Source organism: Phocoena phocoena, chromosome 7 (genome assembly GCF_963924675.1).
Source record: "Phocoena phocoena chromosome 7, mPhoPho1.1, whole genome shotgun sequence".
Classification (NCBI taxonomy): domain Eukaryota; kingdom Metazoa; phylum Chordata; class Mammalia; order Artiodactyla; family Phocoenidae; genus Phocoena; species Phocoena phocoena.
In genome coordinates this window covers 100803379-100925969 of record NC_089225.1, presented here as the reverse complement: position 1 = coordinate 100925969, position 122591 = coordinate 100803379, and the positions used below count along the sequence as shown (strand labels likewise).

The 122591-nt window shown below is 40.1% G+C and overlaps 1 protein-coding gene and 1 pseudogene across 1 annotated transcript; both read left to right on the top strand.

Moving 5' to 3' along the window:
• Positions 1–1208: 1208 nt before the first annotated feature.
• AP1S3 (adaptor related protein complex 1 subunit sigma 3) lies at positions 1209–53874 on the top strand. Its single transcript, XM_065880182.1, has 5 exons — positions 1209–1421; positions 38303–38481; positions 40336–40444; positions 49111–49248; positions 53839–53874. Exons 1-5 carry the CDS (start codon positions 1209–1211, stop codon positions 53872–53874), a joined length of 675 nt encoding a protein of 224 aa, XP_065736254.1.
• Positions 53875–93576: 39702 nt separating this feature from the next.
• LOC136126000 (proteasome subunit alpha type-2 pseudogene) lies at positions 93577–94286 on the top strand (annotated as a pseudogene).
• The last annotated feature ends 28305 nt before the right edge of the window (positions 94287–122591 follow it).

Genomic DNA, 122591 nt, shown 5'->3' with positions numbered 1-122591 from the left:
GAAAAACCAAGGGGAGAAGGAGAGAGATAAGAGGCTCCACGCCAGTCTTAGGAGAGACGTCTTAAAACCGGGCCAGTTTAAAATGACCTATGCCCTTGGATTGCAGACATATATATATATATATATATAAAATGCATGAATATGTGTGTATATGTATATATATATGAAAAGAAAGAAATCCGAGGCAAGAAATCGCTTCTTGCCAGCAGAGTTCCAGATCTGCCAAACGCTCCCCGCCTTACACGGTTTAGGACAAGACAACCAGTGACACTTCCCGCAAGTGTCTCGGGAGATCTCTTAGCCAGGTCTGATCAACGTTTGTGGGATGAATGAATGACACACACGCTCGCAGAGTCAGGAAAGCAGCCCCCTCGGCGCTCACCGCGTGGGGCTGCTCAGTGCGGATCCCGCGGGCTCTGGTTCCCGGCGCCTGGGCCTAAGAGGCTGGAGGCGGAGGCGCGCGCCCAGGTGTATTCGCACCTAGGGCAGCCCACGCGGCGCGGGGCGGGGCCAGCTGCGGCGGGGCGGGGTGGGGCGGGGCGGGAGGAGGAGGGAGGAGGGGGGAGCGGGAGGAGGGGGCAGGGAGGGAGCTGGTAGGAGCCGGAGGGGAGGGAGGGCAGAGGCGCGGGGAGGAGTCTGCAAACTTTCGCTTCGAGGGCATTGTGGGAAGCAGCCATGGTCTGAGGCGGGCACCTCACCTGTCAGCCGCACCGGCTCCTTCGCTCGCCTCTCGCCCTCGAGTCCACCGCGCTCGTCTCTCGCCCGCGGGGACGGCGGCGGCGGCCCGGCCACCATGGTTAGTGCTGGAGAGCGGGGCGGCGGCGCGGACCAGGGCGGACGTGTGTGAGCGCGCTCCCGGGAGGCACCTGCTGCGCCGAGCCGGGCGCGCGGCCGGGTGGGCGAGCAGCCCCGTCCCGCCCCGCCGGTCCCCCAGCCCCCCGGCCCGCCCGCGCCTGTAGTCCCGGCGCCCGGACGGTGCGGATGCGCCCGGACGGTGCGGATGCGCCCGGGGCGCTAGGGACGCCAGCTTGGGACTCTCGGGCACTGCCGCTTCATTCATTACACCGTTTGCTGAGCGCTTAGTCTGTGCCAGGCGCGGTGCCAGGCGGTTGGAGATGTCGCGGGGACCAGGTGGAGTCCTTGCTATTGGCGGCTTACCTTCTAGGAGGACGATGTGGAAGGAGGGAGATGAGTAATATACCAGTAAAATGAAGATAACTTCCGAGAGTAAGTGCTCTAAAGTCTCAAGTACAACCGGATGGAGGGATGGAGAGGCGGCAGCTGCAGAGCGGGCAGGCAATGAAGGCCTCCTTGAGGAGGTGACCTCTGCGCTGTTGGAAGTCCTTAGGGGAGCTCTGCAGGTAGTGGGAGCAGAGAGAGCAAAGGCCAGAGAGAAGGAACCCTTGCTTGTAGCGAGAAAGGTAGGCAGGGGCCAGACGAGGCAGGTCCTAATAAACCAAGTTAAGGAGTTTGGATTTTATTTCCACTGAGTGGGGGAGCCTTGGGAGCGGTTTAAGCGTGAGAACTGACTTTATCCCTTCGATACTTTTAAAAGATCGCTTTGGCTGTTGGTGGAGAGCAGCCTGGGGTACGTGTGTGAGGAGGTGTGGAAGTGGAGACAGGGAGACCAGTTTGCAGTGCTCCAGGTGAGAGATCCTGGTTGCCTGCACTTGGATGGAAGCAATAGCTTCAGGCACCTCTTGTTCTTGCCTTCTGTTTAGGGTAGTGTTTTGAGAGTGCGGTGGCCTGAACTGTATGAGTTCCACTTCCCCAGCTGAGCTCACTTCCCAATCGGAGGAGGAACAGAAGTGACCTGCACTCTGGGCTTGAGTACCCTCCACAGGCAGGAGGAGGAGGGCCATGTGGGTTACGAAAGTTGATGGACAAGGAGAGAAGTGGAGTGCCGAGCCCCTGGATGGGAAGACCACAGATGCTTTCCAAGGAGAGGTTTGGCGGCACGGACTGGAGGCGCCATTGTTGTTTGTTGAGGGTTCCTTGTAAATATAGCATGATGAAAAAAGGAGGCTGTAAATAATGGAGCAGCTCTCCTGGCTTGCTCAGGTTTCCCAAGGAAGAAGGTGACATGTGTGCAGCCGGCCACATTTTTTGCCTAATGGAGGGTGGAGTAAGGCCCTGGAGTTTCTGAGTAGCAAAAATCTTCCGTTCCGAGAGCTTGTGTAGGGTCCATGCTCTGGACAACGCCTGCAGTGGAATTTTATGTTTTCTTGCTGGTGTCAAATGATGAGTTGATCAGAAATGTGCAGTTTCCCTGGCTTTTCTACTAGATCTAGCCCAATGGGAAATATTGATGTTATTGAGTGCCTGTGATAGGAGGATGCTCAACGCTTTACCTTCTTGATCTCAGTCAGTTCTTGCAACAAACAACCTAATGAGGGTATCATGCTCTTTGTATTTTATCTGCTCTGACCTGTCCCAGCAATGTGTCCTTGGACCATGACTTGACCTCTCTATGCCAGTTTGCTCATTTGTAAAGTGGAGATAATAACTGTTCCCAACTCATAAGGCAGTGGTTCTCAAAGTGTGGGCTGGGTACACTTAGGAGTCCCCAAGCCTTTTTTTTTTTTTTTTTTGGTATGCGGGCCTCTCACTGCTGTGACCTCTCCTGTTGTGGAGCACAGACTCTGGACACGCAGGCTCAGCAGCCATGGCTCGCGGGCCCAGCCACTCCGCGGCATGTGGGATCCTCCCGGACTGGGGCACGAACCCGTGTCCCCTGCATCGGCAGGCAGACTCTCAACCACTGCGCCACCGGGGAAGCCCCCCAAGACTTTTTAGAGGTCCACAAGGCCAAAACGATTTTCATAATAGCATAGAGATATTATTTGCCCTTTACACGTTCATTCCTACATGACTGTACATGAAGTTTTCTCAAGGCTCACGTGACCTGCGAGAGTGTAGCAGAGTGAATGCAAAAGTGGTAGCAGAGTCCATGTCTTCTGTGGAGCCAGACATTAAGGAAATTTGCCAAAAAGTAGAACAGTGCCACTCTTCTCACTAATATATTTTTTTTTGCTTTGGAAACTATTGTTACCGTTCATCAAAGAGTTGTTTCTGATCATGTGTAATAGGTTGATTATAATTTTTAAGTGAATCAACAAGTATCTGAAATGTTTCTCTATTTAAATTTACAATACCATACAGTAAATTCACCTTCCCAAGCTGAACTGTGAAGTTATTTCTTTATCTGATTTTATGTTAGAAACAGCAGGAATGCTTCCTTTTCCTAAATAGGGTAATTCCAAGTTCCCCATGTTCATCATAATCTCACTGTATTACAGAGAAATAGGAACAGTGAGAAGCCGAGAGGGTGAGGGTGGAGATAGCTAACTCTGAACCTGGAGATCCTGCTGGGAACCCCTCTCCAGCACCCAGTATATCAGTTTTATTGTCTGACGCTTAAGTAAATTGTGATTAGTGTGTATTGTTATTTTGGGGGTTTAGATTCCAGCTTGAGTGAGGAAGCCTATTATGTCAGCAGTAGCGAGCGCCGTCCTCCACTGAGACGTGGTCTGGGCTGCTGGCCAGCACTTACTATGGGGTTGAGGGGTTGGGAAGAGACCCTGTGCGGTGTTCAGTTCTCCCAAGAGGGTTCACCCACAACAGACCCTTCCCCACAGGCCTCCCAACAGCACCAGTGAGACTTGTATTTACCCCTCCCCAGGGTTGTTACTTCTGAGTTCCCATTACTGGTTTCTGTGACAAATACTGTCAGCAGCTTACAATTTTTGTGTGGTATTTTATTGACAACAGCTGGCAGGAAATGGTCAGCAGATTGTGTATTTGCCCCACTGTTTCCAATGTCTGTCCTTTTGGGTCCCATGAATTATTTTATTACGGATGAAGACATAATGGATAAAGTCACCCCTTCCCCTAACACAAATAAAGAAAGTTCCTGTATGAGTCTCCAAAGATTAGCATTCCTTGACATCTCTATGAATCATTCTTTCAATTTTATTTTCTTGTTACTGTACAGAGATTCTCCGAGTGAGCTGAGATTTCACTGGTGTTCCTTCTTTCCTGGGGCCTGTCCTTGCCTCTCTCTCTCTCTCTTTTTTTAATGTTTTCCACAGCAGCTACACCATTTTATTTAAATTATTTATTTATTTAATATTTATTTATTTATTTGTTTGCACCGGGTCTTAGTTGCGGCACGTGGGCTCCTTAGTTGCAGCTCACGGGCTCCTTAGTTGCAGCACGTGGGTTCCTTGGTTGTGGTATGCGAACTCTTAGTTGTGGCATGCATGTGGGGTCTAGTTTCCTGGCCAGGGATTGAACCTGGGCCCTCTGCATCGGGAGCGTGGAGTCTTATCCACTGCGCCACCAGGGAAAGTCCCCTTGCCTCTCTTATAGCCTCCCTTTCTCACGTATCTTGTTTTTCTCTGCTGGAATTCATTGTTTTCTAGCTCTTTACCCAGGAGAAGCTCCCTTTCCAGATCCTGTGATGTAAAAGAATGCATGCAGAGATCAGAGGCAAACACCCCTGAAATCCTCTCAGGGGTGTACTAAACTGTCTCTCCAGCACTCTGACTAGCAAGAGAAAATGTACTTCTTGCATGGCTGCTAACGTGGAATAAATTAAGAATTTTTACAGTGGAAAGGGGGTACTGCACACTGTTTCATTTAGAAATGAAATGCCACTGACCATTATGAGGAAGCTGGCCTTCAAAAAATCTCCCACAAAGTCCCAAGTCTGAACACTTCCCAACAGGTAGAGCGGGGTTCTGAAATAGCTCTCTCTAAATAGTTTCTGAAAACTGCCTGGGGAAAAATAATATAACCACTTGTTAGTCCCTCAGTGCGATGGGGCGTAGACCTATATTACATTCAGTCAGGAACATAGGCATGCAGGATTCCAGTTTTAATGTCCTTGTTGGATCTTCTGTAGCAGGGCTTCTGGGCCGGTAAGAAACGACGGGTGTGTGGCAAGGTTCAGTGGCCACTTAAATGCTACAGGAGCCTTCCTTCTACACTGGGTCTATTAAGAGGAGGAACTAAGGCCACGGTACAAACTGTGGTGCTTCTGCCCTTTGTATACTCACCCTTGTTGAGGGGGGACCTTCAGGGGTAAAAACGACTCTTCCAGCTCATTATAGACTAAAAAAAAAAAATTTTTTTTTTTGCATTAAAACATCAATGTATTTGGGTCCAAGAGGCAAACCTCCCATAAACTTTAAAGATAAACACCTAAGATATAGTTCGTTTATGGCTAGTTGCTTAAGACTGACCCTCCAGATCTCACAAGTCTACCTGCCTTTTCTGCAGTTCTAATTACTTGGGAAGAGAAATTTGAGACAGTGTTCTAAGGCAGGTGTCCGAAACATTTTTCTGTAAAGGGCCGGACTGTAAATATTTTAGGCTTTCTGGGCCTTACAGTCTCTGTCACTATTACTCAACCCCTCTGCTGTAGAGTGAAAGCAGCCATGGACAAGATGCAAATGGCTGTGACTGTGTTTTAATAAAACTTTATTTACCAAAACAGGTGGAGGGCCAGAATTGGCCTGGAGGCTGAGTTTGTTCTGTAGACCCATGTTTTCAGGCAACTTCCATTAATTCACTCGTGTACATTTGACAAATAAATTGGACACCTGCCCTATGACAAGCAGTGTTCCAGGCAGGACTGGCTATATCATTTGTGGTGCCCAGTACAAAATGAAAATGTAGGATCCCTCGTTCAGAATTTATTGGGAATTTCAAGACAATGGCAGCAGGGCATTAAGTCAAGGGTGCTCCCTTTGTGAACCCAGGGCTCTGGTGTCCACAAAAGCCAGCCCTGGATCTAGGCCCCAGAGGTCATGCTGAAGAAGCCAGAAGCTCTCCTGCTCTCCTGGAGCCCACGTTCTTGGCGGGAAGTTCTCTAAACTTTCTTAATATGTATTTTGTATCAAGCGTACAGAAGAGGATTATACTATAAAGTAGGGGTTAGTCATCATCTCATTCTTACTTCATGGAAGTTGTAGATGATTCCCAGGCAGGTGGCATGGGGACCCAAGCAGTGCCGATCCTGGTGGCTACGTCAGGCCCTGCCACCCCTTCCCTTCTTGTCCTAAGGTCGTGGGCCGTTCGTCCGGCTGGCTTGGACTGTACTTGGTCATTTCCTGAATCAGTTCTGACTGGATGGGGAGTTCTCAGCCGTATCCGCTCCCCGCGTTTGCTGTAGGTTAGATCCTTAGGTCGGTGCTTCCGCTGCTCTCATTGCCTCTGTCCACGTCCCAATGGAGCCCTGGGCACGGGATGCCATGGCTTCCCCAGGTCTTCCTGGGTCTGCCCTGATTGTCAGGTGTGGTATAATTTGTCAGCTTAGACAAATTTGTCTAAAACGATGACACAGATAAACCTGCAAATAAACAGAAAACTTGTAGAAGGGTATGCTAGAGACAGTGATTGTTTCTGGGAAGGGCTCTAAGCATCTGGTGTTGTAAAAAGAGTCACTTTTTATTGTGTGTTCTATTAGACATATCAGGTTTTTTTTGTATTTGAACATAGCACCTTTTAAATTATATGAAAAATGACTTAAAAAATGTTCCCATTTGTATTACTTCTCCAGCAAAACTCTGCTTTGTTTTTCCCTATGTTTTGTAACTTCTTAAGCCTGGATGTGTCTGGAATTGGGATGGAAACAGAAGTTTCCTTACAATACGTCCACACACACAGACACACACACAGACACACACATGCATGTACGCACACAGACACTTTCTCTCTTCTATTTTCTTTAACTTGGGCTCTTGGTCAGGCTTCCAGGACTCCTGTTTGTACCTTGCTTTTTTAAAAAAATAAATTTATTTATTTTATTTATTTTTGGCTGCACTGGGTCTTCATTGCTGTGCACGGGCTTTCTCTAGTTGCGGTGAGTGGGGGCTACTCTTCGTTACCGTGCGCGGGCTTCTCATTGCGGTGGCTTCTCGTTGCGGAGCACGGGCTCTAGGCGTGCGGGCTTCAGTAGTTGTAGCACGTGGGCTCAGTAGTTGCGGCTTGCAGGCTCCAGAGCGCAGGCTCAGTAGTTGTGGCGCACGGGCCCAGCCGCTCCGCGGCATGTGGGATCTTCCCGGACCAGGGCTCGAACCCGTGTCCCCTGCATTGGCAGGTGGGCTCTCAACCACTGTGCCACCAGGAAAGCCCTGTACCTTGCTTTTGAATGAGAGTCGAGACTAGCTGAGGGGGAAAAAAATGTGATCCATCTTTCTAACTTCAGCGACTCTGAAAACTTTTGGTAAAAAGGTAAAATAATATTGCTAGTCATTTCACAGGACGGAACCATGAAAGCACAGAGGTGCTTGTCAGATGAACTAGGATTGGCCTCACTGTGTTCAGTAGACAGCAGAACATTCTAGCAAGATTGAGAAGTCCTGTCCCTGAAAGAGTCAGGGAGGACCAATCAAGCCCGGTACCAGATTCAGATTGACTGAATAGTTCAGCCCCCAGTTTCAGTGTCTTCTGCCCACCACCAGCTTCTCTTGGCTTCCCTGAAAAAAAAAATCAGGGCAGCAACTTTTCGTTATGCAGGTGAGGCTACAAGAGGCCTGAAAAAGATGACTGTTTCTTTTAAGTGTCAGAACTTCCTCGGGAGGCAGAAGTGCTGTTGGAGGAGACGTCTCTGTTGTGTAAATGTTGAGATACACGTTGCCTGTGGAGGTGACATGCCTACAGCGTTTCAGGAAGCCTGCCTGTGCTCATTTCTAAAGGCAGATGTGGGATACAGGTGTGACGTGGTGGTGAGGCAGAGGGCCCTGGGCTCCTGGGTGCAGGCTCTGTGATCTGGGAGGCTCTGCTCTTTGCTCTCGTAACGAGGCCCGCTTCCTAAATTTCCCTGAAGATTGAATGAGCCAATCCAGTTCAACCCTTAGCTCGGGGGCTGGCACCTGGCATACATTCCATAAATGTTAGCCAGGACATTTTTAAGGGAGATAGGAAAAAGCTAATGAAAAACTTAAAAATAGTTCTTAAGTGTTTTTCTTTTTTTAATGAGAAATTTATTTGAACGGATGAAGCAAAGAAACAAAATATCACAGACTGCAGATACTGGGGAGGTGGGAGAAGATAAGGGTTATTGTAATATCACATTTAAAAAAATGTGATTCTGAACTCAGAGTGTGTATAGAACGTTTTCCTTTTATTTCGGAAACAACTGCTTGCCTCCAGTTTCTTTGTGAGAAGTCAGGTTCTCAATTCAAAGTGTCCTGTGTGTGAGTCCTACCTTTCTAAGTCTGTTTGACCTCACAATTTGGATACTTTAAGAATTCAGAAAATCTAGTCTACGTTGACAATCTTTGTAAAAAAAATACGGGGAAAAGAGGAGGCTTGACTATATAACAAGGCAGGTCTGTCTGTCAGATTGAACCTGAATTTTCAAAGAGTGTGATGGATGGGCAATCTCCCACCTCTTAAACTTTGTGCACAACCATTGGCATGGTTGTCAAGGTATAAAGGCCCTAGGGACAGGTTTTTAATGAGTGTGGAGTATAGGCTGCCATAGGAAGAAAAAGGAAGGTTCTTAATAAACGTTTAAGTGATCATTACAATGCGGGCGCTGAGTTTAGCATAGTAATCAGAGCAAGTTGTTCCTGGCCACAAAAAAATTCGCATTGAGAAAGATCAAATAAGCATCACTATGAAATATGAATGGGGTCCCAAGTTATTAAGGTTTCATTCGACTTCAAAGGCGAATTGAAAATTGCTTGGAATTTCTGCTCCCTATTTCTAGGACCTTTTCCTCCTCGAATGATTTGAAACAGAACCAAAGGCCAGTCTGCCTCTCAAAAGACTCCAGGAGAAAACCTAATTAGGGACATATTGACTATAAGACAAAATTAAACCACCAACAGCTATTGTTGATATATCCTAAGTTGATTACCTTGTCCAGATGAAATGATAAATGGAGAAATAGTACATGAATCACTTTTCAGGGTTTTTTTTTTCTTCTTCATTTGTTAATCCTTGTGTTCTTAACCAAGGAGGTTATTAGAAAAGAAAACCCCACAAGTATGAGATCTGTTTCTTGATTACAAGAAACTTGTGTTGTTGGGAAGAAATTTCTCACATGCATAGCAAACCTAGATGAGTATGGGAGTAGATAATTAAGCTGTGAAGTATGTCGTTCAGATTACATAATTGCTGCAGGAATTCCATGCAGGAGGACATGGGAGGGGCTCATGGGAGAGACAGTCGTGGGGCTGAGCCCCAGAAGAGCAGGTGACCCTGCCTCCAGCTTTTCAGAAAAGGGTGTGTGTGTCTGGTATGTATGTGAGTGGGAAGGGGTTAATAAGTAGACAACACGGAAAGGTGGTATTAAGAAAATGTAAGTCCTGAAGGAGTGCCTGCTGAAGGTCTACCATGACAAACTGGTTTCTTTCTTTTTTTTTTTTAAAGATGTACCTTTTTTCTTAATTAGTTTTATTTCATTTATTTATTTATTTATATTTTTGGCTGTGTTGGGTCTTCACTGCTGCACACGGGCTTTCTCTTGTTGCGGCGAGCGGGTGGGGAGGCTACTCTTCATTGCGGTGCGCGGGCTTCTCATTGCGGTGGCTTCTCTTGTTGCAGAGCACGGGCTCTAGGCACACGGGCTTCAGTAGTTGTGGCATGTGGGCTCAGTAGTGTGGCGCACAGACGGGGAATCAAACCCGTGTCCCCTGTATTGGAAGGTAGATTCTTAAGCACTGCGCCATCAGGGAAGTCCAAACTGGTTTCTTATTGATTCCCCCATCTCTAACTCTGCCCTCCAGTCAACCCCACTAAGAAATTCTTTATCCAGTATTATCAGGAATGACATTTCTCACTGACTTTACAGATAACGAAAAAGGACAAACTTTTTATTTTAGAGTTAAAAAAAAATTAATATCTTACTTAAGCATTTGGGGAAATGGGTCAAAAGTAGCTTGAGGCTTGTCCAGAGTCCGGAGGAGCCTCACTTCACTCAGCTGCATAGGTTTGGAGATGGGTTGCCTTCTTAGCAGCCAAGAAACAATGTTACTGCAGTTGCAGGTGTGTTTAGGGATGTGTGCGTGTGTTCTGTCTCTGAGTGGGCTAGTTTCCTTGTGTATCTCTAAGAAACAATTGCTGTTACCTTCCTCCATCACTCTAATGAATGTTTTGAAAAGGAAAGCTTATTTTAATAGCAGCCGAAGACAGACATCACTGGAAAGAGGAGCATGATGCTTGGAAGGATTGCTAGACTGGAAGATAAGGGGATCTGGGTCCTGTACCCAGCTATGCCAGTAACCATGACCTTTATTTACCACGTTACCTAACTTCCCGGGGCCAGTCCTCAGCTGTCACTTGAGGCGAGAGAGAATCTTAAAAATCCTTTCTGGCTCTCACAGTTTGTAATCAGCTACAAGAAAGTCATATGCCTCTCCAAACCCAATGTACCTTATGTGTCAGATCCAGAAGTGGGGCAAGCCTGATGCTGAACTGTTGAGCCATATGTCCTTGTGTTGCTGTTGATCAGGAGCTGGGCTCCTCGGAAGTGCAGCTTGCAGGTGGGGTTGTCACGTACCAGGAAGGCCATACCAACAGAGCTCATGTAACTTTACATCGAATCATTGCATTGCTCACACATCTATTTGTGTGTGTGTTTAGGCACAGGTTTAAGTGCACTTTTGGCTTCAATCAAGTCAGGTGTGAAAGAAGCACAGCATTACTATTTTGCTGTAGGTACACATTTACTGAATACCCACTGTGTGGTCTGTACCCGGAATTGGAGATTATTAAGAGCTATAAAGGAGACAGAAATGAGTATGCTTCTTATCCCACAGGGAGGGAAAACATAAACAGTACAACTTGCACGTTTCTTTCAAGAATGTCGAAAATAGAGATGTAGCTGGGATGGGATAGGGTACATGGGGACGTGTAAATTTTATGAGAGATTCTGAAAGGATGTTATAGACTTGGTTGGGTGAGGAGTATATTTTGGGCATGGGAGAGGGATTAGGAATGGGGTGTGAGATGCGCTCTAACAAGGCGTTTCAGGGCCTGCAAGCAGATTGGCGTGGCTGCATCTGGGAATCAGTTTGGGAAACATACACACGCAGAAACCTAGTTCTCGAGAAAAAGTGGAGTCATTGGTGGAGGCTGTTGAATGACAGAGGAGATTTTCTCCCTGTCATTTGTTGGGAGGACAGTTCAGGAAGGTCTGGCTTTTTTGTTTTCTGTTCAGAAAGATTTTAAAGTGAACTTTAAAGTTTTATGTTCATTTTCTTTTATAGTAGGTAAGTTGGACAACCACACCCATATCTCAGAAAAACTTGAATCTTTCATAATTTTTTCTTTTTTATTTCCTCTTTATTGAGATGAACCTCCTGATCATGAGCTTGGGTGTTGGGGCAATGCCAAATTGCTATAAAAAAAAGGTTTTTTTGAGATATAACTGACATATAACATTATATTAGTTTCAGGTGTAACTAATATAATGATTCAGTATATGTATATATTGTGAAATGATCGCTGCAATAAGTCCAGTTAACACCCATAGTCATTTTTTTAAGGAAATTCAGGCCAAATATATGTATTTATTGAGCAGCTATATGTCATTGCTTGTTAAAATTCAAACCATTAAACTTATTGAAGAATAAAATATTTTAAAACATAATGGACCAATGTGAAAACTTCAACTCTTGCTCCTGTGTAAAGCATTTGGTAAAAGACTTATCCTGTGTCAACTGTAAGACAAATAACTTTTGGTCTGAGAAAAAACCTTTTTAAAGTGACTTGCTTTGTAATAATGGGCTTGTCTGATTCACTGATGTTGATCCATATTTATTAGTAAAATCAATATCAAAAATGCCTTTTAAATCATGAGAGAATGTAATTTTTGGAGCAACTGCCTAGCAAACGTTATGCCAACAAAATTTGCGTTAGCGCCATCTTGGCTGCACGTAAGTCAGTTTTGGGATCAAAACATTGATGTTGTAAAGACCCCACTAAATCTTTCTAAAAAGAATCATGTCAAGACTTTTAAACAAAGTCAGCTTTTAAATCTCATTTTTCTGAGCTGCTTTTTATAACCAGTGAGGACAATTGTGTTTTATCAGTAAGAGCTCAAGAACAGAATATTTAAGATAACTAATTGTAATAATCATTATGTTTTTAGCAAATATTTACAACATGAATGCTTCCATAATATACTTCCAATTTAGAATTATATTCTGTACTACGGTCTTAGACATGGAAGCTAAAAATTTTGGACCTTGAAAAAGTGACCCCCCCCCCCCAAAAAAAAGGGCACAAATCCTTTTTTAATTAACTGTGAAATAATCACAACCAGAATAGAACTTTTCTTTCCAAAGCTTCTTTTTTCTTCCCAGTTTTATTGAGATATAATAGACCAAAGCATCTTGGAGTGGTATTTTTTTGGTAACATCCTTGAAAGATTTATAATTAAACATCAGTTTTACTGCCAACTGCCATATTTATTTATGGGTGCTGATGACTTTACAGTTTATATTGTAGTTATACATTGCTAAAATTAGGTTAGATTTCTGAATTTTAAATAAGCATTTAAAATGTTAGGCAAGGGAAAGAATTGAGAAAAATAGAGTGTGCTTTTCTTTCATTGCCTGTTTTTTCTCTGCTGGATGACGTAAAGAATGATTATTTCCCACAAAAGTGACCCCAAAATATCTGTCACATCCTCCCCTTAAAAAAGTCATACTATTTGTCAGGTCTAATGAAAAAAGAAACAAGTTTTCAGACTTGAAGATGTCAACCATCTTCAGCCTGCACATGGCTGATTGCCATGAACCCAAGATGGGCCAGGCCAGTGCTGGGTGTTGTCTGGTGTTCCCTGAGCTGTGTAGGGAGCCGGAGACTGCCAGGTAGAGAATGGGTGCACTCTAGCCGGTGCGCGTTTATTTACTGCCCAGCCTTAGTCTCATCACGCTATAAGAATAGGGAGAGCCCAGAAAGGGGTTATATAATGAGATTTGAGCAGAAGGCCAGACTCACTATCATGTAACTGCCTTGAAATTACTTTGTTGGCAATTAAAATATATTTAAACTATTTCTCCATGACTGAAGCTTAAATCTGTGACTATTTTTTTTAATATCCTTTATCTTTTTTTTTTTTTTACATCTTTATTGGAGTATAATTGCTTTACAATGGTGTGTTAGTTTCTGCTTTATAACAAAGTGAATCAGTTATACATATACATATGTTCCCATATCTCTTAAATAACGTCCTCTTCAAAGCAGCTGGTGATTCTTAAAAGTTTTCTGGGATAAGAATCCTTTCGGAAATCTGCTAAAATTTCTGCACTTTGTCCTTAGAGCAATGCTTATAAATCCAAAATATACTTTTAGGAAGTCTACCAACAATTCTACCTTTCTCTTCCAGATTATCCTTAGACCTTGGACATTTCTTGTAAAACTATAGAATGCTACCTGAATTCAGTACTTAGCCCTGCCATCTATAGCTTGATGACTCCGGGAAAGTCTTTTAAGTGTCAGAAACTTAATTTATTATTATTGTCTTTAATGTTGGTACCTTGCCTCGTTACGTGGCTTAAACAATATAATGCATATAAACATACCCAACATTGTGCCTGCCATGCAGTGGGCCATTTCTACTGATGAATACAATTGTCGTGTGGAACACTGCGTTCATTTTAGTTGGTCAGCAGATTTGCATCTTCCTGGAGGAAAGGCCCCCTGAGCAGTTAGATGATGACCAGAAGATTTTTGGGGGGCTTAGGACCGGAGTAGTGAGAGTTGGTGGGCCGGTGACAATGTCTCTAGTGTCATATAACTCATAGCTGTTGCATCTGTCTCCACTTGAGGTAAAGAAGTCAACCGCAGATAATCACAGAGGCCAGATGGGGGCACCTTTGCCCCCTGGAGATGGGTTCACAAATTCTTCCAAACTGTCTTCTTTATCAAGGACTCTAAGCAGACCACTGCTGTTAACACAGCTTTCTTCAGACAGGCTCCTGTAGAGTAGATCCTGGAGCCACTTTCTGGTTGTCATTCCAGCCATGTCGTCCTCTGACCACACCATGGCTGTGTTGATTGGAACATGTCTTCTGCAGAGGGCTAATCACGCTGCCTGTGGACTCTTATTTTAATTGCCAAGTTATGGGGATTGCATGTAGTCATTTGTGAACAGTCTGCGGTATTGTTGAGCCTAGTGTTATGCAACACAGACTCAAAAGACTCACGTAGTGTAAAGCAGTCCCACCTACACTGTGCACCTATGAACAGTGTAGTTTTTTTTTTTTTTTTTTTTTTTTGCAGTACACGGGCCTCTCACTGCTGTGGCCTCTCCCGTTGCGGAGCACAGGCTCCGGACGCGCAGGCTCAGCGGCCATGGCTCACGGGCCCAGCCGCTCCGCGGCATGCAGGCTCCCGGACCGGGGCACGAACCTGTGTCCCCTGCATCGGCAGGCGGACTCTCAACCACTGCGCCACCAGGGAAGCCCTGAAGACTGCCTTTGATTGTGGGAAGGACTGATGTGTGGATAACGGGAAGACCTCAGGCTTTATAGTCAGATCTGTGTTGGAATCCCTCTCTGCCATTTACTAGCCTTACAGCTCAGTCATTAATGTAGGTATTATGGTGCATCTATCCATGCCCTCAAATGAACACTCACTGTCTGTTCCTTGCTGCTGGCTGTCTTGATGGTGATGGCTTGTGACTACTTACATTTCCTGCTTCTTTTAGCAATGCTGCGTGTTCATGCCTGGAACCCTGGCTTTGTGCAAAAAGGGCCATCTGATCTGTTGATCTGCTTTTGACAAGTGACCAGTTGAAGTAGTTTTTTCAAATGCATGAGGATGGAAAAAACAATCATCTACTATCTGTCATGGAGATTTATCATTGAATATATTACTTACATTCCTAATTTAACCAATTAACCTAGCTGATGACAAAGTTCATTCTAGTAGTATTGTGTTCTATGGAATGCAGAATAATGTATAAATAAGAATGGTTTATGCGCTTGGACTATTTGCTGTGGAATGTAAAAAATTTTAGATTTTAGTCAACTAGGACCCATTGCCTTAGTTTTTCTTACAAGGTTCACATGTTAGGTTGGTTTCACAAATCTATGCAATATTCATTTTAGGCTTGTTTCTACCACAATCCTTAGGAATTTGAAGTTAGTTCATAAACTTAGGAGGGAAAGTGATTGTTATCTGAGAGTTGAGTCAGACCCTGAAGAATCATTACTTGGGTCTGTCTAGAATTTAACCCAGTCTCTGCTTTCGTTGAATTACATCCAAAATCAACCCTGGATGATTTCTTCCAGAATGAGTTCCTTCAGACTCTTCCTCTCAAAGAAAATGTGTCCTACACTGGAGGCCACAACTGAAATTTACCAACCAAGGAGAACCAATGAATGTCCTAGTTTTATAGCAAAAGATTCTCAAAGGTTTTCCAATGTGGTTTATATAACGTTGATATTTACTTTCAGAATCAATGGTATTGTTTTCCTAACTTTATCTGTCCTATTGGTAGAATGACTTAAAAGTCCAAAAGTCCAAATCAAAAACGAAATCACATTCATTTAAAATAAAGATTGGGTCTTTGTTATTATTGTCAGCCTGAAATCTCCTATACAGTCTTAGTATTTTTTTGTTTAATGTCCAAGCCTCGTTTTGATTGAAGTACAACTATATTTGAAACATGAGACTACATATTCGCAAATGGTGGCTGTTTACATGATCAGTGAGAATTTTATTTGTGCTATTTGGTAGGGTCATTGGAAAACCTGTCTTGGCGACATGCCCCTGATTATCGTGGCCTAGAGGGCGGCCAGGGATGGTTTAAATGTTAGCTTCCAAGCGTATTCAGTTTCAGAATTAGGTGATGTCTGAGAAGCAGAAAGGCCAGCCCTTTGTCGTTTCTGCCTCTTTGTTAAGCTCAATACTGATGGGCATGGTCTCTGCTCCTAGGCTGTGAATTAAACAGAGCAGAACAGAAAATGAAAGGCAGAGAACAGCTGCTTACCATTGTTAATGGACGAAACAAAGAACAGAGGGTGGGATACTCAATAATGCCAGCTGTGTCCACCGCGGTCTCTTCCCTGTGATTTTTCTCTGACTTGGTCAGCGCAGTCTTCCTGGCAATGAGAGCCACAGGGGGTTAGAGGCTGGGAGGCAGAGAGGGCACAAAGCCCAGGCCACTTCCATAGTCTAAACATGTGACAAAACAAAGAAGTGGCCAAACAAGGCTATAAGTATTGTGGCAGCTTTTCAAACCTTATGCCTAACAAGATAATATATGCAGTGTTCATAAAATTCTGTGCACTTCCATTTTGCCTTTTGCAAAATATTTTAAGGATTTATAAGACTTTATTGATTCATTGTGTATGCCAGGATCTTGAACTGGTAATGGGATACAAACTTATAGCCACATAAAGAATGCCTCTTTCAGACCCATTGGGGTTCTTCTGTGACGGTCTGAGTAACGCATGATTCTAAATTTCATTCAGTGGGGTTACCTCCGATTCCGAGGCTGATTTGTCTGTCTTTGCTGTCCCACACATTAGCACTCATAGTGTCCATATTTTGGGAAATGGCTTACAAGAGGCATGCAGGGGCTGTGTCAGAGTGGGCTTAGCCAGGCTGTGTCCTCCAAACAGGGCTATAGTTGGTAAAAGTTATTCAGAGTTGGGGATCTGCTGCCAACCTTCCTGGCTTCCAAGCCCAATTCTATCAACTATAGCTGTGTGGCCTTGGACAAGTTACTTAACGTCTCTGTCCCTCAGTTGTCCCAACTTAAGAAATGGAAACTGACTGGTAGCATATGATATTCCAAATAATGTATAATGGTAATAAATTACTGTTATTTGTTGTACTATTTATTCTTCTCCCCAAGATTTTAATCTATTTGTTCTCTTGCTCTTGGGCTCAGGTAGGCGATGAAGGCCCATGAATGTACCGCATGGAGATGCTGTACTCCATCTCTAGGTATCAATTCTAAACGACAGGCTTTGAAAGTCATAGAAAAATCGCTCACACAGATTTTGCTCTCTGCTTTTTTTTTTTTTTTTTTTGCATTACGCAGGCCTCTCACTGTTGTGGCCTCTCCCGTTGCGGAGCACAGGCTCTGGACGCGCAGGCTCAGCGGCCATGGCTCACGGGCCCAGCCGCTCCGCGGCATGTGGGATCTTCCCAGACTGGGGCACGAACCTGTGTCCCCTGCATCGGCAGGTGGACTCTGAACCACTGCACCACCAGGGAAGCCCCTGCTCTCTGCTTTTGATCCATATAGCTCTTTTCTAATTTCTAAACCAAAAAAACTCCAAAACAACATTGATTTTTGAATGAACTATAAGAAGCCTAGTGGACTCAGTCAATAGCCCTGACTTGAGAAGGGCCATGGTCAAAGCTGTAAAGGCCTCTTGATTTTAGAAGGTGTTCTATTACATTGTTCTCAGTATTACTGATAGAAGCATTATTGGGAAAACTGTTATGAAGCCCTTGATGCTGATGGAATCAGTTATTCACTCATTCTAGCGTTCTGCAGCTGGTGGACATTGCTGCTGTTCTGTGACTTGAAGGACACCTAGAAAAATCATAAGGAGAAGAGAAGGGGATGGATGATGACAAAGGCTTGGATCCCCATTCTGAATTTGGTGGCTTGGAAATTAAAACTTAAGTTTTTCCAGAAAAACAAAAATAAAATGGCTACCTCTAATAACGTCTCTAAGAAAACTCTTAAATTTCAATTCATACTTACCTACAGTTTCAGGTGTCCTTAGTTAGAGGCTTGTTTTCTGCTTTTGTACAGTGGGACTTCTCATAATCTAGGTGCATCCCAGATGCACAGCCTAGTCTACTTTTGTGTTGTCAAGACTTTTCTTTTGGCCATTATTTGTTTTCTGATTGTTTATTGTCTCTGTCTCATTTTCCAGGAGGGGATAATGTTGAATGTGTTGGAAAAACAGATATTTGGTAGCCAGTTGGAAAAGTTAAATGCTCATTTCTTCGTTTTGAGTTCAAGTAAATGTTCAGTCCCCATGGTAGTTACTTTATGATTGTTAGTCTTACCAATGAAAGGGCTAAGGGAGACTTTTTTTTTGACTTTGCTATGATGGATCATTGCATCCTTTTTTTTACAATGACATTTACAGGAAGGAAAATTCATAGTGTTTTCATGTTGCTTTTAGTATGTTGTTCTAGAATTATCCATCAGAGATTGACACCAAATATACTTGCATGCTGATAGTATATCAACAATTTCCAGAAAAAATTAATTTATCTCCTCTCCCACAGGCAAAATCTGTCATTAAAATATGAGGCAGCAATGGATTTAGACATAATTCAAAACCCATCAATATTCTAAACATTAATCTTCTGAATTCTCACAGTTCTATTGTAAGTTAATTAAGTAATTACATTTTACACATTATATTTTCTTTTTTGTATTATGGAACTACTATTAAGTAAATTGTTGCTTTAGCATTTTCACACAAGAGTTGATCTGCCATAGAACTTCAGCCATTCATTCAGAAGGTATTTCTTGAGGACCTACTATGTGCTGGTCACTGTTCTGGAAGAGTGGGAAACAACAATGAACAAAAGGCAAAATCATTGGCTCTGGAACTTACATTGTAGGGTGTGGAGTAACAGCAACATAATAAGTAAAATAGTAGGTCAAAAATACTGTGGGGCTTCCCTGGTGGCGCAGTGGTTGGGAGTCCGCCTGCCGATGCAGGGGGCGCGTGTTCGTGCCCTGGGCTGGGAAGATCCCACATGCCGCGGAGCGGCTGGGCCCGTGAGCCATGGCCGCTGAGCCTGCGTGTCTGGAGCCTGTGCTCCGCAACGGGAGAGGCCACAACAGTGAGAGGCCCGCGTACCGCAAAAAAAAAAAAAAAAAAAAAAAAAAAAAATACTGTGAAAAGTAATGGAGCGGCGTTCAGTAGTAGGAGTGTTGAGGTAGCGTCGTGAGAGTGGCGCATTTTATACGGAGTGTTCAGGGTAGGCCTTACTGAGAAGCAGATTTTTTAATAGACTTAATGGAGGTGAGGGAGTGAGGCAAGCAGATATTTGGGGGAAGGGAGCATTGAGCAGAGGGCAGGAGTAGATGATGACCTCAGAGGTAGAGAGGGGCATGTGGAGTAAGGCCTCGTGTAGGTCATGGTAAGGACTTGGCGCTTGCTTGGAGAGAAGGGTTTGAGGAGGGGAATGACCTGCTCTGACCTACAGTCGATCTGGCTTGCGGAATTAAGAACAGATGGTAAGGGAGCAATGGTGGGAGTAATTGTTATGCTCTTCCTAATGAGCTCTCCTAAAACTTCACCAGCCTGTCAACATTTATTGAAAAGAAAATGTTGAATATTTCCAAGGAAATTTAGCTGCATTGTTTTCTAGTTCATGATTCTAGTGCATTCTAGTTGATTTGCCATCAAAGAATCAAAATGTAGGGGCCTATTTAGGTCTGCATAAATGAAAAGATGTCATTTAAAATGAGAACTTATACATCATACAACTTTCAAATGAAAAGTGATTGGAAAGAGTCCTTCCTTCTGTATTGCTTCCAGCGGCCTTTGGAATGACCAAAAAAAAAAAAAAAAAAATCCCCCTTCCATGTAGCATTAAATCCCCATTAATTAGCCTAGAATTTAAAACTCATCCAAAGGGATGGGGCTACACAGGGAGGAGAAGAAGCACTACTCCTCAGCCTGGCTTCCCAGGGCCCTCAGGGATGATGTTGGTTAGCAGCTGCTGGTGATGACAGGGTGACAAGATGGGCTTCTCCAAATCCTTGAAGCCCTTTCTACCTATGTCACCTTCTTGTGTTCTCAGGCCTTATCTTGCCATTGGGAAGAATTTATGTTACCGATTTTTTCATTTCTGATTAAGGAAATTCTTACAAGTATTAGTCTCTTTCTTGACGTAAGGCAAACATCAGCAAAGCCATATTTTCTTGGCTGGAGTGTATTGGGGCCTGGGCTGGGGTGTGTGGCAGAGTCCTTGCTCCGGTGTCCCTGAGTAATACCACTGCCTCAAGCTATCCAGCATTCCGGAAAGCCCAGTTCTTCCCTTCCTGTGTTGGATTAGCTACTATATTCTATATTTCCCTAGGAATTGTAACTTAAATTTTTTAAAAATTGTGACTAATACATAATTATTATAGAAAACTTGGAGAAAACACCAAAAACGTGAAGAAGAAAATAAAAACCACCTGAAATGATGCCTTGAGAGAACCACTGCAATGTTGTTTATACTATTACTTTTTTCTTCAAATACTATAAAAAGTAAACATGAACAATATCTCAGCATATATATATTATATATCTATATATAAGTATTTACATATATTCTGAATAGTGAAAGTATAAAGTTTACTTCCAAAAATAAGAAAAGAAAAAAGGGGAATCTAAAATGATATAAAATGATATGCAGCTAAAATGATATAAAATACAGCTAAAGGACATAAAATTATATAAAAACAATCAGCTAAATGATATGAAAATATATACAGCTAAAATGATATAAAAATAATTCTTCCCTTATATCAAAAACTGAAATATGACCATGAATTTCACAAGATGTGCATTTTGCATTTACTGGCATGATTACGAGGAGGGATTATTTGGGTTTGGCACTTTGAAAAGTGAAAGCATCCACTCAGTTGGAACCTGTCTGGTTTCTTTTTAACTTGGCAAGCATACCTGCTAGAGAGCTATGCAGTTTTTCTAGTGTCTGTACTCAAGTTTGTCTTTATTTTTGTTTTTCTAGAAGTTAAAAGTTTGACAGTCCTTCTCTGTCTCTCATTTGTTAAAACCTGTACTTAGTACCACCAACTCTCCTGTAACATTTGATTCTGTACTTGATCAGTGTTAGAAATGGAGGTTTCTGGTATACTCAAACTAGTGAAGGCACAGAAAGTATTCAAATTTAACCTCAGATTCACCATCATTTGCAAAAGTTCTGAAAAAGAAAGTAACTCAATTATGTATACTACTTGGGTGAAACAAGTAAAGCAAAAGGGGAAAAGAAAACCCTCTCTGAGACTTCAAAGCAAAATAGGTCGAGGAACAACCTGTGAGAAACCAAAATACTTTTTTTTAGAAGTATAAGAAGTTAGATGTGGCTCTGAATGACGAGGTATTAAGCATATATTTGTTAAAGTAATTTGGAATGGTATTAAATACACATCTGAAGTATCCGATGGATCACTTACCAAGCGGAATAAACTCTGAGACTAAATAATTTTGTCTTGACACCAGAAGTGTAGCACCATATATTGTAAATATAAAGGCACAGTCTTCAGAAGTATTTTGGAAAATTGTACATCAACATATGTTAAAGCTGTAGTGGTCACTATTTCCTACTTCCTACGCCCACTGACGGATTTAAAGGCTTCTGTTCAACGTTGGCTTTTTCTTTGCCGGCCATTCAGAGGCAGATTCTTCCTTCACTTGTTTCTCCAGGAATGTTTTCTCACAGGTTCGTTTTACTTGACTTGTACACATACGAGCTTAACGCCTGTATAATTTTAGCTGTTAGTTTAAGGTGGTTTTCAACTAACTAGGAACAAAGTGCCCATTCCCTACAACACTGCTGCAAAATTAAGACTTTACCTAAGATTCAGTGTTCAAGATGGACGTACGTACAAATGCAATTTGTAAATTTTACCATTAATATCCTTACTTTAGAAACTCCCCTTCCTTTCATTTGATCCAGAAGAGTCTTGTCTTTTCCAGCCTCCCCTAGTTTGGAATCAGGGACCTGGAAAACTGGAAGAAAGGTGATTATGGCATTGGCAAAGCACACATGCTCACTTGAAAGTGCATTGTGGAGATAATTCGTGGTTCCACCTCCGTGTTGGCAGTGTAGATTTGCAGCCACTAATTTGGGTTTGGGATGTGTGCTCAGCCGCTGGCTGCTGTGTCATGCTAGAGTCATGGGTGGGACCTAAATTTAGGGGCATGAACCTAGGCGTCAATTGGGAGGTTCTCCACGTCTAGCTTTAGCTGACTCTCATCACACATTGTTTTTTTGTTAAAGGGCCATTATTCAGCCTATGGAAAAGGGGAGACGCAGGGTAGGTTGGGTCAAAATCAACATTCTACTTAAGTTTGAATAGACATCCTTACACTCCACATTTGTGCTATCCATTCCACCTTTCAAAGGTCAGGAAAATTGTACTCATTATTAAGTATTTTTTGGATACCTAATTTTCAAACCAGATAATCAGTGACCTGCCATCCTGGGACTTCTTAAGAACAATTTTCTTTGAGTCTGACCTGTCACTTGTACCCTCATGCTAGGTGCCATGCTATTAGGGTAAAACCAATTAATTACTGCATGAAATGAAAGCACTTACGTATGGAATGCTGAGCAGTAACATTTAGTGACACTAAACTTGCACCATGAAATTGGGGCATTATAAACCTTATTAACAGTCTCTAATTTTTGCATGCCATTTTGGTGCCTCTTGATCACTTTGGATATAAATTTTAAAAATTAACTGGTTGCATTCAACTTTGAATAAAGCTTTAGCTTTCTAAAAGAGGAAGACTGATAAGTGAATTGTTTGAGGATAGATCTTGGAGTTGGGGTGGTTTGTCTTCAGTGAGTACCAATGATTTACACGAAGAAAAAACTTGACTGCTGATGTGTGTTTATTTGCATTTGATAACATCATTGCAGTTTAAAGTTACCCTAAACAGGGTTCAAGTAGTCATAGAAAAAGGTTGGTCTGAACTATCAACCAATACAGAAATTTTGATTGATGGAAATGTTCAGACTTTAACACAATTAAGTAGATTGCCATAACTGGAAAACCATCTTACTTTGGTTCTAGCATATACTGGTTTATATAGCCAAGGATGTAGATGCTTATTTATTGCAGTTTCATCTATAAAAAATGCTTAATTGTTCCAAAATATTTCTGGATTATCTATATTGCAGAAAGATATTTCTTTTGAGAACCGTGGATGGTGGAGAGGACTAAACACTTTTAAAAAATGCTCCTTTTTGAAACCATTGATGAAACTTTTAATTTACTTGACACTGAGGTTCAATAGAGGAAAACAGTTTGTCTTTGCTGCATTTGGGATTTGTGTGGTTTTTTGGTTAAAATTGTGTAAGAGCTACTATTCTTTAACATAGTTCACATTATTGCTTAAGAATGTAATTTATGATTTTGGAAATTATTTTTTAAAAATGAGATTCATGGGCTTCCCTGGTGGTGCAGTGGTTGAGAGTCCGCCTGCCGATGCAGGGGACACGGGTTCGTGCCCCGGTCCGGGAAGATCCCACATGCCGCGTGGAGAGGCTGGGCCCGTGAGCCATGGCCGCTGAGCCTGCGCGTCCGGAGCCTGTGCTCCGCAACGGGGAGAGGCCACAACAGTGAGAGGCCTGCGTATCGCGAAAAAAAAAAAAAAAAAAAAAGGGATTCATTACTGGGAATCAATCAAAAAGGCAAAAGACCGTTAGTAATTTTTACATTGTGTTTTATAAGAAAATACTTTTATTTGTCCTTATTTTGAAAACCTTTGAAATGGCTATAACAATCTAGCAAAAATCACTATGAATTTTTTTTACATGTTAAAATAACATTAATTGGGACCCTGCATAGAAGCATTGCTGATTACGTGGTTTATTATTGGAAAGTGGTTCATTATTGTGAAGCACTGAGACACTCCCAATCGACATAGTATTATTTCTTTTTTCCTCAGACATTTTGAAATGTTCTTCTTTAGTGAATCCAAAATTTAAAAAAACGCAACGCAGGATATAACTAATGCTGTCTTTCTCTCCAGGTTGTACAGATTGGCTCCAGGGAGGTGATGGGAAGGGGTAAAACGTTTGACTCTTACTGCACGAGAAGCACTGTAGGTGGTGGATGTGGGCTGGATACTACATCTGATTTTACTCACTTCCTTTGTGGTCTCGGGGAATCATTTCCCGTCTCTGTGCCTCAGTTTCTTTATTTAAAAGCATGGGATTAGAGCCAGTGATTTTAAAAGGTTCTTCTCACCTAACTCTATTCTAAGCCTCTGCTGGAGAACAGTCTCTACATTCCAGAGGATCTTGAAGCGTGACCTGGTTGAGTCTCCAAGCCTGTTGCCACCGCCATGACTGCCCCCTCCTCTTTGGTGGTTTATCTCCTACTCTTCCTGGGTTCCCTGGCTCAGAAAATTTGCTACCACTCTTGGGAATTATCCTTGACCCTTCTCTCCCTCTCACACCCACAGCTAACCAAGTCCCACTGGTTCTACTACTTAAATAGCTTCGACTCCTTTAACTTCTCTCCATTCTCACTGCTACAGTGATGGAGGCCACTGTTGTCATCTATTGCATGTCTTACTCCATTCTTGGGCTTCTTTATTCCCCTTTCCCTTAGACTAAAGTCCAAGCTCCTTACCCTGGCTTACAAGACCCTCCTTCTGTTTGCCTCTGCCATCTCTCCTGTGCCATTTCTCCCCACTCTTCCTCTCCAGTCAACCAGCCACATGTGCTGTCCTCAGTTTGCAGAAGATGCCATCGCCTTTCCTTCCTGTGGCTTTCCTGTCCACTGTTCCCTCTGCCTGGTCATTCTTACTTAGCTCTACCCTTTCCTTTCCCTGTTTCCATTTGCCTGATCCTCTTCATCTTTCAGATCCTATCTTGAAGATCACTTCCCCAAGGGTTCCCTGACCGTTAGACAAGGTTATTTTATTTTCCCATAGCTCTTTGTGCTACTTGTGCTTTAACACATCGGGCTCGGATAGAATTCATACTGTTTAGTTGTCCATCTCCCTCTGTTAGAAGGTGTGCCCCATGAGGGTAGGAACTTTTCTGTTCTGCTCTTGGTGGTATCCTCATCTCTTGACACAGTACCTGGCACATAGTAGATATTCAGTAAATACTTGCTGAATGAATACGTGAAAGAAGGAAAGAAAGGAAGAAAGGTAAAATTCTGTGAATTTGCAATAAGAAAGCAAGCCTCGCAGGCAGCAGCTGTACCTTCTTCCTCTCTTTTCTTGCCATCATCCTCCCTACCTCCTACCCCATTTCTGTTAGGTACAGGGACTTCCCTACCAATACAGGCTGTGTTTTAGTTATCACCTCAAAGGAAGTAATGGCCTTCCCTCTCAATAATGTTACAGAACGTGAATAGAGCTATCCATGCAAATTTTTCCCAAGTTCAAGTTCCTCATTGGTCCCATTTATATGAGAAGCGATACAGGCCCATGTTGGATCCAGCTAAACTGCATAGATGGCTTTAGATGGTCTTTCTCTGCTAGCAAAAAAGTTTCCAGTCCAATAAGCTTCGCTTAATACTTCCTCTACCCATCTTGATGTCACTGCTGCGATATGTTTAATAGTAGTGACTCAGAGTGATTCAGTGCTAATGTCATTATTATCTTCAGTTGAATATTTATTTCTCTTATTTTGATTTCTATAAGTACAGACCTTTTGGCCCTTCCTGCTCATTTTAAAAATTGTTACAGAAGCTCTTGGTATTGGATAAGGCAGGGAGAGCTTCAAGGACTACCTTCTAGTTATAAAGATGGTCAGTACCATATTGACTTTAGAAGTGGGTGAATCCAGCCTCGTTGGTGCCTGTCTGTATCTGTGTTGTCTCCCCATGAGGTGATGTTGCAGAGCAATTTAAAAAGTGGGCTCCAGAATCAAAGCCCACCTCTGGAACCTTCTTCTTGCTCATTAACTCAGAGCAAGGTACTTAACTTTCCTGGGACCCAGTTTCCTTACCAATCAAATGAGGGTAATAATAGTATCTACATCTTACAGTTTTAATGAGGGTTAAATGAGGTACTTTATGTAATGTGCTTAGCATGCTGTTGGCACGTGTTCAACACATGCCAGTCATTGTAAATAGGTCTCTGGGATTAGCGTAAGACTTGCCTATTGTAATTATTTGCATAAATGGGAAAAAAAGTAGTAGTTAATTAGCTTTGCCGGAAAAAACTGGTTTAAGGTGCCAAGTGCAAAGAGCCTTGGGCTGGGAGCCGGGAGATCGTCTTAACTCTGCCACTTGCTAAGTACCCAACCGAGGGTCAAGTCACCAGCTCTCTGTCTTAAGATGAGGTTTACACCAAATCGGCTCTGCTGTCCTTTCTAATGTTATTAGCCTTTTGTGAGTCCAGGAATGAGTGGTTATTTCATTTCAAATACCTCACTAGGGTAGATACTGAATAAATATTTGCTAAGTTGAATGGAATCTGCTGACTTTATCTCTGGAATGTAGATGATTCTTTTAAAAAGCTTTTTCTGCATCTATTGAGATGATCTTTTTTTTTCCTTCTTAATAAATTTATTTATTTATTTTTGGCTGCGTTGGGTGTTCGTTGCTGCATGCAGGCTTTCTCTAGTTGCGGCAAGCGGGGGCTACTCCTCGTTGCGTTGCGCGGACTTCTCATTGCGGTCGCTTCTCTTGTTGCGGAGCACGGGCTCTAGGCGTGCGGGCTTCAGTAGTTGTGGCTCGCGGGCTCTAGAGCGCAGGCTCAGTAGTTGTGGTGCACGGGCTTAGTTACTCCGCAGCATGTGGGGTCTTCCCAGGCCAGGGCTCGAACCCGTGTCCCCGGCATTAACAGGTGGATTCTTAACCACTGCGCCACCAGGGAAGTCCTGATGATTTAGTTTTATGATATTGAATTGTAGTGACAGAAAACAATGGTGGTGATTTTGAGATTAAAAAAAAAAAAAAGACAAAATGAAAAGCCAGAGACAAGCTGTATATCAGGGCTGTTGTAACAATGTACCACACACTGAGCGGCTTAAACAATAGAAATGTATAGTTTCACAGTTGTGGAGGCTGGAAGTCTAAAATCAAGGTTTCAGCAGGGCTGATTCCTTCTGAGGACTCTGAGAGACAGTCTGTTCCATGCTTCTCTTCTAGCTTCTGGTGCTTTGCTGCCAATCTTTGGTGTTCCTTGACTTCTGTTGCATCACTTCGATCTGCTTTTATCTTCACATGGTGTTCTTTCTGTGTGCATGTCTTGTCCAAATTTCCGTTTTTCATAATGACATGCGTCATATTGAATTAGGGGCCCACCCTACTGTAGTATGAGCTCATCTTAACTTATTACATCTGCAGTGACCAAGGTCACATTCTGAGGTGCTGGAGTTAGGACGCATGTCAACATATGAATCTTTGGGTGATGCAATTGAACCCCTAACAGGCTGCTTGTTCTGTCCTTTTCGTATAGCTATCCATCTCTCCATCCTTCTTTCTTACCTTCCTTCCTTTCTTCCAATAAACATTGCTGTGCAATACAAGCAGATTGATAACAGACAATTTTAGAAACATCGTTGAAGCTTTACATAAATGGCCTCGAGTTAATTCTCAGCAGTTGACTTTTTAATTTGTGGCTTACTCATGACTTTTGTTTCCATTTCATTTCCTTTTTTTTTTTTTTTCTCTTGCTGCCCCTCTTACTTGACTCTTCCTAACTCTTTCTTCTTCACCCAATTCACCTACTTTTCCTTCTACACTGAGCATTTCACTTGTTATAAATAGATAGTTCTGCCACCAGATGGTGTGCAAGGACTGGGAAAGGATTTGAAGCACATTGGCCGATGTGGCAGCTTTTCAACATTTTATCTCAGGAAGAAAGTTGACATAATAAGCCAAACATGAGATCCTGAGATTGTGTAGATTGTACTTCTCTATAGACATTTTCTCTTCCTGTACTGTGCAAGCAGAACCCTGAGCTGGAAATCTTGAGGAAAAACAAAAAGTTAAAAATTTTGATGAATAAGAGTTAACAGGAGACACTGATCTGAGAATAGTTTCAACAGTAATATTAGGCTGAGAGGTGGAAGCAAGCTTCTGGGGTCTGAGGGCCACTTCCTCGAACAGGTAGATTCAGAAACCACAAGAAAAAGGGGAAATCTGTTGAACGCAATAAAGCTGTAGAAAGGCATTCGTGAAGTAAGGCGCTTCAGCTGTCATTTAATTCAGCAGTTTCAAATGAGGCCTGTAGCCCGAATGTAGCTCACGGACCACAGCCACTCACAATGCGCCTTGTTTGGCTTGCACAGGGTTTTGTTATCATTATTCCTATTAATTGCCAATAGTAAAACAATCCCAGTATTTCACATAATCATCCAGGTTTCAGGCTTCTTCTGGGGAAAAAAAAAAAAAATCTGAAGCCCTGGCAATACTGGCTGAATGTTTTTCTTGGCAGTACCTTCTTATGGCTGAGTGGAGGCTGTCCCTTCAGTTGGAACTTGTGATTTACAGTTTGACTTTGTGTCTTCCACCCACTTTGCATACGGAACCCTCACCCTCATCGAAAATGTTGCCTGCCGCCGCCAGCCTGTGAAAGGTATTTGGATACGTGACCCTGCTCTCCTGTTTCTTAGAGGAGGAGATGAGGCCCAGAGAGGGGAGCTGACAGCTGATTCAGTGCCACACCTGCCCTGGAAGTCCCACTGAGCCCTGTTGGCCCGTGAAAGAGAAACTGGTGGGGAAAGTGTCAGCGTGACCCACCACAGAAGTGTGACGCTGTTTAAACAAAGAGTCAGGAGGGAAGGTGAAAAACCTGAACACCTGTTGTTACTCGATATAGAAAAAGAAACTAGAGTCATACACAGACACACAGGTGAAAAAATGAGGAACCCCCAAGTAAACACCTTACAGGGAACTTGGAGAGGATTAACAAATACATGATCAGAGTACTACTGGTCAGCCGTCCAAAGAAAGAAAGGAACCCTAAAGGGCTACCTGCACGTTTAGGCTATCTCTGGACTAAACTCCTTATTTAAGCATTGAGAAGGTGGTTGATGAGACAGAGTGACTGAGAAGACAAGGTAGCAAATCAGCTAGAAATTAGATGGTTTATTATCCAAAGAAACAGCAGAATGCCTTTCTGGGTACCTATGAAATGGCTGTCACAGACACTTTCCATCAGAATGTGGGCACCAATTAGTGGAAAAGTGATGGGGTAGACATGGAGTGATTCCAAAGGTGGAAGCAGGGAATTTTTTGCTTGCCTCAGTGAAGATAAATGGGATTGTAAATGGGCTGGGCTGACTCCTGGATGATTCATTAGCCACAGCAAGTATTTATTGAGAGCTTACCCTGTGCTAGGCTCCGCACTAAAAGGTAGATGTGTGATATCATCGTATCCTCTACATTACTGATGTCATTACTGTTGTCAGCCCTATTTTATAGATGAGACTGAGGACCAGAGAGGTCAGGTAACTTTTCCTAGTCCACTTAGCTCACAAATGACAGAACCAGGATTCAAATGCAAACTCTCAAAAGCTGCCTATCATCAGAGTCTTCCCACGTAACAACCAACCTGCTCTACTGCCCCCCAGCCCTGGCCAAGGCCTGGCCTAGTGATAAATGCCCTTCATGTCCTGAATCCAATTTGGGTTGGCCTACTGGTAAATGCATAGCATGTCCTGGATCAAATCTGAAACAGTGGTGGAGGTACACCATTTGGACTGGGTGGCATATAACGAGTTTGGAAAAACTAAAATTTAAATTTCCAGGGAACTCCCTGGTGATCCAGTGGTTAGGATTCAGTGCTTTCACTGCCAGGGGCCTGGTTTCAATCCCTGGTTGGGGAACAAAGATCCTGTAAGCCGTGTGGTATGGCAAAAAAAAAAAAAAAAAATTTCCAGCACGCAATTAGTCTGTTTCAAAGGGTCACTAAGTTAGAGGTCTAGCCAGTTGTCAATGAACCTTTGTCCTAAGAACACGAGTAAATGACTTCTGGGAAACTTTGTGGTCTGACATCATCTTATTTCCACCTGGGGCATGCTGGTAACATCTATAATAAAGGTAGATCACTAGAAGCTTAAGCAAATGACCTTTTTAGAGAGAAGGAAACTGTGGAAGAGGGAACTGGAGCCCAATGAGAAGGTGAATACATGAGGCTGGTGAAGAAGCAGTGGATATCCCTTCTTTCTACATTCTGGAAACCCCTCTGATTGGGGTTCCGACCAAAGGGAGATGCATGAGAGGCAGCAGCCTTGGAGGGTTGGTCTTGTCACTTTCAGAGCAGGCTTAGAGGAAGGAAATCAGGCTAATTGTTAAAGGGATCATTCCTACGTGCAAGTATAAACTGTGGGACCCCGAAGGAATGAGTGCCCAGACCAGTTGTGGGTAACATTTTTTACAACTGATCTAGCAGAGAGAATAGGGCAGCTGGAGCTCTAGGTTTTTAAATGCTGTTAAGCTCTTCTGGCCAGAGAACTGTTAAGCCCGACAGGATAAGCTGCCAGAAGATCTGGCAAATACAACAAGTGAGAGTTGAGTTTATTGCATCTGGAGAAAAGTAATCCCAGTTACAAGCATATGATCCCGATAAAACCCCAAACCACAGTGTTCTCTAACCCTTATAGAAAACCCAGTTCTCTACTCAGAATATTAATGCAGGGCTAGTTGCCGTTTCTCAAAATTCAACACTTCCACCAATATTTACTAAGTCCCTGTTATGAGCAAAAGGTGGAGTTAGACATGATCCAGGAAGAAACATGCAAAATGATAAGGGAATTGAGAAACCCATGGTATGAAAAGAAGTTTCAGAGGTGAACGTCTTCGCTGCATAGGTGATAGCTAAGGGGGATGTATAGTGAATTGTCAGTACATGGAGGATAGGTACAGAATCTGCAAAAACTTTTTAATCCATCCTCTCTTTTTAAAAATTATATTGGGAACAGTAAAATTCTGGTCAAATGTTATGTGCTTGAAGTAAAATCAGGAAGTAAAATGTATTATTCCACCTGGAAGCTAGTAAACTAATGGCACTCTTATTCATGAACTGGTACAGGTTGAAAACTAAAACTGCCTCAGATAAAATCATATGAGAGCTCAAAACTGATAGTTTAGAATAGTTAACGTATTTAAGGATTTTTCCCTCTAAATTTCAGAGTTTAATATTAGGAAGGAGAAGGGAAAATATCTCAGAATATGTTTTTTTTTAAAAATAAATTTATTTTTTATTTCTATTTATTTATTTTTGGCTGTATTGGGTCTTCCTTGCTGCCCGCGGGCTTTCTCTAGTTGCAGCGAGCAGGGACTACTCTTCGTTGCGGTGTGCAGGCTTCTCATTGCGGTGGCTTCTTTTGTTGCGGAGCACGGGCTCTAGGCACGCGGGCTTCGGTAGTGGCACACCAGCTTAGCTGCTCCGTGGCATGTGGGATCTTCCCTGACCGGGGATTGAACCCGTGTCCCCTGCACTGGCACGTGGATTCTTAACCACTGCACCACCAGGGAATCCCCTCAGAATATGCTTTTAATGTCACTGTCAAATATAGGCATCCCACCATCCCTTATTTATTTATTTTTAATTCCTTAAAAAAAATTTAAAATCCAAGTAATATAGGTACATAGTTAAAAGAAATCAAACAGACATATAATTTATAATGAAACACAGCAACTCTTTTCCTTTACCACGTTGTTCACTTTCAATAATTGCAGCCTTTCTTTGGGTAGTTATGTCTATATTTCAAATAATATGCTTATGCTGGCAAGTTTCTACTCCTAATTCTTTACATTGTCTCCTGCCTTCCTGTCATGGTAATTGGGCATTTACTTCCTTCTGCTCACATGCGTATTTCCTCACTTCTCTTTCTCCCAAAGTATTTATAAGGATGATGATTTCTTGCTTGTATCATTTCTTTTTCTGGAGTTTATAAATATTTTTTCCACTGGCCTGGTTTTCTATGTATCTATCCCTGTTTTTTCCCACCAATGCACTAGCAGATCTTTCAGATGGCTATCAGTATTTTTTTCCAACTGTAAAAAGAAATGAAATGATCAATAAATTCTATTTCTCCCTTCCCCTTCCCCTTCCCCTTCTCCAGCCTCCACCACTTCTGTCTGGAATGGTTGCTTTCTTGGTCTGATATGTGGCTGTCACTCTGGCCTTTCCTTTCAGCATCATTTTGCTTTGGGTTCCCTGTGCCCTAGGTAACCATATCTAACTCTTTTCTACTCTTTGCTCAGAGACGTCTTACAGTGGCTTCCTAAGAAAGATATACTGAGTGCAAATTTCTTTATCTTTCTCTCTTTATTTTTAGTCTTTGCAAGTATGAAAATTCAAAGGTCACTTCCCCTCTTTCACTCGATTGATAATTTGGTTGGGTGTAGGCGTGTAGTCTTCCAATAAATGCAGGTGAGGAGTCCAATGCTCTTTTGTTTTGCTTTGTTTTTTAAAATTTTTATTTCTTTATTTATTTGGTTGTGCTGGGTCTTAGTTGCGGCAGATGGGCTCCTTAGTTGTGGCATGCAAACCCTTAGTTCTTCCCCTCCGTTATCTCTGTTGTAACTCTGGATTTTGCACCTTCTGGGTTGACCCCTTAATAGTTTTATTTTTTCCTCTAATTTTCCATCTGTTTTTCTGTTTGTTCCGATCTCTTGGAGAATCCTCTGACTTTATTTTGGTTACCATACTTTTTAATTTGCAAGAGTTTTCTCTCTTTTTCCCCCAGTAGAATGCTGTTTTTGTTTTATTGATATAGGAACTCCATCTTCTTTGAACTCTGAGCATATTCATGTTCGTGTGTGTGTGTGTGTGTGTGTGTGTGTGTGTGTGTGTAACCGTTTGTCCTGCATGCTTTCTTACTGTATCCAGTGCTTACTTTTTTTCTATTTGTTTTTTTCAGCTCTTTCTTTGACATTAGAGACTATTCTCAAATGTCTGGTAATCCTCTGCTCATATTTAAAAGTGGGTGCTAAGATGCTAATAGGCAGTTCTGAGGGCATAGTCAGGTGGCCTGGAAAGCTCCATTGTTAGTACCTAGAGGTCTTTTCTCTGCCATTCAGTGTCTCCAGAGAAGAATCATTCCATTTCCTGACTAGGAGATGGGCTTTTTTATACAACAAAGTTGGTGGTAGAGGTGCAGGAACATGTTTCTCTCTTAGTGAAGATACATATATAGCTTTGCAGGCTCTGAATTACGTTTAAGATCCAGGAGGGTTGCAGGTGTCTCTAAATATTTCTTCTTACGGTAAGGTCTCTGAGAGCCTTAAGTAGAGAAGAAATATGGCATTACACAAATTTGAGCTTCTCAGGTTGAGTAAACCGTGCATTGTTTGGATCATCATTGGCAGCTGCTTGCTGTCCATTACAGACTGGGGGCCAGAGGAAGCCGAGCTAAGAGGTGCTTCAACTGCATGACCTCCACTAAATTTCTGTGCCCTTGAATAAAGCAGCTGGGAACTTACTGAGGAGTGTGTGTATGTGCATGTGTGCTATGTGTGTACACATGCGTGAGCGTTCTCACTTAGCTGTAATCCCCTGGAAATGCCACAGGTGGTCCATGCCAGCCACTCTGTAGGTAGACCTTTAGCCAGTGTCCCTGTTTTTAGAACTTTGCGGAGCCATGGTACCCACAAGTGCTGCCCTCAGGCTTTCTCTGGGAGAGTTGGCTGGTTTGTCTTTGTAATCTGCCTCTTAAGCTACGGTTTTCCTTATTTTGCTGAGTTAGTTATCACTCTTCTGTCTCCTTCCATCTTCCAAAGATTTGTTGAAATCTCTTGGCTGCTATCACATCCCCTGTCATTCTCCTAGTCTTTGAGGGTTAATGCATTTAAGAAAATTCTACTATTGTCATTTTAGTGGCATTTTGGGAGGTAGAGGAGATAAAGCCCTGTGGTTTAATTCAATATGTTTACTTTGGGTTTTTTTTTTTTTTTTGTATTCTTTATCACAATTAAAAGCGCTTCAAGGTGAAGAACCAAGTTTTACGTTGTAGGTTCATAGTGCACAGAGTAGGCACTCAGTAAATATGCGTTGCGTGAATAAATGATCTGTGCTCTAAGGTCTCTAAAGTACAGTTAATTCAGCTGCCAATGTGATTATTTCCTCTGCTATTGTCTCAGGTTAACCTTGATTGAGGGAGGGGAGATCTCAGTGAAATCAGATGCCTACCTAAGGCCAGAGCATGTGGGCCAAATGTAAGAAGTCAGGCTTGCTCATCACACTTCGTTGGATGTTATGGTTGTTTCTGGACTTGGCATTTCCCAGAAGAGGATTACCAATCAGCCTCTCCATTATTCCTTTCTTGCCAGCACTATTATTGAAACAAAATGCCTGGGTGTTCTGAAGTCAGTTGAAGTTTGTTTATGACATCAACTTGAGTTGAAGTTGGCTCTTTGTAAATATTGGGAAAAAAATCCAAACCCTCCCAATTGCCTGTTTCTCATACTCTCAAGCTAATGCTAATCAAAAATGGTATTTGATTAACCTCTTGAAACATATTATCCAAATATGCCTTGAATGACTAAACCGATAAATTGGATACAATTAATTGCTCGAGGTGATGAACTCCTGTGAATCACTACAATTCATTCCGCCAGTTTTCTCATGCTACACTGTTAACTCTGGAGAGGCAACAGACACCAGACACACAGGAGCGAGCTACACTTCTTTTCCCTTAGAGCAGAACTTGAGAGGATAAAATCTGTCAACACTGTCTTATGCAATGCAATTATTGGATAAACTTGAACCTGTTTGTTACTTCTTTTGAATTTGAAACACATTTTTATATTTTAAATCGCTTCATGGATGTGTGTATTATGTTCCTGGTCATCCTTTCTCTTTGAATTCATTGTTAGAATGAAAAAGAGTTATTTGTTTATTTTCTACCTTGTTGAGCCGTTTAAGAAGGCAGGCACTTGATCTTGAGGGAAAGTTGCAGTAGAAGGAATAGAAAGTAATCCATAATTAAACTCAGCAATAGTTCCAGCCACTCACTGGAGCTCCTTGATCTGAGCTCCATAAATTAAAAGTGACATTTATCTATGAGGTAATCCTGGAGGAATTGTAACAATGATGGTTTTGAAATCTGATAATAGAACCAATAAGAAGAAGACATGAAACCAAGGTAATTTCTTCTGGAAGGAAAGGACTCCAGGTACACTTTAAAATCTGTCTTCAAGTATTTGAAGAGTTTCTTATTATTTCGAGGGTAGTGATATATTGTCTTTTAATCTGCTCTGTGGATAAAATCAGGGAAAATCGGTTTAAATTGTAACAGGAAAGATTTAGGTTAGATGTGAAGAAGAAAATTTTCTGACAGGAAATGCAAAGTAAGCACCAAGAAAATGTGTGGATTTCATTTCTCTAGCAAAGGTCTGACCAGTCACTAAATGGGATTGAATAGTCTTAGCCCCTGGTGATAATCCAAAAGCTGGACCTTGTTCTCAAGATCCTGAGGTTTTATTATTCTATTCCCATTCAATTGTGTACTTTTAGAATGTCACTTTTATAATGATCTCTTCTTGGAAGCAAAAAATACCTTTCTCAATATGATTCTTAGAAAGCGGTAGCTGTGTTTCATTATTGAATTATCTATCCCTGTGCTGATAGTGAAATGTTTATTTAAGAAAATGCTCTGTTCTAAGCAGATGCTTAAAATTCCGGACTGAGGGTGATTTTTCTTAAAGCTGCTAGTTGAGCAGGGCTTTTTAACTTGCTTTCTTTTCACTTGCCATGTCTTGGTTTTCAAGTCCTTATTAACAGATGTTTCCTTTCTAAGAAAGAATGTAGTTTATTAAGAAGACCTCAAATTCTATAGGCTGGGGTAGGGGATGCTCTGAGGAAAGAGCCTGGTTTCTGTTGGTCTTTGGATATATCCACCTACTGAGTTTGTATGATTTGTGCTGTGACATTCAGAGCCAAATCTCTTTAATAAAAAGGGTTGAATATTTTATTTGTAGAAAGTTTTAAAATTGTAATTATTTTGGCTCCTAGTATATATTGTTCCCTCCATGACACAATTAACCTCAATAATGAATTTTATTTTTTTAAAACAAAACAAACACGCAACAGAATAAATTATGATTCTAAACTTGATCTTCTCATACTGTGGATTGAGAAAACTTAATCTCATGAAATAAAGATCGGACCATCTGACGATTTCTGAAAAACAAATCTTCCATACCTCCCAGGCTCCACAGTAAATTTCTACAGTGTCTTCTATTCATGTAAAGCTTTCAAAATTCATTGAAATAGGAATGTGCATTTCAAATACACACTTTGAAACTTAATTGAAAATAAAAGCAGGTTTCTTCCTAATGTGGTCAACACACTATTTAAATTGTAAACATTTATTGTGATGCCAAACTGTATCTTGAGATGGTTGACTCTAAAACTCTCAGCCAAGTATCCCACAAAGTGGAGTAAAGAGCTTACATTTGAGACTTAGTTTGAACTTTGAGAAAGGTGCCAAGAATGCCCAGTGGGACAAGGACAGTCTCTTTAATAAATGGTGTTGGGAAAACTAACATCCACACACAGAAGAATGAAATTGGGCCATTATCTCACTTCATATACAAAAATCAACTTAGAATGATTAAAGACGTAATGTAAGGCCTGAAAAAACTATTAGAAGAAAACCTACGGAAAACACTTCTTGACATTGATATTGACATTGATCTGGGCAATGATATTTTGGATACGACTCTAGAAGCACAAGCAACAAAAGCAAAAATAGACAAATGGGATTGCATCAAACTAAAAGGCCTCTGCACAGCAAAGGAGACAACAAAGTAAAGAGACAACTTATGGAATAGAAGAAAATTTTTGCAAACCGTGCATCTGTTAAGGGTTTAATACCCAAAATGTATAAGGAATTCAAACAAGTCAAGAGCAAGAAAACAAATTATCCAATTTAAAAAAAAAATGGGCAAAAGACCTGAATAGACATATCTCCAAAGAAGACATACCAATGACCAACAGGTATATGAAAATATGCTCAATATCACTAATCATCAGGGAAATGCCAATCAAAACCACAATGAGACATCATCTTATACCTGTTAGAATGGCTATTATCAAAAAGATAGGAGATAAGTGTTGGTGAAGGTGTGAAGAAAAGGGAACCCTTGCACACTGTTTGTGGGAATGTAAATTGGGACAACCATTATGGAAAATAGTATGGAGGTCCCTCAAACAATTAAAAAATAGCAAAACCGGGCTTCCCTGGTGGCGCAGTGGTTGAGAGGACACGGGTTCGTGCCCTGGTCCGGGAAGATCCCACATGCCGCGGAGCAGCTGGGCCCGTGAGCCATGGCCGCTGAGCCTGCGCGTCCGGAGGCTGTGCTCCGCAACGGGAGAGGCCACAACAGTGAGAGGCCCACATACCGCAAAAAAAAAAAAAAAAAAAAAAAAAAATAGCAATACCATATGATAGTACTTTTGGGTATATTTCCAAGGGAAATCTTACTTCTGGGTATATTTCCAAAGGAAATGAAATCAGTTTCTCAAAGAGATATCTGTGCTCCCATGTTCATTGCAGTGTTATTCTCAATAGCTAAGACATGTAATCAACCTGAGTGTCCATTGACAGATGAATGGATAAAGAAAGTATGCTGTGTGTATGTGTATACATACGTACATACACATACAATGGAATATTATTCAGCCTTAGAAAGAAGGAAATCCTGTAATTTGTAACAATGTGGATGAACCTAGAAGACATCATGCTAAATGAAATAAGACAGGCACAGAAAGACAGATACTACATGATCTTACTTATATGTGGAATCTAAAAGCATCAAACGCACAGAAGCAGAGAGTAGAACAGTGGTTACAAGGGATGGGGAGGTGGGAGAAATGGGGAGATGCTGGTCAATGGGAACAAAGTTGCAGTTATGTAAGATGAGTAAATCTAGAGATCTGGTGTACAGCATGCTGACTATAGTTTATGATACTATATTGAATGCAGGAAATTTGCTAAGAGAGTATATTTCAGGTGCTGTCATCATACACACAAACTGAGAACTGTGTGAGGAGATAATATGTTAATTAGCTTGACTATAGTAATCACTTCGTCATGTATGTGTATACCAAGCCATCATGTTGTACACCTGAAATATATATATAATTTTTATTAAAAAGTTAGAATATGGTCCCCTTCTAGTTTTCTCACTTTTCCCCCTTGCTTCATCCTTATTTCCTTCCCTTACTTCTCTTCTTTATGTCTATATTATCATTTGGTTTCTATACTTGTGATATGAAACAAGAGTATAATTTTTAAAGTAAACCCTTCTACTGTTTTTAACTTTTTTTTGGCTTGTGAAGGAAGAATTTAATATTTTCTCAAAAGAGTTCTATTCTGCCTTGATATATATTTAATATTTTCTCAAAAGAGTTCTATTCTCACTATGAGTTTGTGACTCGTAAAAGAAAACTTATCTTTCTCCTATAGTATAAATAAGCTATGTTTGTGGTGTGTGCATTTCTTTGTTCTTTTGGGGTTAAATGTAATTGTCAGAGGGGATAGTTTTCTTGCTGGTAATTATTTTTTTCCTCGGTTCGGAATAATCCTTTGTAAACCCTGCTGCTGTGTTTTAATATCTATGGCAGAATGATTTGGCTGACCAAATTCTGGTTTTTTTTCTCTCCTTTATTTGTTCTAGATTCATTTCATATTGCTCTTCAGTCGACAAGGGAAATTACGGCTGCAGAAATGGTACACTACTCTCCCTGACAAGGAAAGGAAAAAGATTACCCGGGAAATTGTTCACATTGTTCTCTCTCGTGGTCAGAGGACAAGCAGTTTTGTTGACTGGAAGGAGCTAAAACTTGTTTATAAAAGGTGTGAGTAACTTCATGAGAACTGAATTTCTTATTACTATTTGGTTTGTTGAGTCCTGAGCATTTTAGATTGCAACACCAATTCTATCATTTACTGAAATCTTTGAAGGCTGGAGGCCAAACGTTTGTACCAGTAGACTAAATAGAAGAGAACCCTCATTTATTGAAAGGCTTTCCATATGCCAGGACGGATTCTAGATACTTATTCTAGATACTTAATTTATGTGTTGATAATGCACACATGCATTCAAGAAATTATGAGCATCTATTATATTTCCAGCACTGTTCTAATGACTGTGTATACAGTAGCAAACAAGACGCAGAACATTCCTGCTCTCTTGGAACTTATTCATCTGTTAAGCAAACAAAACAGTTTCAGTTAGTAACAAATGCTATAGAACAAAGGTTAACATGATAGAGAGATGGGCGGCTCTTTATTATTCACGTTTGCAGATGAGGAAACTGAAGCCGCAGAGAGTTTAAGTAATTAGTCCCCAGTCACAGTAATTGAGTGGTAATCATTAGAGCCAGGATTCAAATCCAGATTTTTCTGACTTTAAAGACTGTATATCCTCTCTTTACTGTACCTACTTGCCATGGCAGGACCATACTAGAAAGGGACCTCAATTTCTAGGTGAGGTAACTGAGGCCCTGAGAGGTAAAGTCATTTTGCTCATAAAGACCCAGATAACTGATGCCTAAACCAGGACCAGAACACAGCCGATCTGACCCTGCATCCAACATCATACTGCAACTTTCAGAGGGAAAACACACATTAGAAAGGCTCTCACAAGGTGTTTTTATAAAACTGGAAGGGGAAAGACAGAGGTAACATCAAAGGCTGTATTCAATGGAGTAAATTACCAGGAAGTGCCTGGACCAAGCTTCTCTTGCTGGGCCCAAGGTCAAAACTTTTCGTACTAGCATGGTGGGAGACGTCAGCAAAGGCCCTTACAGTAATAAGCATCCCAGGGATAGAAAGACAGAGTCCCAGGAAATCCTTGCCGACAAAAGGCTTGTCCCTACTCTCTGCCTGGTTTCTACAACTTGGGGTTCAATTGTGATTTAAACCATTACCTGAAGAATAGGTTTCAGCAGTTCTCTGAACAGCTATCTATAACTACTGGGTAAACAATGGTAAACAACGCAGACTCAGTACCTGCCTTTGGGAAGCCATTGATTTAATGGGGGAGAGACAAACCATGAAATACGGAATGAAGAGCTCTGGATGCTCTGTGAGGGAGGCACAGGAATGCATAGCAGGGGCATCCAGTGCAGTCAGATTTCCTGGAGGAAAGGACATCCAAGCTCTGAGCTACAGGAGAAGTAGGAGTGAGCCACATGTATGGGGTGAGGTGGGTATTAGGCAGAAGAAACACACATGGTGGGGGGAGGACTTGATAAGCTGAGGATGGGAGGCACACTACAGTACAGTATGAAGTAAGACACACTATAGTACAGTACAGTATGAAGTAAGAGGGTGGGCACGTGGGCCCCTGGGCCCCTTGGTCAGGGCTCTGGAGTTTAGAAAGGACAATTCACAATCCAGGGAGGGGCATGAACAGGCACCCTGATTACCATGGGTCAAAGGTTACCCTGATCACAGCTCCTTAAGGTAAAGTTTTGAGGACCTTTCACATAATTAACAGAAATAACCCAATCCCCACCATATTTTTTATATATTCTATTTTACATTTTGGGAAGCTATTGGATATGATAAATAACGATTTCCCTCTTGGATGTGGACAGGAAGAACCCCTGGAGAGGAAGCGGTAACTGCATATTCATGGAAAAAACCATCTTCACGTTGTGTAATGTGTCATTATATTTTATGTTATCTTCTTTTCTTTTCAAGGTATGCTAGTTTGTATTTTTGCTGTGCAGTAGAAAATCAGGACAATGAGCTCTTGACACTAGAGATTGTGCATCGTTATGTGGAGTTGCTGGACAAATACTTTGGAAATGTAAGTGGTGTCCTGGTCTGTAGAATGAGTCAGTCTCCACCCCAGCTCCGACTTCAGTTCTGCCTGTTTTCACATTCCTTCTCTCTCTCAAGTCTAAAGTATGAACTGCATTTGCGCTGAGAATCAGAATGCAATGCTTTCCCCCTTTCCTGTAATTCTCAGTAAATGGAAGATCCAGAGCCTTCCAGAGGCAGGTGGTGTGTGTATGTCCAGACCACAGCCACACTAGACACCTTGTTTCAATAAACTAGAATTTAATTGTGAAGGATTCCTTGATATTTTGTCCTTTACTCCCCACTGACTGTCTTCTCTTTTCTGTTGTGCCTTTTTATCCTCTCTCTGGTTTCTTTTACTAAGCTCCAAGGGTTCTTTAATATTATTTATACATAAGAGAAAAAAAACAACACCAGACTAACAAAACCAAAATCCTTTTCCTTCACATTGCTATTCAATCTCCATGCATTTACTGCCAAGCAACACACTCTGCGAGGTGCCCTGATCCCCAGAACACATTCACTCTGCGGCAGCTTGTGGCTTGGCTTCACCTTTACTCCTCCAAGGAAATCATAATGGTCAACACCAGTGATGCTGCTTTAATCTTCACCTGCCTTAACCTCTCTGCAGCACTGGACCCTTGCTCAGTGCAATGCTTTCTTTAAATCCGCTCCTCTTTATTTTGCCCTGACACTGAGTCCTGCTAATTCTCATCCTGTGTTTTTGAAGGCCCCAACTTGGTCTCTTCCCCAGCTCCCTCCCTCCCCCTGCCCTCTAAATGCCCTCCTCCTCCTTCTTTCTTCTCTCCTGTGTGTCTACTAGACTCTGTCTCCTGGAAATCCATCACCAGATGACTCTTCTTCACTTTGCTGATGACGCTGTTCACTGGGCTTCTCATGCTCACCTCAGTCTTAACGTGACACGAACTGAAAATCAGCTCCTGAAAATCTGTTCAGTCTTGTGCTTGAAGTTATGACGTCCTAGGATCTTTCAACACAGAAGGACACGTATTTCTCCACCCTTTACTTAAGTCTGCCTCTGTCTATTCAAATTGGACGAAAACTCATCTCCTTTCACTCTCACTAGTATAGTTTTACTTGGGATTACAGTTTTGCTTTTCCTTTAAACCTCATCTCTCCCCCTTTCTGCCTCTGGGCTCATCTCTGCTTGCCTTTCCTGGCCTGTTTGTTAGCATTGTCCTTCCAATGCACAGATCTCTGGTGACATTTGGTCACTCTCCTCCATCTTTAATGAATACAATTCAAATTTCTTAGCTTGGCATTTACTCATTGTAAACATTGGTCCCAGACCACTGCTCCAACCTTCTCACTTCTGTCTTTTTATCCCTGACATATCCAGTGCTCCAGCAACATGGAGCAGCCTTGTATTATCCTCAACTTGTACAGAATTTGCCTGACCACCAAATTGCGAGTATCTCGAGATCATGACCTGGGACTTATTTGTTTGTTTTTTCAGCCCTTGGAACCAGCTCTGGGCCAGATTTTAGAGAATGTTCCAGAAATATTTTATCTAGTTCACAGTCTCAAGAAATGAATCAGTGGATTAGGAAAATGTTTTCTTCTCAGTAATACTCTCTTTCCTATTTCCTGGCTCACTGACGATTTTTTTTTTTTTTTTTTTGCGGTACGCGGGACTCTCACTGTTGTGGCTTCTCCCATTGCGGAGCACAGGCTCCGGACGCGCAGGCTCAGTGGCCATGGCTCACAGGCCCAGCCACTCCGCGGCATGTGGGATCTTCCTGGACCAGGGCACGAACCCGTGTCCCCTGCGTCGGCAGGTGGACTCTCAATCACTGCACCACCAGGGAAGCCCTCTGAAGTTTTTTATTAAATGCTGTTAAGAGAATTTGCTTTCCGAAGAGTTTTCTGTACTGTATTCTATATAATGGAATGAACAGCAGTTGAAGTATTGGTTAAGGTTTTGTCAGATTTGTGGCAACAGTTTTCACAAGGATGAGTACCTGAAAGGTTTCTGAAATAATTTTCCCTCCCTCTCTCTCTCTCTCCCTCTCTTTGATTCTTCTTCTTCTTCTTTTTTTTTTTTGTCTTTGTAAGTTATGTTATAAGACCTAAATATTGCTTCAGAGATTTCAGTTTGTTGGTCAGCGTATAGAAATAATAAGACAGGGCTTCCCTGGTGGTGCAGTGGTTGAGAGTCCGCCTGCGGATGCAGGGGACACGGGTTCGTGCCCCGGTCCGGGAGGATCCCACATGCCGCAGAGTGGCTGGGCCCGTGAGCCATGGCCGCTGAGCCTGCGCGTCTGGAGCCTGTGCTCCGAAGCGGGAGAGGCCACAGCAGTGAGAGGCCCGCATACCGCCAAAAAAAAAAGACCATTTTTCTTTTGCTCTCTCCTGGTTCACCAAGTTTATTTTCATTTTTTAAAAGAGAGATTTGCAAATATATAGTGGCAAGTTTTCAAACCTGAGATTATTTAATTTTATGCTTTCAATTTTTCAGAGGAATTCTGACATTGCAGTACTGTCTTTTGAAATAAACCGCAGACTTGGCCTTTAGCAAAGCCCTGAAAGAGTTCTCCTGAGGCCCAGAGATTCCCATAGCCTGCCTTTTCCGCCTCATTTCTGCACTCTGGTTTGACCTGTTGTGTTTTCTTAGATTTATCCAACTGTGATAATGTGAATTGGGATTGAATTTTATCTCAATCTTATCTGACCAAATATCAGATATTTCAGAACACGTTGCTTTCTCAAGAGAATTTGAATCAACTTGCCTTATTCTAAGCCCAGTTAAAGTGTCAGCAGAATCAGGATGCATTCCTCTTTCTCTAATATTATTAATTTTTCATCCTGTTTTGGCATACCTTTAGAAGCTCTGTCTTTGTCATGGACCAAAATTTAATTCACTAAAAAAGTTCAGTGAATCTTTCATTAAGCTAAGAGCAGTTCAAACCTCTGTGCCCAGTACATGTTCAATTCTTATTAATTAACTGTGATGAGTAAGCCCAGCAATACTGATTCTTATGACATTGTCTCAGGAATGATATATTACTCTTTGGTTTTCTTTTCCTCTTGCGTTAATCCTGAAGGTTTCCTTGAATTTTGCCCTTATATTATCCCAGGAAAAACCTCTGTACTGAGTTTCTCGTAAGACTAGAAAATATTACCTTCCTATGACAGATCAATCAAAATCGCTGGCTACTAATTTATTTTTATTTTTTAGCACTTTTCAATTCCCAGGAGATTTACAAGGATTAACTAGTTAATCTTTCGGTCTTCTGTAAGTTGCATGAAGCCCAGTTTATAGAGGCTAAGAGGCAATGCCTCAGAGTCTCACAGTAGATAAGGGTCAGTTTGAGGACTTCGACACCTGCCATATTTTCCCATTACAGGCTGTTATGTGAGGTTTTACTGATGCACCCGGACAGTGCAGAGGTTGCTATGCTGGAGAGGTTCTGTCTTTTTTTTTTTTTTTTTTGCAGTACGCGGGCGTCTCACTGCTGTGGCCTCTCCCGTTGCGGAGCACAGGCTCCGGACGCGCAGGCTCAGCGGCCATGGCTCACGGGCCCAGCCGCTCTGCGGCATGTGGGCTCCCGGACCGGGGCACGGACCCGTGTCCCCTGCATCCGCAGGCGGACTCTCAACCACTGCGCCACCAGGGAAGCCCTAGAGGTTCTGTCTTGATTCAGGGAGTTTTCTTGTTGTCAGGGGAGGGGTGCTCTATGTCCTGCTGGATCCTGGTGTCAGCTGGCTTTCTCACCAAACCCATGATTTGACTCATCATAAATCTCTATTTCACAGATATGAAAAATGACATTCAAAAAGTTGAATAGAAATATTTACTCTGCTAATGTCATGGGGGCTATTATGAGGATCAAAGACATAGTGTAATTAACAATACTTATAAACTGTCAATCACTATGTAACTGTACTTTGCCTTATTATTTTATACATCCTTTTATGCATTTGCTGTACATAACTTGAACTTTTTGTACTTACTTTAGAACAGAATTCAGTAAGGGAAGGTCCTTCTTAAATTCTATCCGAAAAGATTTAGTTATTTAAATGCCAGAAATAATCTCACTACACCATGTATTATGCTATAACAGAAGTCCCTCAAGCCAAATTATAGTAAAATTGTAGTAAACACAAGGCTAGGAGATCAAAGGTAACATTAAATTACCACTGTTTTTTTCCTTTTATAAGCTTTCTTCCAGAATAGAGAGACATGAGAAAATGAGAAAAAATAAGCAAAGAGGCTCATGTGTTTATTAACACAGAAGCCATGTGCTTTTGTGTAATTAGATGGAGTGCAGTCATCTGAGCATCAAGGGTACATTTCTGATATACTGGGGCAGCGCCCTGAAGGTAGAATTAGAAGTAGTATTTGAGTAATTAGACAGTAGCTGAAGAAATCTACATTATGTCTCAGGTTCTGAGGTGTTTTCTCTTCTTACTCTCAGGTACAATAACCCCTCGGGGTTAGACTCAGTAGCAAATAGAATAGTATTTTGAACTTGCTGTATATGAATGACTTGCTTGTTTGTAACATTCTCTATTCGGCCAGTAGAACTTGTGTAGCCATTTCCCTTATGATCTGGAGATAGTAACTGTATAATCAAGGTGTGTGTGTGTGTGTGTGTGTGTGTGTGTGTGTGTGTGTGTATCTGGCTTTGCATATTACCTAACCTTATCCCTACCCCTTGAAACTAGCTGCAGTAAACTAATTGCCCCGTGGCCATTGGCGAGCCCTACAGCCTTGGGGATGACTTGCTGCTAGGAGAGTGGAGAGTGGGGTATGAGAAGTTCCCAGAGAACTTGCATTAGTATCTGTCAAGTTCACTTTGCAGGATTCTGGTTGCTCGTTTCTTCTCATGAGGTTCCTGCCTGTCCTGGATTCCTGGTCTACACGTGCCTTGAACTCTGGGGTTCCCCAGCTCTTGCTACTATAAATCCTGACTTCCCACCTCTTCTGATCTCTGGTAACTGCTTACTTCTTGTACCTTCTTTAATGTGCATGAATGTCTAATCTACTGTGCTTTCTTTCTGTTTATCTATATTGTTTAAAATAGCAAAATAATACATATTTTTACATATCCTTCTAGACATATACAGTTTTTTAAATAAAAAATGGTATTGTATTATACATCTTATTCTGCAGCTTTCTTTTGTTCCCCTTACCAGTCTATCTTAGAGCTATTTCCATGTCTATCCATGGAAATCTACTTCATTCTTTCCAACTTTATGCATAGAATTCCCATGGTATATAATATGATACACAATAGGGGTAGACCATACTTTATTTAAGCAATTCCATTATGGCTGGATTTCTGAGTTGTTTCCAATTTTTATTATAAATGATGCTGGCATCATCCTTGTTATTAATATACATTATTATGCACTGGTTTGGGTATAGCATAGGAATAAATTCCTTGCGGAATTATTGGGTCAAAAGATTTGTACATTTAAAACTGATGGACACTACAGTTTGAGCCTTCAAAATGCCTATAAAATTTACAAATTCCACCAACAGTGAGTGTGAGTACCTATTTATCCATACACTTAACCAGCAATGGATATTATCTCTTCTTAATAATCAGATGGTCATTAATTCAATTTGCATTTTTCTGATTACTAGTGAGGCTGTATATATTATTAGATGTGCATTGGCCTTTTCCATTTCTTGCCTTGTCTATCAATTGCTTCTTGACAGCCTTTATTTGACTTTTTATGTTGTGGTGTTTGTCTTAGGGATTCGTGAGAATCCTTTCTATATCATGGATACTATGCTTTCCTTTCTGTTATATATGTTGCAAATATTATTCCCAATCCATTGTTGTACTTTTAACCGGTACTCTGATCTCTACATTTTTGCCTGGGAAGCTCACTTCTAGTCTCATTCAAATTCCTGGAGTGAGTGTTCTAGAAATAAAAGGGTTTATAAGCTGAGAATATTTCCTTTTATGATGCCATCCTCTTTCTGATGGTTGTTCTCCAGAGGGAACCCTAAAGTTCTGGGGAAGTCCTGGATTATAGTATCATGTCCCAGTGAATAGACTCTTATTTTCAACTGGTTTTACACACATATGTGTGTGTATGTGTATGTGTGGAGAGAGAGAGAAAGAGACAGACCCTGTAGGGAGGGGGAAATTAGCTGTGTGTGTGTGTACACACACACACACACACACACACACACACACGCACACACACACACACACACACGTTGATTTGATACTGTGTTCTAATGAATGAAGAGACCATAACCTTTGCAGATTCATTAGATTAGTTTTTCTTAGATGGCCATTTATTACAGTGGTTTTGTACTTATTTGTTCTTATGCTTCTGATTCAGTTGGATGTGTCAATATAAACCATTTTCCTTGGAGAGTCTGCAAGTCTATTGACCTAAATCCTAAATATATGGAGCAATTTGTTAAAATATTGTCATCCATTGTATGTGAAGTCATAGGATCGTCGATCTGGGAAGCATTAGTCCCCAGCAACATAAAAATAAGGCCTGTGTGGTGGCCGACTCACTCATTTATCCTGAGGACATTTATTGCATCCTACTACGTGCCAGGTTCCAGAGGTATATGGATGACTAAGACAATTCCTGTACCTGAGCTCACAATACAAGGGGAAGTGACTGATAAGTAAGCGTATACTTGGGCACACAAGATGTAAGAGAACACAAAGGAAGTGATGCAGAATCTCTATGTGAGAAAAGAGGATTTGGGGGAATCATTGTGCGCATACCTTTTGAGTTTGGCCTTGAAAAATGGGTTTGATTTTGCCAGCAGAATAAAGGAAAAGACATTTGGAACATTCCAGGAATTTCTGGAATGTGCAAAGGGTAAAGGCATGAAAGAACGGGGTGAGTTTGTGGAATGTGTAGCTTTAGCATGGTGTGGGTACCAGCACAGGAAGCCAGAGAGCTGGGCTGTAAAGATTCCTATAAGCCATGCTGAGGAATCAAAACTGTCCTGAACAGAAGACCTCACCCAGGAAAGGACCCAGATCAGCATTTTAGCAAAGTGCTAGTGGTCCTTGACCTCATGTGGGTAGACACCACCTAGAAAGTCACTGCAGCACCCCAAGCGAGATACGTTGCAGGCCTGAGTAGCGGCGAAAATGGACAAGAGGTTAGGGGTTTATTTACAAGATGGAATCCATAGAAATTGGTGATCAAATTTGAGAGGCATGAGATCAAGGGGGAGAGAGGAACGAGAGGGAGGGGAACTTAAGCTGAACTGTAGAATGAATTAGATTGAGCCACGAGATAGAGCTTGCAGCTAATAAGCAAAACAGGGACTAAAGGGAAAAGAATATGCTTGATTCAGTTTGGAATACGGGGATGTAGATTGAGGAATATCCAGGCAGAAATTTCTGGTTAGTGGATGAAAATATTGGATTAGTGCTGCAGAGAGAGATCAGGCCTCGATAAAGATCTCACTTCGTTAAGCCACCTGCATGGAAGACCCAGCTGTAGAGCGTCAATGAGATTATCTAGGAGAATGTATGTGTTGCAAAGAGAAGAGGCTCTCTTGGGAAGCACCAGTCTTTAGGAAGAAGGTGGGTCCCTAGAATGTAAGCAACCTGCTGCAGAGATATTTGTTTTGCCAATTGATGTGTCCCACGCATTTTGTAAATACTTCTTAAATGAATGCAAGTTTCGGGGGCGAGATAAATCATCCAAGGAACCTGAGAAGGACCATCAGAGATGGAGGAGGAAAACGGGCACTGAGTGGTATTGCCAACATCAGGGCGTAAGCAAGAGCAGATTTTCAAGCAAGGGTTGGGTGAAGTGTATCAGATGCTTCTGAGCCCTAAAGGTGGGAGAGGACTGAAAACTTTCAGTGAGCAGACCTTCTGTAAGGTATGGAAAGCGAGAGTTGAGGAATATGTGAGAAGGGAAACAGCCGGGATGGTGCCTGAGTGGCTGTCTGGTTGAAACATTGGAACTGAGCCTTATTTGCATTATGGGGAGTGGCCTTGCTACTTGCTACATTTAACCAAGTCTATCAGACTCAGCTTTGGTCTGTGACAGTGGTAGCGGTTCTCGACGTGTAGTCCCCACACCAGCACCATTAGCATCACCCGGGAACCCATGAGAAGTTCAAACTGTCGGGCGTTACCCACACCTACTGAATCGGAAACTCCAGGGTAGGGCCCAGTAGTGTGTGTTTCAATGAGCTTTCTGGGTGATTGGGATATACTCTGTAGTTTGAGAAGCACCGGCCTGGGACATAATTTTGAGAAAAATTCACACAATTGAGCTAATTTGCCTCTGAAGAATGAGCTTCTGAGAGTTCTAAAGCTAGGAGCCAAATTTACAGACCAGAGGGCCGGAGCAACGAAGCACTGCCCTCGTGCCTGAAAGGCAGTGGTGGCTCAGCTTTTACCTGTGCGGATGGAGAGGTGTGCTGGGCAGCTTCACTCCTGGACTGAGTCTCAAATTTCCTGTTGTGACATTAAACAATATTATCTAAGGACATGCTCAGCTTTACTAGAATGTGGTTTTACTTTTATTCAGGGCCTGGATTTCCATAGTTCTACTTTTCTGGCTTTAAAATACCATCTGATATTTTTATCTTTGGTGTGCCACATGGGTGTCACTGTTGAAAAGCTTGAATCACTGGCCCATGTTTCCCCTAATACTACTGCAAGTTTATCAAAATATTCATTTTTGTCTTACCAGGTCTGCGAGCTAGATATTATCTTTAATTTTGAAAAGGCTTATTTTATCCTGGATGAGTTTATAATCGGTGGAGAAATTCAGGAAACATCCAAGAAATCTGCTGTTAAAGCCATTGAGGATTCTGATATGTTACAGGAGGTCAGTACACAGTTTCTCATGCCCTGGGAAAAGATGATGGTGGTGCTGTGATGGCGATGGTGGTAGTGGTGATAGATTGACACTTACTGGGCTTTTACTCTGTGCTGGGTACAGTTTTTATTTTTAAGGTAAATTCTTTATTTTTTAATTTTTATTTTATTTTTAAAATTTTCGGCTGCCTTGGATCTTAGTTGCAGCATGCGGGATCTTTCGTTGTGGCACGTGTGCTCCAGAGCGCATGGGCTCTGTAGTTTGCAGCACGCGGGCTCTAGTTGAGACGCGCAGGCTCAGTAGTTGTGGCGCACAGGCTTAGTTGCCCTGTGGCATGTGGGATCTTTGTTCCTCGACCAGGGATCAAACCCGAGTCCCCTGCATTGGAAGGATTCTTTACCACTGGACCACTGGGGAAGTCCCAGGGTGCAGTTTCTAAGTAAGTTGCGTGTATTAACTTATTTAATTATCACAGCAACTCTAAGAGGTAGGTATATTGTTACCCTCATTTTAAAGATGAGTAAACTAAGACACAGAGAGGTTTAATGACTGCTCAACGTCACACAGCTGGTAAGCATGGAATAGAGATTTGAACCCAGGTAATTGGGCTCCAGAGTCTTTGCTCTTCATGTCTGAGCTTTTCAGTGACGATACCACACTATCGAAAAGGGATTACGTACTTGGTGCTATTCTTTTCAAGAATAATTTTATGGGAGGTATAAAAAGCCTTTCATTAAAATATCTGTGCTGCCCTGGGAAAGGAGAATAGCAATACATCATTATTTTACTTGCCAGGGATACTAGAGCTTTATTATTGAAGATGGCGATCATCATATTAATTAGTTTCCTACCTTCCTGGGAGGCTGTATGTGTGCTCTTATTTGCATAAATAAATTGGGAATTCTGTGGTTTGCTTGTCAAGGGATAAATGGGCCCTGCAGCAGCCATTTGGTCATGTTCCTGACTCTGTGATACTTATATAAAGTACACTGGGGCTTTTCTTGTAGATACAGTACAGATTTGCATTGTCCCTAATATCGGAACGTACCTACATTAACCCCTTCAGTCCTCCCGTGAGCACTGTGAGAAAGGGCGCTTCACCCCACTGAACTTTGCCCTCCCAAATGAGATGATCTGACCAGCCCCTGCTCAAGCATGCCTTTGCGGACCTGGTTTCTACCCCAGCTCTGCCACCTCTAGCTTCTTCTTCTCACAGCATCATTGAATCTATCTTTCTATTTTCATGATAGCTGGTCAGAAGATTCCAGAGCATTCTCAAGTGTCTTTTAAAAATTGGCATTAAAGCCATTCTTGCTGCTGTTTGGAAAAAAGAGCCTGCTTCAGTTACTAAAACATTAGACATGACTTCCAAGCAACAGTTTGGGCACATCTTTGAGCTGATTACTAGCTCCTGCCCATCTAGGGAACCAGTCCTCAGGTGAATGGATACCGAGAAAGATACAGGGTACCCCTGAGCCTCTGTGCTTGCCTGTTAGGAAGCTGATGCATTTATTTCTAGGTGCTTTATCACCTCAAAAAAATGCATTTAAACTTTCTGATGTTCACTTGGCTGTCTCCAAATGACACAGGAAGGGAATTTTACAAGGTACTTGAGAAATCAGTGGTTTGGAAATTCTACATTAACTTTCTTAAAATATGCCAGCGGGTTATTTATAATTCTGTCCTCAGGGTCCTTACTGTGGAATCACATTATAGGAGAAACAGACATAGAACAGGGTCTTGGGCACTTCAGTAATTAAAGCTCCTTGAATTAGGGCCAAGATACACCTGGGTTATTTTGAATTTCCCCTCTGTAGGAAGTAGAATTTTAAAGGGCTTGCGGGTTATCTGGTGCTTCTAGTTCCATTTAAATCTGGGAAGCAGGTATTGCCTGCTATTTCAAGAGAGAAGCCTTTCACAATTAAACATTAATTGGTCATTCCCTGGTGTCCCTGGTGATTGAGTGGAAGGTCTTGATAGGTGGGTCTCAGGGGACCCTCCATTTAGCTGCCGTGTCCCCATAGTGAGCGAGCAGTATCATGACTGCCCTCTAAATCGTTCACTGAATTCACAACACCTGCCAAATAGAAACAGCGTTACCAGTGTTCTCTTGGGATCTGGTACTTCAGCTAAGTCAATGAACATCTGGGGAGCTGGTTGAAAAATTGGCTTTGTATATATGGTTTGCTTTGTGTATCTGGTCAGAACAGTTGAGCATATGAATAGGCACAAGTAATATAATTGCATAAAGAGAAACAATTATTGCTTTCTTTTTTCCCTGTCCTTTGGACCTGAGCACGTATTTGTATTGAATACAAACTTAGTTGCTTAAGTTTAAGGGAGGCCTTTGTAATATTGCTTTTACTTTTAGCACAACTGAAAATCTCAGAGTAGGCCCTGAACTCTTCCCTGACCTCTACCCAATAAAAGTTTTTTAGAATAAAAAAAAAAACTGTCTCTACATTTTTAGTAAGAAGATACGTAGTCTTAAAGCCCTAAATGCTCAGAGCTTATTCTGAGTGTACCGGGGCTAGATGTTGATAATATGGAAAGAAAGGAACAGTTTAATTGGTTGGGGATGACTTTAAGAGGTACCTTATATTGAAGGTAACTGTGGACAATGGTGCAGAAATGATTAGAAGGAAAAAGAAACTCTGAAATAAGGTAGTGATCCTTAAATACAGAGGTTGCAATTCTTGGGATCACCAGTGGGGGCGAAAAACAGAAGATGTTCCGACCACAGAATAAGAAAGCAAGTTAAGAAGGGAGGGTCAAATGGTACCTCATTAGATCAAGCAATGGGACACCTCATATGTGTATGTGCGGATTCCTGAGAACCAGCTAGGTGCACCCCAATACTGTCACCCTTAAAAACACAAACCATGTTAAACAGCTATTGCATTATGGTTTTTTTTTTTTTTTTTTTGGTGGTACATGGGCCTCTCACTGTTGTGGCCTCTCCTGTTGCGGAGCACAGGCTCCGGATGCGCAGGCTCAGCGGCCATGGCTCACGGGCCCAGCCGCTCCGCGGCACGTGGGATCTTCCCGGACCGGGGCACGAACCCGTGTCCCTTGCATCGGCAGGCGGACTCTCAACTACTGCGCCACCAGGGAAGCCCCGATATTTGTAATTAAAAAAAAAAAATTTGTAATCTCTCATTTTTTTCTCATTCTAAGTAAATTTATACTCAATTTTATATTTGTAATTTTGTATACTCTTTTAAATGGGCTAAAGTCTAGGTACCAAGAAATAGTCATGGGCCCCTGGCCAATGTGATACCCCTGCCAATTTGACAGACATGGGCAGTATCTGTAAGAGGAGAGACAGGGCAGAGGTCTTAAGGTGTGGGCTTCTCTTGGCCAGTGCTCATCCAGGAGGTGTAAGAGCTTTATAAGAAAGTGTGGATAATGGACCACAAGTATTTTCAGCAGAGGAAGACTGGAGTTCTAAGTAGAGCTGGTGAACAGAGTCAGAAAACCTGATTTCTAACCCTAGTATCTTCTGAGCAGCCTTGCTTAGCCATGGTCTCGGTCTCTTTTGGCAACGCTGGTCGATGTCTTCCCTGGCAGGTGCGCGTGAATATCTCCTGGGGTTCAAGCTTAAGAACAGGTTAAGCATTGCTGGTTGCGCTGCGACTTCCATGTAAGGGGTAGGGGTGTTACCAAAGGCTGGCCCCTTGAGCTCCCTGATGGATTCAACCCAGGGGCCTTGTTACACAAACATATGTTTATAGCAGGAGAGGGTAGAAGAGGAAGTCCATCCATCATGCATAATAAAGGGCTTGCAACATGACTGTAACTTTGAACTCTGCCTGTGGTTGTGAATCCATTTAAACATTTTTTTAAAGTATTGGGAAAAAATTAAGGCCTTGTGGCATGTTAGCAAACTTGGTAAGTTATGAGGAGGATGAAGAAACATAATTTATGTACTTTGGAGGAAAGCCTTTTCAAACTACATGAAAGAAATTATTAAGAATTATGGTCTGTTTATCCCTTATGTCTTGGCAATAAGATGTTCTGTATCTGTAATACATACATATGTTATGTATGTATGTAACGATACATACGTTATACAAATACAATTCAAATTTCTCTAATACCTGTGTCTGGAGGTAGTCCTCATGGTTATTTTAGCAGGCACATTTTTCTGAAGTCAACAGTGATAGCTTCGCAGCTGTTGCTTTAGCGTTTCTCTTATCAGACATTCCTTTTATGGTCAAGTTTAGCCATTTCTCTGTTGAAAGTTATTTAATTCCAGCCATATGGATGTGTATACAAATTATACTCAAACTTTGAACCACCTTTCTTGATTAGAATGCAAAGACTTATGACCATGTACACTTCAAAAACTTCTTTTCGGGAATTCCCTGGTGGTCCATTGGTTAGGACTCTGGACTTTTACTGCTGTGGGCCTGGGTTCAATCCCTGGTCAGAGAACTAAGATCCCACAAGCTGTGTGGTGCAGCCAAAACAAAAACAAAAACAAAAACTTCTTTCTTCTAATGGCAAAATAAATGAGTAAGAGAATGAAGAATTTTCACAGTCTGCTAAAGGATGTGGTTTAAGGGAAAATTGCTCTTATATATGGTTCTCTTTCAGACAATGGAAGAATACATGAACAAGCCTACGTTTTAACCATGCATCTACTTGAAGACTCCAAGTGCTACATGTTGTGAACCTGTAAATAAGCAGTGCCTTGCATCCAGTTATTTGACAGAGCCTCTGGCACCATGCCAAAAATAACTTAAAAGGGATTTTTCTGTTAATTAGCAAAAATTAAAGTTGTTTAACATAATATATTTATCATTATTCATGTCTGTATTATACTGTATATGACTACTTGGATGTTAAAACAACTGCCTCATTGCTCAATAGGCTGAATGTTTGTTTGCAGTGTTTTAACTCCATGTCATATTTTTGAGCTAATTTAAATAAATTTATTGCAATGTGTTTTGTTGCATTTGGTCCTCTACTGACAGGGTGTAAACTATATTATCATAATCCATGATTTTGAATGTAAAGTATATCTTATATCAATAATACTTTTTCTAAATGTTTAGCTTTTTTAATTGTATAATGATTCAAAATTATGTTAATAGTTCAGAGTTCTTACATGATGTTAGACATTTTAAATACACTTAATACTGTAATTTCAGTCCAGATACAGTGTATCTGATTTTAATGTCCTGAATTCATTAATTTTTCAGGGCTGGAATTAAGGACAACAACCAAAGATAGTATAGGCCTTAAGTGGTTTTGATGCCTTGGAAGCTGCTATCTTAGGCTGAGGTTTTAATTTTACCTTTTAATTGAATATAAGGGGCATTCCAATAAGGTTGTGTTTTGTACAAACTCTATGTATTTATTAAGGTTTTGAGACATCTGAAAAAGTGTCTATAACTTCCCTTACTATAAAAATAGTATAATAAAGATGAATAACAGTAGCAATACTACTTATTAATACTACTATTTTAATAATCTTCTATGTTACAAGCACCCTTACTTGCTTGAGAGATTTTTGTTTCCAGTATGTTTTCATGTATATCTAATATATTTGAAGACATTGTCTATTAGGCTTACTTGGAGCATTTAATATTATTGCAACCTATATAGTAGGTGCCTTGCCTCCTTTTTCTTTCCTCATCTCCCAAAGAAAATATTTGCTGCTGACTTATTATTGTGACTATGTCGCATTCATGCTTCCTGGAAAATTCTATATAACCAGGTGGTAGAAGTGATCAGACATTCTAGGGAAATAGCTTGTACTGTTCTGTCTGGTGCCCTGCTTTTGATGTCTTACCTGTGCATTTTCAATGTTAGTTTTGAGGTCAAATGTCATCATGTTGCAGTGGTTAGGGACCTTCTAGTATTCTTCCTAAGAGAAGAGTGTGCTTGCTGTTGGAGAATCCAACATGAGGGGAAAATGTCCTCTTTGATTCATCGTGCCGGACATATTTAGGGAAAGATGGCAAGATAAGAGTGGAAGAACATGAGGAAAAATTGACCAACTCCAAAATATAACCATTATTAAAAGGAAAAACTTCAGGTTAGTATATGAAGTAATTATTGGGCTTTTAATATCTAATATTTCCTCAAAATAATCATATATTTACAATTAGGGCATCAGATTGAAGTTTGTCATTTTTATCACTTTGTTTACTTTAGATCTTTGACTTTGTGCTTTAGCTTTCTTTTTTTTAATATGGCAGAACTCTTTATTTTAAAAAACATTGTATAAAGATAAACTTTATGTAAATTGATGTAAGTTTTTCTGGTTCTTTTGAAGCTCTCCACCATTTTTGGATGAAGGTATTGATTGAATCTCATTCAAATGTACTCCACATATTCTGGGGAATTCCATATTAGACACTGTCTAGTTATAGCGGGGGATCCTCAGACTTTATGTCGGCAGCACACATAGGGTGTGAACATAATGATATGGCACTCTGGGGTAAATTTGAGGGATTTGGGGGACAGCTTACATGGACTTTGGTGAAAATAATCATTATGTTTTCTTTATATCATATAATTGTCATTATGTTTTCTTTATATCATATAATTGTAATAAAACCACCAAGGGAAAGGAAAGATAATAAATATTAAACTTGTATAAAAACTTCTGAATAAAATTTTTTAAAGTTTTTTATTGAGGAACTTCAGTGTGTTTTTATGAATATAATTTTTTTAATCAGATTTTATTCTTGAAATTGCTATCCATAATTCTTGTTGACGTCCTTCTAATATAACCTCTTCATTTTTTTAGTTTTTTATTGAGGAACTTGAGCATGCTTTTATGAATATAATTTTTTTTAAATCAGATTTTATGCTTGAAATTGCTACCCATAATTCTTGGTGAAGTCCTTCTAATATAAACTGTTCATTTTCTAGGCAATTACCTATCAAGGTGGAACTTGACAGCAAATGAGAGAAGAGAATTTATTGTTTTGCTCCTACTGGCTTTTTTCTCACCATTCACCCACATTTTGATAATCTGATCTCTTTACATGTAGTTAATGACTCAACCACCCTTTAAATCTACTAACTCCTTTTCTTTCATTAACAAGTGTAAAGTTGACATTTCTTATGATAACTCAAGTGAATTTTTAAAAATTTTTATTTATTTTATTTATTTTTGGCTGCATTGGATCTTCGTTACTGCGCTCAGGCTTTCTCTAGTTGTGGAGAGTGGGGGCCACTCTTTGTTGCGGTGCGTGGGCTTCTCATTGCGGTGGCTTCTCTTGTTGCTGAGCACAGGCTCTAGGCGTGTGGGCTTAAGTAGCTGTGGCATGCAGGCTCAGTAATCGTGGTTTGCGGGCTCTAGAGTGCAGGCTCATTAATTGTGGCACACAGGCTTAGTTGCTCCGCGGCATGTGGGATCTTCCCGGACCAGGGCTCGAACCTGTGTCTCCTGCACTGGCGGGAGGATTCTTAACCACTGCACTACCAGCGAAGCCCAAGTCAATTGTTAATTCAAACTTTTTCCCATATCAAGTCTTCTGAAATAGTATAAAGCATTTTCATCAAACATGCAACAGATGTTGTTCTTCTACAGCTAGTAATTCTTCTTTAGGATTTGTATTATAATACCCATGAAATATCACTCGGAACTGTCTTTAACTTTACTTTTCTAAGTTTTAATCAATAAACTTTATTGGTGAGTGTTAATATGTTTTTTTCACATGGTCCCTGCAATTTTAAATTAAGTTCAGTAGATGCTCTGGAATGTGAGTAAGCAAGCCAATGACTCTTTCAATAATTTGTGAAGGGAGGGTCATTAAATTTTTTTTTTTTAATCCTTATTGAATGTTCTAAGCATTTCCCTTCAGGGCTTAACAGCATAGTTCCTAACAAGGGTAGACTTAACCGTCTTCCAGATTAGATAGAGTTGTTTTCATGTGGTTGACATGTCCTTTGTTTAACTAATAGTATTATTCCAAAGTGATAATTTTTACTCATTCCTTTGGGAAATAGTGAGTGTTTCCATGGAGGGTGGTAAAGAGAGCATTTATGCAATTGTGTGAGTTAATGTGGGCTTTTGCTGTTGTTAGCGTGATCTTATAACTGAGCTACACCTGATATTGCTATAATTTATAAGAGAACTTTGCTTCTTATTTTACACTTGTGCATGTTTAAAATGTTAATCTTGTGTAAAGTGGTTGTTTAGTAGAAAGACGCCAGCATAGTTTACTTGATAATATTTTGAAGTAAATAAGACATTTAGACTGAAGAAGAGGAAAAATTATGGGAACACTTGGTTCCAAATGTGAGATAATCCTCATACTGCTTTAATAGTGGTTTCAAACTCTCTTTTATACTGTTTTTTGGAGGGAGAGAAATCTATTGAATTTGTGAAGGCTCCAGTTTTATTAAAATTTTTCCTCTACAGTGGAAAAATATCTAAAATTTGAGACTATATAAATGTGAAGAAAAAAAACTAACGGACTTGTAAGGGGTTTATGGTCGAAAATTGTTTAAAAAATAATTTGTTTTTAAGAATGATACAAAAATAAATCTTAAAATTATAAAAATATAATTTTGAAAATGAATGCAGTCAGTGTTGGAAATATTAATTTACCTTTAATAAACTTCTAAAAATGTCTTAAATTATAAACATTACTTTCATTTATGTAGGATTAAATAATTTTGGAGAATCTGTATTTAAAGGATTGATTATATTTTCCTGTTTTTAGAAATAAGCCTTTTTATTTCTTGAAGCCAAATTTTAATGCTTTTTTATTGGGTCAGAGTTTGGCTAATTATATTAAAAGCTAAAACTGAAACGATGGATGGATGAGTGAATAAACCAAGGCACATAATAAGGAAAATGGACAAAATCAATTATGTTCTACTTAAAATGTCTAATCTTATGATAGTAATAGTTGTAAAGAAAATGGTGTGTACGTACTTCCGCTATTAGTTGAACACTTCGTTAGAAATGTAAGAGCAGAGAGCAAATTAAGTTGGAAGAAAATTTAAATTTTTTACCTACACACAAAGAAGCTCAAGAATGATAAATCATAAAGTAAAAATCAGACTAACTCATCTGGAAGTGTTACATGTGTGTATATTTTATTTGCGTCCTATCAGTTCTCTGTGCTTTCTGTATTCAGAATCGTATGGGCATAATTACTGAATTTAGGAATTTTTCTGAGGCAGCCATCCAAATGCTATTCAAATATAAGTTCAACTCTTGTGAACTTTTGAATCGATGAGAAATAATTGCTTATCATTTTTTAAACTTCTGTATATGATTTTCATCCATCAGTCTCAGAGCAAGCAAGTGGGTTTTCTCTCTGGTAGGGATGTTCTGAGGCATAAGACTAAGTGTCATGATGATGTTTAGAGCATCAAAATGGACTAGGGATTGGGAGCCTTCACGCTTGTCCTGAATGTACCACTGACAAGGTTCATGAACTTGCTCTTTGGAATGGATGGAATGTCAGAATCAGATGGGATCATGGAAGTGAGCTAGTCTGAACCACTCATTATACAGAAGAGGAAAGAATAATCATTACATTGACATTTATGTTTTAATCAGGTCCCAGTGCTAATCATTTGCTTAATTAAATCTTGCCTTGATCAAAGGTGTTACCTCATGAAAGTATTTGATGAGCTTGTTTCCTGGTATGAAATAAAAGCCTAATGACATTCAAGCATGTTTTTCACCCTTTTAAATGATACAAGTGAAGTCTATTGAGTGCACTTTAGATGAAGGGTGCTATTATAGGAGTAGAAAGAAGAGCTGCGCTTGGAATACAGATAAAGAGTGAATCACCAAGGTTGCATTGTTGATTTTTGGAGGTAGAATATCTTACGTGTTTTAGGTGAAAGGAGAGAACAGAAGGGCAATATGTTTTTTGGCTAATGTGAATAAAAGGGACTAATGATCTAGAAAAGTCATTGAATTATGTGACATTTCTTGCATTCAGCTAAAGCTTGTCATTTCAACCTTGTTTATACCTAACTATGAAGTAAGACCTTCACATGTAGTTCTGAATCAAGGAGCCAGTGCTGGATGAAACCAAAGCACTGCTTGGAAAATATGATAGAGACCAGATGTTTGCTTACCAGGCCATTTCCTGTTTCCTCCTGGATTTACAGCTAGACTTAACTTCCCACCCTTCTTGAAGTTTGGTTTATCCATAATGGAATCAGAACCAGTGGCATGTGGGTCCAAGTAACATATGCCCAACTGCAGGTCTGACTCTTAAAACACTCCCACGTGTGACCCTCCATTCTGTCTTTCCCGGTTTATAGCCAAAGGAAAATACTCTAGGATCCAGAGAAGGCAGAGAGCCATGAGATGGAAGGAACCTAAAAACGGCTGTCAGGAAAGCCAACCAAGCAGGAATAGTCACACTGGACAGAAGTAAACATGTGTGACAGAAGTAAGCTTCTATGATGTTAAGTCCCTGAACTCCTGGATTTGTTGGTTACAGCAGTGAACCTACCCTGACACATGAAACAATCATGGGCTAACATCAGTGGGATCAGGATATGTTTAATCAAGGTTTTCTTCAGAGAATGGAAAAACATAGCACCCTTTAGAGTTAATACACACTAATTATGTAGAAGAGGTAATCAGATAATAAATCTGATTGAGAAAATTGAGGCTGCTGAGGGACTTCCCTGGTGGCACAGCAGTTAAGAATCCACCTGCCAATGCAGGGGACACGGGTTCAAGTCCTGGTCTGGGAAGATCCCACATGCCGCAGAGCAACAAAGCTCGTGCGCCACAATTAATGAGCCTGTGCTCTAGGGCCCATGAGCCACAACTACTGAGCCCACATGCCACAACTACTGAAGCCCGCATGCCTAAAGCTCGTGCTCCACAGCAAGAGAAGCCACCGCAATGAGAAGCTTGTGCACTGCAATGAAGAGTAGACCCCACTCGCTGCAACTAGAGAAAGCCCATTCACAGCAACGAAGACCCAACACAGCCAAAAATTAAAATTAAAAAAAAAAACTAAATAAATTTATTAAAAAAAAAAGAATTGAGGCTGCTGAGAAGTAGAAAGATAATGTTACTATCCACACAAGAAGTCAGTTTTGTAGAGGTACAAATTGGGTACCACAAGCTACCCTGACCCTGCATACAAATTTTGTTTGGCCCTCACTGTATGAAAAATGGAATCAATTTTGTGATTTTATATAAAACTTAGATTTTTTTCCCCTTCTCTTGAAAAATTGTAAGAACTGGCCACTTAGGGCCTGCACATTTGCATGGAATGATCAACTGAAGCTGGAGGGTGTGCACTGCTGACTTCTACAGTCTCCACCACTATACCTGCCCACCTCTCAGATTTGCACACTTGTCACCCTGTACTAAATTTTTACCTTGCTTCTGTGGTTGCTGATGCAGCTTCTCAGTCTGGCTTTTGAGACCTTCCATCACCTGAATTCTAAGTCACATATCCCGTCCTTTCACAGGTCGATGTATTCCTCTTCTTCTTGGCTGTTGCTTGTTCTAACTTCGTCCTTTTACCCCTCCCTATGTCCAGATTCTTTAATACCCAGCTCAAGTGTCACTTTCATGACTCCTCTCTTATTCCAGCCTTCCTTCCCCCTCTAAAACCCCTTTGTTTTACATTAGTACCTCCCAGGGTACTTATTATTTTTAGTATTATAAATATTTATATACATGCCCTATCTCTTGCTGACATGAACAATCCTTGAGAGCCAGGTGTGTGTGTGTGTGTGTGTGTGTGTGTGTGTATGTGTGTGTATGTGTTTATGTGTGTATGTGTGTGAGTGAGAGACAGAGAGTCAGAGAAAGATTGCTTTTCTGAATCTCCTAAAGGGCCTGTTAAAGTCTTATATTCACTGACACAATTTCTCTTATAGTTATTCCTTACTTTTCGGAAGTTCGCTTTACGCCCCTTGGCTTTTACAAAAGACCTGTATTAGTACCTGTTTTCTATAACCAAAAGAAATCTGAAGAGGATTTTTGATTTTACAAAAAAGCAGAAAATGAAATAGTGTTCAGTTTGTGTTTTGCGGGGAGCCATTAAAAAGGCAGCGGGCACCTTGAACAGGAGACTGGCGCTACCAAGCTCCTTCCCCAGGAGCTACAGTCAGCATCTCAGCCTCAAGCCTCCATAGCTTTGAACTGTGTCTATAAGCCTCTGTACTTTATCTGCTTTTATACCATTTTGGCTTACGAAATGTTTCATAGGACACCCTGATTTCGGATAATGGAGGAAACCTATAGATATCAAACCAGAATCTGAAACACCCCCCCCCCCTTCAAAAAGGTATGTTTTTTGGCGATTCCCTGGTGGTCCAGTGGTTAGGACTCGGGGCTTTCACTGCCGTGGGCCTGGGTTCAAACCCTGGTCGGGGAACTAAGATCCCACAACCCGCATGGTGTGGCTAAAAAAAAAAAAAAAATTAAAAAGGTATATTTTCCTTAACGCTCCCAGATTGGAATGTTTTTGAAGTACCTTAAGAAATTCATTAAAAAAATAAGAAATTCATTAGACCAGCAAGCAGTCTGCTCATTTCTAGAGGATCACCAGTATAGTTTATTTTTGATCAAGATATACTATCTCTTGTATTGTCTTGAGTTCAGAAATTAGGGACTTCCCTGGTGGTCCAACAGGGAACTAGATCCCATGTGCTTGCTGCAACTAAGAGCCCACATGCCACAACGAAGATCCCACATGCCTCAACTAAGACCCAGAGCAGCCTAAATAAACAAACAGACAATTAAATAAATAATAAATAGCATAAAAATCTTGTATTTCTTAAGCACGACAGGCTCCCAAAACTTCTGTCTGCAGCTGGGTCCCCAGAAATCGTATCAGTGCCTGACACTCAGTAAAATATCAATAAATGTTTGCTAAATGAAACTGGATGACAAAAAACTAAATTCAATATGGCACCTAATTGGCTGCAGTTGTTCCTGTGATAGTAAAATGACCAAGTTTAAAACTGAGCACTTAGTGGTGGTACCATAAAGATATATTTATTTTCTTGAGAAAGAAGAAACAAGAAAAGAACACAAGTGAGTTGGGACCAGAAGTTAAACTATCACATTTCCAGGTCAGCCTTAATTCAATATCTTTTATGTGAGTGACACTGAGCTTTTAGGCTGAAGCCATTCATCTGGGTGGCAAACCCATCACCAGCTCTTACCAGCAAGGTGAGAGAACCCGAGGGTTTTGTTGATGTGGTTGGACAAAGAAGAACAGCCTCCTAGAAATATACATATATGGTTCGCTTCTACCCAAAGGTGTACACTCTTTTGTGTTTTTAACTGTGTCACATGGACACTGTATGACTCTTCTACGTGATTATTACAGGGGTTGGCTTTTTGTTAGAATGCAACTTCCCTTTCTGATTATTTCTTTTCTAACTCATGGAGTAGAAAGTAGTGATGTGCTAATTCCTCTCTGTCTCTTCAGCCTTCCTTTGCCCTCTGCTCCAAAAATGAGTTGAATTGCTTTATAGATACCATGTGAGATCTGTATAAATGCAAGTGATGTGAAAACAAAGGTATGAAGGCACATTGGTAAACAGAAATGGAAAAACACCTTTCAAAGACGCTTACTATAGCAGAAGGTGGTATTTGCCATGGGAATGGGAACCACCAATAAATTACAATTCACACTAGACCTAGCTAAGATATTACTTATAAGGGACAAGAAAGGCAGTTTCTTTTAAAAATTTAGAACAGATGAGCAGGTAAGGGAGGACAGGCAGCATAAAAGAGAATAAGTTATTTTGTGTTGGTAAATGTAAAGGTTCTCCATTTATTGATTCTCTCACCTCATGCTCCTGTTAATAGATGAAAAACAGTAGCATAAGAATTTAGAATGAGCAAAAATTGTCAAGGAGGCCTGAGAGCCAAGTTGGATTATTTTTTGTGAGTGCTGTGATGTAAAAAATGTTGGGAAACTGCCATAAACTACCCAGTAAAAACTAGCCTTACAAAGTTGACCTTAGAGAGAGGACTTAGAAAAGTCCTCTTTTGTATGATAGCATATAAATAATGAGGACTTAGAAAAGTCCTCATTATTTATGTGATAATCCAGAAACCCCCAATACACTGAGCTCTCTGTCTCTAATACAGGTGCTGTACCCTTGGTTTGAAAATCCTACCTTTTCCTTTCCTGCCTTGAGGGTACCCTGCTCACTGTTGACCTGGCAATTCTTGCCACCACCTGGGCCTCAGTTCAGGTGTCAGCTCCTGTGAAACTTCCCCCATTACCTCTTCCCCAGCATTAATGGATGACATCAGATGCTACAGGAGCAGAGAACATTGTGGCTCAGAGATACATGATAATACGTTGACAACGTGGTGCCTCTACCTCAAGATTGCGAGTGTCTTCAGGGCAGAAGCTGTGAACTTCATATTGCTATCAAGATATCTACTTAATGTTTGTTACATAAATAAATACTTTTGAACTTCAGGTGGAAGTTAAGGTTAAAACCTTGGTCATGGGGTTTCCACTGAATCCATGAGGATTGGATTGGTCCCATTGTCCTTTTTTATTCCAAAAAAGCATTTGAGGGGATCCATCTTTTTCTCAGATCACAACTAGTACAGGAAAGGGTTAATTCAGCAGGTCTGGGTTGCTCAGACCCCACATTCTAAATAAAAACCTGCCTCCAGCTGGCTGGCTCTAGGGAGATAACCTCTGAGCCCTTGGAATGTTCTGCCTGATGAGAGTGTTTTTTATGCCTGAGGGATGGGGCCATGCTACTGCAGTGTGACAGTTTATCCTGACAATGTGATTGATGGTAAACACCTATTTTTTTTTTTTTAACTCTGGGTTGGGGCTGAAGTCTGAGTACCTGAGATCAGTCACATGGGCTCTACACACCTTCAGGACTGATCTGCAGTAGAACTCCTGGATACCAAGGCCCAGTGAGCATCCCCAGTTGGCAGCACTTAGCATGTTTTGTGCACATGGCTGCTGGGAGAATTAAGCATATTCCCATGTGTCACTGAAACCGTGCAACTCAGATTGGGTCTTGAGCCCATGGTTCTCTAACTGAGATCACACACCTGGTAACAGGACTTAATGAAGCTCAAGTTCTTGATGTCTCATCACAGGAAGAATTCAGTGAGAGAGATATTAACTAGAGTTATCGTGATAATCATTGTGCAATACATACAAATATTGAATCAATATGTTGTACCCAAAACCAATATAAAGTTATATATCAATTATACCTCAATAAAATATTACACTATATATTGAAGAAAAAGAATTCAGTGAGAGACAAAGTGATAGGTAAGAAGTGGATTTATTTAGAGAGAAACACACTCCACAGGCAGAGTGTGGGCCATCTCAGAAGGGGAGAGTGGCACCAGGGTATGGGGGTGGGTCATTTCATAGGCTAATGTGTGGGAGGAGTATTCCAGCTATTTTGGGGAAGGGGTGGGGATTTCCAGGAATTGGGTCACTGCCCCCCCCCTTTTTTTTACATCTTTATTGGAGTATAATTGCTTTAAAATGGTGTGTTAGTTTCTGCTTTATAACAAAGTGAATCAGTTATACATATACATATGTTCCCATGTCTCTTCCCTCTTGCGTCTCCCTCCCTCCCACCCTCCCTACCCCACCCCTCTAGGTGGTCACAAAGCACCGAGCTGAACCCCCTGTGCTATGGGGCTGCTTCCCACTAGCTATCTACCTTACGTTTGGTAGTGTATATATGTCCATGCCTCTCTCTCACTTTGTCACAGCATACCCTTCCCCCTCCCCATATCCTCAAGTCCATTCTTTAGTAGGTCTGTGTCTTTATTCCTATCTAACCCCTAGGTTCTTCATGACATTTTTTTTTCTTAAATTCCATATTATGTGTTAGCATATGGTATTCGTCTTTCTCTTTCTGACTTACTTCACTCTGTATGACAGACTCTAGGTCTATCCACCTCATTACAAAGAGATCAATTTCGTTTCTTTTTATGGCTGAGTAATATTCCATTGTATATATGTGCCACATCTTCTTTATCAATTCATCCGATGATGGACACTTAGGTTGTTTCCATCTCCGGCCTACTGTAAATAGAGCTGCAATGAACATTTTGGTGCATGACTCTTTTTGAATTATGGTTTTCTCACGGTATATGCCCAATAATGGGATTGCGGGGTCATATGGTAGTTCTATTTGTAATTTTTAAATGAAACTCCATACTGTTCTCCACAGTGGGTGTATCAATTTACATTCCCACCAAGAGTGTAAGAGGGTTCCCTTTTCTCCACACCCTCTCCAGCATTTATTGTTTCTAGACTTTTTGATTATGGCCATTCTGAATAGTGTGAGATGATATCTCATTGTAGTTTTGATTTGCATTTCTCTAATGATTAATGATGTTGAGCATTCTTGCATGTGTTTGTTAGCAGTCTGTATATCTTCTTTGGAGAAATGTCTATTCAGGTCTTCTGCCCATTTTTGGATTGGGTTGTTTGTTTTCTTTTTATTGAGCTGCATGAACTGCTTATAAATTTTGGAGATTAATCCTTTGTCAGTTGCTTCATTTGCAAATATTTTCTCCCATTCTGAGGGTTGTCTTTTGGTCTTGTTTATGGTTTCCTTTGCTGTGCAAAATCTTTGAAGTTTCATTAGGTCCCATTTGTTTATTTTTGTTTTTATTTCCATTACTCTAGGAGGTGGGTCAGAAAGGATCTTGCTGTGATGTATGTCATAGAGTGTTCTGCCTATGTTTTCCTCTAAGAGTTTGATAGTTTCTGGCCTTACATATAGGTCTTTAATCCATTTTGAGCTTATTTTTGTGTATGGTGTTAGGGAGTGATGTGATCTCATACTTATACATGTACCTGTCCAGTTTTCCCAGCACCAATTATTGAAGAGGCTTTCTTTTCTCCACTGTACATTCCTGCCTCCTTTATCAAAGATAAGGTGACCATATGTGCATGGGTTTATCTCTGGGCTTTCTATACTGTTCCATTGATCTATCTTTCTGTTTTTGTGCCAGTACCATACTGTCTTGATTACTGTAGCTTTGTAGTATAGTCTGAAGTCAGGGAGACTGATTCCTCCAGCTCCATTTTTCGTTCTCAAGATTGCTTTGGCTATTCGGGGTCTTTTGTGTTTCCATACAAATTGTGAAAATTTTTGTTCTAGTTCTGTGAAAAATGCCAGTGGTAGTTTGCTATCGATTGCATTGAATCTGTAGATTGCTTTGGGTAGTAGAGTCATTTTCACAATGTTGATTCTTCCAATCCAAGAACATGGTATATCTCTCCATCTATTTGTATCATCTTTAATTTCTTTCATCAGTGTCTTATAATTTTCTGCATACAGGTCTTTTGTCTCCTTAGGTAGGTTTATTCTTAGATATTTTATTCTTTTTGTTGCAGTGGTAAATGGGAGTGTTTTCTTGATTTCACTTTCAGATTTTTCATCATTAGTGTATAGGAATGCCAGAGATTTCTGTGCATTAATTTTGTATCCTGCTACTTTACCAAATTCATTGATTAGCTCTAGTAGTTTTCTGGTAGCATCTTTAGGATTCTCTATGTATAGTATCATGTCATCTGCAAACAGTGACAGCTTTACTTCTTCTTTTCCAATTTGGATTCCTTTTCTTCTCTGATTGCTGTGGCTAAAACTTCCAAAACTATGTTAATAGAGTGGTGGTTAATAAGAGTGGTGAGAGTGGGCAACCTTGTCTTGTTCCTGATTCTAGTGTAAATACTTTCAGTTTTTCACCATTGAGGACGATGTTGGCTGTGGGTTTGTCATATATGGCCTTTATTATGTTGAGGAAAGTTCCCTCTATGCCTACGTTTTGCAGGGTTTTTATCATAAATGGATGTTGAATTTTGCCGAAAGCTTTCTCTGCATCTATTGAGATGATCATACGGTTTTTCTCCTTCAGTTTGTTAATATGGTGTATCACATTGATTGATTTGCATATATTGAAGAAACCTTGCATTCCTGGAATAAACCCCACTTGATCATGGTGTGTGATCTGTTTAATGTGTTGTTGGATTCTGTTTGCTAGTATTTTGTTGAGGATTTTTGCATCTATGTTCATCAGTGATATTGGCCTGTAGTTTTCTTTCTTTGTGACATCCTTGTCTGGTTTTGGTATCAGGGTGATGGTGGCCTCATAGAATGAGTTTGGGAATGTTCCTCCCTGTGCTATATTTTGGAAGAGTTTGAGAAGTATAGGTGTTAGCTCTTCTCTAAATGTTTTATAGAATTCACCTGTGAAGTCATCTGGTCCTGGGCTTTTTTTGTTGGGAGATTTTTAATCACACTTTCAATTTCAGTGCTTGTGATTGGCCTGTTCATATTTTCTATTTCTTCCTGATTCAGGCTTGGCAGTTTGTGCATTTCTAAGAATTTGTTCATTTCTTCCAGATTGTCCATTTTATTGGCATAGAGTTGCTTGTAGTAATCTCTCATGATCTTTTGTATTTCTGCAGTGTCATTTGTTATTTCTCTTTTTTCATTTCTAATTCTATTGATCTGAGTCTTCTCCCTTTTTTTCTTGATGAGTCTGGCTAATGGTTTATCAATTTTGTTTATCTTCTCAAAGAACCAGCTTTTAGTTTTATTGATCTTTGCTATCGTTTCCTTCATTTCTTTTTCATTTATTTCTGATCTGATTTTTATGACTTCTTTCCTTCTGCTAACTTTGGGGGTTTTTTGTTCTTCTTTCTCTAATTGCTTTAGGTGCAAGGTTAGGTTGTTTATTCGAGATGTTTCCTGTTTCTTAAGGTAGGATTGTATTGCTATAAACTTCCCTCTTAGAACTGCTTTTGCTGCATCCCATAGGTTTTGGGTTGTCGTGTCTCCATTGTCATTTGTTTCTAGGTATTCTTTAATTTCCTCTTTGATTTCTTCAGTGATCACTTCGTTATTAAGTAGTGTATTGTTTAGCCTCCATATGTTTGTATTTTTTTACAGATCTTTTCCTGTAATTGATATCTAGTCTCATAGCGTTGTGGCCGGAAAAGATACTTGATACAATTTCAATTTTCTTAAATTTACCAAGGCTTGATTTGTGACCCAAGATATGATCTATCCTGGAGAATGTTCCATGAGCACTTGAGAAAAATGTGTATTCTGTTGTTTTTGGATGGAGTGTCCTATAAATATCAATTAAGTCCATCTTGTTTAATGTATCATTTAAAGCTTGTGTTTATTTATTTTCGTTTTGGATGATCTGTCCATTGGTGAAAGTGGGGTGTTAAAATCCCCTACTATGAATGTGTTACTGTCGATTTCCCCTTTTATGGCTGTTAGTATTTGCCTTATGTATTGAGGTGCTCCTATGTTGGGTGCATAAATATTTACAATTTTTATATCTTCTTCTTGGCTTGATCTCTTGATCATTATGTAGTGTCCTTCTTTGTCTCTTCTAGTAGCCTTTATTTTAAAGTCTATTTTGTTGATATGAGAATTGCTACTCCAGCTTTCTTTTGGTTTCCATTTGCATGAAATATCTTTTTTCATCCCCTTACTTTCAGTCTGTATGTGTCTCTAGGTCTGAAGTGGGTCTCTTTTAGACAGCAAATATATGGGTCTTGTTTTTGTATCCATTCAGCCAATCTGTGTCTTTTGGTGGGAGCATTTAGTCCATTTACATTTCAGGTAATTATCGATATGTATGTTCCTATTCCCATTTTCTTAATTGTTTTGGGTTCATTATTGTAGGTCTTTTCCTTCTCTGGTGTTTCTTGCCTAGAGAATTTCCTTTAGCAGTTGTTGTAATGCTGGTTTGGTGGTGCTGAATTCTCTCAGCTTTTGCTTGTCTGTAAGGCTTTTAATTTCTCCATCAAATCTGAATGAGATCCTTGCCGGGTAGAGTAATCTTGGTTGCAGGTTTTCCCCCTTCATCACTTTAAATATGTCCTGTCACTCCCTTCTGGCTTGCAGAGTTTCTTCTGAAAGATCAGCTGTTAACCTTATGGGGATTCCCTTGTGTGTTATTTTTCCCTTGCTGCTTTTAATATGTTTTCTTTGTATTTAAATTTTGGCAGTTTGATTAATATGTGTCTTGGCATATTTCTCCTTGGATTTATCCTGTATGGGACTCTGTGCTTCCTGGACTTGATTAACTATTTTCTTTCCCATATTAGGGAAGTTTTCAACTATAATCTCTTCAAATATTTTCTCAGTCCCTTTCTTTTTCTCTTCTTCTTCTGGAACCCCTATAATTCGAATGTTGGTGCATTTAATGTTATCCCAGAAGTCTCTGAGACTGTCCTAGTTCTTTTCATTCTTTCTTCTTTATTCTGCTTTTCAGTAGTTATTTCCACTATTTTATCTTCCAGGTCACTTATCCATTCTTCTGCCTCAGTTATTCTGCTATTGATCCCATTTAGAGTATTTTTAATTTCATTTATTGTGTTGTTCATCGTTGTTTGTTTCATCTTTAGTTCTTCTAGTTCCTTGTTAAATGTTTCTTGCATTTTGTCTATTTTATTTCCAAGATTTTGGATCATCTTTACTATCATTATTCTGAATTCTTTTTCAGGTAGACTGCCTATTTCCTCTTCATTTGTTAGGTCTGGTGGGTTTTTATCTTGCTCCTTCATCTGCTGTGTGTTTTTCTGTCTTCTCATTTTGCTTATCTTACTGTGTTTGGGGTCTCCTTTTTGCAGGCTGCAGGTCCGTACTTCCCGTTGTTTTTGCTGTCTGTCCCCAGTGGCTACAGTTGGTTCAGTGGGTTGTGTAGGCTTCCTGGTGGAGGGGACTAGTGCCTGTGTTCTGGTGGATGAGGCTGGATCTTGTCTTTCTGGTGGGCAGGTCCACTTCTGGTGGTGTGTTTTGGGGTGTCTGTGGCCTTATTATGATTTTAGGCAGCCTCTCTGCTAATGGGTGGGGTTGTGTTCCTGTCTTGCTAGTTGTTTGGCATAGGATGTCCAGCACTGTAGCTTGCTGGTCGTTGAGTGAAGCTGGGTGCTGGTGTTGAGTTGGAGATCTCTGGGAGATTTTCACCATTTGATATTGTGTGGAGCTGGGAGGTCTCTTGTGGACCAGTGTCCTGACGTTGGCTCTCCCACCTCAGAGGCACAGCACTGACTCCTGGCTGCAGCACCAAGAGCCTTTCATCCACACGGCTCAGAATAAAAGGGAGAAAAAGTAGAAAGAATTAGTAGAAGTAGAAAGAAAGAAAGAAAGGAGAGAGGGAGGGAGGGAGGGAGGGAGGAAGGAAGGAAGGAGGGAAGGAATAAAAAAAAGAAAGAAGAAAAAGTAAAATAAATTAAAGTAAGATAAGATAAAGTTAATAAAATAAAAAAAATTATTAAGAAAAAAATTAAAAACAAACAAAAAAACGGACGGATAGAACCCTAGGACAAATGGTGGAAGCAACCCTATACAGACTAAATCTCACACAGAAGCATACACATACACACTCACAAAAAGAGGAAAACTGGAAAAAAATCATAAATCTTGCTCTCAAAGCCCACCTCCTGAATTTGGGATGAATCGTAGTCTATTCAGGTATTCCACAGATGCAGGTACATCAAGTTGATTGTGGAGCTTTAATCCGCTGCTCCTGAGGCTGCTGGGGGAGATTTCCCTTTCTCTTCTTTGTTCTCACAGCTCCCAGGGGCTGAGCTTTGGATTTGGCCCCGCCTCTGCGTGTAGGTTGCTGGAGGGCGTCTGTTCTTCGCTCAGACAGGACGGGGTTAAAGGAGCCGCTGATTCGGGGCCTCTGGCTCACTGAGGCCGGGGGCGGGGCGGGGGGGGTGGTGGAGGGAGGGGCACGGAGTGCGGGGCGGGCCTGCGGCGGCAGAGGCCAGCGTGACGTTGCACCAGCGTGAGGCGCGCCGTGCGTTCTCCCAGGGGAGTTGTCCCTGGATCCCGGGACCCTGGCAGTGGCGGGCTGCACAGGCTCCCCGGAATGGGGGTGTGGACAGTGACCTGTGCTCGCACACAGGCTTCTTGGTGGCGGCAGCAGCAGCCTTAGCGTCTCATGCCCGTGTCTGGGGTCCGTGCTTTTAGCCGCGGCTCGCGCCCGTCTCTGGAGCTCCTTTAAGCAGCGCTCTTAATCCCCTCCCCTCGTGCACCAGGAAACAAAGAGGGAAGAAAAAGTCTCCTGCCTCTTCGGCAGGTCCAGACCTTTTCCCGGACTCCCTCCCGGCTAGCCGTGGCGCACTAACCCCCCGCAGGCTGTGTTCACGCCGCCAACCCCAGTCCTCTCCCGGCGCTCCGACCGAAGCCCGAGCCTCAGCTCCCAGCCCCGCCCGCCCCGGCGGGTGAGCAGACAAGCCTCTCGGCCTGGTGAGTGCCGGTCGGCACCCATCCTCTGTGCGGGAATCTCTCCGCTTTGCCCTCCGCACCCCTGTTGCTGTGCTCTCCTCCGCGGCTCCGAAGCTTCTTCCCCCCTCTGCCACCCGCAGTCTCCGCCCGCGAAGGGGCTTCTAGTGTGTGGACACTTTTCCTCCTTCATGGCTCCCTCCCACTGGTGCAGGTCCCGTCCCTATCCTTTTGTCTCTGTTTATTCTTTTTTCTTTTGCCCTACCCAGGTACGTGGAGTTTCTGCCTTTTGAGAGGTCTGAGGTCTTCTGCCAGTGTTCAGTAGGTGTTCTGTAGGAGTTGTTCCACGTGTAGATGTATTTCTGGTGTATCTGTGGGGAGGAAGGTGATCTCAGCATCTTACTCTTCCGCCATCTTCCCCGAAGCCCCACTGCCCACTTTTTGACCTTTATGGCCAGCCTTGGAACTGTCATGGAGTGGGTGGGTGTGTCATTTAGCTTCTTGATGTGTTACAGTGAGCATATATTGAGGTTCAAGGTCTAGTGGAAATCGACTCGTCTGCCATCTTGGACCTGTTTTGTTCTAATCAGTTTATGTCGTGTCCTTGGGCCATGTCATTCTTTTAAAAGTTGTGCCCTGCCCCTTTCCCTCCTGTTTCAACATCACCAAAAGGGGACACATGGAAACTTGTGCCTGGTTTCTCTTAGACTTTGCCCCACATCCCTTTTCCCTTTGCTGATTCTATTTTCTATCATTTTACTGCCATAAATTGTAACTGTGCCTCATAGCTTCTGAGACTTGTGAGTCCTAGCGAATTATCGAGCCTGAGGTTGTTCTTGCGGACCCCCGACAACAACCTTAGTCAGATGCTATCACTTAGAAGTATGGTATTGAAAACAAATAATTGTGGAGACCAATAAAGGGAAAGCCAGGGAAGGTGTTTTGGGGGCAGAGTGTAGTGGATCCTGTGAGGAGTTTGGGTCTCTCCTCTTTACCGGGATTACATAGTTAGAGCCAGAGTTGAACTGGCTGGGGAAAGACTCTTAGCTCTATTTCTTCTGACATTGGATGCATCTCCATGTTCCCAAGGGAAAAAGATGAGGTGAACAAAAGGTAATATGTAGAACTGACAATTTTGCAGACTTGGGGTTCTAACTCTGCCCGGGGAAGGTTGTCCATCAGCCTTGCTGGGACTGGTCCTTCTGAGGATCAGGAAAGGCAGACCTGCATGGGAGCAAGGGGAGAGGTGGGCCTTTCTCAGCTTCTAAGACCAGGGGAATCTCTTTATGTATTGCGTTTTATAAACTCTTGAAATTAGTACCTAGAATCTCTGAATTGATTAGTAAGGTGGGTTTTGGACCTGGAACTTCAGGATTCAGGCACACACCAGTTGTGTGACTTCGAAAGTGCTTAGTCAATGCTGGTGTTGGTTTCTCTTCTGGATCATCTTGAGGCAGGAGATAGATAGGCCCCGGGCTGAGCAGTGAAGTCTGTCCTCTGTAGACAGACACTCCAAGATAAAGACAGTGGTGGGGTGGGGGAAGGAGGAGCTGAGTCCTGCCCAGATAAGAGATAAACAGACCACATATTTCTCATTCTTGAGGTCAAGGAGAACTTCCTGACTACACTTGTGCAGAAAGGTTCCTCGGGGGGGCCAGAAAGGGAGGGGGAACCACCCCACAATAGGTGGTGTCAACCTTCCCACAGGCCTCTCTCTGGGCTGGAATCCATCTCGGCTAAGAGATGCACACGCACACGGGGAGGACCTTGAGATAAACCAAATGCCGACTCAGAGCCAGGCAAAGCAAGATAATTGGCCAGAGGAAACCCGGAAGAAATGCTCCGTATAAGTGATTCAAACTACTGTGGAGGTGTGATTCTCTCTCTGAACCCACCCGTGTGTCTATCCACAAGTACTATACTCTTTTTCCTCCTATGAAGCACCTTACTTGCTTCACTACTTTCCATCAAAGCAGACAAGCCAGGACCTTGTCACTAGCCACTGGCCCTCATGGTCTAGTGGTTAGGATTCAGTGCTCTCACTGCTGTGGCCTGGCTTCAGTCTCTGGTCAGGGAACTGAGATGCTGCTTCAAGCTACTGCCAGTCCAGGCCATCTGAGATCAATCTGATAAGCGGCAGAAGAGCTATCCCAACTCTGATGTTGGGGAGATGGTTTGTTTTGCCTAAAATAGCTTCATGGAAGAAAAACAGGGCATCCTGTGAGTTTACAGAAATTAGAGATTACAGAAATTGCACTTGAATACCAGTTCTTACATGTTGAATTCAAAGAAGAGGATTCCTTTAAGGCAAACATGGTGGTCTTCCTTCTCCCCTTCTCCCGGTGGGGTCCTTCCTGGGCTCCTGTCTGCAGCTGTGATGCAGGCCAGGACTAATTTCTTGTTTCACTGGACAAAGCAAGTGTGAGACTAATATCACCCCTGAGGCCAAGAGGACAAATTTGACACAAGACGAGCTTTAATCATAGGCAAACTCTAGGTTTAAAATAGTCTCTTCTTTTGACATATTCAGGATAATTCCCAAATGAAAAGCTAATTTTTACATAGCTTGGAAAGGCCACAGGCTAGCCTTGGAGCATAATATCCTCAGTGTGCTGAGGGCCTGATGTGAAACGGTACCTTCTACGATATGGTTAGGCTGCCTCCCCACAGTACAGTTAAAAGAAAGGTATAAGGAGGCATTTTATTTTTCTGGGGCCATGGGCTCCATTTCCAAACTCTTAAAAAAGTTTTAGTAAAATTGAAATGATAAGAATTTCTGGCAAAATTTCTTTAATGAAAATTCAAATGATATTTAGCAAAAAAAGAATGAAAACTAAACATGACACCCAATGTTGGATGCCACAGGTGAACAGCATACGTTGCTGAGGAAGCAATGTTAGTGCATGTAAATAACATTTTAATGATCATATCTTTTTTTTTTTTTTGCGGTACGTGGGCCTCTCACTGTTGTGGCCTCTCCCGCTGCGGAGCACAGGCTCCGGACGCGCAGGCTCAGTGGCCATGGCTCACGGGCCCAGCCACTCTGCGGCATGTGGGATCTTCCCGGATCGGGGCACGAACCTGCGTCCCCTGCATCGGCAGGCGGACTCTCAACCACTGTGCCACCAGGGAAGCCCTGATCATATCTTTTAACCCAGGAATTTTGAGAATGTAATGCAGGGGTTGGCAAACTGGTCCATGGGCCAAATCCAACCCAAGGACTCTTTTTGTATGACCAGCTAGGTAAGGATGGATGTGCAGTTTTAAAGAAATATTAAAAGAGGAAAGAGGAAAAAGGAGGAGGAGGACTGCATGCCCCACAAAGCCTAACATTTTTGCTGTCTGTCCCTTTCCACCATAAATTTGCCTATTCCAGATCTTACTTAAGGAATAATCCAAAATATGGAGCATCTACTTGAACAAGGATGATCTTTGCAATAGTTTTGCAATAGTTCAAGAGATTAGGACCAGTCTAAATGGATAGATTTAGATCTATTGGTCCTAGGATAGAGGGATAGTTATGTAACTATTAAGTAATTCATGTGAGGGTGTTTTACCACCAATTAAGTGATGGCTAGCGAGGGCCACGGGTCTGTGATTGTGAATTTTGTCTGTCTTAGGAAGGCTTGATGGATTGCCATGGCTCACCCACGTCTTCTCACTCCTAAGTGCTCAACGCAGATGTTGGACAAACTGCACGTTTCACAATTTGAGGATGTTCTGCCTTGAACTTAAGGAATAGACCTGACAGCTCCTGATACCTGTGCTCTGGCTTTTAGGACCCTTGTAGCAAGGAGGTGACCAGGGTTGCACAGTTTACTTGGAGAGGTGTTCAAGCTCAGGACACTCTATTCTTCATTTTCTCTTAAAGAAGCTTCTCCTTTTCCCAGCATCTCTCAGGACCCCTTCCTCCACGTGTCCACAGAGTATGCTGTGGGTGCGTGGGATTCCTTTGCTCTTTAATTGATCTATGTCTTTCTGAAACCAGATACTGTAAGGCTTGTTACATATATCTCATTTCTTGTGGCTTTTGTGGTTATTTCTGTAAAAGTCTGTCTTCACAGCCTTGACCAGGAATATAATCATGGTCACATTTTTGTTCTGTTGAAAAACATCAGATATAGTTCACAATGTTTGCCCTTTTTCAGGGAAAGAGACACTGATTGTTTTAGTCTTTCCAATGAAGAATTTGAGAGGAATTTTCTAACACAGGTCCTGTGCCAGTGATTTCTTTGGGACTGAGCAAAGCACAGCTAAGATACTTTTCCCTTTGTTACTCTAAATCCTGCCGTGGTCCCCTGGTGCCAGTAAGATAATGTCCAAACTCCTTGGAGTGGAACGAGGTCTTGTCCCAGTCTCTCTACCTCAGTGATCACAGTACACTCCATGTAACTGCACCTCCAACATGTGATAAGCTCTTGCTTTCTTCTGAAATGTTGCATGTTTGGAACTTACTACCTACATGTCACCTCCTCAGAGAGTTCTTTGTTGGTCACTCCAGTTAAGTTGCAATCTAGCTCTCTCACCCATAACACTTTCCCATACCCCATGTCTTTATTATAATTGAAAAGCTTTTGAATAAGTTTAAAATAAATTTATTTTCAGCAAGTGACTTTCCTATTGGATAGCGAATTGCAGAGTTGGAGCTGGAACCCACATCTCCAGATTTTTTATTTAGTGCTGAAGTTAGACCAGAATTCCTTATTCAATGCCATGTTTAGACTAGAATTCCTTATTCGATGTCATAGTTAACATATTTAATATTGAAGCTGGAGCTGGGTTTGAATCCCAGCTCTGCCACTTATTCTCTGTGGGACCTTGTGTTTTGCCTAACTGCTCAATTTTTTCATCAGTGAAACTGAGGGGAAAAAAATCCCCTTTTTGTTTAAGGTTGTTGTGGGAATTAAATGAAGTAAAGCTTGTAAGATCTTGGTTCAATGCCTAACAATCAGAAAGTCCTCAATAAATGTCAGCTGAACCCAGTTATGGGTACTTGAATGAGTGGAAATCAGCTGTTGCAGTGACAGACATTCTTCTGAGACAGCCACACTGCAGTCAGAAAGTAAATTGGTCCAGGATGCTGTTGAGTGGGTAGATAACAAATGTGTTGAGGAACTTTGCCAAAGAAACAGCTGAGTGAAAGGGCAAATTCCTGGCTCACAGTGTTTTTAAAAATGGACTCTTGCCTATTCCTAGATTGGCCAAGAATGTGCTCAAAATAGAAGAATGGAAGTTTGACCAGAAGGAGGGCAAGAGAGGAATGAGGAACGTGGTTGTGTCTTTCAGGTGCTTCCAACTTCTGGATGTCCTTGGAGATACACAGGACCCTGCACAGGGTCCTCCGTGGACTTCCGACCTAGAGTGAGAGAAATCACTGTGGGCTCAAGCTAAGCCTGTGCAACACTGAGAAACAAGCCATTCACCATGCGGCCCATCCCTGGCTCTTCTCTGCAGACTCCTGCTTGGAGTCCCTCCCTGCCTGCAACCTTCTCCAAGGGGCCTCTCCATGTTTGCTGCTCCAGCAGAGGTACCCCACCTTGGTGCAAAGTGACCCATTTCTGTCCCGTTGGCAAATCCATGCAAACATCCCAATCATCTAAGCAGCCCTTGCCTCTAAGAGGCCCTGCCCCAGCTCAAATAGAACATGCTAAGCCAGAGATCAGGGGAGGGACACAGGGTCACAATTCCATAGTCACAAGGTTTACCTTGAGCCAAGACTGAACATCGCTCCCTCTCTGTCGACCTGTGCTCATCCCTGGCTCCATATTCCCTCTTTTCTTTTGTTGCCCCCAGCTTTGGAGCCCATAGAGATGGGGTTTTCCAACTCTTATCTCTGACTCTGACCTCAGGTTCCTTGCTTGCATTCACCTCCCAGTTCCGTATGGCTCCAGAAGCTTCCCTGGTATTTGATCTCTTGGAATTGGCCTCAGAGTCCACTCCTCCGAACCACCCTTCCCAGCAGCTTGAAGTCTGAGACTGGACCTCATCATACCCACTTCCCTGCAGAGAAGGTGAGTGGGTTAATGGTTTTTTCTCCTGAGTATTTACTAGGGGGTCCTTGGACTACTCTGCTTTTACCCCGCTCCTCCCCTAGGTGTGAAACGTCCAAGTCTTTGCAGGAGATACTCAAGAAAATAAGGTCCTGTGATGAAAAATGCTTTAGAAACGTTCAGAAATTTTGCAGTCTCTCCGCCCTCGTGGAGAGTCACAGTACATCTGAGCCCATGGCAGGCTTGGGAAACTCCTACTGCAAAGAGACCTTTTAATTTGGTGTTTCCTAATTGTATTTGAGTGATAGAAACATTTTTTCCAGAAAGTACTTATTCACAACCCAGAGAACTAATGCTTCATGGAGGATGCTGCCTTTGCTTCATGTAAAGTTGATGCTCCAATGGGGAGAGGGTCACACCATGGTAGGTGCTTGTCCACACAGTCTTCCCACTTAGTGCTCAAGAACACTACAAAGTGGACATTATTACCCCCATTTAATTTTCTTATTTTTTAGGCATTTTTAGGTTTACAATAAAATATCAAAGGAGGTATAGATGTTTTCCATATACTCCCTACCCCAGCACATGCATGGCCTCCCCCATTATCAACATCACTCACCAGAATGGTACATTTTTCTTTTTTTAACCAAGGATGAACCTACATCAACACATCATAATTACTCAAAGTCCATGATTTACTTAAGGCTTCACTCTTGGTGTTATACATTCTATGGTCCTGGACAAGTTTATAAAGACATCCATCCATCATTATAATAACATGCAGAATATTTTCATTGCCGTGAAAGTCCTCTGTGCTCTGCTTCTACCCCAATCCTGGCAACCGCTGATCTTTTTACTTTCTCTGTAGTTTTGTCTACATACTCATACAGTATGTAGCTTTTTCAGATTGGCTCCTTTCACTTAGTAATTTGTATTTAAGTTTCCTCCATGACTTCATGGCTTGATAGCTCATTTCTTTTTAATGCTGAATAATATTCCATTGTCTGGAATTTATTTATCCATTTATCGACTGAAGGACATTTTGGTTGCTTCCAAGTTTTGGCAATTATGAGTAAAGCTGCTATAAACATCCATGTGCAGGTTTTTATGTGGACTTACATTTTCAACTCCTTTGGGTAAACACCAAGGAGTGTGATTGCTAGATTGTATGGTAAGAGTATGTTAGTTTTTTATGAAACTGCCAGATTGTCTTCCAAACTGTCTGCACCATTTTGCGTGCCCACCAGCTATGGATGAGAGTTCCTGTTGCTCCACATCTTTGCCAGCACTTGCTGCTGTCAGTCATTACTTCCATTGTAAAGAGGAAGTTGAGACTCAAGAAGTGAAGTAGTTTTGCAGAGACTGTAGAGACAGGGTTTAATCCCAAGACTGCTGACCGTGAGCCTGCTGGGTGTGGATTCAGTGTTCCCACTGGCAATCATGGGTGAGGGACACTCTGCTTTATGTCTAATCTGCTGATGCCCCCTGTCAGAGTGGAGGAGAGGGGCAATGTCATCTCTCTGGACAACTGTCAGAGGGGCTAAGAAGGGAACCCAATCTATGTTGCTGTGGGGCTGACTGGTGAGTCCAGCCTGCAGAATCTTCTTCTAGACTTTGCTTATCCCTCTCCCTCACCTCCAGCTTACCTCTGAGACCCGTCAAATGTCTCTTCAGAAGCTTTTAAAAATTCAGACTATTTTTGTCACCTCTGCCTTTACTACCCTAGTTCAAGCCACCAAATTTTTAAAAAAAATTTTATACGTTTAAAGGTTACTTTCCATTTACAAATTATTACAAAATATTGGCTATATTCCCTGGGTTGTACAATACATCCTTGAGCCCATCTTACACCCAATATTTTGTACCCCCTCCCCCACCCCTATATAGCCCTTCCCTCCCCTCCCCACTGGTAACCACTAGTTTGTTCTCTATATCTGAGTCTGTCAAGCCACCAAAATTTATTGCCTGGATATCGTAAAGGTCCTTTAGCTGGCCATTTCCATTCTTGCTTTACTACAGTTCATCCTGTAACAATAAGAGTGATCTTTTTGAAATAATAATCACATCATGGCACTTCTTTTTTCAAAAGCCTCCAAAAGCTTCCCATCACACATATATCAAGTTCAAATTCTTTATCATCATCTGCATGAACCTGGCTCAACCCAACATCTCTACCTTCAGGTTGCTCTCCGCTTTGGTTTACTGTGGCCATATTGGCTTTCACCCCTGATTTGTGATGGAGCCCAGCCAAGATCAGCAGACACCTAGCTAAGCCCCCTGGACATGTGGGCAACACAAGCTCAGTGCTATATTCCACAGAGGTTCCATGCTTGTTTGTTATAGGCACCATTTGTCAATAAAGAGCCAATTATCTGTTATTGTACAACACAGGGAATATAGCCAATATTTTATAATAACTATAAATGGAGTATAACTTTTAAAAATTGTGAATCACTATATTGTTTACCTGTAACTTATATAATATTGTACATCATCTGTACTTCAATTTAAAAAAAAAGGGGCTTCCCTGGTGGCGCAGTGGTTGAGACTCCGCCTGCCGATGCAGGGGACACGGGTTTGTGCCCCGGTCCGGGAGGATCCCACATGCTGCAGAGTGTCTGGGCCTGTGAGCCATGGCCACTGAGCCTGCGCGTCCGGAGCCTGTGCTCCGCAACGGAGAGGCCACAACAGTGAGAGGCCCGAGTAACACACAAAAAAACACAAAAAAAAGAATGTTAAAAAAAAAGCCAACTGTCTGACTTCCTCACTTTACTCATTTATATTTGAATGTCTCCTGCTCAAAGTGGTTGTTCCTGACTAAGGGAGGATGCAAATAGAGAGAAAAATACCCCAAAAAAGGAGAATAAGGTGCCCTTATGTTCATTTGTTTCATTGTATAGGATCTATTTTATAAAAATTGAAAAAGTTACTTGTAGTTGGCTGAACTGTCTACCCACAGATGACTTAAAATTGTCCCTGAAGAGGGAATGACACAGAAAAATAAGAATAACTGGTGTTGATATGTGAATTATACCCCTCAAAGACTCTCAGCAGCCTGCATATCAGGTACATCAGGCTCCTCTTAGTTACTGTATTTATGATGTGGACTTGAATTCAGAAGACTAAATATAGCTTCAAAAGCCCCAAGCAATTTTTAAAGAGAGATTGCCAAAAGTTTATCTCAGGGTTTCCATCTAGCTCCCATTTGAGCCTGTCCCTTTTAATCTGGTTTTATCTGGATAAACTGGGAGCAAGAAGGATTTTATTAAAGGTATCCTTATTTAAGGTTAAAAAATACCTCCACCTATGACTTGCAGTGCAGAACATATTCAAAGCTGATTTCGTTTGTTTGTTTTTGTCATTTTCTCCCTCCCTTTCTTCCTTTCTCCCTTCCTTCTCTCTTTCTCTTCTTTCTCTTTCTTTCTTTCATTCTTCCTTTCTCCCTTCCTTCTTCCCTCCTTCCTTCTTTCTTATTTCCTCCCTCCCTCCCTCCCTCCCTTCTTTCCTTCCTCCCTCTCTTTTCTCTCTTTCCTCCCTTCCCCCCCTTTCTCTCCCTCCTGCTCCTCCTTCTTGGGCCACTGAAGCCTCATTAAACGAGTGGAAATACAACCACAACAGTAATTAGATCACTTGGCAGTGAGATTGCTAACCAAGGTCCATGCTGAAGTCAGTCCCTATTCCAAAGGGCAAGTTGTAAAAGCAAGTCTGTGTTGCCTTGAAAGAGTCCAAAGCTTTTGTTCAGTTTTGGGAAAAAGTCCAAGGTCATGGTGTGACGATGTGATCTGTCCTATTGTCTTCTAAGTAGAAAGACTGAAAAGAATTATAGACATGAGTAGCTAATGGAGTAATGAATTATTCATACCTGTGCACAATTTTCTAATGCAAGACTGTGAATGTGGGTACCTAAGGCAGTTGAAATTAAAATCTCATCTTCATTATTTACGTCTGGCTAGGAGAGCAAATGACATTATCCACTGAGATGGTTATAGCACAGTGCCTGGTACACAGTGAACGATCAGTAGATGCTAGTTGCAATGATTTTGTTGCTGTTGTTATTATTGCTACTATTTACTGAGCTCTTACTATGTGGGACACACTTTTCTAGGGGCTTTGTATTTCTTTGTGCATTTAATTCTTACAGCAATCTTATTAAGTAGATATTCTTATCATTTCCATTTAACATGTGAGGAAACAATCAGAGAGTACAGGATCACACAGCTGGTAAGTAAGCAGTGAAACTGGATTATCATCATCACAAGTATCATTATTACCACCATTATTTATATCTGGCTTTGGGGCCTACATATGAAGGAGGATTATTGTGTAGCTGTTAAATAGGATAGGGCTTTCTTTTGAGAGGATCTTATTTATTTATTTTTTAAATCTTATTTTATTTTATTTTTTGGACATGCTGCGCAGTCTGTGGGACCTTAGCTCCCTGACCTGGGATCAAAACCCATGCCCCCTGCAATGGAAGTGTGGAGTCCTAACCACTGGACCACCAGGGAATTTCCCTGAGAGGATTTTTAAACAAGATTTATTCAAATTATGAAACAAGTGTAAGTTCATTAGAGAGAGTTTAGAAAATTAAAAAAAAATTTAATTTAAAAAAAGAAAATGAATCCTGATCACTATCCTACTGTATCAAGAAGACCTGGATTATACTACTAACACTGGCTTCAAGCCAATTCCAAAATAATGTATTCACAGCCTTCTCAAGGATCTTTTCTATAAATGGTAGCTTTCTTCTTATATAAAGTAGTCCCACATCACTTAATTTTGTACATCATCGTACCCTCTTAATGATTGTATTACAGTTTATCTGTGTACATGTACTTCTACTGGACTGCCTCTTCCAGAAAAAAACACTCCTTGAGGGCAGCCCTCTTGTCTCATTATCTTTTCATCCTTTGCTCAGTGCCTGATACATAGTAGTGCTGAGAAAATATCATTACTGATTGGTTTAAACACACACACACACACACACACACACAGAATCACAGCTATATACTCTAAGTCTTTCCCTAAGCCTTTCACAAAATGACCTCAAAGACTTGTAAAACACAGGGGTGGTAAAATCTATTATATCCACATTTTTCTTGCCTATTTGGCTTATGCAGAAGGAAGAGAGGTGTGAGAGAATGCCTGTGGATTATTATAAACTTAATCAGATGGTGACTCCAATTGTAGCCTCTGTTCCAGATGTAGTATCTTTACTGAAGCAAATCAGAAAGCCCCTGGCGCTTGGTATGCAGTGACTGACCTCACGACTGCTTTTGTCCCTATGCCAATTTGCAAGGACTACTAGACGTAGTTTGCTTTTACCTGACAGGGCCAAAAGTATATCTTCTTAGTATAGGCTCAGGGTTGTGTTCACTCTCTTACTGTCTGCCACAATGTAGTATGCAGAGATGCTGATCATCTTGATATTCCAAAAAATAACACACTAGTCTACAACATCAATGACATTGTGCCCATTGGACTTAGGTGAACAGGATATACCAGTTACTTTAGGTACCTTACTAAAGCAAATGTGAGTCAGTGAGTGGGAAAGAACTTCAATTTCTGGTATCAATAACTGTATCAGTTAGGATTCAGTCATGAAAACAGATATCCATCATTTTAGCAGAAAGAATTTAATATAAAGAATTCGTTGGACAGGATGGAAGGTTGAAAAGGCTGAAAGGGAATCATCGTGTGTCACAGAGGTAGTTCACAGTCTTATGGAAAAGAGGAAAGAGGTTGGAGTTATTGGAACCTAGAATCTTGGAGGAGGAATATTCCAGAGCTGGACCTGAGCCTCTGATGAGTTTCAGAACTTGGGGGTTGGGGAAGCGGTGGCCCTGCGGAGTTACTGACATTCAGATCTTCCACCAATGGAAGAACGAGAGAAATAACAGTAGGAACTATTGTTGGACAGAAAATGAAGGTTCATTCAAGGCTGTTGGAACATCAGTTTATACTTACCATATTGGGAAATTTATTCAACTTGATGTATTTCAGGAATGGGATGAAGAAATAAATATATAAGATGAGGTAATATTCAAGAAAATGTAGGATATATTTCATGCAGATATAGCTCATTTTTATTCCACTTTAGCATCGATGTTGGCAGAGATGAAATGCCTACAGAAAACAAGTAGAAAGTCAATAGAAATATAGTGACTGATTCCTGGAGGTGAGAGGCAGCAACCCACGGGCCCAGCACATGGTGGGAAATATAGAGAAGCATCTGAGCCAGACAAGAACTTAGCTCAAATCTCAGCTTTATCACAAGCTGTGACATTACTCACATTATTAAACCTTGAGATTATTATTACACCATCACACATTGATTTTCTAGAGTTAAAGTATAAGTGCCTTTATTCCTCCTGCACTTGTCACATGCTTCATTCTGAGCCTGCTCTTTCCCTAAAGATTTCCCATATAATAACCATGAACCACCTGTCTTTTTCTGATCTCTAATAATAATTTTTTTTATGATGAAGATACTTACGTGGATGATATATGAATATAGCTAGAATACTATTGTTTTTTGAATGTGAATTGAAAAATTGCAGTATTTTTAATGATATTATGATATGTAGTTTTATTTATTATTATTTTTTAAAATTTTTATTAGAGTGTAGTTGCTTTACAACGTTGTTAGTTTCTACTGTACAGCAAAGTGAATCAGTTATGTATATACTCTAGTAATTATTTATGATTCTTCCTTTTTTCCCCAGTAGATGCCGAGAGTTTGGATCTCTTTAGGATGAACTCCTGTAACTGATTCACTTTCTAGACACACACCCAAACTTGGGACATTTCAGATTGAATATTGAATACAAAGGGTTAGAGGCTACCAGGCAGATGTTCTTCAGGGGTCTATTAGTCAGAGTCTCCATGAGAGTGATAATAGTAACAACCAGCACAGCAAAGACCCCCCCTAAAGACAGGGGGAAAGGAAGAGAGTTTTGAAATAAAATGCAGATATAGAGTTCAGAAGATACAGATTTACATAAACTTTAGAAAAAGGCGTCAGAGAACAAGAATTGGTCTTGGTGACTCTAGGCATTTCCCAAAGATTGGGGTTCCAATTTCAAGAGACCAAAATTTTATCCGTCTAGAGAAGGACAGGGCACTTCTTCAGCTTTCCAAAGCTTGTTGAGAATATCTCTGTTTAACTCTTTTCCGATATTCATCAGGCATCTACTTTTTGTTGTAATATGCTTTCCTTAGGAAACTTGTACTCTAGGAAGTGTCCTCTGCTAGTGTTGTCGTGCATAGGCTAGGTCCTTCTCTCATGATGTTAACAACTGGTTTTCTGTTACTAATCAGTCCTGTGTGAACTTGGGTGACGATGTTACACTGAGGCCTAAGCTGGGGCAGGACTAGCATCAAATTAATTAGTTTCCCACATCAATAGTGTATATGTGGATATGTTAAGAGGTCCCAAAAGTCCTTCTTACCCTGAATTATCTTTCTTACCCACTTACTATAATATCTGAAATGCTGCTATTAGATTTATGCCATTAGACTATAGTTCCAGAGGTCACCATCATGTAAATTATATTTAACCTCAAAAACTCTTATTGGGTGAACTTTTAGTGCAAAGCATTGTGATGGGTGCTCTGAGTAAAAGAACAAAAGAAAAATTAGGATAACGATAAAGTAAGTTTACCTCTCTCAAGAACCACAAAACAAACTATAAGGTACAATGAAAACTTAGTAGTGTATCAAAAAATGCTGAAAGGCGTGGCAAAGACCTTTATGAAATAGAAATTCAGAGAATCAAGTGATCTGTGGGTGCTGGAGTGGACGGTTACTTGAATGGAGATTTCAGAGGAAGACCAAGTAACCCATTAACCGTCATGAGTTTAGGCTTGATCTGTTAATTAGATATCTAGTTTCCCTGGAAAGAAGAGAAGGATTTAGAATAGATCAGATGACCCAGGGGACTAAACAATGACACAGCCTGGGTGGGAGCCCCCAGGACCAATATCAAAGGGGCCAGAAAGTTTCCAGGGGCACATTTGTTTGACTTTTTTTGACTATTGTCAGAGCTTTGTTGAACTGTGACCCAGGGGCTACTTGGTGCACTTGAACCTCTGTTTGAATAAGTGTGATTAAATAGTGGAATGGCTCTGTGCATAACCTGGTAAAGTCCTTGGAAATCAGGAAGTAAAAGGCAAATTGGAAATGATCACTTTTAATATGTTGTAAGTAAATTATTATTTACTGCATGTTTGTGTCCCTCCCAAATTCATACGTTGATGCCCTAACCCCCAGTGTGATGGTGTACAGAGGTGGGGCCTTTGGACCTTCATCAGTCTTAGATGAAGTGATGATGCTGAACCCCCAGGTGGGATTAGTGTCCTTATAAAATGAGGAAGAGACCAGAGCTCTCTTTCTTTCCATCACATGAGGATATAGCAAGAAGGCAGCCATCTGCAAACCAGAAAGGTGGTCTTGGTCAGACACCGAATCTCCTGGCACTTTGACCTTGGGTATCCCAGAAATAAACATCTGTTGTTTAAGCCATCCAGTTGGTGGTATTTGATATAGTAGCCCGAGCTAAGACACAAATCAATACAAAACACACCATGAAAAGGGACTGCATTCCTTCAGCATTTTCCAAAGAGAGAAAAGCTCACAACAAAGATTGGCTATTACGTGACAGGAAGAAAAACTCCTGTTTTTAATTTTCCAGTCAACTTGACAATGAAGTTGGTGCTTTCACAGCTTAAGCTTTCTTTGGGTTGAAATCATCATCAGGCAGGGGAGGAGTGAGCAGTCACAACTCACACAGACTCATGAGGGCACCTCGGTCATTTTACCCAGGCCATTACCATTCTCTTCCTACTCCTCTGAAAGGAGCAGAGGCTTTGATGTCAGGTGCAGATGAGTCATCTTTCCTCTCGGGGCCTCTGCCTGGGATTTGCAGGCTGCCTTTGCAGGAGCTATTCTGTTAGTCATTCACAAAAAAGGGCATATTGGAAAAGCTGAAGGGAAATGCTTGGACGAAAAAGAGATTAAATTTCTGTTTTCAAAGCAGAGAACCCACTTGCTCGCTCGCAAAAACAGTCTCATCCACTACCAGGCACCCTAAGGGCACACAGTAAATACTTGTTGATTGACTGACAAAAGCATCTGCTTGGTCCTTGTAAATCTTGGTGCTGAAACTGAGTTTTCAGGTATGATTATGTGGTTTAAATACAGAGGTTTGTGCCTCTTTACTCCTTAGAGCCATGGAATGTCACTCAGGTTCATCAGGTTTACATAAAGAAGTTAATAACATCCCTGGCTCCATTATCATAAACATTCTGAAAGGAAAATGAATAAGGACTTTTCTGGAGCTTTATCTGCAGGCCACATTCAGTGGAAGGAAAATTGAACTGTGTTCTAAGAATAATTCTTTGTTTTGCTCCAAAGCCCTCATCAATCTTTCAACCTATTTGAGAACCTGTTAGGGAAAAGAATAAAAATATCTCCATACTCGCCAGCAATGTAGAGGAATGATCAAGAATGAATAAAAGGAATTCCTTCAGCCTGAGACAGGATGTATCATTATTGCTTTGCTTCCATTGAACTGGTAGGGAATCTGAGACCCAGAAAGGGATGGTGAACTAGCCAGTGATACCGAGGAACTATGGTCTAAGCCTTCTTCTCTTCTTTACCCTCTTGGGGGATCTCTATGGCTTTGTAGACCATACATGTCGATGACTCTTACATTTCTTTCTCTAGCCCTAGGGTCCAACTGCATATACAACTTTGTGCTTTACACCTTTACTTGAAGATCTGATTGGTATTTGAGTCTTCATATTCAAAGTGGAACTCATGACTTTTGTTCCCAAATTGCTCTTTGCTTGTCTCCCTTAGGAGGGACCACCATTTGTAGTTATTTAAGCCAAAATGTCTAAGAGTCATCTTTGGTTTCCCTGGCCTCATTCTCTACATCCAGTTCATGAGTAAGACTTTAAATTTATATCTTTATTTCCATCTCTCCATGTCCAATGTCAATACTCTAATGTAAACCATTGCCGCTTCTCAATGGGTTGACAGCAGTAGCTCTGAATTGGTCTCTCTTCTTTCATTTTTAAAAAAAAATTTATTTATTATTTAGTTTTGGCTACGTTGGGTATTCATTGCTGCGCGCAGGCTTCTCTACTTGCCGTGAGCGGGGGCTACTCTTCATTGTGGTGCGCGGGCTTTTCATTGTGGTGTCTTCTCTTGTTGCAGAGCACGGACTCTAGGCACGCGGGCTTCAGTAGTTGTGGCACGTGGGCTCAGTAGTTGTGGCTCCTGGGCTCTAGAGCTCAAGCTTAGTAGTTGTGGTGCACGGGCTTAGTTGCTCCGCGGCATGTGGGATCTTCCCGGACCAGGGCTCAAACCCATGTCCCCTGCATTGGCAGGCAGATTCTTAACGACTGCACCACCAGAGAAGCCCTCTTCTTTCATTCTTGACTCTTATAATCTATTCTCCACTGTGAAGGTTAATGTGAAACTCTAAAAATATTAACCAGATCTTTTTACCCTGGTTCTTGTTTTAAAATGTCCACTGGCTTCCCATTGTTTTTCAGGTGACATTCAAACCTCCCATCATGGCAGCAGGGTCTTACATGATCTGGTTTATCTCCCTCCTCTTTCATCTTCTTGCTCTGGCTTCCTTTAGTCCTCCCATGCACCAATCTTGACCTACCTTAAGATCTTTGCACCTGCTATTTCCTCTGCTGGGAATCTTTCCCCTTTTCACAGAGCTGTCTGTTTTCCATCTTTTAAGTATCAGTTCTAAGGCCCCTTCCTCAAGAAGTCATCTCTGAATACTCTTTCTAAATCAGTGTTCCCCTGCCCACCCTTAATCCCTATTCATCACATCACTCAATTTAATTGCTTTGTAAGACTAATCACAAATGGCAATTATCCAGCCTATTCAATTACTTGTTTATTGAATTTCCACCACCTCCCTGCCTCTTTCCAAGTAGGTTGTAAGCTCTAGGTGAGCAAATGACTTGTCTGTCTTCAAAGAGGCAGTATGGAGCTCTTACATCCTGGAGACAGATTTCTTGCATTAGAAGTCCAGCCTTGCCACTTTCTAGGTATGTGGCCCTGGAGAAATTGTTTAACCTCTCTGTCCTCCATTGCTAAATGATGGCCACAAAAGTTCCTGCCTCATAAAATTGTTCTGAAGAGCTCACAACTCATAAGATATCCCTGGCACAAGAGTACATCCTCAGCAAATGTTAGCTGTCTTTATTGTTCATCACATACTTGCTTAACACGTATTTGCTAAATGAACAATACATGAACTTTATGTATTCAAGGAAGACTTCTGCTATGTTACAGAATTTAGAATACGCATCGCAAGGGGTTCTCGCCTGGGGGCTGAGTACAGTTCTGTCATCCTCGGAAGCTGTTTGGAAGCAGGCAGGGAGAGCTGCAGCTGTGGAGGGAGGTGGGAGTTGGCCTGTTGAAATGGAAAATGATAATAATAGAAGCCCAAGTTTATTTAGTACTTATTCTGTGCTAAGTACTGTGACCCATTTTTCTATTTTTTCCCTCAAAATGACTGATGCATTACTGTGACGTTATATTATGAAGCACTTCTTATGGCTCCTATTACACCAACCTTCTGCAGAAAACAGAAGGTTTGTACAGTCCATTCCCCTACCCGAATACTCTGCTTATCCTCTACCCCATGCCTGGTTACCACCCATCTTCAACTCTCAGCCACAATGCCATTTCCTCAGGGAAGCCTCATCTGACCCTGATGGAAGATCTCCCTGTAATATGTGCTCATCATGACACCTACCTTTCCTTTCTAGCATGCTCCAAACTTACATTAATTTACATGATTATTTAATTAACCTTCTGACTTGATTCTATACTTTGTGAGGTCAGGTTTCTGTCTTGTTTTTCTCACCATTTTATCCCCAGAGTCCAGCAACACCCCTTCCCAGTGGTTGGCACACAGGATATACTTACTGAATAAGAAGTGGGTATCAATACTGCAGCAGAATGAACACCCCTCTCAAACCTAACTGTGACTCTTATTTGAAGACTGAAAAATGCAAAAGCCAGTTTTATTTGAATTGAATTTTTATGTTTATCAACTCCTATGCTTCTCATTTCTTTCCCAACAGAACTTAACCCAAGATAATGATGAAAAACAAAATTTGTCTTAAGCTCTAAAAGAAAAGAGAAGTCACAGAAAGAAGGAAATTGAAGAGAGATAGCAGAGGGGAGTGAAAGATAAAACCAGGACACTTTCTAGCATCTTTAAATTTTTATTCTATTGAGAATATTTAAGAAAAAATGATAAATAATTGTATTTTCCTCTTTGCAACTAAAAAGACACAGTCTCAACTAAATCTTATACAGAGTTATCTGTACATTCATTATAACTCCTCTAGAAGAAAAGCTTGATTTTCTTTAAAATTTTAAGTTCTGCTGACAGCATGAAACATATAAATGAAAAAATAGCACCCGTCCAATTAACATTATTTCTTGTTTTGTTTTGTTTTGTTTTGTTTACGGTACGTGGGCCTCTCACTGTTGTGGCCTCTCCCATTGCGGAGCACAGGCTCCGGATGCGCAGGCTTAGCGGCCATGGCTCACGGGCCCAGCCACTCCGCAGCATGTGGGATCTTCCCAGACCGGGGCACGAACCTGTGTCCCCTGCATCGGCAGGCAGACTCTCAACCACTGCGCCACCAGGGAAGCCCCAACATTATTTCTTAAGAGTCTGGCTCAACAAAAAAATAATCAAACTCAAAAGAAAGAATAATCAAAGAGTAATCAAAGAATAACAATATTTTTTATCATTTGATAACAAAGGTCATTCAGTACTTTATTATTCCCATTAAAATAAGAATTACTTTAATTCATTGTGAACCACATAAATGGTTTTGATCGTTCATGCCAGTGATTTCCACTAGGGCTGATGGAATTCAGAGAAAAACACCCAGTATCACAATGATGGCAAAAGTGAGGAAATGCCAAAAAGAAACTTGTTTACTCACTCAAGTGACAGTTTATGAGAAGGAGAAATGCTTCTGAGGGGAGAGATCAGATGGTACCTCTAGGAGGAGTTCAGAGGGAAACATGACAGGTTTGAATTCAAAGACAGTTCGTAAGACATTGATCAAGTCCAATTGGGAAGAGACCTATTTCAAATGTAAAGCCAAGTCTCTTGTTTGGAATTTGAATTTTTTCTAGCCTTTAACAAATTAATATTTTAAGCAACAATAAGTTTTTCAGAAGGGCATATGAAAGTTATATTTGCCATTTGGGATGAGATGTAAGACCAATCAACTGAAATTACATTATTGATGAAGTTACTGGAAGGTCTTCTCATATGAATTGAAGCCAAAAAAGAGAAATTTAGATGAGAAAATTCTTTCTGAACCAGTATTCAAGCTGAAAAATATGGAGGGAGATGGCAGAAGAGAGTACCAGGAAAAAAATAAAATGAATCAAAATGAAGAACTTCAGAATAGGTGGGGAGTCTAGAATTCACCTTTTTAATTTTTCAAAAGTTTTTTTTGGTTCTTTTTATTTTAATTTATACAAGCAATTTATAAACTTTCTATATTTCTTCTACAGCAATATATCTCTTTGAACTCTCTATCTAATGAGTCAGTTTTGGAAAACTATTTTCCTACATAATTATCCATTTCATCTAATTTTTCAAATGTATTTGTATAGAGGTCTGCAAATTAATCTTATTTTAAAAGTCTTCTATGTCAATGATTATTTCCCCCAATGCATTAATTTTGTGTATTTGTGCCTTCTCCTACAATTAAGTTAGTGTTCTATTCATTTTGTTACTGTTTAAAAATTAATATTTTGTCTTACTAATTAGATATGCTGCTTTTCTGTCATCTCCCTCATTAATTTCTGTTTTTATAGTTATTATTTATTTCCTTATCTTATATTTTGGTTTATTTTAAAGCTTTTAAAAAATTTATTTATTTTATTTTATTTATTTTTGGCTGTGTTGGAACTTTGTTGCAGTGCGTAGGTTTTCTCTAGTTGTGGCGAGCAAGGGCTACTCTTTGTTGTGGTGCGCAGGCTTCTCATTGCAGTGGCTTCTCTTGTTGCGGAGCACAGGCTCTAGATGTGCAGGCTTCAGTAGTTGTGGCTCATGGGCTCAGTAGTTGTGGTTCATGGGCTTAGTCACTCTGTGGCATGTGGGATCTTCCCAGAGCAGGGCTTGAACCTGTATCCCCTGCATTGGCAGGCGGATTCTTAACCACTGCACCACCAGGGAAGCCCATGGTTTATTTTTTGTTGTAGTGGTGGTGGGTTTTTTATTTTTTTATTGTTTTGGCTTTTATGAGTTGGGAGTTTAGCTTTAAAAAAATATTTTCTTGTATTGATAAAGTATTTAAGTCTTTGAATTTTCCTCTCTTAACAGATTTAAATTTATCCCACAGATTCTGAATTGTAGTGTTTCAACCATTTATAAAGATTAATGAGGAACGGTGAGTCTTTTGGCTTCTCTTACCTATATATTAGGCTCTATGTCAAAATCTCTCAAGCACTCAGTTTTGCTATCATAATTCTTTAATAATATGGCTTGTAATACTGATTTCAGTGTACAGACATTAGAAAGTTTAATAGATTTTTGGAGGTTTTATGAATGATAAGTAGGCCCATTGGTCATGGCTTAGAGAATAATAAATATCTGAGTCAAAAATAATATAATAATTTTTAGAAGTTCTGTTATTTTGGTTATAAAGCTCTTTGTACTTAATAGCTATTTGATAGCAGTGTTTTTCAATTGAAAAATTTTAAAACAAACTTTTTGTTTTGGAATGATTTCATATTTACAGAACTGTTGCAAAGATAATACAGAGTTCCCATATAGTCTTCAACCAATTTCCCCTGTTGTTAATATCTTAGGTTATCATGGTACATTTGTCAAAACCGAGAACCAATATTGGTACACTATACTGGGAACTATACTCCAGACTGTATTTGGATTTTTCAGTTTTCCATTAATGTTTTTTCTGTTCCAAGAGCCAATCCAGGGAATCACATTACATTTAGTTGTCATATCTCCTTAGTCTCCTCTGGCCTGTGCCAGTTAAATAGCAGCTTTCAAATTTCCAGGAGGAAGGGTCTTTCAGCTTTTTAAAAAATACTTTATTAATAATTACTGGTCTTATTGCATTGTCATCAGAGAGTTATTTTTCTGTCTTATGCAACTTACTATTGTTTCCCCTGTGACCTAATATTTGATCACTTTTGTAAATAGACTATGTGCTCCTGAGAAGAAAATATGCTTTCTATTATCAGGGTTAAAGTTCAGTATAGGTCTGTAAGAGCTATCTTATTAAATATGTTATTTAGGTCTTCTATACATTTATTTATTGTCTATTGATTTATCTTGTACTGAGAGTGGAAATCTCCTATTATTAGTATGTTTCCTTTTCTCTTTGCATCTCCTATGGTTTTGCTTAATAAAACTAGCTTCGACCTTATTTAGTGCTTTGATGCTCAGAGATGTTTGATCTTTTTTGTGAATTTTAAAGCAGTATTTATATGGACCTTGGTTATCTTTAATGAATTTTGGCTTAAATTCTATTTATTTGAGACATCAGAATCTGAAAACTTGCTTTCTTATTATTTATATTTTCCTAGTATATTTTTGCTCATTTCATTTAAACCTCTGAATCGCTTTGTTTTACATGTGTCCCTTGAATACAGCATAAAGTTAGATCTTGCTCTGTGACTATAATTGAGATTTATTTCTTTTAATAGGTGAGTTAAGTCCATTTATTGATGGGTTTTTGTGTTTGGTCTTAACTTTTTCAAATTATTTTCTATGTACTGTACTGTTTTCCATGTTTCTTTACGTGATGTGTTTTTTTTTCTTTAATTTTATTTTCCTTTTGGTATTTAGGAAGGTTTTACTTTTCTAGTAGTTACTTTTGCACTGTTATCTTTTTGAAAGGCCTCCATTCCTCTGTTTTATTATTTACTCTTCACTATCTGGTTTGGGAGTTTTTAATGTTATCCTTTGATACCCACCAACTGCCTACTCAGCAATCAGTGAACTCACTCTGCTTTCCTCACTGATGAGTGGGCATGTGAGTTGTTTCTAGTTTTTGGCAATTATGAATAAAGCTGCTATAAACGACAAAAAAGGGATCTCCAGGTAAAGATGGTGAGGCACATTTATAGCTTTTCGCTGACCGCATTCAGCCTGTATCTAAAACTTGTCCAGATTGAATATGCTTTGTCTGCTGTAGCTGGAGGAGCCGCTTGACTGGGAATTATAGATGCAAATGGTGTGGTATCAGCCACTGGGAAGAAACAGAACTCCATTCTGTAAGATGAGTGAAGTGTGCACAAAGTGGACGTGATGACCAAGCATAGAGGTTTGGTGTACGGTGACATAAGTCCAGATCTCAGAGTGCCGGTGCACAGAGCTGGAAAACTACTTCAGCAATCTATCTTGTTTACTGAGAAACCATTCTCACAACTCTGCTAGTACAGAGCTTAACTTCTGTGATGCAAGAATACACCCAGTCAGGTGGTGTGCCTCCACTTGGAGGTTTTTTTTTTTTAACTATTTGTGGATGGAATGAGGGATGACCATATTTATTTCAGTCAGATCCATCTGGACCTTACTTTGCCTGGAAAGTCACATCAATGGGAAAGAACTATGTGAATGGGAAATCTTTCCTTGAGAAAAGACATAACCAAGATCTGGAACTTGAAGATGCCACTCATACAGTCAAATTAATCCTAGAGGAAAGTTTGGAAGGGCAAAGGACAGAAGATTACATAGAAGTTGGAATCTTCAGTGAAGCCAGGTTTACACGTCTTACTCCAGCTGAAGTTAAGGATTACTTAGCTGCCCTAGCATAATAATAAAGTGACTGAAAAATCCAGAATTTCAGACAATCTATCTACTTAAACATATCTGAATTATACTTTGTCTTGTCAACTTTTTCATACTTATTTCTACATAGTTTAATGGACTGACATTTTTAAAATGAAACATAAATCATAATAAATTGTTTAAAAAAAGTGCCCCACACCCTTTTATACCTCCATTCTTTCCTCAATGGTCTTCCCACTGATTAGAGAACGCCTCTGCCATAGTGTGTGACTCCTACTTTTTGTTCAAAACTCAGCTCTGAAGGAAACGCATTTATGAAATTTTCCTGGAACTCCCCCCAGGCTGGGTTAGGTGCCCCTCTTTTGTGCCCTGTAGCACAAAATTTGAAGCCTCCCAATAAATATAATCACAAATTATTTTCCAGCTTTGTCTCTCACTATGGTCCATCATAGGTTTATAGGCAGGGTTATTTGCATAGTAGTTAAGAGAGAGGACTCTGATATGAGACTGCTAGGATTAAAATTTTGGTTCTACTATTTCTAATTATGTGACCTTGGGAGAATTTCCTAATTCTGAGTCTCTTTCTTTTTTAAAAATTAATTGATAATTAATTATTAATTTTTGACTGTATTGGGTCTTTGTTGCTGCACGTAGGCTTTCTCTAGTTGCGACGAGCAGGGGCTACTCTTCGTTGCGGTGCCCAGGCTTCTCATTGTGGTGACTTCTCTTATTGTGGAGCACAGGCTCTAGGTGTGTGGGCTTCAGTAGTTGTGGCATGTAGGCTCAGTAGTTGTGGCTCGTGGGCTCTAGAGCACAGGCTCAGTAGTTGTGGCACACGCACTAAGTTGCTCCGCGGCATGTGGGATCTTCCCAGACCAGGGCTCGAACCCTTGTCCCCTGCATTGGCAGGCAGATTCTTAACCACTGTGCCACCAGGGAAGTCCCTGAGCCTCTTTCTTTGTAGGAAATATGGAGAGTTTAATATCACCAACCTCCAGATAAAATCAGGTGCCATGATAATGAGGTAATTCGCTTACTAAGTTGTCTCACACTTACTAAGCACTCTCTACCTATTAGCTGTAATGTTACTGTTAGTGATAGTTGGCAATAGTGTATCTCATGCTGGACTTTGCTTGTTTTTCCTAAAGTCTGATTGACACTGGAAGCCCCAAACTTGCAGTTTGAGAACTTTCTACCATGTTAAAAGTTCAACCTAGAATTAAGTCCACAGGGAAGAAAGAAGTCAAGATATGTATAGTAATACAGGGGCGAAGACAGTGGACTCAACCTGTGAAAATATATCGAGTGGGTTAGAGCTCAGAAAGAAATGCTTTGTAAGGCTTATTCTAATGGTGGAGAGAAGATCAGTCTGGCCAGAGTAGACATTTGCATCAACACAGGAGTGGTATTTCAAGTTATCCTTAGAAGAGGCTTTGGATAAGAGTATACTGAGATTTATTTTAAGGGACTAAAAATCATCAGAATTTATTATTTTATTTCATAAACCAAATTATAGATATAATATATTATATATATTTTATGTTTCAATTAAGGAAAAAACCTTAGGTGATTCACATACTTTGATGAATTTTCTTTCTCCTTATGCCAAGCATTTGTAAAATAAAATGGTTGCATGGGATGATTACTAAGGCAGTCTATAGTCTTTCAGGATTACCTCTACCTCTGACATTCTATGACATTTCAAAAAATTCTCTTTTCCTAAGAAGATTTCTATGGTAGAGAAGGAATTGTAATATAGCAACAATCTTCTTAACGTGCTTTCCTCAATGAAGGGTCATTTAGAGTTTAATAGGATTAATTTGGCTGACATGTTCAATTTTAAAAGGAATCTCTGTTCTTGTGCCAGCCAGTATGGATTTTGACAGGCTAAAAGCTCAGATCCTGCCAGTTTCTCCCAAGAGTATGGCCCCTTAAGCCGTGGCTCTGGCTGAAAGCTGCTTGCAGACACTGGTTGTGGAGATGATGAATAGATGGTTGGACAAAACGTTCTGCTCCTGGGCTCCCATATGGAGCAGGTCCTCCTTGGCCTCCAGGCTATCCTAGCCCAGTCTCTGGGACCCTCTTCCTAATCTGTGCTAATAGGATAAACAGATTTAGAGGGGAAGAGAGTTCCTCCACCAGAGGCCTTGTGCACAATTGAAGATGGATTTCATACTAAGAAAGTTCATCCCAAAAGGCAATGGAAAAATTTCCAGTTATGGAAGCAGCCTCGGCAGCTCCATAAATTCTCCTCTCCCTCTCCAGCTCTTCTCTTTCTGTATCTTCAGGATCATGGAAGAATAGCTTTCTATTGGTGGTACTGGCGTTTTCAGTAGCAACGGTTCTTTTATCTTCTTCCAGGTCTGGCAGGGACACTTAAACTCCAGCTGCTTTAAAATTTTTGCATCTTATTTAAAATGGATAACCAACAAGGACCTATACTGTACTCTGCTCAATATTATGTAACAACCTAAATGGAAAAAGAATAGATACATGTATACGTATAACTGAATCACTTTGCTGTACACCTGAAACTATCACAACATTGTTAATCAACTATACTCCAAGATAACATAAAAAGTTTAAAAAATTTGTTTGCATCTTATGCTTCTTCCTCTGGATAGGAGTGACCTTAGCGACTGAGAGCAGGGAAGCGATAAATAATTAAGGCCAACCCAGCAGAAGATGAACCCACTGGGATATAGGATAGATTGGTCCCCCTACACAAGAAAATATTGCCAATTAGCTAGATAGATTCCATCTTTATCTTTCCTCTAAAGCTGAGGGTGAAGGAGAGTATAACAGAAAAAAACAGGTATTGATCCATGGAACAAGTTTCTATGACTACCGTGTTTTGGCACATTGAACTTAATTGATTGGAGAGGACTTGTCCTGGAGTAAAGGCATGGTGATGCCGTCAGGTTACCTTATGACCTGAGTACCTGACCCTGGAAGGCAACACTTGTATTGGTTAAGACTTATACTTTGACTTGACTTCAGTCTAGGCCTACTGTACATAGATGCGTTACCTGGACAAGTTACTTAATTTCTCTCTATATTAGTCTTCTCTAAAGTTGGGATAATAATAATGTTTCCCTCATAGAGTTGTAGTAAGATTAGATGAATTAATTTAAATGCTCAATACATACCAGTTAATTTAAGGCCCGGACAATATCTTTTTTACCTCTGTATTCTTTATCCCCAAATCCAGGTTTCTTGGTGAAAAGTGACATATTCGGTAGCCTGAATTAGATTGGAGGCAGGGGCAAGGGAAATAAAAGGTTAGTTTAGAGAAACTTAGCAATTAAAAAATAGTCAGGGCATGGTCAGTCCTTTTATGAGAGGTAAGAGGAAACCAAGCCTCATTTTTAAGTTTGGAACTTCAGAGACAATGACAATGGTGATACTAGGGAGTGAGAAGTTAGGAGAGAAAATGTTTCAAGACAGAAGATGACTTTAACTGCTGATACATAGATACTGAGGCATTGTCAGCGCACCCAGAACAAATGTCCAGCAGGCAAATGCAAGAACTGGGAAAACATTTTTTTTTTTTTGTTTACCTCTAGAAACTAGGAAAAGATTCTGAATATAATATGATTTTGATGACTTTATTTTGGATAGTTTTGCTCAAGATTTTAAATAGTACATAATTTCCTTCTTCTGTCCACCAGCATTTGAATGCATTTTTAAGTTAATTTTTAAATTACACTTTGCTTTTTGGAGGAATTTTACATTATAATTCTTTTCCAGGGGGTATAAATTTTATTGTTTTCCTCTAAGAATTTTACCCTTATCTGAACATGTTTTGATCTTTATTTTAACTTTAATGTCAGTAGAGTCAATGTATAAAGTACATATTCTGGGACCTAGGAGTTCTAACTACACAGGAGTGTGTTCATTATTTATCATTGACTCACAACTCAGAAATCTCTTTGAAAGAAAGTCCATTAGGAAATGTCTCCCTTTCAAAAGAGATGTTCTGAGAATAATCCTATTAGGCTAGAAGCTTGCTAAGCTTATTAGCTCCAAACACATTTCTCTATAAAGGGGAGAAAAAAATGCAAATAGAATGAATGTGACAAGTAAATGTTGATAGAAAACATATATTTAATTTCAGAGAATAATAACTATTATATTCAAATGTCAGTTTCATGCCAGGACAAATGTGATGACCTTGTAAGATCTAAGCTTGATAACATTTAGATGAAAAGTGAAAAATCCCGTCTATCTTCAAATATTTGGATCAATGTGGGTCTTTAAATAGTCAATATTTTTAACTTTAAGAGAAAAATAATCTCTTACATATTTGCATATATTTTTCAATTTTAATAATCTTCATTTCTTCCTGAAGATTTAGGTTTCCATTCCCTTCAGCCTGAAGAACTTTACCATTTTTGGCAGTGTAGGTCTGCAGGCCATGAAATCTTAGTTTTCTCTTATTTGAAAATGTCCGTATTTGATCTTGATTTTTGAGGGATAATTTTGCTGGAGATACAATTTTGCATTCACTGTTTATAAAAACATTTCAGCACTTTAAAAATCATTGTTTCTGATGAGAAGTCAGTGATTCTTTTTCCTTTGTGTGTAATGTGTTATTTTTCTTTGTCTACTGTTAAGATTTTCTCTTTGGTTTTCACCAGATTGACTATGATGGGTATAGGAGTAGTTCTTTTTGCATTAATTCTGCTTGGTGTTCACTGTAAATTTATTACTTTAACCAAATTTGAAAACAATTCACCTATTGAAATTGAAAATTTTTTCAAAAATTTTTTCTACCCCCATACTTTCTCTTCACTCATTCTGGGACTCCAATTACACATATAGTAGGCCTTTTGATATTGTCCCGCAAGTCCCTGAGGCTCTGTTCCTTTCATATTTTCAATCTTCTTTTCTACTTGTCTTTATTTTTAAAAAATATTTATTTATTTTATTTACTTATTTAAATTTTTTTGGCTGTGTTGGGTCTTAGTTGTGGCACATGGTCTCTTTGTTGTGGCACGCAGGCTACAGTGTGAGTGGGCTCTGTAGTTTGTGGCAAGTAGGCTCTCTCATTGAGGTGTGCAAACTCAGTAGTTGCCCCACAGCATGTGGGATCTTAGTTCCCTGACCAGGGATTGAACCCGTGTCCCCTGCATTGGAAGGCAGATTCCTTACCACTGGACCATCAGGGAAGTCCCTCTACTTGTCTTTAGATGGGATCACGTCCACTGATCTAGTTTCCAGTTGGCTGATCTTTCCTCTATCGTCTCCACTCTGATGTTAAGCTCATCTGGTAACACTTTAATTTCATATATAGCATGTTCTAGGTGAAGAAATTATATTTGATTCCTTTATAGTTTTTATTTTTCCTGCTGAGATGTCCTAATTTTCACACACTATGAGAATATTTTCCTTTACATCCTTGGGCATAATTATAGTAGCTGCTTTAAAATCCTAATCTGCTAATGTCAACATCAGAGTCATCTCAGGACTGGTCTATATTATATTGTCTTTTCTCTTGAGAATGGGCCATGTTTTTCTATTTATTTATATGTTGAGAAATTTTGTATTATATCCTGGACATTGTGAAGAATGTGTTATAGAAACTCTTGATTCTATTATGTTCCTTTGAAGAATATTAATTAAAAAAAAAAAATCAGGCTGGTCACTTGGCTGTACTGAAATAGAAAATTTTTGTCTCTCCTGCAGTAGGTGGCAGCTCAAATTTCAATTTAGTTCTTTTATCCTTAAGACTCCCATCCATCAAAAAAAAAAAAAAAAGACTCCCATCCATCAGAAAGTTATAAAACTAAAATTTTACCTAGTGCCATTCTCTTTTTATAAATATTGACTCCACTCCATTTTCTGCCTGCTTCTGTTCACCCTTCAGTACCTTCAGTTAATTGTTTTATACCTTGTCCAGAGTTTGTAGCTGTTATTTACTGGAGGGTTGGTCTGATAGGAGCCACTCAACCATACTGAAAGTAGAACTACTCCACCTCTTTGCCCATTCTCCAGAAAATGGAATGGCTGTTTGCAATAAATTCATTGTCTTGAGCACTCTTGTTCTTCTCTCACCTATTATTCCCTTTTCCTTTTCCTATTACCTTCCTAAAAATAGGGAGTGGTCTTGTACATGTGAAGGATAAAATGTTTGAGCAGATGACAGAAAGTATCTACTCTTTTTTGTTCTCTTCACATTATTAAACTGCAGGGAATTTACCTATATCTCTGGGCAGGTAACACCACAAGAGGGAGTGCATTGAGTATGTTATATAGATAGAAATAAAAATGCAGTGCAAGTCTGAATTGCAGAGATTATTTGAAATCAGCAGCTTTTCTTCATGCTGTGAAGGCTAGTATTATCCCTTTGAGTAGAAAAAAATAGGTGATGTGTATAAGAAAATCAGTTTATTAAAAAATGTTATATTATGGGAATTCCCTGGTGATCCAGTGGTTAGGGCTCTGCATTTATACTGCAGGGGGCATGGGTTCACTCCCTGGTTGGGGAACTAAGATCCTGCATACCGCACCGTGTGACTAAAAAACAAAAAAAAAAGCTATATTAAATATATTACACTAATCACAATTATAAGCATTTCCCAAATTTTGTTTAGATGAACATGTACGCCAAGACAGTTCTTGGAGAAAGGTTCAAATGTATTGAAAAAAATGTATATTATATTGTCTTTTCTCTTGAGAATGGGCCATGTTTTTCTATTTATTTATATGTTGAGAAATTTTGTATTATATCCTGGACATTGTGAAGAATGTGTTATAGAAACTCTTGATTCTATTATGTTCCTTTGAAGAATATTAATTAAAAAAAATCCTCTCAGCACTAGTTAACTAGTTAACTATGCTGAATGTGATTAGTTCTCTCTTGGATGATTCAGAAAGTATATCAAGATCTTTCCTTGTCTTGCTTTCTCTTTTTACATCCTCTGCCTAATTTCATCCATTTCTATGGCTTTAAATGCCATCTATGAGTTGATGACTCCCAAATTTATCTTTTTAGTCAAAAACCTCTTCTCTGAGTACATTCAACAGCCTACCTGGCAGTTCTACTTTGATGTTTTATAGACATTTCAAAATCAACATTCCAATCTAGAATTTTAATTCTAACCCCAGCCACAAGTATATTCCTACATAGTCTTTCTTATTTTAATAAATGGCATCACCATTTACTTATGCTGAGAAGTTTGGACTCATCATTGATTCCTCTCTTACATTAGCGAGTCCTATTTGCTGTTGGTTATCTTGCCAAAGTATACTTTGAACCATCCACTAGTTCAAGACATTACTATCAGTTAAATATGGAGGAAAAGATGTTTGTCATGTTATTCTCTGAGAACTAAAGTCCTATGGATTATTCTCATGACTAAATTTTACTGTTTTATCTTTTTCATTTTCTCATTACTACCTGATTAATGAAGAGTAGGACATGTAAAATCACCTGTGATAATTTAGATAAGGGTCAGAAAAACTATGTCTGTGGGCCATATTTGACTTACCACATGTTTTTGTAGATAAAGTTTTATTGGAACACAGCAAGCTCCATTCTTTTAAATACAGTCTATGGCTACTTTTGTGTTACACAGCAGAGAAGTTGTGACAGAGGCTGTAAAATCCACTAAACTTAAGATATTTACTATCTGATCACTTATAGAAATGCCAATTTGCCAATTCCTGATTTAAATTAGTGAATCTTTGGGTCATTATCATTTTTTTTTTCTACACCAGATGAGGTTACATTTCTCAGGAGATGTCAAGCCATGGAGATCAGGAATGGAAAATAAAAATCTTGAGCAGCTATTTGATTTTCTACCTATCAAAAGTAATTTGTACATCCTGCCAACACCTTTAGGTAATGATGATTGATCAAATATTTTAAATAAATGTGTATATATTCAATATATGATGTTGCATATTGAAGCCAAGAAGACAAATAACAAGACAAGGATAATAACAAGATGACTCTAGTAAGTCCTTACCTATCAATAATTACTTTAAATGTAAATAAATTATTTATCCAGTCAAAACACAGAGAATGGCTGAATGGATTTAAAAAGGACCCAACTATATGTTTCCTACAAGACTCACTTCACCTTTAAGAACAGACATTGGGTGAAAGTGAATGGATGGAAAAATATATTCCATGTAAATGGAAACTAAAAGAGAGTAGGGGTAGCTATACTTACATTGGAAAAATAGCCTTTAAATAAAAAGTTGTAACAAAAGACAAAACAGGTTATTACATAATGACAGAGGTGTCAATTGCACAACAGGATACAAAAATTGTAAATACATATGCACCAAACATTAGAGTACCCAAATGTATTAAGCAAATGCTAACAAATCTGAAGATAAAAATAGACAGTGATGCAATAATAGTAGGGAACTTAAATACCCTACTGTCAACAATGGATAGATCATCTAGACAGACATTTAGTAAGGAAACACTGGTCTTAAATGACACTTAGACCAAATGGACCTAGCAGACATTAAAGAACATTCCATTCAACAGTAACATTGATATACATTCTTCTTGAACACACAGAGAACATTCTCCAGGATAGACCATATTTTAGGTCACAAAACAAGATTTAACAAATTTAAGAAGATTGAAATATCAAGTATGTTTTCTGATCACAATTGCATAAAACTAGAAATCAGGAGGAGAACTGGAAAATTCACAGATATGTGGAATAAAATAGCACCCTTCTGAACAAAGAGTCAAGAATAAGTCAAAAGGAAAATCAAAAAGTATCTTAAAAAAAGAAAAATGGAAACACAACATACCAAAACTTATGAAACACAGCAAAAGCAGTTATAAGAGGGAAGTTTATAGTGAAAAAGGCTTACATTAAGAGAAAATAAAGATCTCAGATAAACAACCTACATTTACATCTTGAGGAACTAGAAAAAGAAGAATACACTAAGCCCAAAATTAGCAGAAGGAAGGAAATAATAAAGATCAGAGCAGAAATAAATGAAATACAGACTAGAGAAACAGCAGAAAAGATCAGTGAAACTAAGTGCTGTTTTTTTTTAAAAATAAAATTGACAAACCTGTAGCTAAACTGACTAAGAAAAAAGGAGAGATGACTCAAATAAATAAAATTAGAAGTGAAAGAGGAGATATTACAACTGATATCACAGAAATACAAAGGATCATAAGAGACTGCTATGAACAATTACACACCAACAAATTGGATAACCTAGAAGAAATGGAAAAATTCCTAGAAACATACAACCTACCAAGAGTGAACCATAAGAAATAGAAAATCTGAAAAGACCAATTACTAGTAAGATCGAATCAGTAATTAAAGGTCTCCAAACAAAGAAAAGCCCAGGATCAGATGGCTTCCTGGGTGAATTTTGCTAAAAATTTAAAGAAGAAGTAACACCAATCCTTCTTGAACTTCCCAAAACTGAAGGGGAGGGAAAACTTCCTAACTCATTTTATGAGGCTGGCATTAACATCATAACAAAGCCAGATAAGGATGTTACAAGCAGAGAAAATTACAGGCAATATCTTTGATGAACATAAATTCAAAACACTTTACAAAATATTAGAAAACAGATTCAATAGCATGTTGAAACGATTCAACACCATAATCAAGTGGGATTTGGGCTTGGGATACAGGGATGATTCTATATAAACAAATCAATAAATTTGATAATATATCATATTAACAGTATAAAAGGCAAAAATCATATGATCATTTCAATAGATGCAGAAAAAGCATTTGACAAAATTCAACATCTTTTCATGATAGAAATTCAACAAATTAGGTATAGAAGGAATGTACCTCAACATAATAAAGTCCACATATGAAAAGCTCACTCAACAGTGAAAAGTTGAAAACATTTCCTCTAAGATCAGGAACAAGACAAAGGTGCCCACTCTCACCACATTTACTCACACAGTGTTGTAAGTCCTAGCTAGAGCAATTAGGCAAGGCAAAGAAATAAAAAGCATCCAAATAGGAAAGGAAGAAGTGAAACTGTCTCTGTTTGCAGATGACATGATCTTATATATAGAAAACCCCAAAGAGTCCACCAAAAAACTGTTAGAACTAATAAACAAATTCACTAAAGTTGCAGGATACAAAGTAAATATATAAAACCAGTTGTATTTATATATTCTAACAATGAGTTATCTGAAAGAGAAATTAAGAAAACAACCTCTTTAATATCATCAAAAAGAATGAAATACTTAAGAATAAATTTAACAAAGGAAGTGAAAAACCTGTACACTGGAAAGTATAACATGGATAAAAGAAATTGGAAAAGACAAAAATAAGGGGAAAAATTTCCTGCATTCATGGTTGGAAGAATTAATATTGTTAAAATATCCATACTACCCAAAGCAATCTAGAGATTTCATGAAATCCCTATCAAAATCCCAATGGTATTTTTCATAGAAATAGAAAAAATAGTTCTAAAACTCATATGGAACCACAAAGACCCTGGATAGCCAAAGTAATCTTGAGAAAGAGGAACAAAGCTGGAGGCATCACACTTCCTGATTTCAAACTATATTACAAAGCTATAGTAATTAAAATAGTATGGTACCAGGATTAAAAACAGACACATAGGTCAATGGAACAGAATAGAGAGCCCGGAAATAAAACCCCATACATGGTCAACTAATCTTTGACAAGAGCTCCAAGAACACACAATGGGAAAAGGACAGTCTCTGCAATAAATGGTGTTAGGAAAACTGGACAGCCATATGCTGAAGAATGAAACTGGACCCCTATCTTATACCACTCACAAAAATTAACTCATAATGAATTAAAGACTTAAATGTAAGACTGAAACCATAAAAATCCCAGAAGAAAACCTTGACATATGCAGCAAAAGCAAAAATAAAGTGAGGCTATATCAAACTTAAAATCTTCTGCACAGCAAAGGAAACAATCAACAAAATTTAAAGACAACCTATAGAATAGCAGAAAATATTTGCAAACCATACATCTGTTAAGGGGTTAATATCCAAAATGTATAAGGCACTCAAACTCAATAGCAAAACAAACAAACAAACAAAACCCCCAAGTAATCCAAATTAGCAAATAACCTGAATAGACATTGCTCAAAAGAAGACATAAAAATGGCCAACACATACATAACAATGTGCTCAACATCACTAATCGTTAGGGAAGTACAAATCAAAACCACAATGAGACATCACCTCACACCTGCTAGGATGGCTGTTATCAAAAAACCAAGAAATAAGCAAGTGTTGTCGAGGATGTAGAGAAAAGGGAACCCTTGTGCACTGTTGATGGGAATGTAAACTGGTGCAACAATAATGGAAAACAGTACAGAGGTTCCTCAAGAGATAAAAAATATAACAACCATAAGATCCAGCAAACTCACTTCTGAGTTTATATCTGAAGAAAACATGCACTTCTGTGCTCGTTGCAGCATTATTCACATAGCCAAGATATGGAAATAACCTCATTGTCTTGACAGATGAATGGATAAAGAAAATGTGGTATAATTATATACAATGAAATATTATTTAGCCAGAAAAAAAGCAAATCTGCTATTTGTGACAACATGTATAAACCTGGAGGACATTATAAGTGAAATCAACCAGATGGAGAAAGAAAAATACTATATGATCATATTCATATATGGAATCTTAAAAAAAGGTCAAGCTCATAAATCAGAGTAGAATGGTGGTGGTCAGAGGTGGGGGAGGGGAAGTGGGGAGATGTTGGTCAAAGGGTACAGACTTCCAGTTATGAATAAGTTCTGGAGATCTAATGTACAGCGTGGTTACTGTTGTTAATAATACTGTACTGTATACTTGAAATTTGCTAAGAGAGTAGATCTTAAACATTCTCACCATACATATACACACACACACACACACACACACACACACAAGCACACACAGCATAGCTTTGTGCAGGGGTGGTTGTGTTAACTTGATTATGGCTATCGATACATAATACACATTTATCAATTCCTCAAGTTGTACACTTTATGTACAATTCTATTTGTCAATTATACTTCAGTAACGCTGGAAAAAAAGAAAATATGTTTTATCTTCAGGGTCTCACTTTGCTTTAAAAAGAGATGTTTATTCATTATGAATATGAATCCAAGTGTTTGGATGAATATAAGAGAACCAAATGCAACAGAAATTTAAGACCATCTTTTCCTTTAACATGAAAAATTTGGTATTTTGTATTTCATTGGATAAATTATGAATCATTTTCTAGACCCTGAGGTTGTATATTTTATGATGCGGCTGTGACACAGCTGCCATGATTGGCTTCTTTTTAATACATATGAATTGTTATGCCCCACAGGAAGAGAGCATAATTATTTCATTGTATTTATGAGTTTCCTGTAATTTGAATAAATTCCATGATCAATGCAGATGTTTACTTGGAAAAAAAAGAAAGTAAAAATCTCTTGGCTCTTGAGAGAAAACAATTATAAAGTTGGATCTCAAGTTACAGGATCAAGAAATGCATGTTATGTTGATAAATGAATATATTAACAATAGTAATAGTGTTCAGTAAGTTTACAAACTGAATGTCATATTGGCTGATTTTGGTGCAGAAGCTCAAACAGCTACATACTCCATCCTATGACTCATTTCCTCTAGTTAGTCACTGAGTCATAACTCATCTTTGTTCATCATATCCACGCAAAACGTCTCATGATGAATCCAAAGTACCTTATGTTCTTTTTAAATAGGTAGGGAGGTATCTAAATACATCTTCGGTCAACAATATATTAAGTGACTCATGGGCAGCACCATGAGTTATCATTAAACATTAATTGGATGGTTCAGCCTCTTTCTCCTCATTTTCCTTTCTTACATACTTGTCCTCCTTTAAACTTTCTCTATCTTTCACATCCCCTTTTCTGCCTCTAACACAATCCAAGTAAACTAACTTTGTGCTTGGAACTGATTTGAAATTTTCCCATAATTGAGGTCAAGTTTTACAACTGAGTCAAAAATCCACTCCCTTTCAATTGTTACCCACCTCAAGTTACCTGACAATTACCCCACTCTTTCCTGGATTTAGCTTCTGCATCAAAACAATAATTTCCTCCCCTGTCATATCTTAATGCCCCTCTACCAGGGAGAAGGGCTAGTTGCTGAGGTGGGATAATAAAGCCATTCCTAAGAGGACAAGGTGGCTGGATTCAAAACACAGAGGCAGGAGTCTGAGACGTAGATGACTTAAATTGGTTCTTGTATTGTAGTCAGGATGATAAAGACATTAGCTTTGTATGTGTGTGCAGACTGAGTCAATCTCCATTTCCTGTGTTGGAGAGGAAGAGACCTTAGAGAAAATTTGGTTGAATGACCAGGAAAGAGTAGAAACAATGTGTGTTAGATTTTATGAAATTGAGAGACTTCAAAAGTGCTAAGAATAGATTGGGACATGTTTTCTAACAGTATTTGTACTTGTTTGTAATGAACAAAAAACCCTGCCTTCTTCATCTGAATGAATGTCATTTGGAGGTAAGAAATAACATCTGGGAGAGGATAAGACTTTGGGTCCATATAGCTTAGATCTCAGTTTGTTCCAAGAGTCCATACAAAGTCATTTTAAAGAATACATCCTATAGTTTCTCTTTCTTTAGGACAGTGATGACATTATTTAGTGACCATTTAAAATCTGTTAATGACAAGAAGCACTGCTGGGGAAGAGCAGGATAAACAGTCTTTCTCCTTGAGCACACTGTGCAAATGTAGCTCCTTTTCAACAATATTTTTATAATAATATGTTGCCTAAAGTTAACAACACTGTATTGTGCACTTAAAACTTTTGTTAAGAGGGTAGATCTCATGTTAAGTGTATTTACCACACACACACACAAAATAACAAAGAAAAAAACCACAGAGGGGCAGGAGGAGTCTTTTGAATTTGAGGGATATGTTTATTACCTTAATCGGAGTGATGGTCTCACAGGTGTATGCATATGTTTAAACTCATCAAGTTGTATACATTAAACATACGCAGTTTTTTGTATATCAATTGTACCTCAATAAAGCTATTTAAAAAAAAGAGTAATGTGTTAACTCAACAGGGAAGGCTATGCTGAGAATATTTCAGGAAAAGCAAGACTGTGAAATAAAAGGAAGGTATATAGTTGGTTATGGGGATGGGGGGCTATACATATGTTGCCCCACCAATGAAGGAGACAGATCCCGGCCCCTCACCCCCACCGAGTCCCAAGTATTGCTCCCTTTGTAGTTAGAATCAAATTGTGCCTCAAATGATAATGTGGGTACAAAACGTATAGGTGATTTACTGCCTGAATCGGAAGAGCAGTGGGAATCAGTACTCCCAATGCAGGTGATAAATCAGTACTTAGCTTCCCTCTCAGAGTTGACCCTGGAAGCTGCTGTGTCAGAGAGAATTACCCTCCTGACCTGCAAGCCCAGGTGGGTGTTGTGTCACACACCTTGGCAGACAACTTCTATCACCGTGCTGTATATATTTATATATATATATATGTATTTGTGAAATGTACTGGTTTTTTCCTATGCTGAGTAAAACCTATCTCTCAGCTTCTCTGAGGTTATCTCAATATTGATGAGGGAGTAGTTTGTTTATTTCAAAACCCCAGGGGCCAGATCATAGTGTTCTCTAGACTGAGTCATAAAAAGAAAGCTAAATGCATTACCTGTTCCTTAATGAAAAACATGGGTGTGAGATCTCACTAAAGTTCATATGATTCACAGGGAAGAAATGAAAAGGACAGCCTATGGAACAGTATCAATGCAGTTGATCTTTCCTTCTGGTAATTATAAGCCCTCAATTTTATTTGGGTTCAGCATGTTTAACGAAGGAAAATCAGTTTCTAAGGAGAATCATTTTACTAAAATAGATGAACTAATAACTGGTACTAATGACATTTTTTAGCTATGGAAATTATACTCTGCATTTAGTACCTTTAATTTTTATTTATTTATTTATTTTTAACATCTTTATTGGAGTATAATTGCTTTAAAATGGTGTGTTAGTTTCTGCTGTATAACCAAATAAATCAGCTGTACATATACATATATCCCCATATCTCCTCCCTCTTGCGTCTTCCTCCCACCCTCCCTATTCCACCACTCTAGGTGGACACAAAGCACCGAGCTGATCTCCGTGTGCTATGCAGCTGCTTCCCACTAGCTATCTATTTTACATTTGGTAGTGTATATATGTCCATGCCATTCTCTCACTTCATCCCAGTTTACCCTTCCCCCTCCCCATGTCCTCAAGTCCATTCTCGATGTCTGCGTCTTTAGTCCTGTCCTACCCCTAGGTTCTTCAGAACAAATTTTTTTTTTTTACATTCCATATATATTTGTTAGCATATGGTATTTGTTTTTCTCTTTATGACTTACTTCACTCTGTATGACAGTCTCTAGGTCCATTCACCTCACTACAAATAACTCAATTTCATTTCGTTTCATGGCTGAGTAATATTCCATTTTATATATGTGCCACATCTTCTTTATCCATTCATTTGTTGATGGACACTTAGGTTGTTTCCATGTCCTAGCTATTACAAAGAGAGCTGCAATGAACATTGTGGTACATGAGCCCTTTTAAATTATGGTTTTCTCAGGGTATATGCCCAGTAGTGGGATTGCTGGGTCATATGGTAGTTCTATTTTTAGTTTTTTTAAGGAGTCTTCATACTGTTCTCCATAGTGGCTGTGTCAATTTACATTCCCACCAACAGCGCAAGAGGGTTCCCTTTTCTCCACACCCTCTCCAGCATTTATCATTTGTAGATTTTTTTTGATGATGGCCATTCCAACTTGTGTGAGGTGATACCTCATTGTAGTTTTGATTTGCATTTCTCTAATGATTAGTGATGTTGAGCATCCTTACATGTGTATGTTGGCAATCTGTGTATCTTTTTTGGAGAAATGTCTATTTAGGTCTTCTGCCCATTTTTGGATTGGGTTGTTTGTTTTTTTGATGTTAAGCTGCATGAGCTGCTTGTAAATTTGGGAGATTAATCCTTTGTCAGTTGCTTTGTTTGCAAATATTTTCTCCCATTCTGAGGGTTGTCTTTTCATCTTGTTTATGGTTTCCTTTGCTGTGCAAAATATCTTAAGTTTCATTAGGTCCCATTTGTTTATTTTTGTTTTTATATCCATTTCTCTAGTAAGTGGGTCAAAAAGGATCTTGCTGTGATTTATGTCATAGAGGGTTCTGCCTATGTTTTCCTCTAAGAGTTTTATACTGTCTGGCCTTACATTTAGGTCTTTAATCCATTTTGAGTTTATTTTTGTGTACGGTGTTAGGGAGTGTTCTAATTTCATTCTTTTACATGTAGGTGTCCAGTTTTCCCAGCACCACTTATTGAAGAGACTGTCTTTTCTCCATTGTATATTCTTGCCTCCTTCATCAAAAATAAGGTGACCATATGTGTGTGGGTTTATCTCTGGGCTTTCTATCCTGCTCCATTGATCTATACTTCGTTTTTTGTGCCAGTACCATACTGTCTTGATTACTGTAGCTTTGTAGTATAGTCTGAAGTCAGGGAGACTGATTCCTCCAGCTCCCTTTTTCGTTCTCAAGATTGCTTTGGCTATTCAGGGTTTTTTGTGTTTCCATACAAATTGTGAATTTTTTTGTTCTTTTTCTGTGAAAAATGCCAGTGGTATTTTGATAGGGATTGCATTGAATCTGTAGATTGCTTTGGGTAGTATAGTCATTTTCACAATGTTGATTCTTCCAATCCAAGAACATGGTATATCTCTCCATCTGTTTGTATCATCTTTAATTTTTTTCATCAGTGTCTTATAATTTTCTGCATACAGGTCTTTTGTCTCCTAAGGTAGGTTTATTCCTATGTATCATATTATTTTTGTTGCAATGGTAAATGAGAATGTTTCCTTAATTTCTCTTTCAGATTTTTCATCATTAGTGTATAGGAATGCCAGAGATTTCTGTGCATTAAGTTTGTATCCTGCTACTTTACCAATTTCATTGATTAACTCTAGTAGTTTTCTGGTAGCATCTTTAGGATTCTCTATTTATAGTATCATGTCATCTGCAAACAGTGGCAGCTTTACTTCTTCTTTTCCAATTTGGATTCCTTTTATTTCTTTTTCTTCTCTGATTGTTGTGGCTAAAGCTCCCAGAACTATGTTGAATAATAGTAGTGAGAGTGGGCAACCTTGTCGTGCTCCTGATCTTAGTGGAAATGGTTTCAGTTTTCCACCATTGAGAACGATGTTGGCTGTGGGTTTGTCATATATGACCTTTACTATGTTGAGGTAAGTTCCATCTATGCCTACTTTCTGGAGGGTTTGTATTATAAATCGGTGTTGAAATTTGTTGAAAGCTTTTTCTGCATCTATTAAGATGATCATATGGTTTTTGTCCTTCAATTCGTTAATATGATTTATCATGTTGATTCATTTGTGTATATTGAAGAATCTTTGCATTCCTGGGATAAACTCCACTTCATCATGGTGTATGATCCTTTGAAAGGACTGTTGGATTCTGTTTGCTAGTATTTTGTTGAGGATATTTGCATCTATGTTCATCAGTGATATTGGTCTGTAGTTTTCTTTTTTTGTGACATCTTTGTCTGGTTTTGGTATCAGGATGATGGTGGCCTTGTAGAATGAGTTTTGGAGTGTTCCTCCATCAGCTGTATTTTGGAAGAGTTTGAGAAGTATAGGTGTTAGCTCTTCTCTAAATGTTTGATATAATTCTCCTTTGAAGCCATCTTGTCCTGGATTTTTGTTTGTTGGAAGATTTTGCTCCGGACGCGCAGGCTCAGCGGCCAGGCTCACGGGCCCAGCCGGTCCACGGCATGTGGGATCCTCCTGGACCGGGGCACGAACCCGTGTCCCCTGCATCGGCAGGCAGACTCTCAACCACTGCGCCACCAGTGAAGCCCTGTTGGAAGATTTTTAATCACAGTTTCAATTTCAGTGCTTGTGATTGGTCTGTTTATATTTTCTATTTCTTCCTGGTTCAGTCTCGGAGGGTTGTGTTTTTCTAAAAATTTGTCCGTTTCTTCCAGGTTGTCCATTTTATTGGCATATAGTTTCTTGTAGTAATCTCTCATGATCCTTTGTATTTGTGCAGAGTCAGTTGTTACTTCTTCTTTTTCATTTCTATTTCTATTGATTTTAGTCTTCCTTTTTTTCTTGATGAGTCTGACTAATTGTTTATCAATTTTGTTTAATTTCTCAAGGAGCCAGCTTTTGTTTTCCTGACTTTTGCTATCATTTCCTTCATTTCTTTTTCATTTATTTCTTATCCTATCTTTATGATTTCTTTCCTTCTGCCAACTTTGGGGTTTTTTGTTCGTCTTTCTGTAATTGCTTTAGGTGTAAATTTAAGTTGTTTATTTGAGATGTTTCTTGTTTCTAGGTACGATTTTGTTGCTATAAACTTCCCTCTTAGAACTGCTTTTGCTGCATCCCATAGGTTTTGGGTTGTTGTGTTTTCATTGTTATTTGTTTCTAGGAATTTTTTGATTTCCTCTTTGATTTCTTCAGTGATCTCTTGGTTATTTAGTAGTGTATTGTTTAGCCTCCATGTATTTGTATTTTTTACACATCTTTTCCTGTGATTGATATCTAGTCTCACAGCATTGTGGTCAGAAAAGATACTTGATATGATTTCAATTTTCTTAAATTTACCAAGGCTTGATTTGTGACCCAAGATATGATCTATCCTGGAGAATGTTCTATGAGCACTTGAGAAGAAAGTGCATTCTGTTGTGTTTGGATAGAATGTCCTATAAATATCAATTAAGTCCATCTTGTTTAATGTATCATTTAAAGGTTGTTTTTTCTTATTTGTTTTCATTTTGAATGATCTGTCCATGGGTGAAAGTGGGGTGTTAAAGTCCCCTACTATGATTGTGTTACTGTTAGTTTCCCCTTTTATGGCTGCTAGCATTTGCCTTATGTATTGAGGTGCTCCTATGTTGGGTTCATAAATATTTACAATTGTTATATGTTCTTCTCAGATCGATCCCTTGATCATTATGTAGTGTCCTTCTTTGTCTCTTGTAATAGTCGTTATTTTAAAGTCTGTTTTGTCTGATATGAGAATTGCTACTACAGCTTTTCTTTGACTTCCATTTGCATGGAATATCTTTTTCCAGCCCCTCACTTTCAGTCTGTATGTGTTCCTAGGTCTGAAGTGGGTCTCTTGTAGACAGCATATATACAGGTCTTGTTTTTGTATCCATTCAGCCAGTCTATGTCTTTTGGTTGAATCATTTAATCCATTCTTACTTAAGGTAATTATTGATATGTATGTTCTTATTACCATTTTCTGAATTGTTTTGGGTTTGTTATTATAATTCTTTTCCTTCTCTCGTGTTTCCTGCCTACAGAAAGTCCTTTAGCATTTGTTGTAAAGGTGGTTTGGTGGTGCTGAATTCTCTTAGCTTTTGCTTGTCTGTAAAGCTTTTAATTTCTCGGCCGAATCTGAATGCGATCCTTGCTGGGTAGAGTAATCTTGGTTTTAGTTTTTTCCCTTTCATCACTTTAAATACGTCCTACCACTCCCTTCTGGTTTGCAGAATTTCTGCTGAAAGATCAGCTGTTAACTTTATGGGGATTCCCTTGTATGTTGTTTTTCCCTGGATGCTTTTAAAATTTTTTCTTCATATTTAATTTTTGATATTTTGATTAATATATGTCTTGGTGTGTTTCTCTTTGGATTTATCCTCTATGGGACTTTCTGTGTTTCATGGACTTGATTATTTCCTTACCCATATTATGTAAGCTTTCAACTATAATCTCTTCAAGTATCTTCTCAGCCCGTTTTTTTTCTCTTCTTCTTCTGGGACCCCTATGATTCAAATGTTGGTGCGTTTAATGTTGTCCCAGAGGTTTCTGAGATTGTCCTCAATTCTTTTCATTCTTTTTTGTTTATTGTGCTCTGTGGTAGTTATTTCCACTATTTTGTCTTCCAGGTCACTTATCCGTTCTTCTGCCTCAGTGATTCTGCTATTGATTCCTTCTGGAGAATTTTTTTTTTTTTTTTTTTTGCAGTACATGGGCCTCTCACTGTTGTGGTCTCTCCCGTTGTGGAGCACAGGCTCTGGACGCACAGGCTCAGCAGCCGTGGCTCATGGGCCCAGCCGCTTCACGGCATGTGGGGTCTTCCTGGACCAGGGCATGAACCCATGTCCCCTGCATTGGCAGGCAGGCTCTCAACCACCGTGCCTCCAGGGAAGCCCCTTCTAGAGAATTTTAAATTTCATTTATTGTGTTGTTCATCATTGTTTGTTTGCTCTTTAGTTCTTCTAGGTCCTTGTTAAACATTTCTTGCATTTTGTCTATTCTATTTCCAAGATTTTGGATCATCTTTACTATCATTACTCTGAATTCTTTTTCAGGTAGACTGCCTATTTCCTCTTCACTTGTTAGGTCTGGCGGGTTTTTGCCTTGCTCCTTCCTCTACTGTGTGTTTCTCTGTCTTCTCATTTTGCTTAACTTACTGTGTTTGGGGTCTGCTTTTTGTAGGCTGCAGGTTTGTAGTTCCCAATGTTTTTGGTGTCTGCTCCCAGTCGGTAAGGTTGTAGGCTTCCTGGTGGAGGGGACTGGTGCCTGTGATCTGGTGGATGAGGCTGGCTCTTGTCTTTCTGGTGCACAGGATCATGTCCAGTGGTGTGTTTTGGGGTGTTTGTGACCCTATTATTATTTTAGGCAGCCTCTATGCTAATGGGTGGGGTTGTGTTCCTGTCTTGGTAGTTGTTTGGCATAGGGTGTCCAGCACTGTAGCTTGCTAGTCATTGAGTGGAGCTGGGTCTTTATTGTTTGTAGAGTTTTTGATGATGGCCATTCTGACTGGTGTGTGTCTTCAGTCTTAAAATTTCTAAGCCTATGCCGTTTTTACATTTTAGGTTTCTTTGTGTGAGGGTTTAAAAATCATTAAAATGAAGTGTCCATAGCTTCTCCACTCTCTGTATCCTTCATCCTTTTTTTTTTTTTCTGCGGTACGCGGGCCTCTCACTATTGTGGCCTCTCCCATTGTGGAGCACAGGTTCTGGACGCGCAGGCTCAGTGGCCGTGGCTCACAGGCCCAGCTGCTCCGTGGCATGTGGGATTTTCCCGGACCGGGGCACGAACCTGCGTCCCCTGCAACGGCAGGCGGACTCTCAACCACTGCGCCACCAGGGAAGCCCTCCGTACTCTTCTTGAATTCTTCTTGCTCCTCCCATTCTCTTAGGGGAGTAAGAAAATAACCAGTGAATGTACTCTGTCCTCCGAGAGAGGACAGAGCATTATGAGGAGGAAAGAAGGACTCAAGGGACCTCAAGGTGAAGCAAGATGACTTGGGTAAGATAGTTCTGTTTTTGAGATGGGAGGCAGTAGAATGAAAGACCTCCAAGATTAGACAGGGTGGAAGTGAAGGTGGAGACTGTGGTACAAGGGTTTATATATTAGGTTTTGTAGACTAATTCTTGGACAATATTAAATGCTTGAAAAGGAATAAAAATTGAGACTTCTAATGCATCATGCTTCTTTGAATGTGGTTCGTCTGTGGAATGGGTTATGGAGGAAAGTCCTTTATCAGTTAGGAATGCTGGAATCATTTGTGGACTTCTTAATGATATCAACAAGCCAGCGTCGTTCCATTGTTTTACTTCTTCAGCCATAGTGTGCTGGTCTTTTGTCTTTTCTCTTGCTCCTCCGTAGTCAGAAGATGGCGTCACATCCAGTTTCTAAGGTGCAGAAAGAACAGGGAAGAGGTGAAGCCAGGAGTATGTAGCTTATACAAGTCCTTCTTATAAAGAAACAAGAGTTTCCCAGTCACACTAGCAGGTCTCCCCTTGTGAGTTATTTGCCATACTGGGTCATAGTGACATCATATTTCTAGTAGCTGAGAGAGATCCTACAAAAGTGAATATTCAGCTTTTCTGGCATCTACATTGGAAGGCAAGTGGGAGAACCAGGCTAGAATTGGCTACTGGGTCAGCCAGCCAACAGTGTGTATCATGGCATGTCATAGGTCTTACCTTTGAGTGACAAAAATTGACCAAAAACAAGCCCCAGAAAAAGGAATTGGGAAACTACTGTTTTAGAACAGTCATTTTCAAGTTTTCCAAATCATTTAAAACTTGTTGAAAGCAGATTTCTGGGCCTCAGTCCCATGGATTCTGATTCAGTAGGTTTGGGATAAGACCTAGAAATTTACCTTTTTAGTAATCTTCCCAGATGACTCTGATGCAGGAAGTCTATGGATCACACATTCAGAAACAATGGTTTTGAGAGACAGGCTAAAGTTAATTCAGCGATTCTTAAACTGGCTGAATGTTAGAATCACTGGGAAGCTCTTCAGAAATATCCAAGCAATGCTTGTGCATGGACCCTTTTCACAACTAATTAAATCAGAAAATTTGGGGTTGAGAGATCAGAATCATTTAAATCTCCCAAGGTGACTCTAATATGCAGTCAGGGATGAGAATCACTGACTTATATTTAAGATTCTCCTGATTAACAAGCTTCTTGTACAAAGAGTGAAGCCAGAGACAGATGGGGTAGCAGAAAGACATCCCATCCTCTCCATGCTGGCTCTTGGAAATCTGTGAAAGGAATGGGTAGAGAGGAGAGAGTAAAACTGGCTGGCAACCTTAGATAAGATAAATAACAACAGATATGCAAGAAATAAAGAGTAAAAGGTGAGGAATCTCAAATAGATCAGTCTTTCTTGTCTTTTATATACTAGCTTTAGGTGCAGGCATTTAAATGCTGCTTTTAAGGTATTACATCATTTGCATGAGCATAAACTTATTAATATTTATGTAGATGCTGTGATTAAATGTGTATTTTTTTCAGGGAACAGAAATAACATTAGAAGTAGTAGTCTCTGGAATCCTCTGCAATCCTTACCTATAAACCCCGTAGTTGTCTGAGATGCTACTCGTGTCAACTAGAAAAAGCCACACAACACAGGCTCCTTGGAATCTGAAGAGGCTCTTGTCTTCAGCTGCAGGTTTAGCAGGTTAAATATGTCAAATTCTTTATGATAAGTCTAGTGGCATTCTGCTGGTAGAGCAAGAATTTAAGCACGTGTATAATTACCTGTGTAAGACACTAGCCTGGTGTTCTGGACCCAGTGGCTTTATTTGTGAGAAATGTCTGTGCTGCTATGGTAAGGCTTCTCAAACATCAGCTAAAATGTTAAGGAATGTGGTTACTTCATGTATGTCACCAGCTCAGCTCTGTGGTGATGTATGTTGCCAGGGAATGAACCCCCCATGGGGTTGGCTTCTTGGTAGAAAAACAGGAATGAAAAAGTGACTACACAAGAATGAAGAGGAGATTAAAATTCTATACTGCAAACATGGATGAGGTATTATTCATGAAGAGAATATGAAGATCAACAAGACATCAATCTTACCTTCAGGAGAAAAACATACATGGTGAACAACTAGGAAACACAGAAGTGTATGATATACCATAAGACATTTGAAAGTCATTCAGTGTGAATCAACCTTGTAAATTCAGAGGAGAGGAACTTACATCTTGCCTTGGAACTTCAAGATTTTTTTTTTTCAGGGGGAGCATTTTTAAATGAAGTGGTAGTTTTTGATGTAAGAATTGAACCATTGTGTTATGGGTTGAATTGTATTCCCCCAAATTCCTATGTTAAAGCCCTTAGCCTTGGTACCTCAAAATGTAAACTTATTTGGAAATAGGGTGGTTGCAGATGTAATTAGTTAAGATGAAGTCAAACTAGAGTGGGGTTGGTCTCGAAACCACTTTGATTGGTGTCCTGATAAAAAGGGGAGATTTGGACACTGACGCACCCGGAGAATGTAATGGGAACATGAAGGCAGGGATTGGAATGATTCATCTACAAGGCAAGGAGTGCCAAAAATGACCAGACCACCACCAGAAGCTGGGGAGAGGCATGGACCAGATTCTCCCTCATAGTCATCAGGAGGAACAAACCCAGCCAACACTTTGATCTTAGACTTCTAGCTTCCAGAATCGTGAGACAATAAATTTCTGGTGTTTTAGCCACCCAGTTTGTGACACTTTGTTACAGCAGTCCTAGCACACTAATGCACATGGATATTGTTTTGACAGACAATGGTTAGGAAAAAGGTATAATTGGTAGAGGGAACAGCATGAACAAAGACATGGAGGGAAAGGCATGTTCTGGTAACAGAGGTACGAGGTCCTGTGACCTAGGGTCAGTGTGTGTGTTTGGGGGGAAGATAAAGGGTGGCTGAAGGGTATGTTTGGGGAAGATTGTGAAGACCTGTGGTTCCTTGTTTAGGGTTATGGACATTTTCCTTTGGGTACTGAGCTGTTGAAGGTTTCAAATGGGTAGGGTAAGATGTCTAGAGCTATTTAAATTATTTTTAATCTACATGGAACATTTTTGGAGGAAAAGATCTGAGGAAATGCTCATTTAACCCAGTGTGAAGAAACTGACCAACTCACTTTAGCCTGTAAATGATGTAGCCTTATTAACTGTAGTCCAGTTCTGCCGAATTCTATCTAATACTCACACACTGCTGTCTTACATCTCACCTTTAGTAAATGTCACTGCTCTGCTTGGCAGGAGATATTTCCTAACCAACCCACTGTCCCTTGATTGTACCAGAAATTAATTACACAGACATTTCAGAATCCTGTCTCCCTGAATATCGTTGGCAGATGTACAGAAGAATTGACCATTATAGGAGTTTTAAAAAAGAGGAATTGTTTGATGAACTGAAAGCAACACTTTTGTTTTCAGTACACCTCATTTTTTTCTCAGTTCCCCAGTCTAGAAAACCAGGGTAATGATACAATAGAATCCATCTCATGTGTAATTGTGAAGGTTAAGTGAGATGATGCATGTAATGTGCTTAGAGAGTGCTCAACAAATGTTAAGTATATTACTGGTAGGACTGGAGGAGCTGGGCTTCAAATCCCGGTTTTTTGACTCCAAATTCTGTGTTCTTTCAACCCCTCTGCTCTGTTTTCCTAACTGGTGTTCTTCTGTAACAATGATAGGCTTTATGCTACACTCCTGGTGGTTTCTTATCACTACTTTTCTCTCCTGACACACGTCAGGTAGTGTCTTCCCATGCAAACTCCTCATCCATGACAGATGTTGCCAAGACTCAAGTGGTCCTCCCCACCTCAGGGAGGAACGGTTGAGAGCTGTCAGGGCGGTAAACAAGTGGAGAGTGGGCTGCTGGTGTCTCACACAGTAGAAGCATTGATGGATCTGGGCAAATAGAATGCTTTCTAGAGAGTCTGGGATCCCTGGGTAGAGGCAGACTCTCCACTGAGAGAGGCTTGCTTCTATGGTGTCTCAAGATCTCATCCTCATGAGCGTGAGAAACGAATTGCAGCTGGAAAATAAAAACAAGAGGGCGTCTGGTTAAATGTGAAACTTAACATCTGGCAAGGGGTGTATTCCTGCCGGGGCTCTTCATGTTTGCCTCTGCAAGTGATATTTATAAGCAGAAGGTCAGTGTGTAACTTCCTTGCAGATGGTTCAATGCTTAAAGAGTTTTATATACAGAGTGACCAAAGTTCATAAAGAAAGCTGTACCTACTTTGTGGTTCCTTTGTTTAAAAGCAAAACACTCTACCATCAATTGACTTTTGTATCAATCAGGAGGGGCTAGTTATATGCAGTGGGTAACAAACATTCCCAAAATATTAGTGGCTATGACAACATAATTTTATTTCTTACTCTTACTTGACAAAAACCCACCAGATTTGTAGCTCTTCTCCTCTTTAGTAACATCTACATTTTTTTTTTTAGTATCCACAATGTGACAGTCATGAGACTAGCACTTTGCATATAATATCTTCTTTAATCTCATACAATTCTATGAGGTTGGCATTATTATCTCCTTTTTGCAGATATGAATTTGAGATGCAAGTTCAGTGAGTAAGCAGTAGACTGAGTTTTGGATCCAGATTCTTCTAATGCTAAACCGGTTATGCTACTCTTTTAAACATAATCTTCAGTTTCAATTTTTAAGTGTAATTCACTAATGTTCTCTCTCCAGTATTCCTAGCAGAAAGGTTCAGATGTCATTATTCTGATATATAGATTGGCAAATCAAGACATGAGAGATTATGTACTTTGTATATGCTGGCCAGTACATTTAGTGACAAGGTTGAAAATAGAATCTTGAGCCGTGTTCTCACATCAGAATTACCTTGTGTAGTTTGTGGAAATGCAGATTTCAAAGCTGTCCCTGGTGGTCCTGGGTGATTCCCATTCTGGAGAAAAAGAAGGGCCCAGTGGGAATCACTGACCTATGTCTTCAATTCTCCCAGTACTGTTGGCACTAGGTCATGTTGTCACTGAAAGTTGAGAAACTCTTGGGCAGGACATGATTACAATCTGCAACTTTGCTAATGCTTTTGCCCAGAAAGATTGCCTGAACTTGAAGGTTGAATTTGAGAGCATAATGGAATTGCTGATTAAACTCCAACCGTAGCATTAGTCATGTGGGAATAAACTGTAACTGTTTATAGTATATTCAAATCTAGATTTCTGAGAAGGCAATTAGCCTAATTAGTTCGTAATGAAGAGCGTTAACCCTTGTATGTCATTATGGAGTCCACAGTCCAGTTTACTTCTGTCCCTCAGTTTTACGTCATTTGAAATTAAGATGGAAGTGTTGTGTGTATAACTCAAAACAACTCAGTTAGGTAGGCAAGCGACTGAAAAAAATGTTGAACTGGTGATTCAAAGACAAAAATTTCTCATGGATTATTTAAATCTTTCCTATTTCAAATATGACTGTTTCAGCACTGTGGCAAGATTGCTTAAAAGTAAAGATTACATACTTTGATTTTTTTTGCTGAAAAGTCATTAAATAGTTACAGATTAGTTTACCAAAAGTTGATTTGTGACATTTTTACTTCCTAAGTCAGTGTTTCCAAATTGACTTTCCATTAATTTTTAAAAGCTGGGGCACTTTTAAAATATGTAGATTCCCTGGTGGATTCAAGGAATTTGTATTTTAATCTAAAATCTGGGTCATTTAAAAAAAATAGTTCTTTATTGGAGTATAATCGCTTCACAATGCCATGTTAGTTTCTGTTGCACAACAAAGTGAATCAGCCATATGCACACACATGTCCCCATATCCCCTCCCTCTTGAGTCTCCCTCCCATCCTCCCTATCCCACCCCTCTAGGTCATCGCAAAGCACCAAGCCGATCTCCCTGTGCTATGCTGCTGCTTCCCACCAGCCAACTATTTTACATTCGGTAGTGTATATATGTTGATGCTACTCTCACTTCGCCCCAGCTTTGCCCTCCCACCCCATGTCATCAGGTCCACTCTCTATGTCTGCCTCTTTATTCCTGCCCTGCAACTAGTTTCATCAGTACCATTTTTTTTCTTTTCTTTTTTTTAGATTCCATATATATGCATTAGCACACGGCATTTATTTTCCTCTTTCTGACTTACTTCACTCTGTATGATAGACTCTAGGTCCATCCACCTCACTACAAATAACTCAATTTTGTTTCTTTTTATGGTTGAGTAATATTCCATTGTATATATGTGTCACATCTTCTTTATCCATTCATCAGTCGATGGACATTTAGGCTGGTTCCATGTCCTGGCTATTGTAAATAGAGCTGCAGTGAACATTGTGGTACATGACTCCTTTTGAATTATGGTTTTCTTAGGATATATGCCCAGTAGTGGGATTGCTGGGTCATATGGTAGTTTGATTTTTAGTTTTTTAAGGAACCTCCATACTGTTTTCCATAGTGCTTGTATAAATTAACATTCCCACCAATAGCATAGGAGGGTTCCCTTTTCACCACACCCTTTCCAGCATTTATTGTTTCTAGCTTTTTTGATAATGGCCATTCTAACTGGCATGAGGTGATACCTCATTGTAGATTTGATTTGCATTTCTTTAATGATTAGTGATGTTGAGCATCTTTTCATGTATCCCTTGGCCATCTGTATGTCTTCCTTGGTTAAATGTCTATTTAGGTCTTCCACCCATATTTTAATTGGATTATTTTTTTGATATTCAGTTCCATGAGCTGTTTTTATATTTTGGAGATTAATCAGTTGTCTGTTGTTTCATTTGTAAATATTTTCTCTGATTCTGAGGGTTGTCTTTTTGTATGTTTATGGTTTCCTTTGCTGTGCAAAAGATTTTAAGTTTAATTAAGTCCCATTTGTTTATTATTGTTTTTATTTCTGTTACTCTAGGAGGTGGGTCAAAAAAGATCTTGCTGTGGTTTATGTCAAAGAGTGCTTTTCCTATGTTTTCCTCAAAGTTTTATAGTGTCTGGTCTTACATTTAAGTCTGCAATCCATTTGGAGTTTATTTTTGTGTATGGTGTTAGGTAGTGTCCTAATTTCATTCTTTTTTTTA

Coding starts and splice junctions, on each gene's coding strand:
- AP1S3 (XM_065880182.1), top strand. CDS start 1,209: ATGAAGATAACTTCCGAGAGTAAGTGCTCTAAAGTCTCAAGTACAACC. Junction 38,482..40,335: donor CTAAAACTTGTTTATAAAAG/GTGTGAGTAACT, acceptor TTTCTTTTCAAG/GTATGCTAGTTTGTATTTTT. Junction 40,445..49,110: donor TGGACAAATACTTTGGAAAT/GTAAGTGGTGTC, acceptor TTGTCTTACCAG/GTCTGCGAGCTAGATATTAT.